Source organism: Colias eurytheme, chromosome 16 (assembly GCF_061535395.1).
Source record: "Colias eurytheme isolate Ceu_HAF_F1 chromosome 16, ilColEury1 Martin Lab GWU primary, whole genome shotgun sequence".
Taxonomy (NCBI): Eukaryota; Metazoa; Arthropoda; class Insecta; order Lepidoptera; family Pieridae; genus Colias; species Colias eurytheme.
The window spans coordinates 647147-748942 of record NC_142995.1 but is presented as its reverse complement, the minus strand read 5'-3'; the positions used below and the strand labels follow the sequence as shown (position 1 = coordinate 748942).

At 33.1% G+C, this 101796-nt stretch overlaps 8 protein-coding genes across 8 annotated transcripts; 7 read left to right on the top strand and 1 right to left on the bottom strand.

Annotated features, from left to right (window-relative positions):
* The first annotated feature begins 2928 nt into the window (after positions 1 to 2928).
* LOC149901534 (nose resistant to fluoxetine protein 6-like) lies at positions 2929 to 19025 on the top strand. Its single transcript, XM_090111109.1, has 12 exons — positions 2929 to 3005; positions 6498 to 6637; positions 6858 to 7197; positions 7611 to 7722; positions 8458 to 8545; positions 9326 to 9492; positions 10474 to 10656; positions 11131 to 11301; positions 11948 to 12092; positions 17632 to 17818; positions 18123 to 18265; positions 18668 to 19025. Exons 1-12 carry the CDS (start codon positions 2936 to 2938, stop codon positions 18809 to 18811), a joined length of 1890 nt encoding a protein of 629 aa, XP_089967235.1. The 5' UTR covers positions 2929 to 2935; the 3' UTR covers positions 18812 to 19025.
* On the bottom strand, positions 15723 to 16584 carry LOC149901535 (uncharacterized). Its single transcript, XM_090111110.1, has 2 exons — positions 16044 to 16584; positions 15723 to 15902 (listed from the first exon to the last, which is right to left on the bottom strand). Exons 1-2 carry the CDS (start codon positions 16582 to 16584, stop codon positions 15739 to 15741), a joined length of 705 nt encoding a protein of 234 aa, XP_089967236.1. The 3' UTR covers positions 15723 to 15738.
* A 3103-nt stretch (positions 19026 to 22128) lies between the features above and the next one.
* Positions 22129 to 37989, top strand: LOC149901533 (uncharacterized). The gene is made up of 3 exons (XM_090111235.1): positions 22129 to 22905; positions 36115 to 36345; positions 36985 to 37989. Exons 1-3 carry the CDS (start codon positions 22144 to 22146, stop codon positions 37165 to 37167), a joined length of 1176 nt encoding a protein of 391 aa, XP_089967361.1. The 5' UTR covers positions 22129 to 22143; the 3' UTR covers positions 37168 to 37989.
* A 5775-nt stretch (positions 37990 to 43764) lies between these two features.
* LOC149901532 (nose resistant to fluoxetine protein 6-like) lies at positions 43765 to 71343 on the top strand. The gene is made up of 12 exons (XM_090111221.1): positions 43765 to 43854; positions 57267 to 57406; positions 62870 to 63200; positions 63592 to 63706; positions 64257 to 64344; positions 66331 to 66497; positions 67380 to 67565; positions 68186 to 68359; positions 68559 to 68709; positions 69594 to 69780; positions 70789 to 70931; positions 71145 to 71343. Exons 1-12 carry the CDS (start codon positions 43785 to 43787, stop codon positions 71286 to 71288), a joined length of 1896 nt encoding a protein of 631 aa, XP_089967347.1. The 5' UTR covers positions 43765 to 43784; the 3' UTR covers positions 71289 to 71343.
* Positions 71344 to 73863: 2520 nt separating this feature from the next.
* LOC149901531 (uncharacterized) lies at positions 73864 to 77075 on the top strand. Its single transcript, XM_090111137.1, has 4 exons — positions 73864 to 73887; positions 74791 to 75543; positions 75855 to 76085; positions 76741 to 77075. Exons 1-4 carry the CDS (start codon positions 73864 to 73866, stop codon positions 76921 to 76923), a joined length of 1191 nt encoding a protein of 396 aa, XP_089967263.1. The 3' UTR covers positions 76924 to 77075.
* A 2509-nt stretch (positions 77076 to 79584) lies between these two features.
* On the top strand, positions 79585 to 81308 carry LOC149901530 (uncharacterized). Its single transcript, XM_090110880.1, has 3 exons — positions 79585 to 80342; positions 80546 to 80775; positions 80922 to 81308. Exons 1-3 carry the CDS (start codon positions 79589 to 79591, stop codon positions 81102 to 81104), a joined length of 1167 nt encoding a protein of 388 aa, XP_089967006.1. The 5' UTR covers positions 79585 to 79588; the 3' UTR covers positions 81105 to 81308.
* A 4741-nt stretch (positions 81309 to 86049) lies between these two features.
* On the top strand, positions 86050 to 89820 carry LOC149901529 (uncharacterized). Its single transcript, XM_090110878.1, has 4 exons — positions 86050 to 86393; positions 87636 to 88397; positions 88649 to 88879; positions 89571 to 89820. Exons 1-4 carry the CDS (start codon positions 86373 to 86375, stop codon positions 89751 to 89753), a joined length of 1197 nt encoding a protein of 398 aa, XP_089967004.1. The 5' UTR covers positions 86050 to 86372; the 3' UTR covers positions 89754 to 89820.
* Positions 89821 to 93164: 3344 nt separating this feature from the next.
* Positions 93165 to 101166, top strand: LOC149901528 (uncharacterized). Its single transcript, XM_090111232.1, has 4 exons — positions 93165 to 93265; positions 93586 to 94347; positions 98731 to 98961; positions 100800 to 101166. The coding sequence occupies exons 1-4, from the start codon at positions 93242 to 93244 to the stop codon at positions 100980 to 100982; spliced, it is 1200 nt and encodes a 399-aa protein (XP_089967358.1). The 5' UTR covers positions 93165 to 93241; the 3' UTR covers positions 100983 to 101166.
* The last annotated feature ends 630 nt before the right edge of the window (positions 101167 to 101796 follow it).

Below are 101796 nucleotides of genomic sequence, written 5' to 3'. Positions count from 1 at the left end.
AGATACCCATGGCGGCCCCCGGGGAAGGAGCCGTGGGTTGTGTCGGATTCACCGACTAAAACCCCACTGTGTTCCGTCGAGCCGCTTTAATGATGGGGCCGCGGGTATTGGTTGGAATTCTTCCGCGACAAACTTGACTGTACCTACCAGGTGCGCACCTGCACACGCAGATTACAATCGAACTGTACCGACTACCGACATCACGTAACGCATGAGTCATGACATGTATTATCATCTAGGGGTGACTATAATACGGAAAATGACAATGACTGTACTTAACTCTTTGCTTTCACACTTTTTCAAATATACCGGGTGTAATCGTTAAGTGTGGACATTCGATTATTCCGTAACTATTACATATATCAAAAAACTTTAAACTGATTAAAAGTACTAATGAGTTAAATGACACTAATAACTTTTTCAAAATAAAACGAGAAATACCCAAAAATATTACATGCACCGCTCCCATGCATTTTATTTCCCATACATTTTGTGTTCAAAGCAAATATTCGAAATGACATCCCCGTTTTGAAATACCATTGTATTCCATATCAAGCTCTATTTAACGTTTCTAAATAAAATTTCATTAAAATTTGCGAAGTAATTAAAGCACAAAATCCAATAAAAAAGCAAAATCTTTCATATTAAATGTTTGGAATAGTCATATTTCATACTAAATGTAGTTTTTTTTTATATCTGCAATAGTTACGGAGTAATGGACTGTGCACACTTAACGATTACACCCTGTATAAAATTATATTTTCACTAAGTTCGGACATCACCTTAACACTGAAATTTTTTGATTAAATGTAATAATTGATTGACCTTTATGTCAGAAATTAATCCTAATTGAGTTCGATAATCGATTAATCATATATTATTTCTTAGATTAGAAAAAAACATAAATTATATTTATTTTTAATAGTTTATAATAGCATGATCATTATATGTATAATCTTATATATAAAAATGAATCGCAAAATGTGTTGGTAAGCGCATAACTCGAGAACGGCTGAACCGATTTCGATAATTCTTTTTTTATTATATTCCTTGAAGTACGAGGATGGTTCTTATGTAGAGAAAACGTAAACATGTACCACGGGCGAAGCCGGGGCGGACCGCTAGTAATATTATAAATCTAATATCTATATTAAGCTTTAAATAATAATTCATTCATTTTCTTTTTCCTTATATAACAACTCCAACTTGACCTTAAAGTACTTAGCCGAAATCATAATAATTTGATACAATGACACATTATTTATTGATAATAACATTACAATTTTCTTAAAACAAAACCTATTTATTAATTTTAACTTTAGTGGAAAAAACGTCATGTGATTTACATATTTTTAATTGACCGCGTATAAAGACTATAGGCTCGGTTTTCATTTGTTTTTGTTTATTTTTTTTGGATTGTATATACATAATATAATCACAGTCAAGGTATTGTTAATCTATACTAATATTATAAAGCTGAAGAGTTTGTTTGTTTGTTTGAACGCGCTAATCTCGGGAACTACTGGTCCGATTTGAAAAATTCTTTCGGTGTTAGATAGCTCATTTATCGAGGAAGGTTATAGGGTATATATCATCCCGCTACGACCCAGGAGTGGAGCCACGGGGGTGAAACCGCGCGGAGCAGGTAGTCATGTATATTGTTGTGTATACAAGTAATTAGTACATATGAATATGATCATGATTTGTCATATCATAAGTACATTAGATTTCCGCCTGCGGCTTCGCCCGCGTTTTCAAAGAAAAAACCCGCATGGTTAGTTGCATAGGCACCTTTTAGGTAAACATGTTCCAACTTAGGACGCGTTGTCACTTACCATCAGGTCACAGGTGAAACAGCGGCCAAATGTTTACCTATTCATGAATAAAAAAAATAAAAAAAAAGTTCCCGTTCCCGTGAGATTTCCGGGATAAAACCTATCCTATGTGTTAATCCAAGTTACCCTCTATATGTGTGCTAAATTTCATTGTAATCGGTTCTGTAGTATTTGCGTGAAAGAGTAACAAACACACGCACAAGGTCGTGAGGATGTGCCTCACGACCTTTGGCATTTATAATATGACTTTCAGTGTAACCTATTAAGATATTATTATCCGCGAGCTGAAAGCTGAAAGCTAGAACCGAATTTGATGATTATTTTCTACTAGCTGTGCCCTGCGATTTTACCCGCAGTACTCCACTCCTGTTGGTCTTAGCGTAATGATATATAGCCTTCCTCAATAAATGGGCTATCTACCACCGAAAGAATTTTTCAATACGGACCAGCCCCCCTAGTCAAGTGGCTTTTTGTTAGCGTAGCGTTCAATAGAATAGACTACGAATGTATGAGATTGACGTAAGCTGTAGATACGTTTATGTACAGCCTAAATTTAAAACTTAAAATTAGCGCGTTCAAAGAAACAAACTCTTCAGCTTTATAATATTAGTATACCTTTTTTTAACGTTGGGAAATGCCTTTACGCATCCCCCCCCGGCAGTTTTACTGTCCAAGGGGGTATGTGGGACTCGCTGCGAAGCCATACCCACTAAAAAGTAAAACCCAACGGTGGCCGTCTATCACCCTGAGCGACGGGGGTTAACAGCCAGGCCTTATACCCATAATATTATATTGTCTTTTTTCTTTTGTTATATTGTCTGTTTTTATTTGGTGCTAAATAAAGTGTATTTATTATTATTATTATTTAATATTAGTATACCTAGATGAAGATAAATAGAAGTCCTCCGATAACTAAGGGGTTATCAAATGAAGGTTTTTTTTATAATTTATCCTTAATTGTGTTTACATTCCTCACGTAAATAAAACCGGTATATTAAATAGACCTTTTTTATTAATTTATTTAGTGGGGAAATCATAGACCAACTGTATAATTCAAAATAGTAATGTCTGTTTAGTTTTACACAGTGCGTCCTATCAACATGATGTTTCTAGGGGCAAGTTTAATATTTTTAGTTCAATCATGTAGAGGAGTTATATATCATTTGAATGGTGAGTTTTTAATAATTAAAACATTTTTTTATTTTATTTAAAAAAATTTTAAATATTGTAATAGTTGTAGTTAACATTTTTTTGGAAATATAAGAATTTAGAAGCGCTGAAATTTTTTATTATTTTATATCAAAAAACATTGTCTTTTAATACCTGCTTTGCAGAATACAAAAAATCTTTTGAATATAATTTAAGTAGAATACAGCCATAAATAATAAAAAAATATTACCTACGTTTATAATATTAGTGTCATAGAATCGGTTAACTGATTAAAATTTTCTTATGACTTAATATTAGCCCAAATATTTCAAACTACAGTTTCGCTCGCGGCTTCGCCCGCTTTGACTAAAACTTAATAAATTATACTAAAACCACAGACTAATAATAATATACTACGTATACAACTAAAACCTTTCTCGATATAAATAATCACTCTACCTATCTATTAAAAACCCGCATCAAAATCCGTTGCACAGTTTTAAAGATTTAAGCATACATAATGATATAGGGATAGGGACAGAGAAAGCGATTTCTACTATACATAGCTATGTAGTGATGAGTGATGACGTTATTTACGGTAAATTTTGCATATGAAATTGCAGTAAAAATCGGCCAGTACTTTATAAATGTAAGGAAAATTATAATTTTTAAGTGCTATTTATTTATTTTACCCATATTTCAAGAGCTAAAACTACTCACCAGATTTATTTACCAAAACTTTTTCAAGTGTTTTTCAAATCTATAAAAGTGAAGTCCCGTGTCCCCTAGTGGGGTAAGGGGCAGATGCATTATACATCTGTTTCACTGATCGATTTTCTTTGGGGACAAGTAGGTGATCAGCCTTTCAGTCCTACCAGACCGAGACATTTTTTTTCTTTGTCTCCACCGGGAATCGAACCCAGGACCCTTCGGTGTTACGCTCACGCGTCAACCACTGTACCAAGGAGGCGGTTTTTCTCGCCGCCTCCTCATAAAAGCGTATACCCTGATGAATAGGTATGTAAACAAAGCGCCGTAATGTCCAAGATATGATAATATGAATAATAATAAAAAAAACAAATTATAATATTTAAATAATTAAAGTACAATAGGAAGTACTGCATAACAAAAAAAATGAAGTAATCTAGTAAACTGGTTAAAGTACAATCAACTCTATTTTTTGTATTGTATTAGTCCGTTGTATCCACATGCTGGGCAAAGGCCTCCCCAAAGCGCTTCCATGAATCACGATCTTGTGCTATTGTAGACTAGTCTCTATTAAATTGGTCCAGTTCATCCTACCATCCATACCATATAATGTAGATATAGCTATTTATTTTTAAATAATATAAATTACTAGCTTTCCGCCCGCGTTTGTCTAAAACATAATAAATTATATATGTACTAAAACCTTGAATCACTCTATCTATCAAAAAAACCGCATCAAAATCAGTTGCGTAGTTTTAAAGATTTAAGCATACATAGGGACATAGGGACAGAGAAAGCGAATTTGTTTTATACTATGTACAATGTACATGTAGTGAAATCTTTATGTATTTCTTTACACGCCTTGTAAAAAAGCACGGGTCAAATTTTTCTATAGGAATTAAAAAAAACGTTTGTCAATTAATACCTACGAAATTTTGTTAGAATGTTTGTTATTTTTCCACGAAAAAACTACTTAACCGGTTTTAATGAAACTTTGCGGTAATATACATCAGAATCATATAATATTATAGAAAATTTGTAATACAATTTGATTTTGACCGTGGGTTCGTCCGCGGGTGAAACCGCGCTTCACAGCTAGTAAGTATGTTATGTGAATGTAGTTAAATAAACAATGAACACTTTTTATTACATTATTTTAATGTTTTTGTCGTGTGTTTTTTATACTGCACGCATTGGTCATATTCTTTAATTTTATTATAATAAATAAATAAATATTCAGGACAATTTACACACCCGGCACGATGATCCCATACTAAGCTTTCGCTTGTGATATGGAAACCAGATGGTTGATAAACATACGTATATATTATAATTTTAAATAAATACTTTTATACTTAGATAAATAGTGGTCCGCCCCGAAAGTGGTACATATTTAGTATCCTATGTCCTTCTCCTGGCTCTAAACTACCTCCCTAGTCCCTGTCAATTTTCAGCTAAATCGGTTCAGCCGTTCTTGAGTTATAGATTAACACCCAGACACAGAGCAAACATCTATGTTCATCACACAGATATTTTCCCCGTGTGGGAATCGAACCCACGACCTCTGGCTTGGAAGGCAGGGTCACTACTCACTACTCACTACCAACCAAGCCAACCGGTCAGTCGATGCGTTTAAATCCGCTCTACAGCGGATATATTATCGTAATCTCTATTTAAACAATTACTACGCACATTTTTTAATTAATTAACGAACTAAAAAATCTTTTGAACCAAATTTGTATGTAAAATGTTTTTTTGTGCTATAAATAATTTAAATAAATAACTTAATTTAAAAATTTTGAGTAGTTATTACTCAAAATTATTTAATTAAGTCACATTTGTACGCTAATATGGCAAAAGTATATAGTTGTCTTTTTTGTTAAGAAAAAAAAATATTTTTTATCATCACATCACGCATTTAAATTCCGTATAGGACATAGGTACAATAAAAAAAGGCTAAAAAAAGTCTTTCAAAGTAGTATCATGTAGTATAGTACTTTTTAGACCACGTTGTGGCTTTCAAAAAAAGACGTGTGGCACTCGGGGACTGCCACGGTAAAGCTATTGCATGCTATGCCTTCAAGCCACACCTCCGCGCCCGTCCCCGTGGGGAGCGTGAGGTTATTCGTTACACAATTTCTGGATACGGTCCCCGCGCTCAAGGCCCGCGATAGAAGCTATGCAATAGCTTAAAAACTTGTATTAAAAAAATTCAGGCTAGTAACTAGCTTGGCCAATCCAAATTCATAGGCATAATGCATTTTTTCTAATGATCGATTTAATAAGAATTTTTTGAAACTATTAGACTTTGTGGAGCCCAGGAACAGATAGAAGACGTCGCGGTAGGCCGAAGAAGAGATGGCGAGATCAAATCAAATCAAATCAAAATTGTTTATTTGGAACAATAAAAACACATTATAAAACTTTATGAACGATGGCACCCATAAAAGCTTAAATAAGCTGCGGCACAGGTGCCAACCGCCTCCATACATTAGTAGTTCCACTAACCAAAATTTTAACATTCATAATATCTCCAAAACAGAAACACAAAGTATTGATAAAAGTAAGTAAGACGATTTAAATGAACGTGACCAATTTAAAAATGACTGGTTTTCATTCACTAACTGTGCCCCACGGTTTTACCCGCAGTGTTCCTGTTGGTCTATTAGCGAGATGAATGGGCTATCTAACACGGAAAGAATTTTTCAAATTGGACCAGTAGTTCCCGAGATTAGCGCGTTCAAACATACAAACTCTTCAGCTTTATAATATTAGTACCTAATATTTATCTGTTAATTTTTTTAGACACAGAATACGCACGCATGCCGCCTCTAACTCAACTAGATGATTATGTACGATGCCTTAATGAAGAAAACAGTGTGTATTGCCAAGTTGCTGTCACATTACATGCAGAACCGGGGAACGAGCTTATGCAAATGATTCAGGTAAGAATAATTAATAAGGTTTTATTAGTATCTATAGGCAATTAAAAAATAATATGCATTATGCATATCATCACTACCTTGTATAAAATAAAGTCGCTTTCGTTGTCCCTATATCCCTTTGTATCCTTATACATTTAAAACTACGCTGACGAAGCCGCGGGCGGAAGCTAGTTTTCAATAATTTTAATATTTATTTCTAAATCTGAAATTATGATTTCAGGAATACTCTGCTAATTCATACAAACATTACAACTACAGTTTTGTAAACCACGGTATCTGTGTCACAAAAACATGTAAAAAATTCATTTTAGAACGAGGAACAAAAGATACAAAGGACCTAGAACAGATCCTTGAGGGATGCCTAAACGAAATGTATGAAAATAAATATGGTCTAAGAACACAAATATCAACAATATATTCTTGTGATCGACCAAATGAAGGAGTTAAGATAGATTTTGGTGACAAAGTGTTTGGTGCTGTAGTTTTAGGGATAGTTTTATTAAATACACTTGCAACTATTTATGATATACGATTGAGAAGGCGAGGAAAGGATTGTGCTGGTGAGACTTTTTCTATATTACATGAATTAAATGAACAAAAGATATTATAGTCTACAGGGTGTAACCGTTAAGTGTGCACAAGCGATTATTCCGTAACTTTTACAGATATAACTGATATCGAAAGAACTTAACCTAATGAGTAAAATGGCCATAATAAAATTTAAGCTATTGCATAGCTTCTATCGCGGGCTTTGAGCGCGGGGACCGAATCCAGAAATTCCGTAACGAAAAAACCTCACGCTCCCCACTCCGACGGGCGCGGAGGTGTGGCTTGAAGGCATAGCATGCAATAGCTTTACCGCGGCAATCCCCGAGTGCCACACGTCTTTTTTTTTAATAAAATAATCGCCTGTGCACACTTAACGATTACATCCTGTATAGTATAGATATAGTTAATTATTATTTCATTTCAGGCAATCTATTAATATTAAGTTTCTCAATAATACAAAATTGGAATCGTCTTGTATCATCAACTTCGAATCCAGATCCTAGGTTTGATGGCTTTCAGGGAATGCATGGAATGAGGTATTTATTATTTTCAACAAAATAATATCCTTATTTAACTAACTACTAACTCCTTTTAGATGGCTTTCATCATTTCGGAAATCAGTAACAATTGTTTTCTCTAGTCTTGTAAAAATACAAGTTTTTATAGTTATCAAGTTGATTCAAGAATATCTAATACTAGCTGCTCCGCGCGGTTTCACCCCCGTGGCTCCACTCCTGTTGCCCGTAGCGTGATGAAATATAGCCTATAACCTTCCTTGATAAATGGGCTATCTAACACCGAAAGAATTTTTCAAATCGGACCAGTAGTTACCGAGATTAGTGCGTTCAAACAAACAAACAAACTCTTCAGCTTTATAATATAAAAAAAGTATAGGTTTTATCGGCATGAATTGTGTTGATAAGAATAAAATAATACGACGTGTATCTAGTTCAAGTGATATATTACGACTAAAATATTATATTCTAATTAGTTACATACATACTTTTTGAAGTGAAACTTCTTTATCGGGGTTGGAAAAAAATTTAGTGTAACATGTTTTCGTTACGCGTGTATTTTTCCGTTACGCGCCATCTTTTTCTTATCCCTTCCACGCGTGATTCGACGTATTTCTGTAAAGTTGCATATAGTAAATTATTTTTTGAAAAACAAGGTCATAAAGAAGTTTCACTTCTTACGTGTGTACCATAGAAATCTAAATAACAAGACACAGTGTGTACACTAATACAAGCACACATTTTTATTATTTACAGAACAATAACAACATTTTTGATGATGACAGCTCACGTGGCGTGGCTCATTGGGGATGGAGCTGTTGATAATCCTCATGATTTTGAAAAGGTGTAGTTAGATTTAGCTTCAAATTTATTTAGATTGCATGTTTTAGATGAACCGAATACGTATTATTGAAAGGTGCACAGTTAAAAATAGAAATATGTAGGTATATAGATTGTAGATAGTGCAGACATGTGTACCTGCAGGGATGCGAGTGTTAACAAAAAATATAATAGTTTAGTAGGTATCATTCTTTTACAAAGTAGAGACATATTATTATTACTTTATTACTATTACTAGCTGCTCCGCGCGGTTTCACCCCCGTGGCTCCACTCCTGTTGGTCGTAGCGTGATGATATATAGCCTATAACCTTCCTCGATAAATGAGCTATCTAACACCGAAAGAATTTTTCAAATCGGACCAGTAGTTCCCGAGATTTGCGCGTTCAAACAAACAAACAAACTCTTCAGCTTTATAATATGTATTAGTATAGATTATATTATTATTACTTTACTTAATATTATAAATGCGAAAGTTTGTGAGGATGTGTGTTTGTTCCTCTTTCACGAAAAAACTACTGAACCGACTACAATGAAATTTAGCACACATATAGAGGGTTACTTGGATTAACACATAGGATAGGTTTTATCCCGAAAATCCCACGGGAACGGGAACTATGCGGGTTATTCTTTGAAAACGCGGGCGAAGCCGCGGGCGGAAAGCTAGTATTTAAATAATTCACGGCTATTCATGAAGCAGTCTTGTACTAGTACCTATGTGTATTTTGGTAGCTGTTGTTCATAAAATAATTTGACCAATAATTTAATTTTTTTATTTCTTTACAGTTATATGAAAAAAATGTTTACCAAGTATTATTCAATGGGACATCTATAGTACAATTATACTTCTTATTATCTGGATTATTGTTAGTTTATTCCATGAATGTAAACTCTGAGAAGATGAAGAATTCTTGGGCTCTATTCCCTGTGATATTATTCTATAGAATGTGCAGGTTGGTACAACTTTTTTTTTATTGGTAACTAGCTTTCCGCCTGCGGCTTCGCCCGCGTTTTCAAAGAAAAACCCGCAAAGTTCCCGTTCCCGTGGGATTTCCGGGATAAAACCTAGCCTATGTTACTCGTGGATAATGTAGCTTTCGAATGGTGAAAGAATTTTTAAAATCGGTCCAGTAGTTTATGAGCCTATTCATTACAATCAAACAAACAAACAAACAAACAAACAAAGTTTTCCTCTTTATAATATTAGTGTAGATAGGGAAGCGCTTGACCACAATCTCGCCTGATGTTAAGCTGAGATGTGGTCTAAGATGGAATGCGCTTCCCTAGAAGGTACCACTCTACGCTTGAAGCCCCCATATTGTACTCGTAACTTAATAATAATTAATCTTAATCTAATCTAATTTAAAAAAGACGGGTTTGCACTCCGGGAGTTATTAACGTTGAGCATGTTTGATATTCATTTAAGATCAACGTGTTAAATACGGATCTAATTACATTTAAAATATCAAATCTCCAAAGAAAATTTTCTTAATTTCAATATTAAATTCAATTTCAAAAAAAAATTATTTTATGGACTGTGCCGGTTTTAACCGCATTGATCCGCTTCTGTTTTTCGTACCGTAATGTCTATTCACTTTTCACGATAAATAGGACATCTAACACTGAAATATTTTCTGCAAATCCTACCCGGATTTCCTAAGATTTCATTCAAACTTTTATTACCTAAAAAAATATATTTAATTATATTATAAAGCTGAAGAGTTTGTTTGTTTGTTTGTTTGAACGCGCTAATCTCGGGAACTACTGGTCCGATTTGAAAAATTCTTTCGGTGTTAGATAGCCCATTTATCGAGGAAGGCTATCACGCTACGGCCAACAGGAGTGGAGCCACGGGGGTGAAACCGCGCGGAGCAGCTAGTAAATTATATATATTATTCTTTCTTTCTAAATTAACTATTTAACGATTTTTCCAGACTTACACCCAGTCTAGCTGTTGTCCTAGGTTTCGTGATGACCTGGTTCAGACATTTGGGATCAGGTCCATTTTGGGGTATGACCATAACACCAATACACAATGACTGCAGAAAGTATTGGTGGTCACATTTACTGTATGTCAACAATTTCATAGAGGGCAATAGATGCGCTATTGAAACTTGGTAAGTATTTAAAATATTATTTAAACTAGCGGTCCACCCCGGCTTCGCCCGTGGTACCTACATGTTTAAACTATCCTATCTCTCAAGTTGGATCGAACTGCACATGGTGTGCGAATTTTATTATAATCGGTTAAGTGGTTTAGGAGTCCATTGAGGACAAACATTGTGACACGAGATTTATCTTAATATATATAAATATAGGATAGTTTGAACATGTAGGTACGGGCGGACCTCTAGTATATATTAAGAAGAAGATAAGATATGAAAAATTAACAAAATAACCTTATGATCCCGAGGAATTATTGTTGAAGTGAAACTTATATGCGCGTTGAGAGTAAAATTTCAAGATCGCGTCATGGCAATGCCGTCACGACACGGTAGACGACGATTTTGGTATCCTTGAATCTTGCTAAAGTTTCACTTTTGACACGTGTGCTCGGCACACGCTTACATATTCATTTTGTCACTTTACAGGCATTTAGCAGCAGAACTACAAATATATACACTAGGACTAATAGTGTACTTGGCTACACAGAAGCGGTTTAGAAACCTGTGTATATTTGTAATGTTTCTGGTTGGATGTGTGAGTCCAGCTGTGCATGTGTGGGTGTATGATTTGGAGGGAATTATGCCTTTGTCACCTGAGTAAGATGTTTTTTGTAACTAAAATACAGGGTGATTGGACATTCGACGTGATCCTTCAAAGGGGTTATAGTAGAGGTCATTTGCAACAAATTAAGTCCAGTTAACCAGGGCCGGCTCAATAACCATCCATTTTTGACCCCTGGTTAACTGGACTTAATTTGTTGCAAATGACCTCTAGTAAGTATAACCCCTTTGAAGGATCACGTCGAATTACCAGTCACCTTGTATGTATAAAATAGAAAATGCTAATGATTCCGGTGTCTCATTCCGGTGTTCGATTCCGGCGTCAGGTACAACCTATTAGTTTTTTCTAGTGTTTTAAATACTTAGTTTTTAGGTTGTGCTTTTCTACAACCTAAAAACTAAGTATATAATATATTAATATGGATCAACCTACTGTTACTTATGATTATGAATAATGCAGCTGTTTTTAAGTGAAGAAGCTTAGAAAATCGATTGTCGTTGTTTTGGGCTTACTCAACAAAAATAGAAAAATTGTAAATTTTTGGTTTAATATGTGAAACATGAATGAGCTGGTGACGTCTCACCTGCTTTTGGTTAAAACTTTTACTTTATAAGTACTTGAATGAAAAAAAAACCTTTCATAATGATTGGTCATTATTGAATACAAATTTATCTTTTACAGACTATTTCGCTCTTTAGACAGCCCGACGTTCCCTAAACTCTATGTTCTATTCTATAATAATACCTCATGCTTTGCCATGGGCATGGTACTGGGATCCTTCATATACAATGCCCAGAAGAACAAAATTCAATTCACGAAAAATAAGGTACGTGCCATTTATTGTTATGGTACACACCATTACCAACACCCAGGAGTCCTGGGTTCGATTCCTGTTGGAGACGAGGAAAAAAAAATGTCTCGGTCTGGCAGGACACAGAAGGCTGATCACCTACTTGTCCCTAAAGAAAATCGATCAGTGAAACAGATGTATAATGCATCTGCCCCTTACCCCACTAAGGGACATGAGACCATTTGTGTGTTCTTTAATTTGATAAGGTGTTTAAGTATTGGTACTAATTAGTGTTGTAGCAAGCTATATTTTATAAAAGTTATAATAAATAGTGTGGCACTCGAGGACTGCCGCGGTTAAGCTATTGCATAGCATCGCAGCGCTGTGCCGGTTGGAGTGGTCTTCGCGCTCAAAGTCTGAGATAAAAGCTATGCAATAGATTAAATATTGATGAAAAGAAAGAGTTATTAAATTCGATAATTTCATTCCACAATACATCTCACAATATAAAATAAATAAATAAATAAATAAATAAAGCTTTTATTAATTCCTTTACTTATATCTAATTACAAATTTTGTTGTTAGTGTGGTTAGTATTAACATTTTTCTTATTTCTCTATAACAATTCTATTATTTAAACATTAAATTAAGTGTTAGTTAATTAGTCTTTCTAATTGTAATAGTATGTAATTAAATATAATAAGGACCGCTTTTTGCGGTAAAAGCCTCCTCCAATTTCTTCCACTCATCCCTGTTCTTAGCTAATCTAGTCCAAAGGGCACCTGCATGATTTTTGATATCATCACTCCATCGTGTGATTGGTCTTCCCCTCTTACGCTTTTTATAAAAAGGTGTCCAATTTATTACCGAATGTGACCATCTGTCATCTCTCAATCTGCACAGGTGACCTGCCCATTTCCACTTCAATTTACATACATATCTTACTGCATCTTGAGCTTTCGTTCTTTTTCTTATATCACTATTTCGTATTCTATCCTTAAGTTTAATATTCAAAAAGCTTCGTTCCATGCCTCGTTGGCAGATGCTAATTCTGTTTAAATGCTTTTTTGCAAGGGGCCATGTTTGACATGCATACGTTAGGCAAGGTGTAAGACATATGTCCATGGCTTTAGCTTTTAGTGGAATTGGTATTTGTCCTTTGAAAATCTCTTTCATAGCCCAATATTTATTCCATGTTTGCTTGACTCTTCTTTCTATTTCTTTTTCATTGCATAGCTTAAATGAGATAAGATGTCCGAGGTAAATGTAGTCTTCAACATATTCTATAGGAGTTTCATTTATTGTGACTTGTAACTGGTGGCTGTTTGTTATAATCTTAGTTTTTTCCTGATTTATATTTAAACCTGCTTTTTTGCTATATTTATTTAGCGATTCTATCATTGTTTGCAATTCTCTTACATTTTCTGACAACAGAACTATATCGTCTGCAAATCTCAGGTGCGATAAATATCGTCCATTGATTTTGAGACCATATGACTCCCAATTTAGCTGGCTGAAGATATATTCCAGTACAGATATAAACAGTTTTGCTGAAAGTGGATCCCCTTGTTTAACACCACGGTTAATCTTGAATGTTGGTCCTTGTATATCTAATTTTACTCTAGCATAGCTGTTTTCATATATTGTTTTTATAATTGATATGTATGTGTCGTTGACACCTTGAGCTTTTAATGCTTTCCATATAGTACTATGTAAAATAGAGTCAAATGCTTTTGTATAGTCAATAAAGCATATATATAAGGGCTGGTTGAATTCTTTATATTTTTCTATTAACTGTTTTACTGTATGTATATGGTCAATTGTAGACATTCCTTTCATAAAGCCCGCTTGTTCAATGGGTTGTTTGTCATCTAAGATATATGTCAGTCTTCTTAGCAGAGTTGAGGTAAATACTTTATATATGCATGGAATTAAACTAATCGGTCTGTAGTTACTTATAAATTTAGGGTCTCCTTTTTTGTATAATAATATTATATCTGAGCATAGCCATTGTTTTGGAAATTCTATTCTCTGTAGAACGAGGTTGAATAAATTTGTCAGAGGTTTTACTATGTGTGGTTGGCTCGCTATGATCATCTCATTTGTTATACCATCGGGGCCGGGGCTTTTTCCTGATTTGAGCTTTTTAATAGAAAGTTCCACTTCACATTCTAGGAAGGGCGGGACATCATCAAACTTTTTGTTATATTGTTTTTTATTGGTCATAAAATTTTGCAACGTTTTACTTGGCTCTTGATTCGTACTGCTGTATAAGTTTTTGTAAAACGATGTGGCAACATCCAGTAATTCCTTTCTGTGTGTGGTAACAGAGCCTGTGGGGGTGCTTAGATGTGTCATTAATTGTTTGGTTCTCTCTAGAACTTTGTTCGCTTTTTTTATTCCACCTGTTTGTTTTAAATGATTTTGAAATATTTTTAATCTATAATTTTTTAAATTTTCTTTGATTTTTTTATTAATAGTTCTGTATAGATGTGTTAGTTTGATTTTTTCTTCTCGGGTTTTATTAGTTTTATTTCTTAATGTATGTTTCTGTTGTTTTAATTGAATGATATCCTCAGTAATTATTTGACATTTTCGTGTGGTTTTAGAGTTTACGTTTGGTTTTTTCAAACATTTCAGCATATTTTTTTCAATATCGTCATAGAGGCTCTGTACCGAATCATATTGTCCCTGACATAGATTAAATTTATTTTTTAATGCATCATAATCAATATTTCTTGTTGTAAATTGTGAATAACGTGAACGCGATAATTTCCTTGATTTGGTACATAGTGTCATTCTTACCATGCGGTGGTCACTTGGGTGTATAACTCGGCTTAACACACTCAAATCACTCACATTTCTATGTATATTAGTAATGATAAAGTCAATTTCATTTTTTACTTTATTATTGGGTGCCATCCATGTCCATTTTAAACTGTTTGGTTTTTTATAGATTGTATTTAATATCTTAAATTTATATTGAAAACAAAAATCCATTAGACGTTGGCCTCTACTATTCCTTTTGCCATAACCGTATATGCCTCTAATCATTTCCTCGTTATCCTCTGTTTGACCAATTTTTGCGTTGAAGTCGCCCATAATTATTATTTTTTTGTTACATTGAGATATTGCGTTTTCTAAGTCAGAATAAAATGTTTCTAGTTCATCTTCACTCGAGCTTTCCGTAGGAGCGTACACTTGTATAATACTGTATAAAGTACACAATATTTTTATTTGCAATATTGCTACTCTATCGGATATTCCAATAAAATTAATAGTTTCTAAGTATCTTTGTTTTTTAACTAGGAATCCTACTCCTTTCTCGCCTTTTATTTTTCCATAGTAATATAATATGTAGCGACCTCTATTTTCAATTTTAAATCCGTTTCTTCTTACTTCCGAAATACCGATTATATCCCATTTTATTGGTGACAATGCATACTCTAACTCTAAGAGCCTGACTTCACTTGAAAAATATATACATATCCACGTTAAACGTGGATATGTATATATTTTTTATTTTCATTTTCATGTTATTTGGAGGGTTGCAGTCTACTGCCCCCGCGGTGACTAACCGTTGTGGGGGAGGTGTATAATTATTATTAACATTTTGACATAAATATTTATTATTTGGGGGGGTGAATGATGTTTTTGTCAAATTGGGGGGCTTTATTAATTGTTATTCCGAATCTGATGAGATAGAAGTTGTTGGTTTGGGTAGTAGTGAGCTTTTATTTTGGTTTGTTATATAATTTTTTATAGAATATTGGTTACTCTGAGATGGATAGGATCGAATCTTGTTCTTCTTGGCGATTTGTTGCTTCTTATTGCTGTCATGTTCACCTGAATGGTACGGGGGAGTTACTTCCAGTTCTCTCTTCTTTGTATTTTTATTACTGTGTTTAAAGTTGCTTCTGTTTTGATTATCTCTGTTACTTTGTTCTTTCACAATTAATTTGTCGTAACGAATGTATGCTATTCTACCGTTTTCTCTCTCTTTATGAAGCTGTTCTTGTAATTCTTTTCTTATTTCTAATATTTTTGGTGGAAAATCCTCCTTTATGTAAATGTTTTTTTCTTTTAGATTATGTTTCATTTTCATTATGCATAGTTTTTTTCCAAAGGTGCTGAATGTGACAATTACTGGTCTAATTTTATTTTCAGTTCTTTTTCCTAATCTCTTAATGAATTGCAGCTCAGTCTTGTGACAATTTATGTTCATGTCCGACGTAATTAAGTTTAAAATAATTTTTTCTAAATCTTCATAGCTTTTTTCATGTTCTTGTATTCCAAAAAATATAAGGTTTCTAATTCGCATACATTTTTCTATTTCTAAAAATCTGTATTCATTTTCAGCATTTGTTTTCTTCAATTTTTCGATGTCTTCTTGTATAGTTTTAAATTTTGAGTCTATGTTTTCATTAATTTTATTCGTAATCCTTTGTTCTACTTTTTTTAAAGCTTCTTCGGAGTCGTTTTTAATATCAATTCGTAATTCTTTTATCAACTGTTCTATATTCGACATCTTAACGCCCTCTGTTAGAAGTTTTTATCAGTACTTAGCTATGTGTGGACTTTATTCCGTAATTAGGGATCTATTCGTTAGAGGTCGTTATATTAATTACGTTATTTTACTGATTTTTTCGCTAGATGGCGTTGAAAGATAAATGTTTTCGTTATTCTTAATGAGAATGATTATGCATATTTTCTAATAATGTCTTATTTGTAGAATTATACACTTCATGGAATATGCTCGCACTTTGTAAAATAGTATGAAGACTTGTACTATTTCTCAGTTTTAATAACGACGTTTCACTTGCACTTAATGTTTTGAATAGTTAAACTGTCATTTTGAACATCAGCTGATATTTTCAAGTTTAAATAGTCTGATTTGTAAATGTTTATTCACTTTCCACGGGTTTGTACACTTTTATTTGACTTATTCCACCACAGTTCTATTAAATTCACGTACTTTTCACTTTAAAAACGCAGTAATAACATTTATAAATAATTTTTAATTACGGAGCACAATTACAGTTGTGTTTACTTCACCGCGCCCTCTAGCGACCTATACACACAATATACATAATAGTAAAAAAATATGACTTCATCAATGATCATTATAAAATATGTCATTTCAAAAGCGCTTCTTTATGTCTTCCTTTGAATATAACCCTACAGCCAACATTTTAAGTATTAATTCAATTTATTTTAAATATTTATAGTCTACCACACAACAATTTAAACACAGTCTAAGTTTAAACCAGGGAATCTGTCACTTTAATAGTTGTCTATGTGAAATACGGAAAAAGTGAAACTTCTTTATCGGGGTTGGAAAAAAATTTAGTGTAACATTTTTTCGTTACGAGTGACATTTTTCCGTTACGTTATCTTTTCTTATCCCTACCACGCGTGATTCGACGCATTCGTATTTCTGTAAAGTTGCATATACTTAGTAAATTATTATTTTTTGAAAAATAAGGTCATAAAGAAGTTTCACTTGTAACGTGTGTACACTAGTTAGTACACGCACCCATTTTTTTGTGGTAAGACTGTTTTATTTCATTTACAGATACTCGGTGTACTCCTATGGCTTACAATTGTATTTTGCGTACTTATCATGTACAGTGGGTCAGTTTTCTACAAAGATGGACCCCGAGCGTCTGTAGAACTCAGGATGTTACATGCAGCCTTTATTAGAATCTTATTTGGTTCTATGATTGCATTTATGGTTTTGGGCATCGTGTTTAGGTTTGAAGGTAATTATGGAAACCGAAATATTTATCGTCTTAAGAACCAAGTAACTTAAGATATGTATATGGTTTTTCTTGTCAAAATTTTAACTAAGTTTGAGATTAGTGCCTCAATAATTACTGATTTAGGCAGTAAGGTTACTGTTAAAAGTTATTGATTGTGTGTATATTTTTGATAACAGTATTTAAAATTTTAAACTAAGTACCTATATGAATTAATGAATATTAATTGATGTGGTCTTGTATACAACTTTTATGTAAAAGTTACTCTATGTAGTGGAAAGCGCATGACTCCCTTATTTCATTTCAGACACGTTTTGTGACATAATCGAGTGGAGAGGGTGGAAAACACCCAGCCGGCTGACGTACGGGGTGTCCTTGGTACATTTCAGCATCATCCACTACATACAGGGCACGAGGACGCAGCTGTCTCACGTTTCGTCATTTAATTATGTCAGTTGTTTCTATTTTATTGGTATCTTTTCCCAGAAATCTTTAACGGCAATTTATAGTGTCTGCTATTTTAACTTGACTATGATCAATCGTTTTTTTCATAACATCATTAATAGTTTTGGCGATTGTTGATCCATAAATTATAAAAAAAAATGCTGATGACATTACTATTTTGCATAAAATATTATAAATTTGTTCCTGAACGATAAAAATTCACATTGAAAACAATATTGTAATTGAAATAATAATATTGAGCTTCCAACTTTCTTCATAGAGATGAGCTTCATTACTTCAGTTACAGGCTACCTTTCTCCTTATAGAAATGAGGTTCACAATCATTTTATTGTTTTATTACGTTGCTTATAAAAATTTTATTATATTAATTTTATTTTATTGTTTCAGTTCATGCACCAGCTGAGCATCGTATGGTTGTCCTTTTTCCTCGCCGTACCAATTTACCTGTTTATTGAAACACCATTCATTACATTCTTCAAAGTGTTGTTATTTGGTGAAAGAACAAAGGAAAATACTAAAAAAACTGATTAAAACATTAGTATAAATTAGTTGTGTCCCACGGTTTTTCCCGCATTGCTCCGCTCCTGTTGGTCTTAGCGTGATGATATTATAGCCTATAGCCTTCCTCGATAAATGGGCTATACACCGTAAGAAATTTTCAATCGGACCCGTAGTTCCTGAGATTAGCGGGTTCAGGAAATAAACAAACCTTTACAATATTGGTATAGAATATCATTAGATAATTTTAATTTTTAGTTAAAGTTGAGAGAGATAATTTTATTAAATGATATTGAAATGTGCTTTGGTTATTTCATTTATTTATACATATACTAGCGGTCCGCCCCGGCTTCGCCCGTGGTACATATGAAAAATAGATGTTGGCCGATTCTCAGACTTACCCGATATGCACAGAAAATTTTCATTCAGATGTTTTAAAATTTTAAATACTTAGTACTTATCTGAATAAACACATACCTATAGGTATTATAATTCAACCATCGAAGGCAAGTTTAATTTATAATTTGTATTAATTATGTGGTGAGTCTCAAGGATCCATTTTTGGCCCAAATCAATTAAAATTTGATATGATACCTAGTAGGGTAGGTAGGGTAGGGTCTTTGAATAATAATTATTCAAAAAAATGGCCTTGAATGGCTGTTTTGTTTTTGTTTTGATGTTATGTTGATTTTGTTTTATGACTAAGAAGAAAAGACAAGATATATTTGTTTTATGATAATTTATGATTATTATGAACACGTGAAATTGCCCTTCTGTTAAATAACGAAGCTACGTAAAAAACTTAAAGCTTTTTAAACTTAAAGCTTTACAATAGTAGATAAATTTTTGCTAATAAGCAAGATATAGAAAATAATTAATTCATTTATCTTTTCTAATTTTAATACTTAATGAGAGAGTAAACATTCTCTGAAAAATAAATAGAAACTAAATTCACAGCAAAATACATACTACATATTATAAAATTAACCTTTTCAAGGCAGGTTATTTATAATATTAGTAGGGATTTGAACAAAAGCTTGAAGCATACCAGTGTTTAAAAATGTTTGCTATTTACAGATGCAAGGATGATCAAAGAAAAATCGTACTTTGGTATAACTACTACCTAGTAATTGAGTTTCTTATTAATTTTAAAACATTGCTTCGTAATCCACACTTAAATCTAGTAAGAGGGTCATTTTATTATCATCACATATAAAAAGAAAGAAACACATAGAAAGTATTTTCTGAGATTGTCGCGTTCAAACAAACAAACCTATATTGTTGCTATAGAGCTATCAATAGCCTCGAAAACCTTCCACGTGTGCAAAATATAATATTCAGATAAATACATATCTACTGATAAACTTAACAATACCCCATACAATAAGCCACTAGAACTGTATACAATGCGACATAACTCGACCTCTGTTCAATTCAAGCATTTAGTAATAAAGAAGTGTTCACAATAACTCAAATTTACTATTTAAAATTGCAAGTTGAAGAACTCCATGTATCATCATCAGCCAATATATGTACATAACTAGCTACGCCCCGCGGTTTCACCCACGTGAATCCGCTCCTGTTGGTCTTTTGCGTAATGATATATGTAATAATAATATGTATATATACATATAAACGTCTATAGCCTTCAATAAATGGGCTATATAACCCCGAAAGAATTTTTCAAATCGGATAAGTAGTTCCTGAGATTAGCGCGTTCAAACAAACAAACTCTTCAGCTTTATAATATTAGTAAAGATATGTTGGGTTGGGAACATAGCAGATTAGCAGCTGCTGTAGAGGTAGATGAGATTCTTCGACATTTTGGTTTCCTCGCGATGTTTTGATGTGACAACGTCTTATAATTCGATAGCGCCGGCTGCACGCACGAAAAACATGACTCATGCGGCGTTACCTCGCTCTGAGGCGTTCCATGTAAGGCTTGAAGTGCAAGCGAGAGCGCGGAACGAGCGACAAAGAAGCACAATCGGACGTTGTCACGTTCAACTATCGTCAGTAAACCGACTTTACAGACAACCAATTTTTTTTTCATCGTTTCGACACGAAATTGGGTAAAACCACACGTAAAATTGCTTTTGTCCTATGGACCTGAAAATTCAATTGAGGGAAACTTTTAGTTTTTAAGCCATGAATTTTTGAAAATTGGAAATTTACTTTAGAAAGTTAATATATTTTTTTTATGTCTATCTGTTTTTTTTGCTTCATAGTTCCTTCAACAAAACAACATGCAAATATGCTTCTTGTCATCTTTGACATCTGCAACAGTAGGAAGGATTGTGAGAGGACTTTCAATGAAAGATAGCTCATGTTAATAGGAATGATTATTGCAAAAGTAGAAAATAAAATATTTTTGGGAATTAAATAGTGAAACTTACTTCTAGAAGATTGCATTGACGAATGAAACATATAAAACAAACTCTTCAGCTTTAAAATATTTACTAGATTTCCGCCCTCGGCTTCGCCCGCGTTTTCAAAGGAAAACCCGCATAGTTCCCGTTCCCGTGGGATTTCCGGGATAAAACCTATCCTATGTGTTAATCCAAGTTACCCTCTATATGTGTGCTAAATTTCATTGTAATCGGTTCAGTAGTTTTTACGTGAAAGAGTAACAAACATCCATACAAACTTTCGCATTTATAATATAAGTAGGATAGTAGGATAGATTCATGTAAATTTTATTTCGATAAGTAGATAGAGATGTGTGTTCTTGCTTATTTTAGACGAAGAGGTGTCTTTATTCTGAATTGTGACATTGGGTAATGCGTTTATCAAAATAATGATAGTTTGCTTGGGAACTAAGTATGTTGTTGATTGAAAAACAATAAAGTGCACATATAATGTTAGTTATTAGGTATATTTATTATGATATAGATATTAAGCACGATAGGTCGAATTCTCACTTCTATGTAGGTATAGATATGTACATAAACAAATTCTTTAAATGCTGAGTTCTAAATATCCAATAAACAATTATAGTCAATAGATGATTAATCACTTCATAAATCGTGTTCCAGTTATTTTCAATTGCTTAATAAATATTTGTATTAAATTGAGAATATATTGAGATAAAATAACTCAGACATAGTAATTAGGTATAACATTGTAACCTATTCATAACAGATTATATCCAATATAAGGGTCAAAGCATCAGTCTTAAACTGTAAAATAATTATAAAAAAAGCAAAACAATTATTCACAATACCTATTAGTAGGTACAACTTACTCATATCGACCATTATCAACAATCACAGTAGACCTCAATACGCTATGCAATCACAATCAGTGGTTAACGAAACCTAAATATTGTGCCCCTCGTCACCGCAGTCGTAAATCGAGTCTCAATCATGACGGACGCGCAGGAAACCTTACGTAATCTGTTAAACACGGAGCTAGATAACCGCGGCTACAAGCCACGAGACGTTGCTATCAAAGCTATATCTACAAACGGTGCCAATTACACCTCTCAATTATTCCTCGTTGACGTCACGTCCCCGAAAAAAGATGATCTACATCTCTTCGCTAAAGTGGCAATCATCAACGATGCTCTCAGAGACCGTATGTGCGCTGACTGGCTGTTCGACACAGAAAAGTTCACGTATACAAAGCTGGCGAAAGTGTACGAGGACTTGCAGAACAAATACAAAGTACCTGAAGAGGATAGGTTGAAATTCCCTAAATTCTACGGGGTTAGCGATGAACATGGGAAGGAGACAGTCATTATGGAGAATTTAGTGGCTTCTGGCTACAAATCCTTTAACAGATTCGATTCTATGGACTGGGAACACGCTTGCGCCGGTGTAAAGAACTTAGCTCTATTCCACGCGCTGTCGTTTGGCTACGCGAAGGAACATCCTGAAGAATTTGAGAAACAAACAGCCAATATGAAGTATATATTGGGTAAAGCTCCGGAAGATATAGAAGCTATGAAGCCTTTGTGGATGAAGCTGATCAATTCAGCACTAGCTGTGATACAGGATGATCAAAAGGAGAGAGTAGCTACATACTTATCGTCTTGTCCTGAACTATGTACATATAATATACCAAAGAGTAGAGCAGTGATATCACATGGAGATTATCGGCTTAGCAACCTGCTGTTTAAGAAAAAGGTAAGCCGTTTTCCTTAATCACTGTTACACAATATGATATCATTCGTAAAACATACTGCATGTTGTGTCTAGTTTCTCTAGAACAAAAATTTGGTAAACCCGTTCGTAATCTGTTGTTTATATTAATAAACTAGTTTGAAAATGTGTAGATCAGATCAAATTCTAGACGATCTTTCTCACTATCAATAAAATTAGATGAATTACGAGTTTTTTTTTATATTTCGTTCACGGATAGTATTAGACCTTACACATAGGAACGTGCATATATCTACATGGGTAAGCGCTTAAATCAGGCTATATAAAATAAAAACATCTTCTTGGTATTGCAAAACAATATTTGAACAAGGCAAGAAGTGAAACTGATTTTCTCAGTGAGATAAACTTAGTTTAGAAAGTTCCAACTTACAAATTATTTACAACTAGCTTCCGCCCACGAATTTGTACGTGCATCCCCGTTTTTCCCCGTTCCCGCAAGAATTTCGGGAAATCCTTTCTTAGCGGATGCCTACGTCATAACATCTACCTGTATGCCAAATTTCAGCCCGATACGTCCAGTGGTTTGGGCTGTGCGTTGATAGATCACTATATCAGTCACCTTTGAGTTTTATATATTACTAGTGGTCCGCCCCGGCTTCGCCCGTGGTACATATTTAGTATCCTATGTCCTTCTCCTGGCTCTCTGCACTCTCTCTGGCACGGGCGAAGCCGGGGCGGACCACTAGTAGACTATATCTTAAGTAACTAAAAAAATATGCATTCATTCTAAACTTGATAGATTTTAATAGCAAAAACGAGTTCTTAGATCTTACGTCTCCGAATATAATATATTGAAACATGATAAACATATCTCTTTTATCTATGAATAATAATTGTTTGTAGTTTTATATCGGCTATTAATCTATGTATATAAAACTCAAAGGTGACTGATATAGTGATCTATCAACGCACAGCCCAAACCACTGGACGTATCGGGCTGAAATTTGGCATGCAGGTAGATGTTAGGACGTAGGTATCCGCTAAGAAAGGATTTCCCGAAATTCTTGCGGGAACGGGGAAAAACGGGGATGCACGTACAAAGTCGTGGGCGAAAGCTAGTACATTATAAAAGGGAGACGTATCATCAATTTATACTTTAATAATAATGTGAGTTGTGACAATACTTTTCATACATTTCTCTTGATAATAGCATATAGGTATCTATGTATTATTTAGCTTTTAATTTCTTTAAAAAAATATCAATATCGATAAAATCGAATAATAACAAAATATAATCAATAAAGTTCACACAATTAATAAGTTTGAGTTAAAGTTAAATATAGTTGTTTACATATTTAAAGATTTTCTAAATTTAATATATGACTAATTGGCTAATAAAAATAATAAACTATTTGCAACGTTAACAAATGTAGTTAATAAACACCTTGAAATAAACATGAGCTGTTATATTCCTTATCTGGGCCAATATAAAAGCACAATAAAAGGTCATCACTATCATCCGGTGTATAATCTATACTAATATTATAAAGCTGAAGAGTTTGTTTGTTTGTTTGAACGCGCTAATCTCGGGAACTACTGGTCCGATTTGAAAAATTCTTTCGGTGTTAGATAGCCCATTTATCGAGGATGGTTATAGGCTAAAATACATATATCATCACGCTACGACCAACAGGAGTGGAGCCACGGGGGTGAAACCGCGCGGAGCAGCTAGTATCATATAATAGAATTAATAGAGTATTACCTATTGGGTATCTATTTGCCATGTATATTATCTTCATCAGCTTTGCCCCGCGGCTTCGCCCGCGTATTCAAAGAAAAATCCGCATAGTTCCCGTTCCCGTGGAATTTCCAGGATAAAACCCATTCTATGTGTTAATCCAGGCTACCCTCTTTATGTGTGTTAAATTATACATATACTACAAACAAATTACCTATAAAATATTTCTTTTTACTTAAAATAAGTTTTTGTACTGTTGATCTCTAAAAGAAGGTCAAATACGAACAATTTGAAGAATGGCCTTTGTGTTCATTCAATAGTTAGTTATGGAGACTAACAATATAATTTATTGTGTAAAATAATTACTGTCTCAGAGTTCAGGAGTGTCAGGAGTTCCACAGTGCGTTTTACGCGAAACTTTCTCCCACGAACTGTGAAGCTAGGGATTTAGTTTAAACATTGTACGTTCAACTTTGTTGTTTTATCAAGGATCTATACGATAATTTGATGTTATACAAGAGTGGTTTTAGTTTTTTTAATACTAAATATATTTTCTTTATATACTACTAAATGAAGTGACTTGATTTTCTAACAAGGATAACACTAATAAATTTTATTTCGCTCAAAAACCTGTTCAACCAGTCAAATAATCAAGGTTGATACAATTTCATAATAATATTACGTAATTTACCGAGAAACTTTCGTTGAAAGTAAATGAGAACTGAGTTTTAAAATCTTTTTTTAATCATTGAATAATTTATTTTGGTCTCTCTAACATTTATATTAGTTTCCTTAACGATGCACGGAAGACAGATATATCCTACTTACCTAATATTATAAATGCGAAAGTTTGTGAGGATGTGTATGTGTGTGTATTGTTACTCTTTCGCGCAAATACTACTGAACCGATTACAATGAAATTTAGCCCACATATTATAGAGGGTAACTTGGATTAACACATAGGGTAGGTTTTATCCCGGAAATCCCACGGGAACGGGAAATTTGCGGGTTTTTCTTTGAAAACGCGGGTGAAGCTGCGGGCGGAAAACTAGTATTTAAATAATTTATTGCAAGCGCAAATTACTTACTAAAGGTACGTATAATTACGTCATAAGCACTCGAAAAACATTGCCCTCCTTTCGTAGTCGGGTAAAAAAGCTCTAGTGTGTACCCACCCTTAAGTGAATTATTATTTTGTAATCAGTGTTAGGTAACACGCGCCACAGATTATTATAAACAATCATATCTATTGCTTTGATCTAAATTATTATTATGATATTAAAGTAATAGAATTCTCGTGTGAACTATTTTTTCTACCCCTTTTAAGTGACAAGTACTTAATTGACAGAAAAACGTTTGTCGAGTCACCTTGTGTTATTAATTATTATAATACTAGCTTTCCACCCGCGGCATCGCCCGCGCAGTCAAAGAAAAACTCGCATAGTTCCCGTTCCCGTGGGATTACCGGGATAAAACCTATCCTATGTCCTTTTTCGGGTATCAAAATATCTCTATACCAAATTTCATGCAAATTGGTTCAGTAGTTAAGGCGTGATTGAGTAACAGACAGACAGACAGAGTTACTTTCGCATTTATAAAATTAGTATGGATTAAACCAGCTTTCCTAAGTCTAAAACCTAATAAATTATATGAGAATCACTGTATCTATCTAGAAAACGGACGGACAACGCTAGCCACTTTGTTTTATACTAGCAGTCCACCCCGTCTTCGCCCGTGGTACATATTTCGCAATAAAAGGTAGCCTATGTTCTTTCTCAGGGTCTAAAGATTGTCTGTGCCAAATTTCGTCAAAATCGGTTCAGTAGTTTATGCGTAAAAACCATACATACATACATAAATACAAACCTTTCCTCTTTATAATATTAGTATAGACTATGTAAGTATGTAGGTAGTAGGTACCCAGTGATTATGTCAGTTGCCTATTTTTTATGTTAATTAAAGAGCATGTTTAAAAATCATACTTCCAATACAAATGAACCTTTAATAATATTATGTAGGTATTCATATCACATATTATCTAATCATTAGTCATGACCATAACATCAGCTTACAGCTTTATAATATTAGTATCGATAATTATTAATTAATAATGCATGATAACTATGATTTATCTTTATATAGGAGAATTCCGATATTATAAATACGTGAGTATTTCATAATCATTACGAAACAGGTGGACCGATTTTGATTAATCTTATTGTATAGTAAACGACTAATAATAAAAAATATAAAAAAGTATAATAAAAAAATATATTGCTCAAGTGGCACAATCCAGGGAGGAAACAGGGGACTACGTTTGTATGGAAAAACGGCTCTCATAATAAAACAAAAAATATCTAATGTCTTGGTGTTTTCAATAAAAAAAAACTGGTAATAAGTAGTTTACAATCAATACGCATGTTAGAAAGATTATTTTTCCGAACATTATGAAATAGTTCATTTATTTTTGTACAAAACAAACAACCAATTGCTCGGTATTAATTTGCAATCATGCATTTCGGCCATTTTAATTTCTATCTATTTATTTATGAATATTATAGACGGAAAGTGAATTAATCACATCAGCTTAAAACAATTGCCGACGCAGCGTTTTAATGTTTTAAAAATAATAACTCGTTAAACTATTAAGTTGTTTTGTACTATCAATTATTATGAAGTATCATGATATGGACCATAATATGAGTTTAAGTCATTTTTATGGAATATATTACATTTTTGCACCAAAATGGACGATGTTTGATAAAAATGTATGTCGGTTTGTATTCTTGGTAATATCCTATACTAGCTGCGCTCCGCGGTTTCACCCGCCGGCTCCGCTCCTGTTGGTCTTAGCGTAATGATATACAGTCTATAGCCTTCCTCGATAAATGGGCTATCTAACACTGAATGAATTTTTCAAATCGGACAAGTAGTTCATGAGATTAGCGCGTTCAAACAAACAAACAAACTGTTCAGCTTTATAATATTAGTATAGATTATCTGTGGTAATATTGTTTAACCATCATCCATCATAACATCACTTCATAGTTTTAAAACAAATCAATTCTCCGCACTAAATTCGTTTTGACTTTTGACCAATAAAATGAAGGCCGATTGACAAATTCTAACCTTCACGCAAAGTTGACTATAACCCCGACATATAAACCTCAACAATGAAAATAATATTTCCTATAAGAAAAAACTAACAACTGATTTTTCTGTTACGAAATTTGAGTACATTGAGAATTAAATATTCAAATAATAAAAAAACTATGTAGCTCTCTGTTAATTTTCTTGATCGAATCACTACTTCCGAAGATTACCCTCTACAAACATACGAATATATTATATCTACTAATCTACTACTATCTAACTATATCTTCATCGAGAATAGTCGGTTATCTCAATTAGTCTCCCTTTGCATAATTTAACCTCTGCGGAATCTATGTATTAAATAATAATACATATATCATCATTTATTTCTGTTCGTCATTCACAACTATGTACTTTAGCGTAAATATAACCTATTAAAGTGTGTTTGTATATACGAAGCTAGGGTTTAATATTTATTTACTATTAAACTTGGTTAGATAATATTTACCTGATAATAAAAAATCGGTCAAGTGCAAGTCGGACTCGTGACATAAGGGTTCCGCAAAAAATGGTCATCCAATCTATGAATGCGCATACCGTTGCTTAACATCTTTTTTTATTAGCGGCAGCCGGCAACATAAGTACATCAGACAACTATCTAACTTTCACGGTTAAGATAGAGCCTAGTAATATAGACGAACAGACAGACAAACATCGAAGTCTCAGTTAAGGACGCTGTCACAAATCTGCGATACTCAAATTTAGGTATCTAACGACGTAACTTTGTTCGCGGCAATATCACGCTCACGTAAACATAGCGCATTCCATTTTATAGACCATCTTCATACTTGATATTATTTTTAATTTTTGATATTATGTATTTTTATTGAAATTGATTCCAGAAGATTACTAGGAACTTTAAAAATTCATTTTGTTACTTTTATTAGTAGGTACGATCCTAATAAGTATGTTAGTATATTCAAACAACTTAAAAAAGTGTGACTATTTTACATCATTATTTCATTGAATAATAATCTATGAATTGTATACAATATCAAAGCTTTTTAAGAAATGTAGAATTATTATCATACATATGATGTTACCGGCACTGTATTAAATCCGGCATTGTATACAATTCTTAGTAAATGTATGTTATTCCGAAAAATATTCGGAATGAAATAAATTATAGGTATTCGTCACATAACACATTACCTAGGATACTCTTAAATCTGAACTTTTCCTACGTAGCAAACACATTTGCAAGTGTGGGTAGTTTTTGGGGTAGCTATTAACCAATATGAGGTCAAAACTAAAATCCAAGATGGCGCCGACGAAAATTTTACATCTTTTCGTCATGGGTGTCATTTTCAAGGTTTTGGAGTAGCTCTTAACAAATATGAGGTCAAAACTAAAATCCAAGATGGCGCCGACGAAAATTTGACTTTTTTCGTGATGGGTGTCATTTTCATGATTTTTGGGGTAGCTATTAACGAATATGAGGTTAAAACCAAAATCCAAGATGGCGCCAACGAAAATTTGACTTTTTTCGTGATGGGTGTCATTTTCATGGATTTTGGGGTAGCTATTAACAAATATGAGGTTAAAACCAAAATCCAAGATGGCGCCGACGAAAATTTGACATCTTTTCGTCATAGGTATAATTTTCTTAATAATAAAGAAGTAAACTAAAATAAAATAACAGATTTTCGTCGGCGCCATCTTGGATTTTATTTTTGACCTCATATTGGTTAATAGCTACCCCAAAAACCATGAAAATGACACCCATGACGAAAAGATGTAAAATTTTCGTCGGCGCCATCTTGGATTTTATTTTTGACCTCATATTGGTTAATAGCTACCCCAAAAACCATGAAAATGACACCCATGACGAAAAGATGTCAAATTTTCACCGGCGCCATCTTGGATTTTAGTTCTGACCTCATATTGCGTAATATCCACCCCAAAAATCATGAAAATGACACCCATCACGGAAAGATGTAAAATTTTCGTCGGCGCCATCTTGGATTTTAGTTTTGACCTCATATTAGTTAATAGCTACCCCAAAAACCATGAAAATGACACCCATGACGAAAAGATGTCAAATTTTCACCGGCGCCATCTTGGATTTTAGTTCTGACCTCATATTGCGTAATATCCACCCCAAAAACCATGAAAATGACACCCATCACGGAAAGATGTAAAATTTTCGTCGGCGCCATCTTGGATTTTATTTTTGACCTCATATTGGTTAATAGCTACCCCAAAAACCATGAAAATGACACCCATGACGAAAAGATGTAAAATTTTCGTCGGCGCCATCTTGGATTTTAGTTTTGACCTCATATTAGTTAATAGCTACCCCAAAAACCATGAAAATGACACCCATGATGAAAAGATGTAAAATTTTCGTCGGCGCCATCTTGGATTTTATTTTTGACCTCATATTGGTTAATAGCTACCCTAAAAACCATGAAAATGACACCCATGACGAAAAGATGTCAAATTTTCGTCGGCGCCATCTTGGATTTTAGTTTTGACCTCATATTAGTTCATAGCTACCCCAAAAACCATGAAAATGACACCCATGATGAAAAGATGTAAAATTTTCGTCGGCGCCATCTTGGATTTTATTTTTGACCTCATATTGGTTAATAGCTACCCCAAAAACCATGAAAATGACACCCATGACGAAAAGATGGCAAATTTTCGTCGGCGCCATTTTGGATTTAAGTTTTGTCAAATTGCTTTACCCCACCAATCCGTTCAACAAAAAAGAGGATCTCAGTCAACATAATTTTTAAAACATAATTTTAAATTACAAATAACTGGAATATGAAACTTATACAGTTTACTCTTATAAAGTATCAAATATTTCAAATCACGAAAACGACAGTATACGCACAATAATCTTTTTCTAATTCGTTTTTATTTTTGGGACGAGGAGCGATACACCCGTCCTTCCAAGAGCGCTTCTGAGCGCGGTCTGACGACCCGCGAGAGCAAAATGTATGAAGAAATCGACAAGTATTTTTAATTTAGCTTATAATTGAAATAAAATTTTGATTTAGATACAAAAAAATTATCACAATCTATAAAGGACTATATATCCCTCAATAATTTATAGGTAAGAAGATAGATTAGGCTTTTAATTTTCTTAAAAGTGTACCGGTTTAGACCCCATTTTTTTGCATTTTATGCGATCATTGTGCTGGGAAAATCGTATTTCAGTGACAATTTTGTATGACGTCGTACAATTTTTATAAGATGATCGTAGAACTGAATATATTATCTTTAAATTAAGATATTACTTTGTTCTCACGTGTAAGTGCTTTGAGTTAAAATTGTACCGTAAAATAGCGGTTTTTGTTAAAAAACTGTTATAGCACCCTTAAAACTTGAGCGATATCAAGGGACATCCGGATGGAACGAACCACGCGCACGCCGTACGGCTTACAACTCTAGCAAAAAGTGTCGTGACAACTTTGTAAGAATTTTTTCCGTCTAGCCCCCTTTCACAACGCGCGATAGCCGTTAAGGAACTTCGTTCCAATAACGTCCCATTTTACCCTTTGGGTACGGAACGTCCAAGTAATGTTTTTCTTACAACCTTCATTTATAGTCATATTGTACTATGTCTTATAAGTTATACTATAAGGAATTTTAACAACAAATTACATAGACTGTTAACATTGAAAGGTGACTCGTGCCAGATATACTTATCCAAAATGATAATACTTATTCGAAATTATCTGATTACTGGTAAATGTTATTATAAGTAAGTATATTATTAATTTAATTTTAAACAGGTGCAGATAAGATTCCGTATGTTGACTTATAGATATTTATTAAGCTAAGATATAGCTTATATCGCGGGCCTTGAGCGCGGGGACCGAATCGAGAAATTCCGTAACGATAAAACCTCACGCTCCCCACTCCGACGGGCTCGGAGGTGTGGCTTGAAGGCATGCTATGCAATAGCTTTACCGCGGCAGTCCCCGAGTGCCACACGTCTTTTTGTAATAGATAGAGTGATTCAAGAGGAAGGTTTTAGTATATAATTTATTAGGTTTTAGACAAAGCGGGCGGAAAGCTAGTATAGTATATTGTATTTTCCAACAATAGAACTAACTTTATTATAATATTTAATAGTATTAGTATAATGTAAATAATTACTGATAGAGCATAATTTTATTATCAGTTTTGTGCTAACGTGAGGTATTATCAAAATATGATTACAAGTTTATAATAATTGAAATGATTACATATAGTGATATGAGTAATGAGTATTGCTAATATTATCTTTATCTACCTAATACATAATTATATCTTTGCATACAAAAGTAAATATGTTTTACTTACTTACTTTTGCGGTGAATTGGGTGAAAATTTCTGTTTATAAAAAGTTTTTAAGCCTAATATTGTAGCGGAATCTATTAATATAACGATCAGTTCAAGTAACATAATATTATTACAACCTGTGTTTTGTTTGACAGTTGACTAGGTACTAATTTCCCGTTCCTAAAAATTAAACAGCCAGGAACTAATAATATAAGAGCCCACGACGGCCAGACTTTCCTTTCTTTCGGAAAGTTGAAAATTTCTCTGTATATGTCTCCTATACAGATAAGAACGACTAGCGATTATCAAGTCTGGGTTGTGGTTACTTTGGCAGGAAACAGGTAGTAAGGGTGTATAAAATTGTACCTAACTTTCATTATAGTTTAAAAGCTAAATTTTATATATGTTACTTGGGGACCTATAAAAAGACATTACCTTAAGAGCCAGACAGTTTTCATGGTTCTAACATCTAGCCAGACACATTTAAAAAATAACTAACCTATCATCAAATTCACATAACTACCTAAAAGCGTTGAATTTATATTTTTGGTTTTATGGCATTCAAATGCTTTATAAATATAAATTTATAAAGAATAGAAAAAATTCGATCACGAGGCGGGACTCGAACCCGCATCCTTCGCGCCATTCCGGGGCGGATGCCTGACCAACTCAGCCACTCGTGACCCGCCCGAGCAATCGAATTTATTCTATTCTTTCAGTTTTATGTGTCTGAAGGGACACACCGCGCGCCATCTATTGAGATGATTAACAACCATTTCAACCAATATGAAGCACTTTTCAGTGAATACAATATTGTAACGATGGAACACGACCTTTTTTGTTGAATTTATATTTTTGGTTTTATGGCATTCAAATGCTTTATAAATATAAATTTATAAAGAATAGAAAAAATTCGATCACGAGGCGGGACTCGAACCCGCATCCTTCGCGCCATTCCGGGGCGGATGCCTGACCAACTCAGCCACCAATTTTTTCTATTCTTTATAAATTTATATTTATAAAGCATTTGAATGCCATAAAACCAAAAATATAAATTCAACAAAAAAGGTCGTGTTCCATCGTTACAATATTGTATTCACTGAAAAGTGCTTCATATTGGTTGAAATGGTTGTTAATCATCTCAATAGATGGCGCGCGGTGTGTCCCTTCAGACACATAAAACTGAAAGAATAGAATAAATTCGATTGCTCGGGCGGGTCACGAGTGGCTGAGTTGGTCAGGCATCCGCCCCGGAATGGCGCGAAGGATGCGGGTTCGAGTCCCGCCTCGTGATCGAATTTTTTCTATTCTTTATAAATTTATATTTATAAAGCATTTGAATGCCATAAAACCAAAAATATAAATTCAACAAAAAAGGTCGTGTTCCATCGTTACAATATTGTATTCACTGAAAAGTGCTTCATATTGGTTGAAATGGTTGTTAATCATCTCAATAGATGGCGCGCGGTGTGTCCCTTCAGACACATAAAACTGAAAGAATAGAATAAATTCGATTGCTCGGGCGGGTCACGAGTGGCTGAGTTGGTCAGGCATCCGCCCCGGAATGGCGCGAAGGATGCGGGTTCGAGTCCCGCCTCGTGATCGAATTTTTTCTATTCTTTATAAATTTATATTTATAAAGCATTTGAATGCCATAAAACCAAAAATATAAATTCAACAAAAAAGGTCGTGTTCCATCGTTACAATATTGTATTCACTGAAAAGTGCTTCATATTGGTTGAAATGGTTGTTAATCATCTCAATAGATGGCGCGCGGTGTGTCCCTTCAGACACATAAAACTGAAAGAATAGAATAAATTCGATTGCTCGGGCGGGTCACGAGTGGCTGAGTTGGTCAGGCATCCGCCCCGGAATGGCGCGAAGGATGCGGGTTCGAGTCCCGCCTCGTGATCGAATTTTTTCTATTCTTTATAAATTTATACCTAAAAGCGTAACAAATATGAAATAACCCACTAAAACATTAGTTAACTATAATTATTAAAAAAATAAAAGTATAATATATAAGTAATAAAGTTATTACTTATCTTTTACGGGGGTTTATGTTGATGAAATTTCACGTATCTCGATGACACAATAAAAAAGTCATCGGGATACGTGAAATTTCATCAACATAAGTCTAAGTAAAAGATAAGTAATAACTTTATTACTTATATATTATACTTTTATTTTTTTAATAATTATAGTTAACTAATGTTTTAGTGGGTTATTTCATATTTGTTACGCTTTTAGGTAGTTATGTGAATTTGATGATAGGTTAGTTATTTTTTAAATGTGTCTGGCTAGATGTAAGAACCATGAAAACTGTCTGGCTCTTAAGGTAATGTCTTTTTATAGGTCCCCAAGTAACATATATAAAATTTAGCTTTTAAACTATAATGAAAGTTAGGTACTATTTTATACACCTTCACTACCTGTTTCCTGCCAAAGTAACCACAACCCAAACTTGATAGTCGCTGGTCGTTCTTATCTGTATAGGAGACATATACAGAGAAACTTTCAACTTTCCGAAAGAAAGGAAAGTCTGGCCGTCGTGGGCTCTTGATCTATAAGATACAATTCTATAATTAAATAATTATTTTATACAGTTTTATCGCAGACTAGTTTGTTCTAAGTTTTTAAATATTTAGACCAATCCAACAAGCTTCAAATCATTAAAAAGCATTCATCTTTTCTAAAAGTTGTTTCCCCTGTGCGTATTTTTAGCAATAACATAGCCAAGATATTTTCTATTGAAGTAATAAAAATGGAAGGCTTTATATTTTTCTAAAATATTAAAACATGTCGACGTTTATTTTTGGCAATAAACATTTTAAAATGTACCAATTCCACTATTAATCAATTATATGTACAATTAAAAAAAGAGACAGAAAAACAGTCTATAAGTCACTTTTCGATAGTGCCACTGTCTTTTTAATTTATTTTATTTAAATAATTTTCATCGTACTTAATTTGCCATATTTTATATGGAAATAAAGTTTCTAAATATTATATTTTTTCTAAGAGATAACTATGTAAAACGATATTTAAAGTATTGTGTGCAGAATAGAGGTGTGAAGCCGTTTATAATATGTATCAATTAGAATAATTGCAGCTAATAATACAAGATGAAACTTAATTACAATTGCACTTACCACAATACAACATACGTGTACATTACAGCTATATGGAGGTCAGAAACAAATACATAATTTATTATCTCATACTATATTTTGATCCTTTGACATCTTAATATATATAAATCTCGTGTCACAATGTTTGTCCTCAATGGACTCCTAAACCATTTAACCGATTATAATAAAATTCGCACACCATGTGCAGTTCGATCCAACTTGAGAGATAGGATAGTTTAAACATGTAGGTAATACGGGCGAAGCCGGGGCGGACCACTAGTATTATTATATTATGAATTTTTTGTTATTGTGCTTTCGTGTTTTGTTATTTCCTTAATTACCTATTCATTGTTCTTGTCTGTGAATACGATTTTAAAACTTTACAATGGATTTACATATATTTGAAATATTGTTTTCATTTTCATAATTATCGTAGATAGGTCATTGAGATAATATTACTATGTATGGAGGAGACACCACGAACAAAATCTGTGCGCCACTTTTTTGCTCTAACTAAGTTTTAAAAATTATTATCTAGTTAGGTACTTAACGATGAAAGTTATTCCTTTGCACTTTTCCGTATTATTTGTATTATTTGTGCAATATCGTAACACACACGAAGGCAAGTTTGATGCGTTTCACTTTAAAACCATTAAAAAATACCGCTCAACATACGTCACATGACGTATGTTGAGTGGAACATAAGTGATGTAGGCGGTGTCGTCTCCATATTAATATTATCTCAATGAGATAGGTACCATTTATCACTTTCACCATTATCGTATAAAATTGATAGCTATAATGAATTTCCAAACATAACAACTTGTCCGCACCTTAACTTATTAATATAGTAATTATTCAGCCCACTATTGTACCTAGTAACATTTTTAATTTCTATGCCACAAATCTGATTCTATATTTTTCAATTTCCAGGGTACCAAAGTGGACGCCATCTCAGTAGACTACCAGACCGTACACGCGGGTTGCCCAGCAACCGACCTCATATACTTCATCTTCATGGGTTCTGATGAAGAGTTCAGAGCCAATAATTATGAGAGACTGTTGGATTACTATTATACTACGTTGTGTGAAGCCATGGAGAGGCTGTCCGTGGATCCAGTGGAGGCTTACCCTAGAGAAATGTTTGATAGCGATATGAAAGAAGTATGTCAGAATAAAGCGCGTCACACACGGTGAAGCTATACTATAATATTTTATCTTAAGATACTGTTATATTTTATATTACAGTATCTTAACGCATCCGGTATCAGCGTTCTGACCATCATTTTTCTTTTTGTCATTGCGTACTAAGACCGCTGTATATAACAGTATCTTAAGATAAAATATTATAGTATCTTCACCGTGTGTGACGCGCTTTAATGTTAATAATTTATTTCTAGGAAGAGCTCTTTATACACACAAAGAAACCACTGAATGTTTGTTTACGTAATTTGATGATAAGATTATGGTTTAATTCTTAAATAAAAAATAGCTCAATGAATGCCTTTTAAAAATCAATTATCGGAAACGACCTAGTCGTTTTCAACAGTCAATTAGGTTTTATTTTAAAAGAAGCATTTAATCTTAATCGTGTAATAAATTAAGGACTTTTTAACGGATTTTAAACGCGATTTATTCATTATATTATTTTCCCGACGTTTCGGGAATCTAATTTAATCGTGTAAGACATGTAGAATCAGCTACATATTCTGAAGCTTATAATCATGTATGATTCAACCAGCTAGCCCATTTTAGTCTTCTCTTATTTATGGTTTGTTAAATTCTCTATTATGTTTGCCACAGACAATGCCCTACGCAGTGCTGATCGGAGCCACCATCTTACCCATGGTGACAGTGGAAGCGGAACAAGCCCCCAACATCCAAGATGATGACATCAGCAAATTCGTCTCCATGTCGCCCAACGAGCTGTTCGCGAAACGATTTAGTGGCATCGTCAATGATTGTATTCGGTGGAATGTTATCTAATTATATTGTCTTACTACATAATAATTTTCTACAAATAAGAGCGTGTACCGAGCACACGTGTTAGCATTGAAACTTCTTGGCAAGATTCCAAGATACCAAAATCGTCGCCTTACTCCATGATGTATTGCCATGATACGACCTTGAAGTTTTACTTCACTTCAAAAAGTTTAAGTGCCTACCACTCAAGATTTTATATTAGCACTTAATGAAAATTTGCTATCGACAACAAAAGGATTCACATCTAATATTAAGAGTTACTTTTACATGTAGATAATAATTAGGTACTATATTTCGCACCGTTTTTTACCAAATAAGTAGTCAGCACTACAGTTAATTTATTATTTTACAACCAATGACTGGGAATAAAATTATTTGTGTCTAAAAACGGGATATTTCTTAAATCATAATTCATTTTCGGTATATTTATACATATATTTTATAGAAACAAATTTAAATGTGCCTTATAGTAGTGATGTTGTAAGATCTATAATGAATAATGTACTCATTGAAGTTTGTTTCATTTGTATTGCAGTATATAATAATTATAGATATTTATAAGAAGTTACATTCAAACTATATTTAGTTACACAATTCCTTTTTGAAGTGAAACTTCTTTATCGGGGTTGGAAAAAAATTTAGTGTAACATTTTTCCGTTACGCGCCATCTTTTTCTTATCCCCACCTAGCGTGATTCGACGTATTTATATAGTAAATTATGTTTTAAATATAAGGTCATAAAGAAGTTTCACTTCTTACGTGTATACACTAGTACACGCACACATTTTTTATGTAAGCTTTTATTTTTAAATGTCTTACATAGTACCTAATTAAACCTATTATCCAGCTTTGTATGTAGCTTTATTGTAAAAAATAATCTTGTATAAAATAATTGAATTATAAATATTGTGAAACATACTAATAACTTTTTGTAAATACTTCTTATCATAATTGAAGAAATACTATCTAAATAAATGTTTATAAATAAATCAACTGTGTTTTAACTTTTAACTGTACACCTTTACTAATTTAAGTTATTACTTACTGCTGTGCTCTGCTGAATGACCTACCGAGTACCGACCAAGCCATAAGTAGCGTTAGGTACTATTATTTGTATACGTAGTATATTATTATTAGTCTGTGCTATTATGTATTCTGCAGTGCCATACGCAAATGGTTGCATGCTCTATTTCAAATCTTTAAGAATTTCACTCCAAATAGTGTTAAAAAAGCATTAGAAACGGGCGGACTCTCGTATTTATAATAATAACTGGCTGTTGCCCGCAGCTTTGCCTGCGTGAAAAGACAAATTTTCATGGAACAAACTTTCATGCCCTATTTTATCCCTTTGGAAGTAGATTTTTTTGTTTTTCAGTCTTTTCTAAGCGTATGCCTACATCATAGTTGCTATCTTCATGCCAAATTTCAGCCCGATCGGTCAAGTAGTTTGGGCTGTGCGTTAATAGATAATAAATAAATATTTGAGTGTGGGTTATAATTTTTTTGAAGTGAAAACTTCTTTAGCGGCGTTGAGCACTTTTTCTGTAATGAGTATAAAATCTTAAACTCGCGTCAGGACACGTGACCTGATCGTAAAAGCGTAAGACGGATACCATTCCAAAAATATATCAAACATGCTCAACGTTAATAATCAAGTTTTCACTTCAGCTGCCGGCACTCCCGGAGTGCAACCCGTCTTTTTTTTATCGTCAAAGCGGGCAAACGAGCAGGCGGGTCACCTGATGGAAAGTGATGCCCGCCGCCCATAAGCATTCGCGATGTTGGTCACCGCGAATGTGATATAAATATGCCCTTTTCTTGAAGGTTTCCCCGTCAAATCCATTTGGGAACACAAGATGGTAAATCTTTCCTCATGGTCGTTGTTCTCGGTAAAAAATGCCGAGAAAAGCGGACTGTGGTAGACCGCCATGCATCCAGTTATTCAAGGTGTGGAATTTTAATTTATGGCGAGAAGTGCGGTTGTGGATTTCTACGCCTAGTGAAAATTTAACCATAATTATTACTTCCAGCAAAATTGCTTTAGCCCTTCACATGTTTTCTAAATTCATCAATAAATATATTAGTAGAATATTTTTAAATATAAGACGTTTTAAAATATCCGTAGATTTTTTTTATTTTTGGTAAAATATATGTTATACCGTTGTTATACTCTGAATTATTGTGAACATCATGGAACTATAGAAACTTTTGGATTTTAAATGCAAACTATTCACTCGCATTTTATTCAATTTTGAAGTATTGAATTAAAAAAATCTAAAAATATGGAAAAAAAACTTGAGCGATGTCAAGGGACATCCGGATGGAACGATCAACGAAGTGTTAAGTTAGAGCTCTCTCAGACAGAGAACCACACGCACGCCGCACGTCACGGCTTACAACTCTAGCAAAAAGTGTCGTGACAACTTTTCGTAAGAATTTTTTTTCGTCTAGCCCCCTTTCACAACGCGCGATAAGGAACTTCGTACCAATAAATCATCCCTAGATTCTGTTGTGTGACAATGTGACGTAGGTATTTGAATCTTATAACTTACTAGCTGTGCCCCGCGGTTTTACCCGCAGTGCTCCCATCCTGTTATATTGTTATATTATGATATATGTTTAGCCTATAGCCTTCCACGGCAAATGGGCTATCTAACACCAAATGAATTTTGTTCCTGAGATTAGCACGTTCAAACAAACAAACCCTTCAGCTTTATAATATTATTATAGATTATATAATATCGCTCTTGTATGTATTATATTATAGCATATAGATAATATCATTATATTCACAAAAACTTAAGTACCGACTCTGTATATTTTTAGAAATAAATTTTAATAAAAACAATTGACTACTTATTTTATCAATATGAAATATCTCAGTATTTCGTTTAGGAAAACCGCGAGGCTTTCCAGTCCGTTTTTCAACTGTCGTACCTACCTAAAAAAGGTAAAAATGAATCTCCTTTCGTATGTTTTTATTTTATTATACACTAGGTATAGTATACCATACCTATATTATACAATTCTTATTCTGGCACTTATTGTTATTGTTATTGACTGGGTTGCCTGGTAGAGATCGCTGCCAGCGATAAGGCCGCCTATTGTACATTGTTATATTATATTGTTAAGTTTGTAAAATGTATTGTATACAATAAAGTTTTTTTCATTCATTCATTCACTCATTCACTAGCTTTCTGCCCGCAGTTTCACCCGCATACCTAGTCAGAGGAAAATATAGACTCTAGACAAAAACTATCCTAAGTGTCTTTCCAAATTTCATCAAAATCGTGAAAAAAAACGGACAGAGCATAAAATAATGGGTCTTTAAAAGTTAAAAAAAAAACCTTTTAAAAAATATTTCAATACTATTACATCCTTTCAATGACGTCCAATAAATATTATGTAAAATATTACATTAAAAATATTTATATATATAAATAGGTATTATACGACATTTTTGCATTTATATAATTTTTTCTACTCTTTACAACTTTTGACCGTGGCAGTGATTAACTTATGTTTTTAGGGTTCACATTTATTTTATTCCGGAGTTTTTATTTTAAGAAAATAATTTTATTTCCAAATCATTTATTTGATATAAACGAGAAAAATAAAATCGGCCAGGTTCGAGTCGGATTCTCCGAAAAAAACCTATTTTTATTTATTTATTATACTTCATTGTACAAACATGAATGGACAAAGCAGAAAAAAAGAACAAAATCACAAAAAGGCATCATTTGTACAAAAGGCGGCCTTATTGCTGAACAGCAATCTCTACCAGGCAACCTGGTAGGAAAGGAAATGTAAGAAGGTCGTGGGATAGCGCAAAATAAATGACTATAATTGCAAATACATATAACAATTATTTCCATGGTGTTGTAAATTTATGCTTTTAGAAATTTTTCCTTTATCTACTATAATTTACGTTGCCTTTTAACAAATTTCAAAACTCTTTGTTCACGGGAAGTATATCCTGTAGGTTTATGACTCGATCCCTTGCAAATGTCGAAATTTGCGGCGACATAAACCGCTATATCTTTTGGTTGCGTTGGCTTATAAGTTTGATTATTTCACAGCTTCAAGGGACCGCAGAATTGAGTATACAGTATACATTTCAGCTCGATACCTCCACGCGCTCCTGAAAAAAAGATCGTGATGATATTCTATAATTACATATAGCCTTCTATTTCTATCATTTCTAACACTGAAAGGATTTTTGAATTCGGACCAGTAATTCCTGAGATTAGCCCATTTAGGGCTGATTTTTCAATCGTTGGTTAAAACTTATTCATCGAATAATGTATTAAACTACCATTTCAAAAATGTATTCTAATTGTCCGTATTTGACAGTTTACAGGTGACATTTTAAAATGTACGTGTAATACTTTATTGGATAATATATTTACGGATAAATTTTAACCAAGGATTGAAAAATCGGCCCTTAAGCAAATAAAATATAAGTAGCGTAGGGCGCCCTGCTACAAGGTGGAGTGACGACATCCGCAGGGTTGCTGGGCAAAACTGGGGGCAACGAGCGAACGACCGGGCTCAGTGGTGTGCCATGACTGAGGCCTATGTCCAGCAGTGGACAAATGTAGGCTGATAATTATGATGATGATGATGATGAAACAAATAAAAAACTTTTCAATTAACTAGAAAATCTGGTGAAACTCATGACACCTATTACTCACCTATTGTTCTTTCTGTATTTGTACTTTTTATGTGTGTGCAATAAAGTATAAAATAAAATATAAATAAATACTTATTTTTATATTTCGTACCCTTTCAACCTTCCCTAGAGTATACCATTTCAAAACCAAAATTTTTTATCCTCTATTTCTATATTTGAGGGGATGATAATTGTAATTATAAAACCGCTTCCGTTTGAATTCCAAATTTAATTCAGGTAATTCGGTGCAATCCCGAAAACAAGACTTTTGTATTTATAACATCACTACATAGTAAAACAAAGTCGCTTTCTCTGTCCCTATGTCAGGCCCCCGTCACTCGCTCAAGGTCGCGCTATAAGCGCCTACCGCACAGTAGGTCGGTACCGACCCAAGCGGCAGTTGGTTGGCACACGCGAGACTGCGCACCCGCGTCACGTTTCCCGCGCTCGCTACCAAGATGCCCGGTTATTGCGATGTGGACGGGTGTCGGGAGTTTGGAGTACGGAGTCAAAGAAACTCACAAACCTACCAGGCTACTTTTTATCCACGAGACACATATAGCGGGTCCACGCGGGTGAAACCGAAGGAAACAACTACTATCAATAAGATTTCATTTTTTTTATTGTATAATGTAACAAATATAATTAACAATAAAAAATTAAGTGTTTCAGCAACTCTGTGTTTAATTTACGCGCTCGGTACAACCCTAAAGTTTCCGTTTGATGACGCAATCACGCGGCGTGCGCGGGAAACTCACTTCTCGGTGCGTGTTCGTAGAGTACATTTCTTACTGCAGCCGAGTTGCGACGCATTTTGTAGGTAAATATAGCGTAGGTATTTTAGCTTTTGTATGGGAGTGATGTATCTGTTACGAAGTAACTATTCTCTAATCTGTGCCTATGTCCCTATGTACCTATGCTTAAATCTTTAAAACTACGCAACGGATTTTGATGCGGTTTTTTTAATAGAACGAGTGATTCAGGAGGAAGGCTTTAGAATATATAATTAATTAGGCTTTAGACAAAGCCTAATTAATTATATATAATTAATTACATATTTCATCACTTATAATATTGTAAGTATAGTAAGTATTTATAGTTAACTAGCGGCCCGCCCCGGCTTCGCCCGTGGTACATATGAAAAATAGATGTTGGCCGATTCTCAGACTTACCCGATATGCACAGAAAATTTCATGAGAATCGATCCACCCGTTTCGGAGGAGTATGCAGACTAACATTGTGACACGAGAATTTTATATATAAGATATGTATATCTATTTTTTAATCTACTGTATTATTGAATCCTATATAGTTCTTACTTATTTATATGTTTTACGTTTATTTTATTTATATACCTACGCACCGACCCACCCACACACACCCACGCATACACATACACACACACACACACACACACACACACACGCACACACACACACACTTACTCACTCACGCACACACATCACACAGGCTGTAACTCCGACTGTCAATAGGGGTTTCTGAAAATCAGTGCTGCTAGTTGACTCAAAAGTCACTGCAGCTTTATACTGAGAAGCCCCTTTTGATAACAGACGTTGCCGCACAGTACCTGTCTAATTTTTAGGTTGTAAGTTTTTGATTGTGTAATATTTTGTTTTAGTTTTAAGTTTTTTTACCACGTTTTTGTTCTTACTTTATTTTTATTTTTTCTGTTTCTGTGTGGCTTGTATACTTTTTCGTTTGTTATCAATAAATGTTTTATTTATTTATTTATTTATTTATTTAAAAGCGGGCGAAGCCGCGGGCGGTAAGCTAGTCAGTACATATAATAATAACCTACAGAACCCTCTACTTATCCGCTAGTTTCCCGCACATGATGCGACGGAGCATATAAATCATAAGGACAAACTACACAAGCTATAGTAATTTAATTCCTACCGATCGCAGAGTACACTACACAAGTACAGTGATGGAGATGTTATTCGTGTTTCTAGTTGTCATTCTGGAGCCGTGCGCGTGCGTGATATTTAGTATCAATGGTGAGTTTTATCAATTTGGGTACAGCTTTTTTATAGGTGTGTACAGTGCAAGAATGGAGATAATAATAATATAATAATCAGAAAATCATTACTAAGTTCCAGGATACCAAGAAAATTGGAATTATTCTTAGACTAGCTTTCCGCCCGCGGCTTCGATTATGTGTGCTAAAATTCATTGTAATCGGTTCAGTAGTTTTTGCGTGAAAGAGTAACAAACATCCATACAAATTTCACATTTATAATATTAATAGGATAATATAGAGTCTCGCTTTTATTAAAAAGCTTACCTACTTATATCTTGGTCTAATAGGATCGTTCCTTTTGTAAGAAACATTTTACTACAGTTACACGAAAAAAACATCGGAGGTTTCTTATTTCATAGGTTCTGGGTCGAATTAAAAGCGAATGCAAAATAATACGTATAAAATAAGCTAAGAAAACAAAATTGGCTTAAATTCCTATAAAAAAACATCCGTTTTTACCAATTTTTCACCGAAAATCTTAAATTGAATATAAATTACCGAATAAGCATTGTATAAACAGAACAATTGACTGTACTACACCTATCCTTGATGTTTTAATTTTGAGTTGAAACTTCTATTTTAAAATAAGTAGGTAGGTAGGTAGACTAAGATAGAATGATGGAAATAAAAATTAATAAAAAAAACTTAAAGCTCAATAATGTGAAAAAAAAGACGGGTTGCACTCCGGGAGTGCCGGCAGAAGTGAAAACTTGATTATTAACGTTCAGCATGTTTGATATTTTGGAATGGTACATCCGTCTTACGCATGGAATATAAGGGCTAAAAAAAAGTCCGTCTTACGCTTTTTCGATCAGGCCACGTGTCCTGACGCGAGTTTAAGATTTTATACCCAACGCCGCTAAAGAAGTTTTCACTTCAAAAATGTAAATTAAACTTTCTTTTCATTTTATTATTATAACTAGATTTCCGCCCGCGGCTTCGCCCGCGTTTTCAAAGGAAAACCCGTATTGTTCCCGTTCCCGTGGGATTTCCGGGATAAAACCTATCCTATATGTTAATTCAAGTTATAAGTTCTATAATGTGTGCTAATTTCATTGTAATCGGTTCTATAGAATTTTCGTGGAAGGGTAGGTAACAAACACACACACACACACACACACACACATCCTCACAAACTTTCGCATTTATAATATTAGTAGGATTAACTACTACTAACTACGATTCTAGCGCGTTAAATAATTTGTGTACATGATAATAATCTAAAGTCTATTTATTCTATCTGTTTTCCTTGTTATGTTTGATACAGAATTAACATATTAGGTTATGTCTGTAACTACAGACATAACTACAGATAAAACTTATTAATTAATTTATTTATAGAAGCACAGTTTCAGAATACAATGCAAAACATTAACATATTATAATATCTCAAATATTCTTCACTACATAGTATAAAACAAAGTCGCTTTCTCTGTCCCTATGTCCCTTTGTATGCTACCTACGCAACTACGCAATGGATTTTGATGCGGTTTTTTTAATAGATAGAGTGATTCAAGAGGAAGGTTTTAGCACAGACTAATAATAATATACTACGTATGTTTTAGTATATAATTTATTAGGTTTTAGACAAAGCGGGCGAAGCCGCGGGCGGAAAGCTGGTAGTATATAAATTCTAGCCTAGGCACTAATAAATTTGACTACACTTCTTTCGAAACGCATTATTGAGAAATTATTTCACTAACCAGCAGTTTAAGTAACTCGTTACATTTCTCATCGTTAAGAAACTAAGGATTAATTTCAGAATATTTCAGAACCGGCTGATAATGTCACTGATAACCTATTTGCCACTTTTTACTTCTTTCATAATCGTTTTTAAATCTTCGAAATGCATTATAGAGAAATAAAGTTACTAACCACCAGTTTTACCGTTACCAAATTTCTCATCGTGTTGATTGCCAATTTTTGACTATATTTTCACACACGATTCGTTATTTTAACTGAGGTAAACGGTTAGTTAAACAAAACATAATCAAAAGCTGTGAAATCGGCCATATAGACATACCTACTACAAATCTGTTTACATTAATCTCGTAGACGTAGTAAAAATTGCAGAAAGTTCACTATAACTTTAAATCACAATGACTTAAACAATAATAATAAATATTAAATACACTTCCGGTAGTTATTTCGTAAAGGTACACATTTTCACAAACTTTCGCATTAATTATAATATACTAGCTTTCCGCCCGAATTATATACTAAAACCTTCCTCTTGAATCACTCTATCTATTTAAAAATCCGTTGCGTAGTTTTAAAGATTTAAGCATACATAGGGACATAGGGGCAGAGAAAGCGACATTGTTTTATACTATGTATGTATGTAGTGAAGTTCCTACTTACTACGACCGTAGAAATATTACGTAGCAGAAAAAAATATATAAATAAAAGGACTATCATGATTATTTACATATTTACAAGCATTTAACCGAATTACAAATTTTAATCTTTTTAAACGAATATATTAGAAATATTAAGCTGCTACAAAAAATTGCCAACAAACTTTTTTAAAGTCTAAGTGACATATCACACTAGCGGATTGCGAGCGGTTTCAAAGCGGAGCGGGTGCGCAACGAATACGTTGCGGGCGCGCAACGAACACGCCGCGGTTGCGCAGCGAATTCGTTGCGGACGCGTCATTTTGTATACTCTCGCACAAAAGCCAGCCCTTCCGCCTTGCCTAACTTCCATTCAATATTTCCATCGTTTCTGTAGCACTCAATTTTTTAACCGTACTGTGGAAATGCACTTACTTAACAGTTAACTAAAGATGTAATAACAACTGGAGTTGTTAAAAAAAGGTGCTATAAAATTGAATTACTAGGACTTTTAGAATGTACCATACATTCCAAAAGTATGTAACGACTGACCAGTATAATCTCTCCCATAGCAACGTATGTTATAAAGAGATTTTGTGAACCTAATTATGAGCAAAGTGATAGTGAGTTGCTGGTTGCTTGATAAAATTTTCTATTCACTGCTATTTATCTAATAATAAGATAGCCCTGTTTTAGTTAAGGAGCTTTAACATTTATTTCACTAATGAACTTTCTTAATGAGCAATTAAGTTATCTGATTGCATTTCGACCAAGATTTAATAGATAAAACAATACCCTAAACATTAACATGTTATGAAACTCGTAAAAAATAATGATCTCATAATTATTATACTATCACAAGTTATAAGTAACAACCAGCACGGATTCCATTTTGTTAATGAGTATACATGACTGCGACGTAAACGTTGCGCATCTGCCACGCGTCCGCAACGAATTCGCTGCGCAACCGCAACGTATTCGTTGCGCACCCGCTCCGCTTTGAAACCGCTCGCAATCCGCTAGTGTGATATGTCACTAACGAAAAAATGTTACTAAGGTATTTATTACCGACGCGGACGTCCTACACGATTTAAAATGTAAGCGTGCTTAAAACATGTTTTCCAATCTTAAAACTTACGTCTTAATACTATTATTATAAAGGCGAAAGTTTGTATGGATGTTTGTTACTCTTTCACGTAAAAACTACTGAACCGATTACAATGAAATTTAGCACACATATAGAGGGTAACTTGGATTAACACATAGGATAGGTTTTATCCCGGAAATCCCACGGGAACGGGAACTATGCGGGTTTTCTTTTGAAAACGCGGGCGAAGCCGCGGGCGGAAATCTAGTTACAAACATAAATGGCAAGTAAAAATAATAAAACGGGAATTATTATCACATTCTTAAAACTGAAGATCATCAAAAATCTAGTATTCTAAAAATAGTAATTGATTAAAAAATAACTACATAAGAAACAGGATAATGAAATAAAAGATTACTATCTATGTACATAATTTTATTACTTACATAATTATACATAATACCTAAGAAAAATAAAACGAACAAATATAAAATACAAGTGCAACCAAAAATAGATAAAATATGTACATTTTAAACGAAAATTATATTCCAATATATTATAATCTGAACTTCCATATCACCACATAGAATAAAACAAAGTTTCAGTCGCTGTCTGCCCATTCGTATGTATGCTTAAATCTTTAAAACCACGCAATAGATTTTGATGAGGTGTTTTTTAATAGATAGAGTGGTTCTTTAGGAATATTTACAATATAATTTAAGTTATCTACAAAGTGGGCGAAGCCAGCGCCTGATAATAATACAAAATATATTTAGGTACAGAGCATACAAACCCAAGTTAAAAAATAAAAAGAAATACTAAGCTATTATGATTTTAACCTACTCGTTCTTTCAGAAACTTTCGGTCGGAAAAAATCGGTCGAGTACCTACATATTATGAGTTAACCTCCTAAGGACCAAGCTAAAAAAATCCTATTCTGCATTACCACCCATTGTTCTCACCTGAGTACATAAAAATACAACAGACCTGCCACCCAATGGTATTTTTTTGTTTTTTTTATTGTTAGAGTTAAAATTTACTTGTGGGATTTTTTATCTGTGTAAAATATAGCTTATAGAATACATTTCTGAAAAAAAAAACTCGATTTATTTTGTTCCCATGTGATCACATCAGACCTAAGTGAATCCAAAAATTTTTTTATTAAAATTAGGTTTTACTTGTAGATTTTTTTATTTACTTATGTTATAACATATGAGATCATACAATAACCTCTAAAAAGTATACAAAAGAATTAAAAACAATTTTTCTTAAATTCTAAATGTGTAAGTTTACTACATATTAGGTAATAAAATATCTAAACTATCTGAACATATGTTAAAAAAAGAAATAAAAACATTGGAAGTACAATATTAGGAACTTGAAATATCAATGAGCTAACTAAAAATCGATTTGGAAACAAATGGTGGGTCTCCTAAGTCTTCATCACTAGGAATAAAATCTCCGTCAGTCGGCTAGGAAATAGATGATATTATCGTCACGAATAACTGAAAAAATAAGGAAGATAACTGTTTATTTTGATTGCAATAGTAATTCCTGTTGACAGTTTAAATAAATTATAATCATAAAACAGGACAATTATACTCAAAATTACTGTAAAACAACAAAATAAATTATTAACTAATTAAATGTTTTATAGTCATTGACTACCAATGTCTTCAACTGAGTACAAAAAAAATGAAAATAATGTTGTAAGTAACGACCAATGTTCTCACATGATCACATAAAAATTATCCGTGAATTTAAAAAATACAATATGAATTGTTTCGTTAAATTTAATTAAAATACGTTCCTGTACTGTTTTTACTATTTATTTTTCAATACCAAATGAAAATCAAGTGAGAGATTAATATGATAATTAACGATTTAACTTACCTCTGTTACGTTGACCAGCCATTTTAAAAACTTGAACTAAAGTATTTTAAAATTCTGTGATTGGATAACCCATTTACCTACCAAACCTAATAGTTCAATTCAGCCAATCGCGTTACACAGTGATCATAGGCAGAAAAGCGCGGTATATTTTAAGATATTTCGAATTTTCGATTTTGTCATCGGATGAGGACGGTGGTTGGTAATTTAGTTAAAACTTTTTGGTGCTTTGGGTTGTAATGGTGATGGTGTTTATGTACTTATATAAGGCCATTGGTCCTTAGGAGGTTAAATGTAACAAACACATAAAAAATCTCTCTTCTTCATAATAATCTAATTAACATTATTCTTAGATAGGAAAATACGAAAATTGCAACGTTCGCGTTGTAAAGTTTTTAAGCTATGCTATTTCTATCGCGGGCCTTGATAAATTCCGTAATGAAAAAACCTCACGCTCCGACGCGACGGGCGCGGAGGTGTGGCTTGAGGGATAGCATGCAATAGCTGTTCCGTACCATTATTTTTATGCACCTATTATAGAAAAAAATTGTTTTAAATAATGTTTAATAAATTGACATATTTATAATGTGTTTAAGGTTTTGGTCAAAAAATTCTCAAGTAATCGTTTTTTAGTACAAACCTACAGAAAAAATGCGAATAAAGAATTAAAAGACCAAAACATGATTAAACGATAAATTTGAGTAAAAAATTAAAATACGGTTTTCCTATATTTCTTTTTCAAGGATGTATGATTGCATCATCAATATTAGGTAAATAATATAAGGAATTAATTTTTTGCACCCACTTTTTATTAAGTATATTTTAAATTTTTATAACTAGTACAAACTTAAAAAGCACTAAAAATATATATTCTTAAACATAAAATGTTTTTACACTCTACAATATATAAATAAATTTATAAAAAATTAATCTAGACTATACCTCAAATAAATATGTTTAACTTTATTGTTTTTCAGAATTGTGAAAATTGTGAAAACTTTTTGTGTAATTAATTCTTTGTTGTACTAACAAAAATATCAAATACATAACTCTAAAGACACAAATATTACGAAAGGCGGACCTAGCCTACGGCCGTGGCGATCTCTACCAAGCTCGCCTTTTATCATTTTCAATAAGGGTCGGCTCACACCGACACACGACGATAGTGGATGAGGCCAGTGATTTCGGGAAGCGCATCGCAACGTCGCGTCGCGTCGCGAGGTATATAGTAAAATCGTTGGCAACGCTCACAATGAAATGTGTATCTTTTCGTGTAGAAAATAAAGTTTTATTTCTTTCTTTCTTTATTTTAAGTAGCTCTTTTAAAGAGTGCGCGCAGCGTCGCGTCTCGGTGTGAGCTGACCCTAACTGTCCCAGCGAAAGCGAACCGTGGAATTTTAAAATTTATTCTTCTATAAAAAAATACTTTATACACACATCCATACTAATATTATAAACGCGAAAGTAACTCTGTCTGTCTGTCTGTTACTCAATCACGCCTAAACTACTGAACCAATTTGCATGTAATTTGGTATGGAGATATTTTGATACCCGAGAAAGGACATAGGCTACCTTTTATTGCGAAATATGTACCACGGGCGAAGCCGGGGCGGACCTCTAGTTTATCATAAATCGCTATTATTGTTCAACTGACATTTCTTTTTTATATCCATAACTTCATCGGATACTAAAGACACTACAGTAACGTAAATTACCTACGCCACAATTAATACAGTACGCTACAGTAACTATATTTGCATTACAAATATTATAAATTAAAATTACATTTGAAATATAATTTCGGAGAGCAACAACCAAGCAATTACTAAGAATTTATAGTTTCTAGGATCATAAATTAAAACACATGGAATTAATCTAAGACGCAATGTAAATAATAAAGTATTAAAAAGACAAATAAAAAACATAAAGAAAAACGAATTTATAAAAATAAAAAGACCGCACATTATTTTATCATCAATATAAAAAAAACTTCAACTCTATCAAATTTATATATACAGGGTTACTTGTAAAACACCAGCAACCTCGCAGGACAAGATAGCTAACATCATAAATAACAACATTGATAGGCCTATAGCCTTCCTCGATAAATGAGCTATCTAACACCGAAAGAATTTTTCAAATCGGACCAGTAGTTCCCGAGATAAGCGCGTTCTAACAAACAAACTCTTTAGCTTTATAATATTAGTATAGATTTTGTAAGAGCTTCTGGTATTAAAGCCCAAGCCTTAATAAAAACAGATCTAGCTAAATTTATATATTTTGTTTTTATTCACAAAAAACTAAGTGCTTTAAAAATGCTCTAGTATTTAAAATTAAATAAGACCAACTATGTATACTATTTAATTAATATTTTTATGAAACTAAAATTCATATAATGCATAAAATTGATTTTATAATAACGTACTTACGTAATAACTTTTATGCAAGGAGAATTAAAATATTTATGCACTGAAACAAATGGGAATTATTCTTAACTAGCTTTCCTCCCGCGGCTTCGCCCGCGCAGTCAAAGAAAAACCCGCATAGTTCCCGTTCCCGTAGGATTTCCGCGATTGCGTCATTTTCCCGGGATAAAAAGTAGCCTATGTCCTTTCTCGGGTATCAAAATATCTCCATACCAAATTTCATGAAAATTGGTTCAGTAGTTTAGGCGTGATTGAGTAACAGACAGACAGACAGAGTTACTTTCGCATTTATAATATTAAGTATGGATTATAATAATGAATTCCGAGTAAAAAATTACAATACTATAAGAAACATTTTAAACAATGTCATTTCTTTACCAATATTATAAAGCTGAAAAGTTTGTTTGCATGATCGCGATAATCTCAGAAACTATCGATCTGATTTGAAAAATTCTGTCAGTGTCCCAAAGCCTAGTATTTATCGGGGAAGGCTATAATCTTTCTTATATATAAAATTCTCGTGTCACAATGTTAGTCTGCATACTCCTCCGAAACGGGTGGACCGATTCTCATAAAATTTTCTGTGCATATCGGGTAAGTCTGAGAATTGGCCAACATCTATTTTTCATATGTACCACGGGCGAAGCCGGGGTGGACCGCTAGTCTTCTTTATATATAAAAATGAATCGCAAAATGTGTTGGTAAGCGCACAACTCGAGAACGGCTGAACCGATTTCGATAATTCTTTTTTTATTATATTTCTTGAAGTACGAGGATGGTTTTTATGTAGAGAAAACGTAAATACCACGGGCGAAGCCAGGGCGGACCGCTAGTAGGCTATAATTATATCATCACGCGACAAATAGAACCGGAGCGTAAAATCACAGGACATAACTAGTAATAAATAAAACTAGTCTACTGTCCCGGTTTCGTCCGTATTGACAAGATAATTAAAAATTAAAATGGTACTTATAATGTAACTTATAAATATTGCTGTCTGAAAAAAAGAGCATGTGTTCCGAGCACACGTGTCAGAAATGAAACTTCTTTGGCAAGATCCAAAGATTCAAAGATATCCAAATCGTCGCCTTACTCCATGACATGACGGTATTGCCATGACGCGACCTTGAAATTTTAACTCTTAATGCGCCTTCAAGTTTCCCTTCAACAAGATCGATAAAATAGTTTTTGATATAAATCTAATGAATCTCCCCTCTTTCTAATTAGTTATTACTGAGCATATTAATTATGGTAGAGTCATTATGATTTGAATTTTTTTTTCGATAAGAATTAATCTTTTTAAGATATTATCATATTTATTTTATAACAATGAATAATTTTGTGTTGCTAACGGTCCTAAAGTTATCTATAAATTTCAGGTTCCGTATTTTTAGGAACAGACAACAGTAGGTAATTCAGAAAGATAAAGATCCTTTTACATATACACCTGAATATCATCACTGCCTATAAAAAGTACCGTGTGAAATTTAAAAATACATATCTCTTTTTATTCTTAACTAGCTGCTCCGCGCGGTTTCACCCCCGTGGCTCCACCCCTGTTGGTCGTAGCGCGATGATATATAGCCTATAGCCTTCCTCGATAAATGGGCTATCTAACACCGAAAGAATTTTTCAAATCGGACCAATAGTTCCCGAGATTAGCGCGTTCAAACAAACAAACAAACAAACAAACTCTTCAGCTTTATAATATTAGTATAGATTTTGAAATATATTATTATCTAACAAGTAGTTCCTGAGATTAAGCGCCGACAAACTCTGCAGCATTATAATATTAAAGTACTAGCGGTCCGACCCGGCTTCGCCCTGGTACATGTTTACGTTTTCTCTACATAAGAACCATCCTCGTACTTCAAGGAATATAATAAAAAAAGAATTATCGAAATCGGTTCAGCCGTTCTCGAGTTATGCGCTTACCAACACATTTTGCGATTCATTTTTATATATAAGAAGATAGATATTATGTAAACAACGTCCTACGTTTGCATTACATATTCAATTTCAATTACTATGTCCTTACGATCATATATCGATACTAATATTATTTAATAAGAGGAAAGGTTTGTAATTATGTATGTACTAGATTTCCGCCCGCGGCTTCGCCCGCGTTTTCAAAGGAAAACCCGCATAGTTCCCGTTCCCGTGGGATTTCCGGGATAAAACCTATCCTATGTGTTATTCTGATGTATAAGCTATATTGTGGTAAAGTTTCATTCAAATCCATTCAGTAGTTTTTACGTGAAAGAGTAACAAACATCCATACAAACTTTCGCCTTTATAATATAGTATTAGGATGTATGGTTTTCACGAATAAACTACTGGACCGATTACAATGAAATTTAGCACACATATAGAGGGTACTTTGGATTAACACATAGGATAGGTTTTATCCCGGAAATCTCACGGGAACAGGGGTATAAGCGGGTTTTTCTTTGAAAACGCTGGCGAAGCCGCGGGCGGAAAGCTAGTCGTAGATAAATAACTACTAATGTAGACCAATTGCAGATTATTTTTTAAAGTTTTACATAAATTGTCGCACTTATGAAGTTTTCTCTCTGTGTCGATGTTTTCACCCTTGACACGATGAACATTTCTTTAAAACGCATTAGCACAGTATTACAATATAGGAAATATATTGTCATATGTACTGTGGTACATCCATACTAATATTATAAATGCGAAAGTAACTCTGTCTGTCTGTCTGTTACTCAATCACGCCTAAACTACTGAACCAATTTGCACGAAATTTGGTATGGAGATATTTTGATACCCGAGAAAGGACATAGGCTACCTTTAATTGCGAAATATGTACCACGGGCGAAGCCGGGGCGGACCACTAGTAGTAAATAATTCATTAATTTCTATATATATTTTTTTAAATTAATTATATAAGTTCATTTTAAGTTCTTTAACTTACGTAAACTTTATTTTATTTTAAATTTGTCGAAACATAATCCTGAGAAGTTATTATATCTTACTTATGCCTAATTTTTCAATAAATATTAAATATATTTGAAATTAATATGAGTATGTACAAAAAGGTCTGACGTCAGAATAAAAAAATCACCTTATAAACTATAATTAGTCTTAGTATGTACTTTTTTTCATTTGTAATGCTTTTTGCAGGATTACAAATTTTATTCATATTTTTTGTTTAAATTTTATAATTTTAATTCATTTATAATAATATGTGCTATGTTTATATTCTATATTTAATTTACAATTACACAGCTCGATTTCAAGAATATTTTGCATTTGTAATTCATAGAGTTTTTATATTTCTAATAAGAAGTAGAGAAATATTAATTAAACTTTGATAAAATTCTTTAGCATTTTATATTGTTTATATAATTTTATCGTTTATAGTTTTATCTTTATCAAAACCGGCAGAAATACCACATTTAGATCTTATGAACTTTTGCTATACAAAATCTTTGGCTGGCCGGTTGGCTTTGTTAGCGACCCTTTTTTTTTAAAGTGGGGAAATCTTCCAAAGATACCCACGGCTTCCGGGGAAGGAGCCGTGGGTTATGTCGGATTCTTACCGACTAAACCCCACTGTGTTCCATCGAGTCGCTTTAATGATGGGGCCGCGGGTATTGGTTGGAATTCTTCTAGCGACCCTGTCTTCCAGTCGTGGTTTCGATTCCCACCCAGGGCAAACATTTGAGTGATGAACATAGATTTTTGCTCCGTGTTTGGGTGCTAATTATCTATATAAGTATGTATATTTATCAGCCATTTGGTTTCCACAACACAAGCCGTATGTGTGAACACTGAACTTAGTATGGGATCAGATCGTGCCGTGTGTGAAAAATGTTCTGAAAAAATATTTATTCTCTTTCTTTTATCATGAATTAATTAAACTAAAACCGGCTACTCACCTACCTGCAGCAGGGGTAATATTGGATTTGGAACCTAGATTGGCTCCTTAATTGTTATGTGTATAGGCATGCAGGGGCAATTTAGAGAACATTGAAATTGCTCCGGCCGCAGCGCAACCGGTATTGTACCAATATTGCCCCTGCGGCAGGTACATGAATAGCCTTAATACGGAACTGTTATATATTTATATATTTTGGGATACTTAACCAAAAATCCTAATCTACATAAAACAGTACTGCTCGAGTTAACAGAAAGTATTATTTCCTCAATAACACGAATAGATGTAATTCTTGAACCCTGGGGTCATTGTCATTCAGGATTTCCTTATCATAGCGCAAAATGGCCACGTCTAGGCTTACCGTGACATTGATCTAAATAAGACGTACTATTCTACATTATAATTAACCAACTATAATAATATTATATGCGAAAGTTTGTGAGAATGTACATACATACACACAAACATATATATATGTTTTAACTCTTTCACTAAAACATCAAAATCCGTCATCACTGGACGTATGATATTCAGCACAAAGAATACTTATACTCTAAAAAAGAGATTCAGCAATAGTTAATAGTTATGAACGACAGTGACACAAAAGCTATAAAAATAACGAATGTAATAAAATAAATGAAAATTCCCATAGGCCATAAGATATGTCACCTTGGTAAAAGGGAGACTACGTCACTCAGATTTCTAATCTCTCTCCACAAACAAAAATTACTTATATCATTAAAATCGCTCTGTTATGACATAAAAGAGACAAACAAACACACAACAAAATGCACTTTCGCAATTATAATATTAGCAAGATTTATTGAATTAATCGCGTTTAAAATCCGTTAAAAATCTTTAACTTCTAAATGTATAATACTCGCGTAAAATCAAACACTAGAAAATGAATAAATCGCGTTTAAAATCCGTTAAAAAATCTTTAATTTCTAAATTAGCAAGTTTTCTTATTTTTGCATATTCTCGATTTGGCTTGCGAATAATTCGAGCCTGAAATAAGTGAATTCAACGTAACAAATAAAAACAATTCTGAATTATATTAATTTTCTTGAAGGCGTTTTCTTGGGAAAATTATAATAAGTAAAATACCATCTTCCCATTTTCTGCGTATTTACAGGTTTTTCTTGAGACAATAATTACAATTACGCACAATATAAATGGTTTCTAGTGAACTGCAATTAGTTTCATTCAAATTATTTTATTAATATGCTATTATGTAATCGAGTTTATACAAGAAATGCAAATAAGCTTCTATTGAATTAATTAGTTCTTAAATAAATAAATTACGTACTGACTGAACAGTTTTTCAATCATAAATTAATATGTCTGAACTTATTTTAGTTATTCGAGTATTGTTTTAATTAAATTGTAATTCGAATAAAATTAACTGCTGAAATTACTTACAAAATATTAGGTACTATAACCATCAGTCTAACTACTTAATAAAACATAAAAACCAATACCAATTAAATGAAATTAAAAGTTTTAATACTTGCCAGATAAATAAGACCTAGGTACTATTCATATTTGCATACGCATAATCCTACTACAAATCATTGCTACATTTTTTATCTTTAAGTTTTTAAGTGTCTCTTTAGATTTATTTAATGCCACAGAATAGTTAATAGTACATGCACACTAATGCCTTTGATTGAAACCATAATAAGTTTAGTTTAATAGAAACCATATTAATTACTTATGAACTCTTAAAAATTCTTTTTACATTTTCAGAAACCGAATACAACAGAATGCCGCCACTCTACGCGATGGACGACTACGACTTGTGTATGTTAGAAGATGGCGGCACGTATTGCATTGCTGATTTTGAACTCTTTTCACGACGACGGTCAGCACTTATGCATTTTATACAGGTACTTTTAATGACTGCCTCCTTGGTACAGTACATCCTTGGTACACGTGAGCGCAGAACCGAGGTGTCTCGGTCTGGCAGGAAACCGAAGGCTGATCACCTACTTGTCCCCAAAGAAAATCGATCAGTGAAACAGATGTATAATGCATCTGCCCCTAGCCCCACTAGAGGACATTGAACTTCACTTTTAATGTTAATATTTTGCAGAAATTTTCCACCTGTATAATATTTTTATAATTGATAGCTCAGTATAATAGCACAGCATAATAGTGACAACTATAAAAAAGTGTCAATAGTAGGAAAGATTGGTATTTCTTGTATACCTAAGAGTTTATTCAATAATTATTATACCTCCATTGTCTGGGTTTATCAAAACAATTGCTTTATAAATATCCAAAGGAATCCTATTCAATATTAAGTCTATGAATAGCTAAATTATTACAAAACGGAGCAAATTAGACATTATAAAAAAAATATCTGTATAATTTATGAATCAAAATATAAATCAATGTACTGTACGATATTTATTAGAGAAAAAACATATTAAATAAGGCATGAGGATTAAAAAACATGTAACTATGAATTTATTTGAAAGTTAAAAATTTAACATAATAATAGTATAATATGGTTGTTAAATTAACGCAGGTTTCGGGATAAAAACAATAGCATAATATGTTTCTCAGTGAATGTAGTTTTTAAATGAACAGAAAAAAGTCCAATTATTAGTTAACAGATTTGTTTTGAAACATCGAGATATATGTAATGTTTTGAAAACGATGTGATTTTGCTGCATATTTTTGATCTAAAATGGCTGCTGAACACGGGTAGAGTGAACATTCAACATACTACTCTACCAGTTCTCAGTACTAACTTTAAGTAGAGTATCTGTCTGCTCCACCAATAACTCTACTCTACCAATGGTGTCAACACTAGTATAGTAAGTAGGATAGTTAGTAGCTACCTACTCTACCACTCTACTGACTAGGTACTCTACCGTTTACTCTACCCGTGTACAGCCATTAAGGGTTTTTGGGTATATCTTTAACAGTAAAACAAACTAATGTAATACGAAACATTTTATTATTTATACATCTTACGTAGGTAAAGTCAACGCGGTACATAACAATAATTATATTATATTTAAATATAATAGATTTTAATTGACTTGTTTGCCATACCGGGTCAAGTCGGAACCGTTAAACTGCAGGCTAAAAACTTGATTAAACTTTATTATTGTGTAACTATAGACATTTGTACTTATTGTTTATGAATAAACGAATATATTAGCAGCAAAAACAGCGCCTTACATGATGTGAATTTTAGTGGTAATTTCGCATTTGATTTCACGCGATTATATAAGCTTAGATTTGGCGATTTAAAACCTAATTTATGTTATTTTTACATTTTCAATTATTATTATAGATAGGCACTGAAATGTGCGTTGATAATGTTTAATGTTTTAGAGATTTACGTAGTAAGAGTATGTTATAATATTTCTGTAATAGTCGCAAAGTTAAATTCTCAAAATATGATTAAATGCATTGTTCTTTGAGAGACATCATCTCACTCACATCTTTAAGATACCAAAATTCATGCAGCATTCTACATATTATGTGTACCTAATAGATACAGAGATTTTTAAATTTTATAGCGCCTATTTTTCAGAGATTTCCAAGGTACATTCACAATTAATTGCAATTCTTGTATTTCACATCTGTACTTAATATTATAAAGCTGAAGAGTTTGTTTATTTGTTTGAACGCGCTAATCTCAGGAACTGTTGATCCGATTTGAAAAATTATTTCGGTTTTAGATAGCCCATTTATTGAGGAAGTCTATAGGCTAAGACCAACAGGAGCGCAGCACTGCGGGTAAAATCGCGGAGCACAACTAGTAAATCGTAATGTGGTTACTTAGATATTATATTTCATTTGAATGTAATGTGACTTGAGCATTCGAATAAATACGTTTTAGAAACCTTGATGTAAGTCAAATGTCAATATACCTTTCTACGACTTTTATTTCTAGCCCGGTCAATTTAGATTATGAAACTTTCAAATATCTTGAAAAATTCCCCGTACTAAACAGACACCTCTCTTTTAATAATTATCAATACTAATATTTTAAAGAGGAAAGGTTTGTAATTATGTATGTATGTATGTATGTATGGTTTTCACGCATAAACTACTGGACCGATTTTGATGAAATTTGGCACAGACAATCTTTAGACCCTGACAAAGAACATAGGCTTCCTTTTATTGCGAAATATGTATGTACCACGGGCGAAGCCGGGGCGGACAGCTAGTTAATTATAAATATGTTCTATAAGTTAGTTCTACTTTATGCCGAAAACTTTTTTCATTGTTTTTCAAATATAAACTACCAAACCACATAGTATGATATAAATCTAATAAATTCGTTTAATACAGGGTGTCCCAAAAAGTAGTGATGAACGGAAGCTGGGAGGTAGAGGACCTAGAGGGCTATCCGAATCACCCCCATGTACGTTATGCGATTTTTCGTATTTTTGGAGTTATGACGTTTTTTTCAATTTTTCACTTATCGCCGAGTACGATGATATTTTCACTCATGGTGACGTCAATTATTGCGCTAGATGCTTGATTTTTTTTTTGTTTGCTAAGCTGAAAGATAGGCCAATTCAGTATGGTAACATTTACTATCGTTAGATATTTGAATGGAATAAAAAAAGAATTAAATGCCAAGAAAGATAAAATTACCCAGTATGCTCACCACTTCAAGGGCCCGTAAAAAAATAAAATCACATAAAAAAAGTTTTCCGTTTGGCTTTTAAAAACTTGCTCTATCTATCAGGTAGCTACCCTGAAAATTTCATTTTATTATTCAGAAGGGTTCAATCGAAAAATTGAAATCTAAATGTGGTAAGTGCAAAAATTGAATTAACATGATGATTAATAAAAACAAATTAAAACCAATAACAAGGTGTTTAATTACCATAAATTTTTAAAATGACCCCGCTGTTGCCCAGTGCAAGTGCGACATCACCGTAAAAAGTTGTCTTTTAAATGTATGAATGCCCTTTTATCATTTTAGTGGTTTCTTTTGCTACTATGAATTTCCGGGTTATTTCGTCCATATTGTGGCAGTCTCTAATCTTTGTAGTATCCCCACGGAAAAAAATCGATAGAGTTTATGTACCGGGGACCGTGGAAGCCAGGCTAAAGGGCAAAGATACCCTGAAAGATGGATTGGTCGTTGCAGCCTGCGCATGCGCCGGTGACGCCTGCCCCTCACAGGTCCCTCGACCTAAACCCCATTGATTTGTTTCAATGAGGATACTAAAAAGACCACGGCTACTTGAGAGAATGCCACAATTTGGACGAAATAACCCGAAAATTCATAGTAGCTGAAGTAACCATTAAAAATGATAAAAGGGCATTCAGACATTTAAAAGACAACTTTTTACGGTGATGTCGCACTTACATTGAGCAACAGCGGGGTTATTTTAAAAATTTCTGGTAATTAAACACCTATTTATTGGTTTTAATTTGGTTTTAATGATCATCATGTTAATAAAATTTTTGCACTTACCACATTTAGATTCAAATTTTTCGATTGAAGCCTTCTGAATAATAAAATGAAATTTTTAGGGTAGCTACCTGATAGATAGAGCAAGTTTTTAAAGGCCAAATGGAAAACTTTTTTTATGTGATTTTATTTTTTATGGGCCCTTGAAGTTGTGAACGTACTGGGTAATTTTATCTTTCTTGGCATTAAATTCTTTTTTTTTATTCCATTCGAAGATCTAACGATAGTAAATGTTACCATACTGAATTGGCCTATCTTTCAGCTTAGCACACAAAAAAAAATCAAGCATCTAGCGCAATAATTCACGTCACCATAAATAAAAATCTCATCGTACTCAGCGATAGACGAAAAATTGAAAAAAACGTCATAACTCCGAAAATACGAAAAATCGCATAACATACACGGGGGTGATTCGGGTAGCCCTCTAGGTCCTCTACCTCCCAGCTTCCGTTCATCACTACTTTTTGGGACACCCTGTATAATGTAATGTATGCAATTTGAGCCCAAGTCATGTATTACTTTAACGTAAAAACCAGTTTACATAATTGTCACACAAAACATAATACTTCTTAGAACGTGTTTAGTTATATTTACTACTAGATTTCCGCCCGCGGCTTCGCCCGCGTTTTCAAAGGAAAACCCGAATAGTTCCCGTTCCCGTGGGATTTCCGGGATAAAACCTATCCTATGTGTTAATCCAAGTTACCCTCTATATGTGTGCTAAATTTCATTGTAATCGGTACAGTAGTTTTTACGTGAAAGAGTAACAAACATCCATACATCCATACATCCATACATCCATACAAACTTTCGCCTTTATAATAGTAATTAAGATATAATATAACCTAGTGTAAACTTGGCTTTTCTAGTATTTTATTTAAGGAAATGTTACACTTTTAAAAATCTTTATTTTAAGCGACAATTTGGAGCATTTAATCTACATAATAATACTAGAGGTCCACCCCGGCTTCGCCCGTGGTACCTACAAGATTATGTTATTCAGTACCTAATTTATATGCCCAAAAGTGTGCATGAAAAAAAATTGACGATTTTAATATATTTAATTGATTTAAACTGCGGCTTAAACTTCATAAAAAATAGGAAGTTCGAAACTATACGAGCATGCCAAATTCAACATCGCGAGGAAACTGGCGAGTACTTCAAACATGGAGAAAATTACAATGGCATAACTATCATTGCGAAAAAGTTGCGAAAACATTGCTGTGTACTAACGTTCCGCAGATATTTCGCTACGCAGTAGTTTCGCAGAGATTCGCAGCCGCATACGAATGCGTAGGTGTACAAGGACTTTAAATGTATAAATTTTCCTAATCGTTATAAAGTCCACACATGCATTTAGTAAAAAGCGTTTATTTTAATACTAGTGGTCCGCCCGTGACCGCACTTCGCCCGTGATACATATTTCGCAATAAAAGGTAGCCTATGTCCTTTCTCGGGTATCAAAATATCTCCATACCAAATTTCATGCAAATTGGTTCAGTAGTTTAGGCGTGATTGAGTAACAGACAGACAGACAGAGTTACTTTCGCATTTATAATATTAGTATGGATTACAAACAGACATTCCAATTTTATTATTAGTATAAATAATTGTATACGTAATAACTAATTCGTGATAATTCATTAACTTTTAACCTCATATAATTGCAATGTGGTATATAGCATATAATTATTCATTTATTAATTTATATAAAAACTAATTGTGAAGCGCTGTATCCTCTTACGAAGATAATTCAAATTGTTAATATTGTTTTACGGTTCGTAGATTATTATTAAATTTGCCCTTATTTATAATACTCATAGGAATCATCATATTGTGATTATTAAGTCATCTCGGTGCATATTTCTTCTCTTTCATTTTTAAAATCTTGTTTCAGGAATATTCATCATACACCAAAAAGCATTATAATCATACACAGCTACACAGAGCCATATGTGTAACACAGTCCTGTAAAACTTATCTACCTCATAACTCAAATAAAACAGTGGACCTAAACACGACCCTTGAGGGATGCTTCAATAAAACTATATGGGATGAGTACAAGATAGAGGCAAAATTGTCGAAACTACACTATTGTAAGAAGAAAGGAGAAAAGAGGGTAATTGATAAGAGTGATATAGCTGTTTTTATTGTGTACGTGATGCTGATTTTGTTGCACTTTATCGGAAACTGTTACGACATTATTAAATCTCGAAACAATAAAGCTGGTAATATATTAATAGCTAAAATTGCTGGCCACGTATTGATTTAGATGAAGCAAATGCGTAAATATTTAACCTAAACTTTTCATCTATAAGTGATTCTTATCTTCATAATATTTTCGGCAACGTCGTCTTTCTTTTCATGATTTTCAACCCATTTACATTAAAGATAAGACTCATACTTATTATTTTGTAAAAAATTTACTTTCGAATCCTGCCGTATACAATATCGATTCATTAAAAAATTCTAGAAAAAAATATCTATTTGACGTGTACAATATTTTCGGTTACTGCAAAATTTATAGCAATCTGCACTTGCCTCGTCTATATCAATAAGTGGTATGCAAACTTTTAACATTACTTAAATTCTATGATTTAAATGTTCATATTTTTGCAGAAAACAAAATCCTTCTAGCATTTTCTCTAAAAAGGAATTGGGCAAAATTAATAGCGCCTAGTGGAGTTGGTCCAGAACCGAGATTAGAAAGACTGAAGATGATTAATGGTATGAGGTACGAAACTAAGTACATATATGTATACTAACGTATATATATGACTATATTTAATTCAACTTTTATTAGTACAAAAGTGTTTGAACGTCTCTTACTCAATCTATACTAATATTATAAAGAGGAAAAGTTTGTAATTATGTATGTATGTATGGTTTTCACGCATAAACCTCTCAACCGATTTTGATGAAATTTGGCACAGACAATCTTTAGACCCTGAGAAAGAACAAAGGCTACCTTTTATTGCGAAATATGTACCTACCACGGGCGAAGCCGGGGCGGACCGCTAGTCTATAATAATATTATAAAGAGGAAAGGTTTGTATGTATGATTTTCACGCATAAACTACTGGACCGATTTTGATGAAATTTGGCACAGATAATCTTTAGACCCTGAGTAAGAACATAGGCTACCTTTTATTGCGAAATAATATGTAGCACGGGCGAAGCCGCGGCGGATCGCTAGTCCTTTCATAAGTCAAAATAAATATGAAAAGACTAATTTTAATCCGGTTATAAATACGGTTGAATCAAAGGTTGATTTTGCTTTTCAGATCAATAACAATGATTTTTGTTGTATTTTCGCACACTGCTCTCGTGTTAGCACATTCTTACCATGCAAATCCCCTATTCATAGAAAAGGTAAGTGTTTCCTTCTTTTTCATAAAAATATAAATGTATATGATGTACACTTTACAACAACCGGTATACACACGGAATTATTAAAATCTGAGATAACTAACAATAGTTAAAACTTGTTAAAACTTGTACTATAAAAAGCAAAATAGTCTAAAGACATGACATTATCTTCTTCTTCTTATATATAAAAATGAATCGCAAAATGTGTTGGTTTTTTTTTTTTTTTTTTTTTAATTTATTTATTAGACACACCAATAATGACTCAATTAATACAATTTACAGAAATACATTAATAATTATTTCATAAACTGAATTGGCCATAAAGCAGGCGTATACAACAATTATATAAAAAAAATGTCTTAAAATTTTTCAGTTTTAAAAGTCTAAAAATACATAATCAAATTTATCATCCATTGACGAAAAAAATAAATATAAAACATAAAATTCATCACATAATTAAAAATTTATCAAGAATACATCAAATTAATACTACAATGATAACATGATTAAAATTTTGTAATTTTAAACATCCAAGTTGGTAAGCGCATAACTCGAGAACGGCCGAACCGATTTCGATAATTCTTTTTTTATTATATTCCTTGAAGTACGAGGATGGTTCTTATGTAGAGAAAACGTAAACGTGTACCACGGGCGAAGCCGGGGCGGACCGCTAGTCTTAAATATAAAAATGAATCGCAAAATGTGTTGGTAAGCGCATAACTCGAGAACGGCTGAACCGATTTCGATAATTCTTTTTTTATTATATTCCTTGAAGTACGAGGATGGTTTTTATGTAGAGAAAACGTAAACGTGTACCACGGGCGAAGCCGGGGCGGACCGCTAGTCTTATATATAAAAATGAATCGCAAAATGTGTTGGTAAGCGCATAACTCGAGAACGGCTGAACCGATTTCGATAATTCTTTTTTATTATATTCCTTGAAGTACGAGGATGGTTTTTATGTAGAGAAAACGTAAATATGTACCACGGGCGAAGCCGGAGCGGACCGCTAGTACATGTATAAAAACATACTTTATGAGCCTTACCTGTATGTCTGCATATAATTGACTCTTTTAGACTCGATGTTGATCGGACTATTATAATGGTACGGCCTGGATATAATTAAAATTTGGACAATTATCAAAGATCGATGATAATACAATTTAATAAGTTTAATTTTCATTGCAATTGCATTGATTCTATCAATAATAGTTCAGGATCCATCGCCCATTTTTGCAAGTGATTACTATCAAGCTAATTTTCCGTGAGTAGCTTTATTTTGATGAGACGCCCAATAATTTCCTGGACGAAACTCTTGATTGTAGTAGCTAACAGAGGTAACAAGGATAAAATGTTTTGATTTGATGGTTCTCAAATATTTATTACTTACTGATTTTTTTTTTTGTTCAATCTCAAGATAATTATCTAAACTATCCATCCTGAACTATCCATCCTGAACTATAAAGCATGCTTTAGTTTAGCAATATTTATAATTGGTAAATGCTTTTCATGTTCACATGGACTCTCAGCTAAATTATACAGGGTTACTTGTAAAACACCAGCAACCTCTCAGGACAAGATAGCTAAGTCTTAAGTAACAACATTTGTTCTACGACTTTTGGCATAACGCAATACATTATTTTTAAATGATTTTTGTAAAGTTTTTATTGTACTCTCCTAACATTTGTAAGTCTATGTTCTATTCATTATCGAAAGGACGACGCGACGCCTCCTTCCCCCTCTCGTTCGCTTCTTGTTTACGTAATTTTTGGGATGCGCGTAGAGTTTATAATATTCAAACGGAAAATTAAATGAATATTTTATATTTATTTTTGTATGAAAATAAAATCTAACAAATTATCAAAAGTCGTAGAACAAATGTTGTTACTTCTATCTTGTCCAGCGAGGTTGCTGGTGTTTTACAAGTAACCCTGTATAATTCTGAAAGCATATACGCTGGCAATTAATTTACAACATTCTATTTTCCAGTCCTACGACGATCCTATTAAGCACATAGTTTTCAACGGAACTCTAGTGACCTATACGTTCTTGGCGATGTCCAGTTTTCTTCTAGTCTACAACTTTCTGATATACTCTGAGACACATGATATATCCTGGTGGGACTTTCCTAAAGGAGTATTTTTAAGATGGATAAGGTGATTAGGGAGATATTTTGTAATTTACCTACAATTTGCCTTCGTTCCTTCCAGTTGTTAATCTATACTAATATTATTAAGAGGAAAGGTTTGTATGTATGTATGTATGCTTTTCACGCATAAACTACTGGACCGATTTTGATGAAATTTGGCACAAATAATCTTTAGACCCTGAGAAAGAACATAGGCTACCTTTTATTGCGAAATATGTACCACGGGCGAAGCCGGGGCGGACCGCTAGTCTTCTTATATATAAAAATAAATCGCAAAATGTGTTGGTAAGCGCATAACTCGAGAACGGCTGAACCGATTTCGATAATTCTTTTTTTATTATATTCCTTGAAGTACGAGGATGGTTCTTATGTAGAGAAAACGTAAACATGTACCACGGGCGAAGCCGGGTCGGACCGCTAGTTTTAAATAAATCTAACCTTAAATTAAGTACCTATTCAGCTTAGTTATTGATATTGGATTTTAATGGCTTCTATATTTCGTGTCCAGCACTAGAATGTTTAATATCCTAAAAGCATTTTTGAACCCAATAATTAATATTAAAAATTATGGTTAAATGCTACTGGCATTGTCGAAAGGACTAATTCTTTATCTCATACATGTTCTGTCTACTGTATAGATATTCTGTAGGATCTCTGCAGTCATAACCAATATAACGATAAATTAAAAAATGTTGTGTGGTTTTATGAAACCACGGTAAAAGTGAAACTGTTCGAACGGTTCCGAACACTGCTTTGTGTAGCGCATGTCGCGTGACGGTCGGCTGCCGAGTAGGTATACCTACTCGGCAGCCGCGATACACGCGACATGCGCTACACAGACCAAAAAGTTTGAGACGATGTAATAAAAGTTTCACTTTAAAATTTCCAGATTAACCCCATCATACGCCCTTATCCTGGCAACCATAGCAACCTGGATGAGACACGCAGGCGACGGCCCCCTCTGGGACCTCTCGGTGGTCAGCGAATCAGATGCCTGTAGGTCCAAGTGGTGGATGCATATAGCTTATGTTAATAACTATTTATATGAGCATGTTAGCTGCCTTCCGCAGACGTGGTGAGTAAAACTTGTGTTATCTGTGGGTAACCTAACCTCAATATTGGCTGTTAAAGTTGTGAAACTTCTCTTTAAATTACATACAGATAATAATCATAATGAAACTGTAATATAATATTTATTTGTCTCAATGCCTGTAAAGTTCTGATACAATATTAGTATTCGAACTTGACCTAGTCCAAGACGAAGGTCTGAATCCCACCGCCGCGGCCGATCCAATTTTCTAATTATTATTCCATTTTTGAAGTGAAAACTTCTTTAGCGGCGTTGAGCACTTTTTCTGTAATGGGTATAAAATCTTAAACTCGCGTCAGGACACGTGACCTGATCGAAAAGCGAAGACGGATACCATTCCAAAATATCGAACATGCTCAAAATTTTCACTTCTGCCGGCACTCCCGGAGTGCAAACAGTCTTTTTTTTAATGTTTTCTTCTTGTTCTTGAAGAGCAACTCCCGATCCCAATGAGGACAGTTTCTGAAAAAAATGTTGTAAATCTAATAAAACACTATTTTTCATATTTTGAAACCATACGACTGAATAAAAATGGGTCTGCAAGATTCACACAGGCACGTTTAGATGTAGAAACCTTTTTTATTGTTTTCTATATATATTTTTAGGTACCTAGCTGCTGATACTCAGATGTTCTGTTTAGGACTCCTGATACTAGTGGCTATACGAACACAAAAAGCAAGAAAAATTGTAGCAATTGTTATATTCCTTCTTTCCATCATAATAACTGGAGGTGTGACGTATTTTTATAAACTGGATGCTATTCTTTTACAGACTCCTGAGTAAGTATGGAATATTTATGAAGAATAAGAAAAATCTTATTTTGACCCAACATTATCTATTTCATAAAAGTGAATCGCTAAATGTCTTCCTAAAACTCGAGAAACGCTGGACCGATTTCGTTAATTATTTTTTTATTTGTTTCTTATCTTTTGTGTATTTTTGTATGCAAATAAAGAATATAATTATTATGTATTTCAGGAATTATCGCACGTTATATACGAATGATGATACATTCAAAATAACATATATCGGAAGTCATACTAATTTGTCAACGTTTGTGCTTGGCTTCGCTGCGGCCATGCTTTGCTATTACTGGCAGCTTGAGAAAAAGGATCTCACTATTTATAAGGTAGGTTTCTAACCGCGAATTCACTCCCCTGGTCATAGAATATTGCACATTTGAATAACTCCCAAATTATAAATACTTATTGTCAATAGGTATTTATAATTTGGGAGTTATTCAAATGTGCATCATAATTTCCATGGGAAAGAGATGATTTATTACGGTAAAAAGCTCTATCACTCTCTATCTAAACTTCGCGCAACTAAGCGATTTTCCCTTACTAACATTTTAAAGACGATGACGCGGTTTCACCCGCAGGCAAAGCCGAAAAAAAAGCAAGAAAAAAAAGCAAAAAAAAAGCAAGTATTTCTATAGCTTATATTATGTTTATACGGTTTATATGTTTATATGTATATCAAATATATTCAGTGGTTTACGCGTGATAGAGCAGCAAACATCCTCATAAACTTTCGTATCTATAATATTAGTACGATACTACTAATATTATAATAATACTAGTGGTCCGCCCCGGCTTCGCCCGTGGTACCTACATGTTTAAACTATCCTATCTCTCAAGTTGGATCGAACTGCACATGGTGTGCGAATTTTATTATAATCGGTTAAGTGGTTTAGGAGTCCATTGAGGACAAACATTGTGACACGAGATTTATATAATACTAGCTGCTCCGCGCGGTTTCACCCCCGTGGCTCCACTCCTGTTGGCCGTAGCGTGATGATATATAGCCTATAACCTTCCTCGATAATTGGGCTATCAAATACCGAAAGAATTTTTCAAATCGGACCAGTAGTTCCCGAGATTAGCGCGTTCAAACAAACAAACAAACAAACAAACTCTTCAGCTTTATAATATTAGTATAGATATTAAGATGTATGATTGTGTTACATAATCGTATTTTTCCTAGCCTTTACCCTATTTAAACATCTTCCAGCAATACGGTTGGGTGACCTGGTTCCTTCTTCCCGCGGGAATTGGAGTGATTCTCTCTGGAGGTATTTTCTACATTGACGGCATCGAGCTCTCCCCGGTGTTCAAGGCTTTTTATGCTGTCCTGCTGAAAGTCGCCTTCGTCAGCATTATATGTGTTTTCATGGTTGGCTGCGTGTTTAAGGTTGAAAGTAAGTTCATCAAATATTATATCAACATTGAGATTTACGATGATCGTTCTATATAGTAAAAACTAGCTTTCCGCCCGCGGCTTCGCCCGCTTTGTCTGAAATATAATAAATTATACCTAGGTATACTAAAACCTTCCTCTTGAATCACTCTATCTATTAAAAAAAACCGCATCAAAATCCGTTGCGTAGTTTTAAAGATTTAAGCATACATAATAGGGACATAGGACAGAGAAAGCGACTTTGTTTTATACTATGTAGTGATGAATCGCCAAATGTTGCTAAGCGTAAAATTCGAAACCGGCTCAAACAATTCGGCATTATTTCTGCGCTTAGATGTTAGATCCTTTCATTTTTTGACACATATCGATTAGTATAGCCTGCAATTTTTTTACAAAGTCCAGCTTAAAAGTCCAGTCTTGCTTAAATGGTATAAATATTTTTATCATAAAAAGGAAATGTTTATAAAAAATTAGATAACAAATGATGAAATAGTATAAAGAATAGCATAAGCCATGATTGTTTTAAACTTATCGATATAACAGATTGATATTTACAATTAGATAATAATATTTATTGTAACAAGTTAATATCAATTTTTATTAGCTTCACCTGCCCCCCTAGTCAAGTGGCTTTCTGTTAGCGTAGCGTTCAATAGAATAGACTACGAATGTATGAGATTGACGTAGGCTGTATATAAACGTATCTACAGCTTACGTCAATCTCATATATTCGTAGTCTATTCTAGTGAACGCTACGCTATCAGAAGGCCACTTGACTAGGGGGGCTGTTTTTTATGTGTAACTGACTCCTACTTGATATGGACCAAATTTAAACAGACAGATTTAATTCAAACTTCGTACATTTATCAAGGATCGTTGACAATACAATAATTTCTTCTGATAAGCAAAAACGCATTTTTTTATGTTTTCTTATTTTTTATCATTTTCTCTTTCTTCTTATTTAATTATTACTATGCTACTGAAACTTATCTATTAATATTGTCAACAGATATATATCGTTGTATAATGGAGTGGCGCGGCTTCACCTGGACCGGCAGAATATCATACAGCGCGTTCCTTCTCCATACAATTGTTCAAAGGGGTCTTATTGGGATTCAAATGACACCTCTGTATTTAACTGATTACTATATTGTAAGTTATATTTTTAAGCTATTGCATAGCTTCTATCGCGGGCCTTGAGCGCGGGGACCGAATCTAGAAATTCCGTAACGAAAAAACCTCACGCTCCCCACTCCGACGGGCATGGAGGTGTGGCTTGAAGGCATGTTATGCAATAGCTTTACCGCGGCAGTCCCCGAGTGCCACAAGTCTTTTTTTATATATTTTTTTGTTGTTTTTTTCCAGTCAATGTTCCTAAACGCTTCGCTGTTCACCTCCTACGTTTGCGGCGTTGGGTTGTACTTATTCGTGGAGGCACCATTCGGAAGTCTAGTCAAAGCTTTACTTACCCCAGCTAAGAAGACAGAACAAACAACGGAGAATAAATAATCTATTTAGATCCTTAGCAAAATTAGTTTTAATAGAAAATAAATGGTTTTTACTATTTGGGTTTTCATTTCGATCCCGAAGTTCTGGTTAGTTATTTTTACTTTGTTGTTACTGTAAATCAATCTGTCTGTATATTTGTTTCGTTATCACGGGTAGTTTGCTGAATAGATTATGATAATATTTTATACTAATATTATAAAGAGGAATGGTTTGTAATTATGTATGTATGGTTTTCACGAATAAACTACTGGACCGATTTAAAAATTCTTTCACCATTAGAGAGTTGCATCTTCACTGAGCAACATAGGCTATATTGCATTTTCAAAAAAATTAGAGATCCTTACCAAAAATTCAATAATGTAACCCAAGGTGTAAAAAATTCCTTAATAAAAATTCTGTCATCGCGTGCGCTGCGGAATCTATTCCTTGAAGTACGAGGATGGTTCTTACTTCTTATGAAAAAAAACGTAAACATGTAGGTACCACGGGTGAAGCCGAGGTGGACCGCTAGTTTAGACAATCTCTAAATGAGTTATAAAAACAATTACCCAATTTGCTCTAATTTGTTACAAAATTGGAAATAACAGCTACAATATGGTAATTTCAAACCAGTAATTCAGGAAATAGTAATTTCCTTATTAGATGAAACTGTCGTTAAAATTGGAGACGATGATTATGATGTGATTAAAAGCTTTGAAAATTATATTTATAGCATGTCAATCCAAACTCAAATCTTCTATCAATCTAATAAAGGTTTTTATAACGATTCTTTTGGTATTATTTACATAATAATATTGTTGAATAGAAGAATAGAAGTGAAAATTCTTTAGGCGCGTTATGAGTAAAATTTCAAGGTTTTAGATATTATAAATGTGTCGAACAAATGAGAAACCATAAACAATTTTTGTCCTTTATTTTCGTCCATTTCTGCATCCCGATTTTCCAAACACATACTAAAAGTTACCTTTGAAAATTTTGTTGCTCGCTTACCATCAGGCTTACTTGGGCAACCACTTAATACATCAAAAAAGAACCACCAGCGGCCTACAGAATTCTATCAAGTCTCTGTGCTGTTTTGGATAGGATTGGACTAATAAGCTAAATAAATATTCCTTATATCAAAATGCAAAATGTTACTTGAGTTAGGTACTTTAATTCAAGCCATTGTAGATACATAAGTATCTGTCTTGTTATTTATAAGTTTATTATTGATTTGAATCCTTTTTTCAAAAACCTGAGTATCTTTAAAAACTTTCTCTGTCTTTTCATCGGATATGGCAAATCTAAAAACTGTGTATACCGTTAATAAGACATTTAAAAGCATATTATAAGAGGCATAGAACTGATCAATCCATTCATGTAAGATTTATGTAAAAAAAAGACGGGTTGCACTCCGGGAGTGCCGGCAGAAGTGAAAACTTGATTATTAACGTTCAGCATGTTTGATATTTTGGAATGGTATCCGTCTTACGCATGGAATATAAGGGCTAAAAAAAAAGTCCGTCTTACGCTTTTTCGATCAGGCCACAATCCCAACGCCGCTAAAGTAGTTTTCACTTCAAAAATTTATTATATAAGATTTTTTTTAATCTGTGTTTTAGCATGCAACATTTTATTAGTATTTCCAAATTTAAAAAAGCCGTGTCATGCACACCGTGCATTATATTCACAAACAAAAAAAAACTCAAGGTTATTTCTCAAAGTTATGATTCAAAACATTTAATGCGGTCCAAGCTATAGATTAAATTAACAACGTGCAAAACAAATGTTACTAGTCCATTGCTTGTTACATATCTGGACGAGATTTTGCAGTTATGCAAACAATTCAATGAATTGATAAAAAAATTATGAAATGGTAGACAAAAATATAAATTTTTTTAAATGAAAATATCACAAAATCACTACCTAGTTCTTACAAGGCTCTTACACAACATATTTATTGCAATAAATGTTAATAAATTAGTCATTATATTATTATAATTTTTTTTTTTGCTGACGCTACCAGAAAAACAAAATGATTAGCGTTGCATGGTGATTACGATCTACTTGTCGCACATCAATAAATCCAATAATTCCACTTCGCTCTGAAAAATGGCAATCAAAATGTCAGAATTAAATATGAGAAATATATAGTGCCACAAACTTATCTGACCCGGTGACAGTGTCACTGATGTCGCTTTCTTTTTATTTAAACAAAATATTCCGTATGAAAAGTCTGTGAAAATGTGACATTTCAAAATGGCGGCACGTAGTTCCAGTTTTTGCCACCGGGTCAGATAAGTTTGTGGCACTGTATCTTAGGTTTCCTGTACTTGTCCTGTCCTGTAATTGTCATTTCTTTTAACCTCATTACAGATTTGTTAGCACTATCTATTTTAGATATCAATGATTCAATGTATTTACAATTTAATCTTGCGATAATCTCGCTTCTAAATATAGTAGCCGATAATTATTGCTATTTAAAAGCCAGTTTAGTCGACGATCTCGTCAACAATAAGAGCGTATCTTTCGCGAATCGTCCGCTAAATTTTTAAATCGAATTTGTTTTAAATTATTTTTATTATTAATCTGTGAAATGGAGACTGAAAAAGACTCAAAGGTGAGTTAAAATAGTGCCGTTTTTCATCAGACTACGAAAAATTATGAATTGTGATTTGAATAAAATGAATTTCCGTCCGAGAAATCGTTTATTTTAGGGCATATATCTCAAACACTTAAGCGCGTCACACACGGTGAAGATACTATAATATTTTATCTTAAGATACTGTTATATTTTATATTACAGTATCTTAACGCTTCCGGTATCAGCGTTCGGACCATCATTTTTCTTTTTGTCATTGCGTACCACCCACCCCTGTAGAACCGCCATCCTGTTACAAATGACGCGAAATTTTGTGGGTCATTTGTAACAGGATGGCGGTTCTACAGGAGTCTTAGTACGCAATGACAAAAAGAAAAATGATGGTCCGAACGCTGATACCGGATGCGTTAAGATACTATAATATAAAATATAACAGTATCTTAAGATAAAATCTTCACCGTGTGTGACGCGCTTAATAAATATTTTTCAAACTAAATGAAATTTAAATATCTTAGAGTAGGAAATTTTCGAATGTTTAGACTTTCGATGAAAAATTCAGTGTTCTAGCTATAAATAATTATCGTTGTTACAAAATTTTAGGCAAACATTTTTAAATAACATAAACATTAGTATAAGATTATTAAACTTTTAATCAATTTAAATTGTATCGGTTTAGAAATTAAAAATAATGAACTGTTAGTTTTCCTTTGACCAAGCGAGCGTAGCCGTTGGCGGAAAGCTAGTACATATTTGTTAATTTCATCCACTTCATATTGATATGTTTATTAATTATTATTAACACTCCATGGAAAATGGAATAAAATATAAATGTCTATTTACTTAACTGGTTATCCGCCTAGTGTTTCTGTACGCTTTCTATTTTAATAAAAATATGCTTTATCTCTATGAATTGATTTGCAGGTTGCAACAGAAGAAATACTACGTGATGTACTGCATAAAGTAGCGAAAGAACGAGACTTTAAGGATTACAAATTAGATATAATCCCAACTTCATCTGAAGGAGCGAATATTTCTAGTGTTCTTTTCAAGGTTACTATATCAGGAAAGGATAAGGATGATATTAATATCTTCGCTAAAGTCGCATGCTTAAGTGAAAGCGTTAGAAAAGGAACACCTTTTCAGATGTTCGAAACAGAAATACTGTTCTATACTGATCTAATAAAAATATATAAAGAAATAGAGGAAAAGCATAATGTTCCCATTGAACACAGGCTTGTGGTACCTGAAGTATACGGCATCAACTCTGAGTACTCCAAGGAGACTATTGCTATGGAAAATCTGGTGTGCAAAGGTTACCAGATGTTCGATAGGTTCAAGATTGTAGACTGGAACTATACGCAGGAGTCTCTTTCACAACTGGCAAAACTTCACGCCGTATCTTTAGCATTTTCTGTGGAACAGCCCGAAGTGTTTGAGGAAAAAACCAAGAATCTCGTAATGACAAAGGATGTGAAGTCACTGAAGGCAGCTTTTAATAAGATGCTGATGAGAGTTCTAGAATCTGCGAAGGAGGAGCACAGAGATCGCTTGAACGATTTCATTGAGAACGTAGCATCGCCAGAGAAAATGGCGTGTATGATGAAACCAATAAAAAGAACCTTTATAACGCATGGCGACTATCGTACCAGCAACTTAATGCATAAAATACGTGAGGTAAGCTTTTACTTTTAGATTACCCGTGCATGTAACAAAAGAACAAGTCACAGTAAATTCAATTTCAGTTACAATTTAGTTTATAACCTTTCGTCATCTAGATAGACAATCAACTAACTTATGTTAACAAAATGTAAAAGTATCAAGTAAATAATAACTTGTTTTGGTCCGTCAATAACATTACTAGCCTCCAAATCACCAAATGCCAAACATCAAAAAAATAAATATTTACTAGCAAGTTTAAATAGATATCATCGTCTCTCTCCACCTTATATGTGCACAAAATATTCTTATTCCTATCTCTTTTACAGGATGGTACATATGACGTTATACCAATCGACTTCCAAACGCTGAGTCGCTGTAACCCCGTAGTCGACCTCTTATACTTTCTATTCAGTGGATCAGACAAAGAATTCCGAGCCAAATATCTAAAAAAATCTTTCGAACATTACTACAATGAACTTTCTGCAGCGTTAACTAGGTTTAATTTGAATCCCGATGAAATATATCCTAAGGAAGACTTCGAATATGAATTGAAAGAGGTATGTGGTTTTGTTTTCACACGTAGGTCTTCAAACCAGGATCCATTTAGGCGAAATACTATCACAGTCTACCTTCATATGATATTTAACCGCTTAAATGCGCATATCCCAATGAAATCTTATTTAATTCATTTCGCTTTCCATGTCAAAAAACAGCTACTTATTGAATTAATTCGAAGCAGGCCCGTTTCGCACCTTTCCCAGTCCGTTCCTTCCTGAGGTTCCTTCAATCTTTAATCATCAAACGTTCTTCCTTAAAAGCTAGTACCCTTTATACAGAGTCCCTTTACCTCTGCAAAACAACATGGGTAGTGTTGACTGTTTTCCGCCAGGCCATTTATCAACTCTCTTGCCAGCTATAGCATAAAAAAATTGTTTGTTTGTAAAGTAGGTTTACGATCGCGATGTTTACTTGATAACATAATGCAGTGGCAGCGCTCGAGATGAGATGGGAGATCGGTCCGTCTCTCTCTCGTTATACCTGCGATCGCGCTCGTGAGGTTTTGGTGTGACACAAGTTTCTGAACATGTCACCCGACTAAAACGATTTTTAAAACGTTATCACGTTAAAAAATAAGGATTGAATGCTAAGATTGTTGTTATTTATTATCTATCATATTGTGTTACATTAAAATAACTTGAATTATTGTTTCAGGTTCTACCCCTCGGCTTATTCGTAGGTTTGCTGCTTTTGATGGTGGTGACTGTAGAAACGGAAGATTTTCCCAAGCTCGATGAAAAGTCAGAATTGAAAGATGTATATTACTCGCCCAGTGCAGCTTATAAAATTAGAATGAACGACCTTCTAGAAGATTGTATTGAAATGGGAGTTCTGTAATTGTCGAATGTAATGTGTATTCGTAATATTCTAAGCTTGTACGAAATTAATATGTATAACAAAGAAGCGTTCAAGCTGTCGCTTGACGACTTGAAAAAATCACTGAAATAAATAAAAAATTGTAATATTTCCTGTATGGTATAATATTTTGTAAAAATACAAACTCAAACTCAAACTCAAACTCAAACATTTATTTATTCAATTAGACTTCTTAAAGAAGCACTTTTGAAACGTCATTACATATTTTAAAATTTACCACCGATTCGGAAAGCAGTATCTACGGAGAAGAATCGGCAAGAAACTCCATAGTTGCTCTTTTAAATCATGTCAGTTTTACAATTTTACAAAATACATATGTAACAACATATAAGTATTGTAATAACATGCCAAAGAACTGTCCTGTGGTTTTTACGCGACAACCCTCCATGGGTTTTTATCGTCCATATATTCCTGAATACTGTAGTACGCTCTCTGAACTAGTACATTTTTTATATAAGTTTTAAATTTAGAACTACTAAACTCTTTAATATTATGAGGAATTCTATTGTAAAAGCGTATACCTTGACCCATAAATGAATTTTTAACTTTAGCTAATCGGAAAAATGGCATTTCAATTCTATTTCTGTTCCTTGTGCCATAACAGTGTCTATCTCCTACTCTTGTGTGTAAGTCGGCGTTTTTGTGTACATGCAAAATATTATTAAATATATACTGTGATGGTACAGTAAGGATACCAGTATTCTTAAAGAGATCTCTTAGTGAGTCCCGAGCACGTAAATTATATATAGAACGAATGGCTCTTTTCTGTAAGATAAATATAGTTTCTATATCTGCTGCCCTGCCCCATAGTAGAATTCCATAGGACATAATACTATGAAAGTAGCTGAAATAAACCAATCTAGCTGTATCTTCATCGGTGAGATGCCTTACCTTTCGGACTGCATATGCTGCTGAACTGAGCTTACCTGCAGCGGTGTTGACATGGGCTCCCCACTGTAGTTTCTCGTCCAATGTTAACCCAAGAAATACAGTCGATTCTGTGTACAGTGTTCGTATATTATATTTTTCCATTATTTCTACCAATCCTGATGCGTCTTTTCTAAATTAAAATATGTTAGCTAAGAATTGATTGCATACATGATGTCACCAATGTAAGAATCATCTAGTACTTAACTATCCTACTAATATTATAAATGTGAAAGTTTGCGAGGATGCGTGTGTTTGTTACTCTTTCACGCAAATACTACTGAACCTATTACAATGAAGTTTAACATGAAGTTTATTTTTTATTAGAATGAAGCACACATATAGAGGGTAACTTGGATTAACACATAGGATAGGTTTTATTCCGGAAATCCCACGGGAATGGGAACTATGCGGATTTTTCTTTGAGGGCGAAGCCGCGGGCGGAAAGCTAGTAAATTAATAAAAGAGAGATATGATTGGTTATTTATAAACACATTTCTTGCTACACATCCTCGCACGTAATTGATGGAAAAGTACCCTTACTGCACTGTCCCCAATACTGTCCCACACTGAAAGTTACGTCATGGTTTCCGCCTTTTTGTGTTGTTGTGAAAAAGTTGTTTGACCTATCACCCGCTATTTTGTATATCAATGATTCATCATATTTACTATTTAATCTTACGATAATCATGCTTCTAAATATAATAATAGTCGATAAAAAATTTAATTCCGTCGTAGTCGATGATCGTCAACTATATAAACGCGTGTCTTTGGTTCAAAATTATTTCGTATTTTGTTATTAAATAATTTTTGTGATTAATCTGTGAAATGGCAGAAACGGAGTCAAAGGTGAGTTGAAGATTAATTAAAATATTCACCTTTTCATTGTTCATTTTCATTTTCAATTGATTTTAAGTAAAAAAATATGTTTTTTTAGTTCCACATTTGTTGTTGCTTGTTTGCGTTTTTGACGAGAAAAAAATTTTACAAAATAATAATAATATGGTAACAATTTCTAGAAAAAAATGTAAACAATGATTATGTTCATTTTTTACACCATCCGAAACTACACATTTCAACGAACAAAAATTGTTTTTGTTTGTAGGAGTTGAAATCGACTCTCGAACCCAACTCAATAAAACTGTCGACTCAATTTATTTAAATTACGCCACTTCCTCTTCTTTATTACTGATAGTCATATTGTTGTTAAATAATTGACATCAGAGGCCTCTGAACTCTATAAGAGCTCAAATATTTTAAAATAAAAACACACAAGGATCTAAACTTAACCAATCTTACTTATGAACTACTACCACGGTTTCACCCCCGTGGCTCCAATCCTGTTGGTCGTAGCGTGATGATACTATAGCCTATAACCTTCCTCGATAAATGAGCTATCTAACACCGAAATAATTTTTTTAAATCGGACCATTAGTTCCCGAGATTAACGCGTTCAAACAAACAAACAAACCCTTCAGTTTTATAATATTATCTAGTATAGATTTAATACCCTAAAATTGTAAAAAAACATGACAAATTACTTTCTCAGGATGACTTGAAATTAACAATAAAATTTAGATATACTGGCTGCCCGTCCTTTACTTTTCTTATATTAAATAGGATTTCTTTATTTATACCAATTTACGATCAAAAGATGTAAACTTGTGACATGTCTCAAATTAATTTACAGGTTGTGCCGATGGACACAGAAGAACTACTTCTCGAATTACTTCATAAAATAGCGAAAGGACGAAACTATAAGAACTACAAATTAGATTTAAAGCCAACTACATCTGCAGGAGCGAACATTTCAAGTGTTCTTTACAACGCTACTATATCGGGACAAGATAAGGATGATATTAATATCTTTGCAAAAGTTGCATGTTTAAGCGAAAGCATTAGAACTGCCACACCATTTCAAATGTTCGAAACTGAAATACTATTCTATACGGATTTAATCAATATTTATAAACAGTTAGAAGAAAAACATAATGTGCCAATTGAACACAGGCTTGTGACACCAGAAGTGTACGGCATTAACTCGGAATACTTCAAGGAAACCATTGCTATGGAAAATCTAGTGTGCAAAGGTTACCAGATGTTCGACAGGTTCAAGACGATTGATTGGAACTACACTCAGGAGTCTTTGAAGCAACTGGTGAAACTACACGCATTATCTATAGCGTTTTCAGTCGAAGAGCCAAAAGAGTTTGAAGAAAAAACCAAGAATCTTAAAATAAAAAATGACATGGAGTCAATGAAGGAAGCTTTTATGACAACGATATTAAGAGTACTAGAATCTGCGAGAGAGGAGCATAAAGATCGATTAAAATACTTCATAGAAGAAACTGCAGCACCACATAAGATGGAGTTTATGATGAGACCGATAAAACGAATATTTATAACGCATGGTGACTATCGACCTAGCAACTTGATGCATAAATTACGTGAGGTAAGAGCATTTCCTTTAAACATTGAACATTTGACTATCACGATTTTTTGTTCCATTATTTAGGAGCAAGTGAACTAATTCATTGAGTGCATTTTTAATTTTGAAATATATTATCCATTTTTTCAAACTATAAATAAACAAATGACTGCACCGAAAACTACCAGTTCAAAATACGATCTTAAAGAGATTTGCTATTGCTTTGCTATGGTACATATGACATAATACCGATCGACTACCAGACGCTGAGCCGCTGTAACCCAGCATTCGACGTCTTATACTTTCTATTCAATGGATCAGACAAAGAATTCCGAGACAAATATCTCAGAAAGGCATTCGACCATTACTATAATGAACTTAGTGTAGCTTTAACTAGATTGGACTTGAACCCTGATGAAATATATTCTAAGGAAGACTTCGAATATGAATTGAAGGAGGTATGCTTTTTTTAGTTTATAAGTAGACTTAAAAACGTTTAGGAAGTTTGACGCTTGAAAACGCCAAAAATAAAGGCGAATTGTATAAGGTTCCTACATCAAGTAAAACGTATATGACTGACTGACACTTAACATTTTTGTTTCAGGTTTTACCACTCGTCTTATTCATAAGTCTGATGCTTTTGATGATGATCACTGTAGAAATGAACGATTTTCCAATAATTGATGAAACCTTGGACTTAAAAGATCTGAATTACTTGCCAAGTGAAGCTTATAAAAAAAGGATGAACGACCTTCTTGAAGACTGTATTGAAATGGGTGTCCTGTAATTTTCAAAGTGTATATATTTATAGAAAATAAAAAAGTTTAAATGGATTATGAGTAATGTAAAGTAACACTTTATATTGACGTAACATAAGATTAAGTAATTAGTTAATATTCAAGAACACTAATTTTGTAAATGCAATAAAACCCTATACTTAGCTTTCTTATTGCTAATAATGTAGTGTTTCCCATGATGGAAAAATTTAAAAAACATTCAACAATTTTGCACGCCTCATAAGCGAAGCGTTGAGGTGGGTACTACTGTCACTTCGCGCAAAACATCTGATTTTTCAAACTTAAAATGTCTTTATGTATCATACATTGCACTTGTAAGATAATACATACACACACATATTAAGAAAAAACACTATTTTTAACGTTCATGATATTTTTGATGTCATTTTTGTTATTTAAACTAGTTAAAAAACAGTTTAAAAAAGTTCTGTCTTGGACGTCCGTGTGTCTGTATGTGCGGATCCTTTTTTAATCGAGTCTTTTTTTTTCTCTTACGCTTGAGTATGCTCAGGAATAGAACCCTTTCATTTTTCAGGGTCTGATTCGATGTGGTTTAATTGTTATTAAATAAACAAAAATAATAATTAATAAATATTTATTAAAAAAAATTATGAGGCGTGCACTTTTGGATTTTCCAAATTATTTAAAGAATACGTAAGTATCTATACTTTAAAATTTTTCGGCGAAAGACGAAGTTCGAATCATTCTCGATTATGCATATTCTTTAATGTTTATCAAATATTTAAAATATAATGATATTATAGGCTATGCCATTATGAACTATTAATTTAATTCCAATTAATTGAGAGTACGCTATAAAACCGAATGAACTACACAGTCAAATGCTATCGAAAAATAAAAATGTCACCAAAGTGTTTTTTTTTTTTTTTTTTTGTTTTGAATGCCGATTGTTGTGCAAGCAGTACATAATTCGATGGACCCTCGAGATCCCTCCATAAAGCAGGTAAAATGGGTCATCACTCTTAAAAAAGGATAACATTACTTTTAAGTTTTAATAAATCAGAATAATAATAATTAACACTCTAACTCAACGCAGCACAGTTGTGATTCTTCAGAAAGGCTCGGTCTTCATCATTCCAAGCTTTTTTTTAGCAAATTTTACTTTTTTTATTTATATAACAAAGTCATAATAGAGACAAAAATTTCTCTGTTATTTCGTTGAAATTTGATATTTTGACCACCCGAACGGTGCCACGTAGTCATATCTATATTTTGTCAACTAAATATATCTGCAAATTAAAATAATTGTTGTTTATTATTTTGATAAAGAACTTTAAATTAATCCATAACAACTACGAAAACACAGATAAGATAAGTTAAAAAGTGATTAGTCATAACAAAGAAACCAGCAAGTCATGTTATACCAAAAGCTCACCTTTTGACTTTAGTCTTAAAACACTTGAAAGTGTACCGACTACAAATTTATAAAGAATAGAAAAAATTCGATCACGAGGTGGGACTCGAACCGCATCCTTTCACAGGTGTGTCCCTAGACACATAAAACAGAAAGAATAGAATAAATTCTCTCAAAACTCATAATATAACGACAATCCGCACTTAAGGCATAACTACAGCGCGTCACACACGGTGAAGATACTATAATATTTTATCGATACTGTTATATTTTATATTACAGTATCTTAACGCATCCGGTATCAGCGTTCGGACCATCATTTTTCTTTTTGTCATTGCGTACTAAGACCCCTGTAGAACCGCCATCCTGTTACAAATGACGCGAAATTTTGTGGGTCATTTGTAACAGGATGGCGGTTCTACAGGAGTCTTAGTACGCAATGACAAAAAGAAAAATGATGGTCCGAACGCTGGTACCGGATGCGTTAAGATACTGTAATATAAAATATAACAGTATCTTAAGATAAAATATTATAGTATCTTCACCGTGTGTCTCGCGCTTACGTACTACTTTGTGTAACAATGATTTGAAAATCCATACTAATATTATAAATGCGAAAGTAACTCTGTCTGTCTGTCTGTTACTCAATCACGCCTAAACTACTGAACCAATTTGCATGAAATTTGGTATGGAGATATTTTGATACCTGAGAAAGAACATAGGCTACCTTTTATTGCGAAATATGTACCACGAGCGAAGCCGGGGCGGACCTCTTGTGTTTATATAATCTTGCGTTAATCACGCTTCTAAAAATAACAAGTCTTTGCTATATTAAAGGCAGTCGTAGTCGGCGATCGACAAATCAAATAAGTTACGTAATGCCTTACCCAGAAAAACTTCTAGGTAAGGCATTATTTTATTTAATAATAATAAAGAAACATTATAACTACAAAACAAGTAGAGTAATCCAGACCAATTAAAACAAATCGCTAAATTAATATTATTTTGATTAAAAAGTATCTGTAATATTATTTAAATATGTTTTTGTCTGTTAATTGCAGTATATTATTTTACACACCCTGACTCTCTACAATTTTTTATTACTATATGCTATAGTTCATGAAGTAACGAAACATCGATATGTACATTTAAACGGTCACAGTGAATTTGGGCGCCGCTAGAGGGCGCATTAAATGCAAGTAAAATAACGTGGAAATAGAACGTTGAAATCGTAAATACATAATTATAATCATCGGATACCTATATATAGTTATAAAGTGCGGCCAAATTCCAAAGAGTAATAAATTCTGGATAATTTTAGATAACTTCAATAAAAAAATATGCATATTCATTCGAATTAATAGACATAATAAGCTAGTAACGCCATCTAGATAAAAAAATACAATATCGAAATAGCGATATCTAAACTATAGATCCTTGATTATTGAATATAAACTCTATAAGTAACTAAATATTGATACAAAGTATTTTCAACAGAGGGCGTTAAGACATTTGACAAAATAACTAAATAGATAACCTACTCAGTAGTCTTTATGAATGATAACAAAGTATTACGAATAAAATAAAATTGATAACACTCAAAATTTTAAACTTTTCAGAGCGACACCTAAAATTTTAAGAAATAAAACGTTGATTAAGATTTAAATTATAGAAAAACGTATTAGAAATAGGAAAGTAGGAATTAAACATATTTTAGAATAGAAGAATAGAAAAAAGTTATGAAGAAGTAGAAAAAATAATTTTAGAGTTGATTACATCGTCCATGATAATAAATTGTATGAAAATCAATAATGCATTGTTTACGCGATTTTTCAAATTGCGAAAATTCGTTCGGTCTTAATTTTCTGGGAAAGATTTGAGGATCCTGGGCGAACGCCTCGAGCTCTGGAAATAAAATTAAATATTTCGCCAAACAGGAATCCCGAATATAGCTTACCTTTAAAAGAATCGGATTAAGATAAAAAAAGTGAAGTCCCGTGTCTCCTTAGTGGGGTAGGGGGCAGATGCATTATTCATACATCTGTTTCACTGATCGATTTTTCTTTAGGGACAAGTAGGTGATCAGCCTTCTGTATCCTGCCAGACCGAGACATTTTTTTTTTTCGTCTCCACCGGGAATCGAACCCAGGACCCCTCGGTTCTACGCTCACGCGTCAACCACTGTACCGAGGAGGCGGTCAATTTAAGCGGATTAAGATAAGTATGACTTAAATATGATCATTGCAATCAATAATATAAAAAGAAAGCCTGTTAAATATAATATGTGTAAATAAGATAGCTCGTGCGCAATATGACTTATTAATTGCCAAGATACCGGTAGACTTGATATCAAAATTATAAGAAGATAATAGGTGATTTTTGACATGACTCATGCTTTTGACTTTATTAATCATGATAAACATTAACATAAACACACTGTTTGAGGTCAGGGGCCTTAGACAAAGTAACAATTAAAAAACGATAACGAAGTTAGAAAAGGAAAAATGTATGGGATTGACATTAGATCCCCTTATCCCCATTAGGCTGGTTAGAAAGCTACCTGAGTAATTTTAGGTAACTAGAGGGTACATCCGTTTAGAGAACAGAAATATGGAACATAAGACATGGTCATAACTCATATAAAAATTATAAACAAGATGGAGTACTTCAGGTAGCATATTGGGACCATTATTATTCGTATTAAAAATCAATAATCTACGTAACGTTATTAGGTATGTCTATGAAAATTCAATTTATAAAATAATAATGTCGATGATTCAGTGGCTTAAAGAGAAGTTAACATTTCAAACGGCTCATACGTAAAACTGTAGTTGAAAAGTTGCTTTGTGGCATATCACAGTTATAGTAACAACGGTCTGCAACTGTAACAGCAAATATGCATAGCTAATGCAAATGCATTTCTAGATAATAATTTTAAAGGTATTTTATATATAAATTAATTGATAATTTACTTAATAATTTGAAATTCTACACATTTATGTATAATTTGCATGTCGGTAAATCTGTCGATTACCAAGAAAAATAAATTGTACCACTCACATCCTATTTATACGTGTATTCAATTTTAATTTAATGTTAACGCCCAAAACTGCAACCTCAAGGCTCAATTGTCTGTATTCCGTAGTGTAAGCCGGTATTGTATTGCTACGAATAGCTTAAAATCGTGAGCAAAATAAACCAACAACCAAACAAGTATCTAGATTTACTGCAAGTACTGTAACCGGCTCCTCCCGCGCGACGGTGAATGATGGTATTATTTGCAAATTAATTCTTTGAGCTTTATTAAGCAAGCTTGTTAGAGACTGACTACTTCATTAGGTAGAATTGGACTAACGATCTATTTATAATTTGAAGTTGCAAGTTTAGCATGTAATCTATCGACTGCAGTTCTAACATTGTTTTCATAATTTTAGTAACATCTCCTGGTCTGTCATTTTTCTAAGTAAATATTATTATCCATAGGTCAATAGGTCATCTATTATTATGATTTTTCTGCCATCTATGATCTACACCATGGATCATCATCCGAAATACAAAACGAACTCGCTCATACCGTTAATACTCAAGGGCGTGATTGAAATCATTGAAGAAACTGAGGCTCCAGCCACAGATTAAATAGCACCATATAAAACAAATGTCCCTAATCCATTACTGGTTACCATTCTTAAAGACGTTTAGGAGTCATACAATCTGTTCAATGTATTTAAACTTGCGATAATCGCGCTTCTAAAAATAATCTTTGCAGAAACTTTGCTATATTAGAGCCAGTCGTAGTCGGGGATCGTTAACTGTATGAACGTTTATTTGGCTAAAGATATTTTCTTTCGTGTTTGTTTTGGTTTAGTTTGTGATTATCTGTGAAATGGCTGATAAAGAGACAAAGGTGAGAAAGTTTAAATTTTAATACACGCTTTATATAATGTGGATATTAAATATTTTAAATAGTTTTTGATGTGTTTATGTCCTCAAATAATTTTTATGATCATCATCACTTATTTTCTAGATCCTGCTTAATTTTTACTTCCTTAGCATAGAAGAGTCTAAGGGAAGAGAAGATATAGGTACTCTGCCTACTTTTAAGTAATAACATAACTATGATTAATACAAAAAAATGTTTACCATTTTTAAACATTTGATAAAGATAATAAATGATTATAAAACAATAAAGATGTCATACATAAACAAATGTTTTATCATGATATGACTTACATTTTTACAATAACAATGAGTAACTGCAAAAAATATTTTAATAATTATTTGAAACTAGCTTTCCGCCCGTGGCTTCGCCCGCTATGTCGAAAACATAATAAATTATATACTAAAACCTTCCTCTTGAATCACTCTATCTATTAAATTTGCGATTGCTAGATTTTGATGCGGTTTTTTTTAATAGATAGAGTGATTCAAGAGGAAGGTTTTAGTATATAATTTATTATGTTTTAGATAAAGCGGGCGAAGCCGCGGGCAGAAAGCTAGTTTCAAATAATTATTAAAATATTTTTTGCAGTTACTCATTGTCATCATTGTCATCAATATTAGAAAGATAATTTAGTCATTAACAGTTTGAAAGGGATTTTCGTCAGATATCCGTTGTCAAAAACATGATTAATCACAAGAAATTAGCCTCTGGAGTTAGTATAAGGAACAATCATATTGAAATTTGAGCTCAGAGGTCAAATTAATTTATTGATTGTCCAAATTATGCTCCAAAATTTTAAATTGACGGAAATTGTAGCCATTTTTCTCGTTCACGTCGATCTATTTAGGTATTTCGGGATGACTGATTCCTAATATTTTATTTACATTATTAGTCTTAGTTTTACTAATCGCTGATAATTTAAACAAGTTAAATTAACATAGGTACTCCGCATATGGATTCTCATATCATTTAATCTTACAACGTTTAACAAATGAGAATCAGGCCCTGCCCAATAAAATTGTTGACTCAATTTAGTTTCAATTACAATTACTGCCTGTCTTTATTACTGAGTAGACTTAGTTGTTAATTTAAATAGTTAACACATAAAGGATCTGCATTTTAACCCACATACGATTTAGACACAATTGTTATTTAAACTTCACTCTTTAAAATTTAAATATTAAATCTGTCTTATTTCATTCGCAGATTGAATCGAAAGAATCAGAAGAAAAACTACGCGAAGTACTTCATGAAATAGCGAAAGAACGAGGCTATAAGGATTACAAATTAGATATAAAGCCGACTTCATCTGAAGGAGCAAACTTTTCAAGTGTACTTTTCACCGCTACAATATCAGAACACGGCAAGGATGTTATTTATATCTTCGCCAAAGTCGCGGCCTTAAACGAGACCGTTAGAGCAGGAGCACCGTATCAGATGTTCGATACAGAAATACTATTTTACACATATATCATAAAAACGTACAAAAAAATAGAGGAAAAACATAATGTGCCCATTGAACACAGGATTGTGGTACCAGAATTGTATGGCATCAACGCTGAATACCTAAAGGAAACTGTTGTCATGGAAAACCTGATGTGCAAAGGTTACCAGATGTTCGACAGGTTCAAGACCATAGACTGGAACTACACTCAGGAGTCTTTGACACAACTGGCGAAACTTCACGCCTTATCAATAGCGTTTTCTATTGAACAGCCCGAAGAGTTTGAGGAAAAAACAAAGAATCTCAAAATGAACAATGATATGAGCGCAATGAAAGATGCTATGGCAATGACGCTGATGAAAATACAAGAATCTGCGAAGGATGAACATAAAGATCGCTTGAAACAGTTCGTGGAAAATGCAATGACACCCGAAAAAATTGAATACATGATGAAACCAATAAAACGAATGATTTTAAACCATGGTGACTATCGGCCCAGCAACTTACTCCATAAATCGCACGAGGTAAGAAGTATATTATATTTTAAGTAAAAGACTTCATGTTTGGTCCATAAGATAATATTCGAAATGCCTGGAAATATGTATGTGTGGCTACACTGCTGAAAGCTTTGTATTCCTGTCCACCGATTAAATTTCCTATGCTATGGTTTATATTTTCGCCATTTAGAAGTTGTTTAAGTTTTAGTTTATCCTTTATAAATAATAAAAATCTTTCAGAAAACAATTAATAAGTATTGAACTCTGCTCTTTTACAGGATGGTACATATGACATAATACCAATTGACTATCAGACCCTTACCCGTAGTAACCCCATAGTGGATCTTTTATATTTCCTATTCAACGGATCAGACAAAGAATTCCGAGCCAAATACCTCAGAAAGGCATTCGACCATTACTACAATGAACTTTGCGCATGTCTAACAAGGTTGGACTTGAATCCTGAACAAATATATCCTAAGGAAGACTTCGAATATGAATTAAAAGAGGTATGTTGTTTTATATATAAATTTATTGTTTTCGTAATGTTTTGGATTATAGTAGACCAATATATAAATAACAGAAACACACATTTATTACAGCCACGCCTTATACCCCCACCGCCTACGTGGCGCGTACGTCCTCCTTTGCCTTCAAAGTCTTCATTTGTCAAAGTGCCTACCTCGTAGTGTACTTACAATGCAAATATTAAAAATAAAGTATAAATAACCAACACACAATAAAATTATTTTTTTTTAAAGCTATTATAAATAAATCTAATCTTATATATAAAAATGAATCGCAAAATGTGTTGGTAAGCGCATAACTCGAGAACGGCTGAACCGATTTCGATAATTCTTTTTTTATTATATTCCTTGAAGTACGAGGATGGTTTTTATGTAGAGAAAACGTAAGTACCACGGGCGAAGCCGGGGCGGACCGCTAGTCTTATATATAAAAATGAATCGCAAAATGTGTTGGTAAGCGCATAACTCGAGAACGGCTGAACCGATTTCGATAATTCTTTTTTTATTATATTCCTTGAAGTACGAGGATGGTTTTTATGTAGAGAAAACGTAAATATGTACCTACCACGGGCGAAGCCGGGGCGGACCGCTAGTAATCTAATATTAATAAATCAATAATAGGATTTATCGTATTGAGAGTGTATTTCTATAATAATTATTCATATTGTTCCAGGTTTTACCCTTCGGTTTATTCATAAGTCTGATGCTCTTGATGTTAATCACCGTAGAAATGGAACATGTTCCGAAAATTAGTGAAAAGACGGAATTGAAAGATCTGTACTGCACGCCCAGTGAAGCTTATAAGATAAGGATGAACGATCTTCTGGAAGACTGTATTGATATGGGAGTCCTGTAAATTAAAATATTTAAGATTAGTAATAGAGCCAAATGAGACAAATTGTTCTAACAAAGAAACATTTAATATTTGAGTCTTATATTGTATAAACTTGTATAAACGTCATATTATATACCACAAGGCAGCTAGTAGAATATAATGAAGACAAAAATGTAGTTAAGTAAGAATTTATACAGAATTTATGATTTTAACGGATTTTTAACGCGCTTTATTCATTACATTGGTTAGGTATCATTGGTCACGCGTAGTAAGATGTCAAGACGTATAACATCAATCTCTCCGTGGCCACGCTCACTGCAAAGTGTGCGAAACGTCTGGTTATTAACAATAAACACAACAAAAAGGCTTTAATTTCATTAAAGTCACATTTGTGCAATATTCGCGTAAAATGTAACACAAGAAAATTAGAAATAAATCTTATATTAATAAAAAGAAAAATCTACGATTTAGAATTGTCACCTCTTTTTCTACTGGCTGCATGATATTTCTAAGAAAGTCATATTATGTAGTTAAAAGTAGTGCTATCTACCTACCTCATATAAAATGTATTAACTAACTATAAAATCCATACTAATCCATACTAATATTATAAATGCGAAAGTAACTCTGTCTGTCTGTTACTCAATCACGCCTTAACTACTGAACCAATTTGCATGAAATTTGGTATAGGGATATTTTGATACCCGAGAAAGGACATAGGATAGGTTTTATCCCGGAAATCCTACGGGAACAGGTTTTTCTTTGAAAACACGGGCGAAGCCGCGGGCGGAAAGCTAGTAATCCATACGTTACGTCATGTCATTAGACTTCCATAGCATAACATTCCATCTATCTACATCTAAAAGAGAAACCGCTGGCTAACAATTTTCTCAAGAAATTTAATAAATAAGTTGACTATTTTAAGCAAATTAAAAATTATAATAATGTTTACACAAGTGTGTTAACCGAATGTTAACATATATACTATACAGTATGTTACCATTAATTTGGCAAGATTTTTTGATCTAATTATAGCCAATATCAAAGATGAAGCATTTATATCAATAATTCTACTGTAATGTATTATTTGTATTTTTGAAGTGAAACTTCTTTATCGGGGTTGGACAAAAATTTAGTGTAACATTTTTGCGTTACGCCGTACGCGTGACATTTTTGCGTTACGCCATACTCGTGACATTTTTAAGGTCATAAAGAAGTTTCACTTCTTACGTGTGTACTCTAGTACACGCATACATTTTTTTTTTAAATATATTATTGACTTTATAATCTCTTTTATTGTTTCCACTTATCCTGATGTGCCTTTCAAGTCGACAAAAGGATTCTGTTCGAGTTTCATTTCGCAGTCATCTAGTTGAATCTGCTATTTGATTGAATGATTAGCGCGTTCATAGAATGACATTTAATTAAATGACTAAAGGACAACTCGTCAAGATGTTGAATAGAACGTTCAACTTCAAAACTGAACGTCATTAAGCAAAGTCGTTGTTTTGGTTAAGGTAGTGCCTGTTAGGTAAGGTTAGGTTCGTTGTATTTTAACAATACAGAAGTAGGAGCCCCGCGAAGCACGGTGCCGTCATCTCATAACCGTTTTCTTGTGGACGTTTGTCATTTAATGAATGCGCTAGTAATTCGACAATATGCCGAGCGTTATATCCGCTCTGTTTAAAGGGTTATATTAAAATCCGCTAACTACATAGTTGGATGGTAAGTGACGCTTGTTATAAATCACAATTGAATGTTGTCCTTCAATGAACGCATGGATACTGTAATGTTCAAGCCGTGAAATCTTAAAGATTGAATCTCTTAGAATTCACTTTTGAATTTTTTGGAAATACAGTAGAAATGATGTTGAACGCAGTTGTTGAATAATATCTAGACAAATAAGTATATTTTTTTCTATACCTTAGAAACACTTTTACGATTTTTTGAAGTGAATACTTCTTTAGCGGCGTTGAGCACTTTTTCTGTAATGGGTATAAGATCTTAAACTCGCGTCAGGACACGTGACCTGATCGAAAAAGCGTAAGACGGATGGATATCAAACATGCTCAACGGAGTGCAACCCGTTTTTTTTTAAACACGCTGTAATCTTCAGCTAACCCTATAATAGAAACAAATTTCATTTTAAATATAAAATAAAAATTCAGCTCTTTTCCAGGCCCACCACTAAACCCCCGCCCCCCCCTGGCGGATGCTGGAAAATATAATATATATATCAGACCTAACTTAATCCTATATCTTATTTTCGTTATCTTGTTTCTAATTAAAAATGTTTATTAACTCGATAAGAAATAAATAAAATTCCGACGAACAGCTGCCCCAAATATACGTGATTTCCTATAAATTAATCGGATTACGATTAGTATCTATGTATTTTAATATTATCAGTAAAATCAATGATATAATAACAAAGCCTGTTAAAAATAAATTTAATGAGATAGCTCGTGCGCAATATGACTAATTTGTTGACAAGATAACAATAGACATTATCATGTAACAAAATAATAAGAAAACAACATGTGATTTTCGACATGACTCATGCTTTTGACTTTATTAACCACTAGCGGTCAGCCCCAGCTTCGCTCATGGTACATATTTCGCAATAAAAGGTAGCCTATGTTCTTTCTCAGGGTCTAAAGATTGTCTGTGCCAAATTCCATCAAAATCGGTCCAGCAGTTTATGCGTGAAAACCATACACACATACATACATAATTACAAACCTTTCCTCTTTATAATATTAGTATAGATGATTGCCTTCTGCATAAATGCAATCGATTAAGGCCTTGTCCTAAACTGGTAAGGAAGCTATCTACATAAAAATACATAAGGTTAAAATCCTTCCGTTAAAGGTACAGGAATATAGCGATCATATTATAATTCTAAACAAAATGGAGTAGGTACCACAGGGTAGCACATTGTGACCATTATTGTTCTTATCATACAGGGTGGCAACTCTTTGAAGTTAATACTAAAGGTAAGGTTAAATCGAAATCAGAATAAGCTGAGTTTTTCTGCAATTAAATGCTATATAAATGAGAAATTTTTTACAGAACATAGATAAAACGATCACGAGGCGTGATTTAACCCGCGTCTTTCTGCCAGTCCGGGTTTGAATACCGCCTAATTACATTGTTTCAATATTGTTATCATTGAAGTAATGTTTCATATTGGTTGAGATGATTGTTTAATCATCTCAATATTCTCATGATTAACTTTTTTCTTTTCTTTAAAAATTTCCATACTAATGTAAATGTCTATACCATTCTTGAAGACGTTTTTGACTCATACATAATCGATTATATAGATATGAAAACGAATCTATTCAATAAATTTAATCTTGCGATAATCGGTCTTTTATAAATAGTCGTTACACATACTTTGCTGTTATGTTACAGCCAGTCATACTCGGCGATTGTCAACTATAGGAACATTTATTTAACAAAAATTTATTTCGTACCTTTTATTATTTTTGTGATTAATTTGTGAAATGGGGGCTGATCTAGAGACAAAGGTGAGTTAGTTTTCATTTTGTGTGGATTAAAAAATTAAATAGTATTTTTTGTGTGTTTATGTGCTCTTATATTCTATTTAATCATTTTTAATTGTTTATGATCGTCATCCATTTTGTAGAATCTGCTAGCTATTGAAGGTATTATTTAATATGCATATCTATTTGATTCTTTTGCTATTTATAATACCTACCTACCTACGTTAGAGTACAAAACAATATTATGATTGTAAAAACTGTTTACTAATCGTTTTGTATTATTCTCTAATTTAAATCCTACCTAACATAACGTTTTAATTGCATCTCACTTAATTCATTTGCAGATTGAAGCGAAAGACTCAGAAGAAACACTGCGCGAAGAACTTCATAAAATAGCGAAAGAACGAGGCTATAAGAATTACAAATTGGACATAAAGACGTCTTCATCTGTAGGAGCCAATTTTATGAGTATAGTTTACACCGCTACAATATCAGAACATGGCAAAGATGATATTAATATATTCGCAAAAGTCGCGTTCTTAAGCGAGAAAGCTAGAACAGACTCACCGTTTCAAGCGTTCGATATAGAAATACTATTTTACACAGATATCATAAAAATATACAAACAAATAGAGGAAAAACATAAAGTGCCTATTGAACACAGGCTTGTAGTACCAGAATTGTATGGCGTCAGCTCTAAATACTTGAAGGAAACTATTGTTATGGAAAATCTGCTGAGCAAAGGCTACCAGATGTTCGATAGATTCCAGACTATAGACTGGAACTACACTAAAGAGTCTCTGACACAACTGGCGAAACTTCACTCCTTGTCTATAGCGTTTTATATTGATCATCCGAAATCGTTTTCGGAAAAAACTGAGAAGCTCAGAATGAAAAGTGATATGACGCATATGGAGGAAAGTGTGGGGATGATGGTGATGAAAATAATGGAATCTGCGAAGGATGAACATAAAGAACGCTTGAAAAACTTCATGGAAAATATAATGGCACCTGACAAAATTGATTATATGATGAAACCAATAAAACGAATGATATTAAGTCATGGTGACTATCGGCCAAACAACTTACTCCATAAATTGAAAGAGGTAAGTAGTACTTATATATTTTAAACAAAAGTTAGTTTATTAATTATATAAACATAAGTCGGGTTTTTGTTCCTGACGCTATAACTCCAGAACGCACCAACAGCTCCGTCACGCTGGAACCCGCTTTAAAAAAAACCTTACTTTTTTTCAGCCTATTTTACCTACAAACGATGCTAATAAATGTAGTATAGGTCAATTTTTTGTAGTCTTATTAGTTACTTAGAAAACATCATTGATATCGTTCGAAGTAAAAAATATAAATAATAGCGTGTTGATTAGTTTTGGAATGGGTTCCAAATTGATTGTAGTTTATTGTAGTGGCAAGAAAATTCTTTATTTGCGTTGTTTTATCTCAAATTATTGCAAGAAGGTCACAATAACAAGATTTTAAAAAATAAATAACACTTGTTCAAAAACTACAAACGATGCCAATAAATGTAGTATAGGTCAATTTTTTGTAGTCTTATTAGTTACTTAGAAAACATCATTGATATCGTTCGAAGTAAAAAATATAAATAATAGCGTGTTGATTAGTTTTGGAATGGGTTCCAAATTGATTGTAGTTTATTGTAGTGGCAAGAAAATTCTTTATTTGTGTTGTTTCATCTCAAATTATTGCAAGAAGGTCACAATAACGAGATTTTAAAAAATAAATAACACTTGTTCAAAAACTACAAACGATGCCAATAAATGTAGTATAGGTCAATTTTTTGTAGTCTTCTTAGTTATTTAGAAAACATCATTGATATCGTTCGAAGTAAAAAATATAAATAATAGCGTGTTGATTAGTTTTGGAATGGGTTCCAAATTGATTGTAGTTTATTGTAGTGGCAAGAAAATTTTTTATTTGCGTTGTTTCATCTCAAATTATTGCAAGAAGGTCACAATAACGAGATTTTAAAAAATAAATAACACTTGTTCAAAAACTACAAACGATGCCAATAAATGTAGTATAGGTCAATTTTTTGTAGTCTTCTTAGTTATTTAGAAAACATCATTGATATCGTTCGAAGTAAAAAATATAAATAATAGCGTGTTGATTAGTTTTGGAATGGGTTCCAAATTGATTGTAGTTTATTGTAGTGGCAAGAAAATTTTTTATTTGCGTTGTTTCATCTCAAATTATTGCAAGAAGGTCACAATAACAAGATTTTAAAAAATAAATAACACTTGTTCAAAAACTACAAACGATGCCAATAAATGTAGTATAGGTCAATTTTTTGTAGTCTTATTAGTTGCTTAGAAAACATCATTGATATCGTTCGAAGTAAAAAATATAAATAATAGCGTGTTGATTAGTTTTGGAATGGGTTCCAAATTGATTGTAGTTTATTGTAGTGGCAAGAAAATTTTTTATTTGCGTTGTTTCATCTCAAATTATTGCAAGAAGGTCACAATAACGAGATTTTAAAAAATAAATAACACTTGTTCAAAAACTACAAACGATGCCAATAAATGTAGTATAGGTCAATTTTTTGTAGTCTTCTTAGTTATTTAGAAAACATCATTGATATCGTTCGAAGTAAAAAATATAAATAATAGCGTGTTGATTAGTTTTGGAATGGGTTCCAAATTGATTGTAGTTTATTGTAGTGACAAGAAAATTCTTTATTTGCGTTGTTTTATCTCAAATTATTGCAAGAAGGTCACAATAACAAGATTTTAAAAAATAAATAACACTTGTTCAAAAACTACAAACGATGCCAATAAATGTAGTATAGGTCAATTTTTTGTAGTCTTATTAGTTACTTAGAAAACATCATTGATATCGTTCGAAGTAAAAAATATAAATAATAGCGTGTTGATTAGTTTTGGAATGGGTTCCAAATTGATTGTAGTTTATTGTAGTGGCAAGAAAATTTTTTATTTGCGTTGTTTCATCTCAAATTATTGCAAGAAGGTCACAATAACGAGATTTTAAAAAATAAATAACACTTGTTCAAAAACTACAAACAATGTAGTTGATTGTAGCTAAACTCATATGTTTGTAGTGGCTGCTGAACCCCTGTAAGCAATAAAAAACAAAAAATTTAGTGTTCAATAAGTTAATATATTCAAAACAATTATGAGCCTTGGATTTCGTGTCGTTTGTAGTTTTAGAAAAAAAAATATTCATGCTCATACATACATCTTCGCACACGTGCGTGTTTGTGTATGCGTGTGGGAGTTTCGTAATTTAGTGTACATTAAATTGCACATGATATATGTTAAAAAAAAAAAAGAGTTGGATATCTTTAATGTTCAGTAGTTTGCTGTTCAATGTTACAAAGTCACTTAATAATCCGAAACTGCTGAGACGACAAAAGTAATTAAAATGAAATAATGGATAAATTCCATCCGAAACGAAAAAAACTCAAAATAGTGCAATATAAAAAATTGGAATTAATATTGTCATTTATCGTTTATTGTAGTACTGGTAAAATAATTTATCCTCTAAAATAACTTCAAGAAAAATCAGATAAAACTAGCCAAATTGTAGTGGTATAATAAAATGACACTGGCATAAAAACTACAAACGATATGAACAATTGTCACAGTACCTTTATATTTGTATGTCTTGCTTATTACTGATTATAAGTGCGAATGAATAAATCTACTTAGTGTATGATAGAGTGATACATTTTAAGACGTTAGAAAATAGAAAAGGAAATCGTTCGTAGTTTCACAGTTTGTCTTCCGACAGCATACCTTTATATGTATATGGACATTACCGATTAAATATAAGCGTGCGTACACAAGTTTACAGTTACTATAGTGCCTACAGTAAATGTAGCATCGATTATACTCAAAATATAAATTCAAAATCGTTGGACTTACAAGTATGTGCTGTTTTTCGTATTAAAAAATAATGACAGCCAACTATACACGGACTTTCGTAAGTATTGAAAACTTGTGCTGCAAAAAATTGACCTATACTTACTACATTTATTGGCATCGTTTGTAGTTTTTGAACAAGTGTTATTTATTTTTTAAAATCTTGTTATTGTGACCTTCTTGCAATAATTTGAGATAAAACAACGCAAATAAAGAATTTTCTTGCCACTACAATAAACTACAATCAATTTGGAACCCATTCCAAAACTAATCAACACGCTATTATTTATATTTTTTACTTCGAACGATATCAATGATGTTTTCTAAATAACTAAGAAGACTACAAAAAATTGACCTATACTACATTTATTGGCATCGTTTGTAGTTTTTGAACAAGTGTTATTTATTTTTTAAAATCTCGTTATTGTGACCTTCTTGCAATAATTTGAGATGAAACAACACAAATAAAGAATTTTCTTGCCACTACAATAAACTACAATCAATTTGGAACCCATTCCAAAACTAATCAACACGCTATTATTTATATTTTTTACTTCGAACGATATCAATGATGTTTTCTAAGTAACTAATAAGACTACAAAAAATTGACCTATACTACATTTATTGGCATCGTTTGTAGTTTTTGAACAAGTGTTATTTATTTTTTTAAATCTTGTTATTGTGACCTTCTTGCAATAATTTGAGATAAAACAACGCAAATAAAGAACAACGCAAATAAAGAAAACTTGAGCTGCAAAAAATTGACCTATACTTTTATTGGCATCGTTTGTAGTTTTTGAACAAGTGTTATTTATTTTTTAAAATCTTGTTATTGTGACCTTCTTGCAATAATTTGAGATAAAACAACGCAAATAAAGAATTTTCTTACCACTACAATAAACTACAATCAATTTGGAACCCATTCCAAAACTAATCAACACGCTATTATTTATATTTTTTACTTCGAACGATATCAATGATGTTTTCTAAGTAACTAATAAGACTACAAAAAATTGACCTATACTACATTTATTGGCATCGTTTGTAGTTTTTGAACAAGTGTTATTTATTTTTTAAAATCTTGTTATTGTGACCTTCTTGCAATAATTTGAGATGAAACAACGCAAATAAAAATTTTTCTTGCCACTACAATAAACTACAATCAATTTGGAACCCATTCCAAAACTAATCAACACGCTATTATTTATATTTTTTACTTCGAACGATATCAATGATGTTTTCTAAGTAACTAATAAGACTACAAAAAATTGACCTACACTACATTCATTAGCATCGTTTGTAGGTAAAATAGGCTGAAAAAAAGTAAGGTTTTTTTTAAAGCGGGTTCCAGCGTGACGGAGCTCGCACCAACCGATTTCCACGGTTTTGCATTCGTTGGAAAGGTCTCGGGCTCCGTGAGGTTTATAGCAAAGAAGAAGGTGTCTCTGGTGGCGAAACGGAGTTCGCCCGGTTTGTTAGTTAATTATAAATAAGACAAATCTATCCTCTTGATAAAACTTTTATAACTAGTTTAGAAAACAATAGAAATTGAACTCTGCTCTTTTACAGGATGGTACATATGACATAATACCAATTGACTATCAGACTCTGACGCACAGTAACCCCATAGTTGATCTCTTATATTTCCTATTCAACGGATCAGACAAAGAATTCCGAGCCAAATACCTCAGAAAGGCATTCGACCATTACTACAATGAACTTTGCGCATGTCTAACAAGATTGGACTTGAATCCTAAACAAATATATTCTAAGGAAGACTTCGAATTTGAACTGAAAGAGGTATGTATTTATTTATAAGTAGGTAATATGAATTACTAGGACTTCGACTAGAATGAAAGATTGTAGGTTGTTAATCTTCTTCATTCTGACGATACTAAACGCTCTAAAATGATGTTACCTAATGTAAAAATTAACAGCTTCAGGACCACTTCTTAACTAAATATTACGTTCTTAACTAAATATAAGTAGTTCAAGTTCGTTCAATCAAAGAAAGCCGTGTCAAATTTCATACGCACCCGATTAGTTGTTTTTTTTTCGTGATAGTTTTGATAATTTTAGTAGTAGGCTCGGAGCAATTAACAAGCCTGGAGAAGTAACAATTAATTGAACGTTTCTTATATAGTGGCTCTCTTTTATTCAATACCCTAATTAATGCGATAGAAAGAGACAACACACTGTTATCGGCTTGGCATTCAAATCCACATGTAGCCACTTTTTGTTCTAAAAAGGTAGTGCTTGCCACTTTATCGAATACTAAAATATCGATAAATAAAAAAATTAAGTTATAAAATTGCTTAAAGATAATTTAAGATTCTTTTAATATTGAATTAGGGATAGGTAATTCCAAATTTTAAGATTCGTTTAATTTGGAATTATTCATTTACGATGCGTATTGCATTGTATGGTAGTGGTATTTATAAAAAAATATGGTTGATCTTTTTACAAATCAATAATCGTATCCTACTAATATTATAAAAGCAAAAATATATAAGAATGGACATTTGATATTCTTTCACGTAAAAACTACTGAACGAGATTTTATGGAACTTTACAATTATACATATTATATATTATAGATTAAACATCAGAATAACATATAGGCTACAATTTACCGCGGGAAAATAACTCATTCCCACAGGAAAAAATTGGTAAAAGTTTAAAATAAATTGCTTCAAATAAAACAAATAAAATTAAAATTTTTTTTACAACATTTTATTTCGATACTTAATTAACAAATTACAATATTTATTATTTAAAATAGATGCCACCTTAAACTTGTGGCACAGCATCTCTGCAAAGCACTTTACGTTTCTTCCCGTCTGATTCGAAATGATTTGAACAAGGCCGAGAATGTTTTGAAGGCTTCCAATTTTCCCTGTGCTATAGCTTTAACCCAAACATCTTTTAATTTTTCTCAAGCCAGAAACCTGCAAATAACAATAAAATCCATACTTAAATACCTATTTTTTTCTCCTAACCTAAAGCAGTCATTATCAATGAAGTACTTCGTACCTACTCAAGTATCGATAATTGCACAACACTATGGAAGTTATATTTTGCATTTTTTCTAAAAACTAAGCTGATTATGATTTCATTTCAATGATTACGGTTAGATAAAACATAGATGATTATGAAAATAACGTAAATTAACTTATTTATAATACAATTAACAAAAAAATTGATCAAAACACTAACCTGTGAAAAGACAAATTCCAATCTTCATCCGATTTCCCAGTACTACGGCTTTTACAGCCGTAAACAACACGAGCCATGTAATCTTTAGTAAATTATCTTTTCAGAAAATAACATAAGAAACTAGAAAACACGTTTTTCACTTCAAAAACAATAATTAAAATCACCATGCGTTAGTGACCAGACTGGTCACTAAAACAAATTTCAATGGCTACATGTCATTTCAAACTGTCGAACTGACATTACATATATCTGTCCTCTTTTTTCGCATGACATTTTGCCATAAGCCAAAAAGGCCAAACTAGTGCTTTATTGTTCAATTAATTATTACTTCTCCAGGCTTGATAATTGCTCCGAGGTAGTAGGTATAACTGTCGTTACGTAAGGCGTAAGGACTTCTATAATTAATATTCATATTGTTCCAGGTTTTACCCTTCGGATTATTCATGAGTCTGATGCTTTTGATGATAATCACCGTAGAAATGGAGAATATTCCGAAAATTCATGAAGATTTGGAGTTGAAAGATCTGTTTTGCACGCCCAGTGAAGCTTATAAGATAAGGATGAACGATCTTCTACAAGACTGTATTGAAATGGGCGTCCTCTAAATTAAAATATCATGATTAGCAATAGTCAAATGAGACAAGTAATGACTTTGTTCTGAATAAGAAACATTCAAGATTCATCATCATCATCATATTTACTACTAGCTTCCGCCCGCGGCTTCGCCCGCGTGGTTTTTTGATAAAAAGTAGCCTATGTTCTTTCTCAGGGTCTAAAGATTGTCTGTGCCAAATTTCATCAAAATCGGTTGAGAGGTTCGAGCGGGAAAGCGTAACAGACAGACAGAGTTACTTTCGCATTTATAATGTACGTCATATTTTTTCTGTTGTATAATTTACTTGCCATCTTAATGTATTTTTCAATGTAATTTCATAATGTAAATGTAATTTTCAAAAGTTTTGCAGCAAAATTTATATTAATCTATCTAGTATTTGTTTGACGTCTAGAATGCATGTGCACCACGATCAAATCGTGTCGATTTAATGTGGTGATTCATATGCTTAATGTATGTTTATTTTTCAGTTTTCTATCAATAAATGGTTTAAAAAAATATTATAGAAGGGATAAGGGAGCTCGTAGAATATAATAAAGTATAAGACTAATGTAGCTACGTAAGGCTTACTATATAAATACAGAATCTTATAGTAATTAAACAAAGTTATACAAGACAAAACCTTTCTACTGGCTGTGACCTTTCCAAGAAAATAGTAATATGTAATGAATATGTAGTTAAAAGTAGGATCTACCTCATAATATGTTATATTTTCTTGTGTACTAGAAAATAATCCATGTACGCAAAATATTACCTGTATGACTTCTAAAGAGTTTTAGAGCACTCTAACAATAAAAAAGATTGAC

Coding starts and splice junctions, on each gene's coding strand:
- LOC149901532 (XM_090111221.1), top strand. CDS start 43,785: ATGGAGATGTTATTCGTGTTTCTAGTTGTCATTCTGGAGCCGTGCGCG. Junction 63,707..64,256: donor AAGATGATTAATGGTATGAG/GTACGAAACTAA, acceptor TTTGCTTTTCAG/ATCAATAACAATGATTTTTG. Junction 66,498..67,379: donor GTATTTTTAAGATGGATAAG/GTGATTAGGGAG, acceptor TAAAATTTCCAG/ATTAACCCCATCATACGCCC.
- LOC149901534 (XM_090111109.1), top strand. CDS start 2,936: ATGATGTTTCTAGGGGCAAGTTTAATATTTTTAGTTCAATCATGTAGA. Junction 3,006..6,497: donor AGTTATATATCATTTGAATG/GTGAGTTTTTAA, acceptor TAATTTTTTTAG/ACACAGAATACGCACGCATG. Junction 7,198..7,610: donor GCGAGGAAAGGATTGTGCTG/GTGAGACTTTTT, acceptor ATTTCATTTCAG/GCAATCTATTAATATTAAGT.
- LOC149901530 (XM_090110880.1), top strand. CDS start 79,589: ATGGACACAGAAGAACTACTTCTCGAATTACTTCATAAAATAGCGAAA. Junction 80,343..80,545: donor GATGCATAAATTACGTGAGG/TAAGAGCATTTC, acceptor TATTGCTTTGCT/ATGGTACATATGACATAATA. Junction 80,776..80,921: donor TCGAATATGAATTGAAGGAG/GTATGCTTTTTT, acceptor TTTTTGTTTCAG/GTTTTACCACTCGTCTTATT.
- LOC149901535 (XM_090111110.1), bottom strand. CDS start 16,584: ATGTCGAATATAGAACAGTTGATAAAAGAATTACGAATTGATATTAAA. Junction 15,903..16,043: donor TCATAAAGAGAGAGAAAACG/GTAGAATAGCAT, acceptor CGTACCATTCAG/GTGAACATGACAGCAATAAG.
- LOC149901529 (XM_090110878.1), top strand. CDS start 86,373: ATGGCTGATAAAGAGACAAAG. Junction 86,394..87,635: donor TGGCTGATAAAGAGACAAAG/GTGAGAAAGTTT, acceptor TTTCATTCGCAG/ATTGAATCGAAAGAATCAGA. Junction 88,880..89,570: donor TCGAATATGAATTAAAAGAG/GTATGTTGTTTT, acceptor ATATTGTTCCAG/GTTTTACCCTTCGGTTTATT.
- LOC149901533 (XM_090111235.1), top strand. CDS start 22,144: ATGACGGACGCGCAGGAAACCTTACGTAATCTGTTAAACACGGAGCTA. Junction 22,906..36,114: donor ACCTGCTGTTTAAGAAAAAG/GTAAGCCGTTTT, acceptor TTCAATTTCCAG/GGTACCAAAGTGGACGCCAT. Junction 36,346..36,984: donor TTGATAGCGATATGAAAGAA/GTATGTCAGAAT, acceptor TGTTTGCCACAG/ACAATGCCCTACGCAGTGCT.
- LOC149901531 (XM_090111137.1), top strand. CDS start 73,864: ATGGAGACTGAAAAAGACTCAAAG. Junction 73,888..74,790: donor AGACTGAAAAAGACTCAAAG/GTGAGTTAAAAT, acceptor ATTGATTTGCAG/GTTGCAACAGAAGAAATACT. Junction 76,086..76,740: donor TCGAATATGAATTGAAAGAG/GTATGTGGTTTT, acceptor TTATTGTTTCAG/GTTCTACCCCTCGGCTTATT.
- LOC149901528 (XM_090111232.1), top strand. CDS start 93,242: ATGGGGGCTGATCTAGAGACAAAG. Junction 94,348..98,730: donor TACTCCATAAATTGAAAGAG/GTAAGTAGTACT, acceptor GCTCTTTTACAG/GATGGTACATATGACATAAT. Junction 98,962..100,799: donor TCGAATTTGAACTGAAAGAG/GTATGTATTTAT, acceptor ATATTGTTCCAG/GTTTTACCCTTCGGATTATT.